Source organism: Peromyscus eremicus, unplaced genomic scaffold (genome assembly GCF_949786415.1).
Source record: "Peromyscus eremicus unplaced genomic scaffold, PerEre_H2_v1 PerEre#2#unplaced_269, whole genome shotgun sequence".
NCBI lineage: Eukaryota > Metazoa > Chordata > Mammalia > Rodentia > Cricetidae > Peromyscus > Peromyscus eremicus.
The window spans coordinates 164,377-308,555 of NW_026734505.1; the positions used below are offsets into that span (position 1 = coordinate 164,377).

The 144,179-nt window shown below is 42.8% G+C and overlaps 4 protein-coding genes and 2 long non-coding RNA genes across 13 annotated transcripts; 4 read left to right on the forward strand and 2 right to left on the reverse strand.

Annotated features, from left to right (window-relative positions):
* Window positions 1–6,869: 6,869 nt before the first annotated feature.
* Window positions 6,870–9,005, forward strand: LOC131901744 (serum amyloid A-1 protein-like). Its single transcript, XM_059252835.1, has 2 exons — window positions 6,870–7,010; window positions 8,863–9,005. Exons 1-2 carry the CDS (start codon window positions 6,920–6,922, stop codon window positions 9,003–9,005), a joined length of 234 nt encoding a protein of 77 aa, XP_059108818.1. The 5' UTR covers window positions 6,870–6,919.
* Window positions 9,006–19,330: 10,325 nt separating this feature from the next.
* On the forward strand, window positions 19,331–27,105 carry LOC131901748 (uncharacterized). Of its 5 annotated transcripts, XR_009376869.1 has the most exons (6): window positions 19,331–20,076; window positions 22,612–22,689; window positions 22,803–24,404; window positions 24,831–24,892; window positions 24,981–25,099; window positions 26,989–27,105. It is a non-coding gene; the product is annotated as an uncharacterized LOC131901748 (long non-coding RNA). The 5 variants fall into 5 exon arrangements; XR_009376866.1 differs by having other exon boundaries at window positions 22,612–24,404; XR_009376867.1 differs by lacking the exon at window positions 19,331–20,076 and having other exon boundaries at window positions 22,421–22,689.
* Window positions 27,106–28,325: 1,220 nt separating this feature from the next.
* On the forward strand, window positions 28,326–71,647 carry LOC131901736 (STAM-binding protein-like). 3 transcript variants are annotated; one of them, XM_059252818.1, is made up of 13 exons: window positions 28,326–28,626; window positions 31,686–31,846; window positions 48,591–48,794; window positions 56,233–56,315; window positions 57,273–57,481; window positions 59,943–60,015; window positions 60,272–60,361; window positions 60,789–61,080; window positions 63,414–63,538; window positions 64,281–64,418; window positions 67,441–67,553; window positions 68,470–68,569; window positions 70,701–71,647. In XM_059252818.1, exons 3-13 carry the CDS (start codon window positions 48,773–48,775, stop codon window positions 70,755–70,757), a joined length of 1,302 nt encoding a protein of 433 aa, XP_059108801.1. In that variant the 5' UTR covers window positions 28,326–28,626; window positions 31,686–31,846; window positions 48,591–48,772; the 3' UTR covers window positions 70,758–71,647. The 3 variants fall into 3 exon arrangements, with proteins under 3 accessions (XP_059108801.1, XP_059108804.1, XP_059108802.1); XM_059252821.1 differs by lacking the exons at window positions 28,326–28,626; window positions 31,686–31,846; window positions 48,591–48,794 and adding exons at window positions 51,692–52,047; window positions 54,254–54,326; XM_059252819.1 differs by lacking the exons at window positions 28,326–28,626; window positions 31,686–31,846; window positions 48,591–48,794 and adding an exon at window positions 51,698–52,047.
* LOC131901743 (non-histone chromosomal protein HMG-17-like) lies at window positions 39,104–40,833 on the reverse strand. Its single transcript, XM_059252834.1, has one exon. The coding sequence runs from the start codon at window positions 40,341–40,343 to the stop codon at window positions 40,071–40,073; it is 273 nt and encodes a 90-aa protein (XP_059108817.1). The 5' UTR covers window positions 40,344–40,833; the 3' UTR covers window positions 39,104–40,070.
* A 19,122-nt stretch (window positions 71,648–90,769) lies between the features above and the next one.
* Window positions 90,770–109,377, forward strand: LOC131901745 (uncharacterized). 2 transcript variants are annotated; one of them, XR_009376863.1, is made up of 3 exons: window positions 90,770–90,784; window positions 108,529–108,667; window positions 109,109–109,377. It is a non-coding gene; the product is annotated as an uncharacterized LOC131901745 (long non-coding RNA). The 2 variants fall into 2 exon arrangements; XR_009376862.1 differs by lacking the exon at window positions 90,770–90,784 and having other exon boundaries at window positions 108,065–108,667.
* Window positions 95,027–97,429, reverse strand: LOC131901740 (serum amyloid A-5 protein-like). Its single transcript, XM_059252830.1, has 3 exons — window positions 97,339–97,429; window positions 95,747–95,885; window positions 95,027–95,338 (listed from the first exon to the last, which is right to left on the reverse strand). Exons 1-3 carry the CDS (start codon window positions 97,427–97,429, stop codon window positions 95,200–95,202), a joined length of 369 nt encoding a protein of 122 aa, XP_059108813.1. The 3' UTR covers window positions 95,027–95,199.
* Window positions 109,378–144,179: the final 34,802 nt, after the last annotated feature.

Consider the following 144,179-nt stretch of genomic DNA (forward strand, 5'->3'; position numbering starts at 1 on the left):
AGCAGACTGGAACTTAGTTCTCTTTTTCCCTCCCTTTTTATTATTTCTTTGAAAATTTCCAATAAAGTACTTTATCACTTTCACCCTCTTCCTGGTTAGCCTTTTGTCAACTTGACATAAGCTAGAGGTACCAGGGAAGAGGAGCCTCTATCGAGAAATCTCTGTCTCTCTGTCTCTCTGTCTCCGTCTCCATCTCCATCTCCATCTCCATCTCCATCTCCCTCTCCCCCTCCCTCCCTCCCTCCCTCCCTCCCTCCCTCCCTCCCTCCCTCCCTCCCTCCCTTCAAAAGCCCACACACCACTCCCAGTGAGTTCTCTCTCTCTCTCTCTCTCTCTCTCTCTCTCTCTCTCTCTCTCTCTCTCTCTCTCTCTCTCTGTCTCTCTCTCTCTCTTTCAAAGCAGGTTCTCACTATGTAACCCTGGTTGGCATGGGAGTGGCTATGTAGACTAAGTTGTCTCCAAACTCACAAATATTCTCTGGAATGCTGGGATTAAAGGTGTGGGTCATCTTGCCCTGCCTTATTGGGCATTTTCTTGATTAATGATTAGTATGGGAGGTCCTAGGCCACTGGGACAGTGCTGCCCTTTGGTAGTTGGTAACGGGTTTTATAAGAAAATGGAGCTGAGAAGGGCAGTGGTGCTGCACACATTTAATCCCAGCACTCTGGAGGCAGAGGAAAGCAGATCTCTGAGTTCAAGGCCAATGTGGTCTATAGAGTGAGTTCCAGGACAGCCAGGTCTACACAGAGAAGCCCAATCTCAAAAAACAAAAACAAAGGACAAAACAACCAACCAAACAAACCAAAGAAAATGGGGCTGAGCAAGCCATGGAGAATAAGAGGGTAAGCAGCATCCCTCCATGGCCTCTGATTCCAGGGTAAGCAGCATCCCTCCATGGCCTCTGATTCCAGGTTACTGCCTTGAGTTCCTGCCTTGGTTTCTCCTGTATGTGACCCACACGCCATGTAAACTCTTTTCACCACAAGTTACTTTTGGTCATTGCCTTAGTAACTTTTCTATTGTTGTGACAAAACATCATGATCAAGACAACTTAGAGAAGAAAGCATTTAATTGAGGGCTGGTTTACAGTTCAGAAGGTGAGTCCACCATGGCAGGGAGCATGGCAGCAGGCTGACAGGCATGGTGCTGGAGCAGTAGCCGAGACTTACATGTTAAGATAACAACCACGAGACAGTGAGAGAGAGAGGTCAAGATGGAGATTGAGAGGGAGAGAGAGGGAGAGGGAGGGGGAGGGGGAGGGGGAGGGGAGAGGGGAAGGGAGAGGGAGAGAGAGAGAGAGAGAGAGAGAGAGAGAGAGAGAGCACTCACTGGGAGTGGTGTGTGGGCTTTTGAAATCTCAAAGCCCAACCCTAGTGACCCACCTCTTTCAACGAAGCCACATCTCCTAACACTCCCCAAACAGTTCCAGCAATTGTGGACCAAGCATTCAATTGTTTGAGCCTATGGGACCGTTTTCATTCCAGCCACCCCAGTCACGGTGTTTATTACAGCAATAGGTACATGATAGTTCTCTCCCCACTCCTCCCAGGTCTACCCTGCCTTCTCTACCCACCCACCTTTGTGTTCTCATAGATTTTTTAATCTACCGATCTAATTTTTCTGCTCATATACCCTTGGGTGTGTGGCCTTTCACCACAGCATGGCTAACTTGCTAGGCCTGAACCCTTAAAGAAAACCCACTCTCCCTCTCCCAGCAGCTATCAATTGTCAATTGTTCCTTGGCTAGGGCCGGGACTTTGTGCCCATCTCCCTTCTCCATGCTGGGATGCGGTCTGGCCTGAGCTTGTGCAGATGCTGTGCACTGTCACGATTGCTGTGCTGTGAGTCTACACGTGTGAGCAGGGGCTGTGTCTGGAAAACAACTTCCCTGTAGTCATGTCTGCCTCTTGCAGTCCTTCTCTCTCCTCTTCTGCAATGGTCTGTGAGCCCTGGGGGAAGAGGATGTGGTACAGATGTCCCAAGTGCAAAGGAACATAGTCCGAAAACTGACACATGCTGCCTAAACACAGCCAGTTTAGAGTGCTGGTTTAGGAGGCTTCACCACAAAGTGCCTTTGTTTTCCCAACCCTGGTTTGACTGTGAAGGTAAAATTCTCTTCTCTGTCCTTAGCACTGGGTCACTGTTGGCCACTGGAAGTCCCTGCAGTCCTGTTTCAACTGCAGTGACAGGTCTGCTTTAATGTGACCTCCCACATTACAGGCTAGTTGGCTGTTGGGACACTTGGAGGAGTGAGGACCAGAGGGTCCTCCCATGCAAGTGACTTGGAGGTGTCTTTCCACCATGGCTCCGAGCCTCAGGACTGGGGGAGGGGAATGCTGTAGGGAGGGAGTATCACCAGGGCCTCGGCAGAGTCTGAAGTACTCCTACTCACGCTAACATTCTCTGTTGACCTGGGGGTCTCTGCAGAAATGGTGTGCATGGCTGCTCCTGAGAAGAATTTCACCTCCTCATGAGCCCCCTCTGCAGTGGAGGTTATTACCAGAAAGAGGAGCAGCTGCACCCACTGCTCCCTGAGGAAGGGTTTGCCTACCTTCACCTAGCCAAAGTTTCCAACCCGAGTGACCAAGTGGCAGAGATGAATAGAACATCATCCTATCTGTCTGGCACACTGCCAGTACCCTTCAAACTCTGATGATATGGGCTATTCCATCCTTCCAAAATACCAAGATGAGGAGCAAGCACCACAGTGTTCAGGGGTTTCCCCTAGGACCCCCTCACCACACTCCTATCTGCCAGGCAGGGTGTGGGGTCAGCTGGCAGGCTGTATCACATGCTATGAAACCTGCTGAGGACTCAGGAGACTTGTCCTTTTCTTCTGGGCACCTGAACCCACATGAAGAGATCTAACTCTGCAACTACTTTTTTTCCTCACAGAAGAGCAACTCTAGTCCTGTTGGCTACGCAAAGTCCCTGCAGTCTCGGTTCAACTCTAATGGCAGGTCAGCTCTAAGGCCCCCTCAAGCAGTGTGGGTTAGCTGTCCTGTCCACTCCCTGAGTTCTCTCCACATGCACAAGAGCAGGAGTGAGAGGTGAAGGAGAGGTTGGGACTGAGAGCCTGCGCTCTGCCTCCTCCCAGACTTTGGGGGCTCTGAGGTCGGGCTCAGCTTCTTGCACGAATTCTCCAGGGTGTGGAACAATCAGAGCCTCTTCATCCTCTCAGGTGCAGGCAACAGGAGAAAGGGGTTCATCAGCAAAATTTCAAACTCAGCTGCCAAAGAAGGCATTGTGCAATTCTCGATTTTTCCAGGTTTACATTTTGAAATTTCTGGTTATGGGAAAGAAAATCCAGGCTCACACTCCGAGAACATGTATTTAGACCCAAGTTCCTTGTTGGTGGAGTCCTTGCAAACTTGCAGGCAATAGTCCAATGCTATGGAGTAATCTACGGGAAATGCAGGTTGGGTCCATTTACAGTAAGTTAGTGTTGGGTCTGATGTGGGTTGTTCCTGCATGTGCTGGAGAGATGCAATGCACTGTGGATCAATCTGTGTTTAGTCAATGTGGGCTAGACTCAGAACCATCCAAACAGGCATGCTTCTCTCAAACATTTAGAGTCCTCTAAAATCCTCTTCCAGTTTAAGTAAATAAGCTTGCAGAATGCACAGATGAGTGCATTTTTATATTTATTCACCAGCTGCTTAAGGAACCAAGAGAAATGTCTGGATGATAGCGAGACAAAACAGACAGTGGTCTTCTCGCGAGATCCCATTCCATGGAGATACATTAGGAATGAACAAGGGGCAACTTTGTGTGATAATAAAATGAACAATAAAGAAAAACATCCCTGGACACACCTATCACACCCCATCCCCCAGGCTCAGGGCTCTTCTTGGAATAGGGGCAGAAAGAATGTAAGAGGTAGAGGTGGTAGATGACTGTAAGGACAGAGTGTTTTCCAGACACAGCAGGACACTGTACAGGTGAACTCACAGGGATTGTGACAGCATGAACAAGACCTGTGCAAGCTCAAAGCAGACAAAATCTCAGCTTGGAGGGGGCGAGGTGGACACAAAATCCCACTTCTTGCTGAGAAGTTATTGGCATTGGATAGCTGGTAGGAGAGGAAGAGTCAACTTTCTTTAATGGTATGACCCTTGTTGACCAACCTCTAGGGCAGACCCCATTGCCAAGACTAGTTGGCTCATACAAACTGGACTTGATGAAGGGAAAAAAAGAAGAAAGCTTTAAGTTGGGTGGGTAGGGAGGTGAGAGTGGAGTTGGAGATCAGGAGTGAATACGATCAAAGTACATTGGATAAAATCCTCAAAGAATTAGTTAAATTATTATTAATAAAGAAAAAGTTCATATGAAAAGCTCTTCTTCATGTCTAGGAAAGAATTCTCTTGTCTTCTAATATTTCTATCAAAGAAGTGGGCAGGGACTGGAGAGATGGTTCAGCAGTTAATTGAATCTGGGTTCATTCCCAGCTCTCACATATTGGCTCACAACCATCTCTAACACCAGTTCCAGGGGAACTGACATGCTCTTCTGACCTTCACAGGCACCAGGCATGTATGTGGTGCATGCACATACATCCAGGTAAAATACACATAAAGTAAAACCAAAGTAAAAGAGGAGGAGAAGGGTGGATTGAAAGAGTGGACATGTGGGAAGTGAATTTTGAATGGAGAATGGCTGAGGAGGTCAGTACATAATCACTGGCAACAAATGTCTATCCCAAGGAAGTCAGGACAGAAGATGGGCTGCTTTTATGTGCAGTCTTCTGTGAAGCACCTCCCCAAGCAGGTCCACAACCAGGGTGTGTGGGAGGTTGTAGCTGCTGCTCACTGCCTACTGTTAGAACAATGTGAGCCAAGCCAGCCGGACCCCAGGCACTAAAGAATCCCTTTCCCAAGGGATGGAAGTGGTGTAAGGAGTAGCCAAATGTGGCTTGGCAGTGCCTTAGCTAAGGACCAAGAGACTAAAGAGACATCATTTGACAGCTTTTCCCATTACAGCTCTCATGTCATAGTGCCCAAAACAACTAAAACAAAGGACAAACCTAGAAAGAGGCTTCATTCCCAACAGCTCTAATCTAGGACGATTCTCAAACATGGTGCCCACCCTGGCCTGACCTGCTTCATCCTGCACCACTTTTACCCACATCCTCCACCACCATACCAACCCCTGGTTTGTAGTCCAACAAAAAGCTCTTCCCTTCCATTCTCTTCGGCTGTTATTCCTTCTTCCTGGCTATTAGTCACCATCTTCCAGCTTACACGGTTTGTCTACATCAACTTGTTTCTCCATTGAAATATTAACATTCCTCTTCTAGTAACAAACAATTTCAGGCACAAAACCCAAGCTATTTCTTTCTGGGTGGGTCTTTTGGCCTTACTGCTGTCCTCAGGCTTCCAGCCCCGGGTCCCTTAGAACAGAGGAACAAATGTGATGCCCTTATCATATCCACCATCTTGTAGCTATCTATACCCCTTCTTTCTCTAGGAAAGTCAGTGTATTTAATTTTTTCTGTTGAATAAAGGGGTGGAGATACAAAATGAATTGTAGTTCCCTGATTGCCTGAATGGATTTTCTTTACAAGACAAATGCATGTAGCAAAACCTAGTGTTGCTTTTCTAGCTCCAAAAGCTGTTTCCTGGTACTACCTCCCAGCATTCCTCTGTTGTGCTCTGCTACTTTCTGCCTGAACCCACTGTTAGCATAATTTCACAGCCAGTGGGCCTTCCTCATGTATGCTTATGGTGGGTTATTTCTTCACAACTTTGAAGCAAATTCCTGTACAACTGTTTCATGTGCCTGGTTTATCACAGTATCTGAATTTAATCTGTTCTCTTATCTTCCATACCAACTGTTCATGAATAAATACACTTGAGTCTGGAAAAGTCTTTTCCAGTGTTGAGTTTACCCATGTGGATGATAAATGTCAGTTTCCACCTTCCTTTCTCCTGTTTCCTAGGCCCAGCCTAATTCTGAACTATGCTTTGAAAAGATTTTAGCTCAGCCTTTGGAGTTGCCATGCACCTCCATGATTCATTACATATTCAGATTTCTTTTTCCAATATTAATTTCCCTCTCTTAGAAATTGGCACTACATAATTGGATGGAAAGTACTCATTGTGATTATTCCCAGTTAGGATGGGGAAGACTCTGAAAGCCCAACTTGCCACATTCCTGAAAATGGCCAGATTGTGCAATCTGGGAAAAACAGATCTGTGTGTGAAGAGAAATCTTTATGTTCTGAAAGATAAATTACGGCCAAGTGGGATTATGCAAGATGAAACAGGGGATTACTCCACTAACTGAGTGACAGTATATATAGATAACCCCAGCCACATCTCCTCAACAAGTGACACAAGTCACTCACCAGGAGTCTCAGCAGGAACTGACAGCCCAGGGTGAGTTGTCAGAACTTTCCAACATTTGCTCTTTGCAGATTCTTTTCCCTGCCAGCATTCACTTGTTGTGTTTTCCTGCTCTGTCTTTCCTGAATCTACCAGATGGATTAGAATTCACTGGAGGTGATATTTTTATCATGGAGATTTGTTGTATGCTTCTGTGTGAATTCAGGGGAGGGTGGAGTCAGCCCTCTACAGATAGACTGCAGAGGTCTATCATGGTTATAAAGCCCCTACACGCCTCTCTGGAAACTTCCTATACAGTTGGGTTTTGGCTGGCAAGATTGGAATGCAATGTGCTTTATGCTAATGGTCCATTTGCAAACTCTCAGTCAGTAGGAGTCTAATGAAACGTGGAAATGGGGAGCTAGATGGCTCCCTGGAATCCACTTATATCATCCACCTCTACACGTGTGTGGGTTTATGTATAAAATCCAGAGGGATTGGTTACTGGCATGAAAGGACAGCTCAACATTACAGAAGCATCCGCCACCCAAAGAAATGGCATATTCATCCTTGTGTTTTCCAGGCCCTACAGCAGGATGAAGCCATCCACTGCCATCATTTTTTGCTTCTTGGTGCTGGGAGTTGACAGCCAAAGATGGTTCCAGTTCATGAAAGAGGCTGGTCAAGGTAAGGGCAAAGGATGGGGACAGGCGGTTGTATTTGTGGGTTCCAAGTATTTACCAGAGCAGGGACCACCACGTTAAGGGATAACGTGCTTGTGAAGTCTCCATGGATAGACAAGCTGCGTTGCTCTTCCCATGTAGTTCTGAACTCTTCTGGTCAGTGTTTACCTTTTTCTGTGAGGATCCCAAGCCTGAGATCACATAATGTTTGTACAGCAGCTTTCCCACAGGAGTGCAGGAACAATCTGTATTTGAAAGTTGCAGATTCGCCAACAGAAGAGGGGATCTGCTGCCCCCTTGTGGCAGTTCACATCTATGTCTGGTGACTGTGAATTGAAGTACATCCCAAGGGTAGTGTTCTAGGCCAGGCACAGGAGAACCACTGCAGTCCCCAGTCCACAGTGACAGCAGCCAAGGCTAATTGAACTTTTCACACAATGAAAAGGCATTGTTCAATATGTGTGGAAATGAATTAGATTTTAAATTAATCTTGTGGTGTAGTGCCACATCTATCTTTTAAGGAAACCGAGGCACAAAAAGCATAATAAGCTATCTGACAACAACAAAAACCTCTGGAAGAAAAGAGGTTAGCCCAGGTTGGCCTGCTCCTCATAATCCACAACACAGCTCCCTGGACAGAGAGAGGACTTCATGAGCACACACTCACTGTTGACCTGAGAAGCAGCAGGTCATGGGTTGGGGACGGCAGCTGCCTGTGAAGGACGCTCCAGATCCTCTGCCACCCACAGAAGACAGTGACTTGCTTACCTGGAATATAGGTCTTCTGGGGCTGAGACATGGACAAGAAACTGTCACCAAAGGAAATACATCCCATCAGCCACAGCACAATAAAAATTAAATGAACCTAGATATTGGGCTTTCCCTTTTCTCCTAACTTGTCACTTTTGAAGATATTTCCCATTTAATGTTAGCTGGATCTGTCCTTCAGTGCACAGCTCACCACAGCTGCCCTTAGTTTACACCTTTTGCTGTTTGTGGTACCTTCCTGAGAAGCAGAGAAATGAGATGATAAATTGAGCATCTTCCATGAACATCCCACGTTCATTTTCTCAGGTTTTCTGCATAACCACCAAGGTGGCTAATACTCTTCCCTGTTCTTGGAGAGGATGTAGATGTTTCAAACCTAGTGTGCCCTTTGCCACCTAGAGTCTCTGATCATCCAGCTTGTTTCTGTCTGTATCAGAGAACTCACTGTTGTCTCCGCTGATGGAGAGCTGAGAACACCTCAGGTTGCAATAGATCCTGGACATTCCTTGGAGTCAGAGCAGAACTGCACTCACTCTGCCCGGAGAGCAGTTTCTCCCATGGCCTGTGCTAGGAGAGAGCTGTGGCTGCAGTGGTGATTGTAGCACTTGGGAGGCTGAGGCAGAAGGATTGTGAGTTTCAGGCTGGCCAGGGTTATATAGAGATGCATGCTGTCTCTAAAGGAAGAGAACATAAGAGAAAGGAAAGAAATGGAAGAAGAAGAGAGGGGAGCAGAGGAAGGGAAGAGGCCTCATGTCTCACACCATAGACAGACATTTCCCTGGGCCATTTCAGAGAGAGCTTCATCATCACATGATGAAACATCCCCTAGAGAGCATCTTTCCTCTATATGCTTTTGGAGCAGCCAAAGACCAACATCAACAGAGTTATGACAGGAATCCCTCAGAATAAAACTCGCTCCAAAATTACTTCTCCTTGCAAGGCATGGGGAAGTAAGAACTATTCTTTTCAAGCCAGCAACATTTCTGTGGCTTGTGAAAGGCTGAAGTCATTGGGATGAGTTGGACGGAAGATTTAACTCTCTCTTTTGCCTAAATGCAATCTTCCTCATCATTCTCCTAACTCTCCAGGGACTAGAGACATGTGGCGGGCTTACTCTGACATGAAGGAGGCCAACTGGAAAAACTCAGACAAATACTTCCATGCTAGAGGGAACTATGATGCTGCCCAAAGGGGACCAGGAGGAGCCTGGGCTGCTAAAGTGATCAGGTAACAGAGGTCTCAGTGAGCAGAGCTTGACTGCTCTGGACAGTCAGGAGGGTCTCTCCTCTGCATCCTGTGCACACTGCCCATTAACCGTCCTCTTTTCTGTGCATAGTACTGGGAGTGGTTGGCAATGATGCATGCTACCCCACCCTCTCTCTCCTGGTGCTGCTCATCCAGCATGAGGGTGACTTCCTGGGCTGAGCAGGTGTTTACTCAGGCGGGATCAGTACCATCCTCTCCTTCCCTGGTGTTCTTAGGCTCCTCTTACAGCCATCTCTTGAAGAAGGGAGTCCAGAGGGTGGGGCCATTGCCATCAGCTTGGTTATGGGTCTTCTTCTTGTCTGTCTTGATTACAGTGATGCTAGAGAGGGTATTCAGAGGTTCGCAGGACGTGGAGCAGAGGACTCAAGAGCTGACCAGCTTGCCAATGAATGGGGTCGGAGTGGTAGAGACCCCAACCACTTCCGACCTGCTGGCCTGCCTAGTAAATACTGAGTTTTCTCTTCATGTTGTTCCCAGCCATGCAGACCCCAAAGAGGCAATTACTGACTTGAATTAGTTCCTAAACTCTGGATCCCTAAGCACCCCAAAATGTTGAATAAATACTTGTGAAATGTAACTTGTCACTGTCATTTGAAAGAGCACAGGGTAGTCATATTGAGGATTGTGGGCCATGGGAATGACCAAGAAACACCACTGTTTTTGTTTTTTAAAGAAAGATATGAAAAGATAGGAATTGGAGTATAACTCTATATGTCCATACATGGACCAAAACATGTATTATGTATCCCCTCAAACACAGGCAGATAGCAAGAAAGAACTGTGTACTGTTTTGGTTATGAAGTTAAAAACTAGATAAAAACCAATACATTCTGGGCTGAGGATATAGCCTAATAACAGAGTGATTGCCTAGCATGCATGAGGCCCTTCCTTCCAACCCCATGTCCTTCCTTAAAAAAAAAAAAAAACCAATAAATTCTTGCTTAGCAAAATATAACTTACAAAGACTGAAGATAAAATCAAAGCCATCCTGTAATTGTTTTAAGAGATTGATGCTTCACAAAGAAAGCCTCAGATCTAGATGTTTCTATAGATGATGTTAAGCCCCCCCCAAAGGCAAGTCACTCCTATTTTGTAAAATTAATTCTGGTGAGAAGACAACATATTCTGCCATATGTCTCTGGGATAGAAATCTTTGGCACCTCCCTCCCTACAACCTGTAAGAAATTATCAAAAAGCAAAAGTATGCTGACCTATGATGGACTGACTCCAGCAGTGACCAGCTCCAGGCTCCAGGTATAGCCTGGGGCTGCTCCCTTTACACAATCCCTGAAGATTCTCCAATCTTGGAAACTGGGGCTCAGATATTCCATGTTGTTTCTTTACCAAACCATAGCCTTCCCTGGGTCACGCTGGCTCAGGAAGTCCTTTTCTGTCTGGGCAGCTGTGTCCTCTGTCATTAGCTGCCTCCTCCAATTCTGGTCTCCTGTTGGTCCCTTCCCTGCTTCGGTGGCCTAGTCCCAGGAGTTCTTGAATCTCTTACCCACTCCTTTGCTGAGGTGTAAACTAGTTTGTATTAATAATATACATATAAATTCTTGTCTGCTGAGGCCAGGCTGTAGGCCTTAACATAGGCAGAAGAAGACAGAGAGGCCCCAGCAGAGGGGTCCAGTTTCACCTTGTCCAGTAGAGTCTTTTGGAAGACAGCAGAGGAGAGGGTTTCCTGATCAGCCATGGTCTGCAGCTCCCGTGTGCAGATGCAGTAGGCCTCCACAGCATTGATAAGCAGGGAGCAATTGTATTGAAGTTGGCATTTTGTAAACCACTTTCATAGGCTGGCAGTGTATCTCAGCAGTTGAGTCCTTGCCTACCTAGGTTCGGTCTCTAGCAGCTTGGAAAGAAAACAACAGAGAACACACACACACACACACACACACACACACACACACACAGGAGATGGGGGATGGTGTCAGCTAAAATACCTGTTAGGGGCTGTGCGGTGGTGGTGCACACCTTTAATCCCAGCACTTGGGAAGCAAAGGCAGGAGGATCTCTGAGTTTGAGGCCAGCCTGGTCTATAGAGTGAGTTCCAGGGCAGGCTCTAAAGCTACACAGAGAAAGACTGTCTTGAAAAACAACATCAACAACAAAAATACCTGTTAGGCCCAGAGGACACAGAACCATCTTATGAAATTGTCATGGGTACGACTTTTTCTTCCTTTCCTGCCTCTCACTTCTGCCTGCCCCTTCTCCTTCCAGGAGGGGTCAGAAAGAGCAGCTTGTGATCTGTGTGTGGAAGAACACTGACAAAAAAACAAAGTCACCATCCCCAACCTACAGAGCCTATTCAGCATGAGCTGAATTAGGAAAGGGGAGAAAACGCACTCTAAGTGAGCAGGAAATCCCAATCATTATGTGGTCCCAAGGTCTGCAGTCCTCATGGTTAATTCAACTAAGTCTTCAAGCTTCATGGTTTAAAATCATGCAAGGTTGTTGATTTCCTATGAGTAACCAGAGAAGCATGAATTGACCTGTGCTTTCATTCAAGGACAACAGAAAGGAGTGTTTGGAAAAAAGAGAGAAAAGAATAACTACTTTCTGGTTATAGATAGTAATTCTGAGAGAGAGAAGGACCAGGAAAGCTTGGTTGGGTAATGACAAATCAGAAGATACCATAAACTACAGTCACAATTAATCCAATTTCCTGCCCCTGGGATTCTAAGAGAAAACAAAATTCACAAAGCATGTATGCAAACATCAGTGTAGCAGTATGACTCACAGATAAAAGAATTCAAAACTCACAAAACCCAAAACAAAACTTCACCTGGAGTTGCCGGGCATGATGGCACGTGCCTACAATCCTAGCTGCTGGAGGTGGTGGCCTGAGGATGGTGAGTAGCAGGCTAGCCTGGGCTATGTAGCTTGACCCTGTTCAAACAAAGAGTCAAACAAAGAAAAAAAAACCCACAAGTGGATGCTGAAATGTAAGATGATGTAATGTATAAATCAACCACCAATGAAGGGCTGACATATCTTAACATGTACCTTAAATACACCCCTCCTCCTGCACGGGGTGTGTGTGTGTGTGTGTGTGTGTGTGTGTGTGTGTGTAGTGTGTGGTATATGTGTGTGTGTGTGTGGTATATGTGTGTGTGTGTGGTGTGTGATGTATGTGTGTGTGTGGTGTATGTGGTGAGTGTGTGTGATGTGTGGTGTGTATGTGTGGTGTGTGTGTAACAAGACAGAAGCTCTGTGAAACACTTGGCATTTTGTGTGCAACAGAAACAAAGGTTTCACGAAACAGTGCCAATATTTGGTCTGTATAATGGCCTCTCGTAGTTTTCCTTTTGTCCTAGCCTTGTCTGTGTCTTTAAAAATGTGCAGGTAGGACACATTTCAAACCTTAAAAAATAGGTCACCATTCTTGAAATCAAGTAGCTGTGCTCAGGTGAAGTCTCTCTTCAGTGTGTGGAATTCTCCGCTCTCCGCCATCCTGTTTATACTCGGAGTGGTCAGATTTCAGTTGTGGGGATGCAAAGTGGTAACTTACACTGATCTAAATTTATATCTCCATGGAATGTACGTATCTTTGTGAATGGGGACTGAACCCAGGGCCTCAGGCATAGTTGGCACCGTGTGCTCTTCCACTGAGCTCTGTCCCCGACTTTCATGCATTTTACATAAACCGGACTTGGAGATCCTTTTAACAGTCCCCTCAGTTTTGCCTCCTCCTTTGTGAATTGCCTATTTCTATGTTCTGTCTGTTTTCTTAATGAGTTGTCTCTTTCTTACTGATTTATTAGTTATAAGATTTTGTTATTCTTGATCCTGAGCCTATGTTATTTATAGACTGATTTTTCCCCAATTTGAAGATGTACATATCATCATTAGACAGTGTCTCGTTGTGAAGCACAGACTGCCTTAAATTTGTGACAACGCCCTTCCTCAGCCTCTCAGGTGCTGAGGTCACAGGTGTGAGCTACCATGTCCAGCTGAGCCTTATGCAGAATGATAGAAATGTAGCAATTATTTTTTTATGTGTTTCGCCTGTATGTGTGTCTGTGCATGTCTGGTGCCGGCAGAGGCCCGAAGGCAGCATCGGATCCCCCGGGGAAGAGGAGCTACAGAGGGGTGTGAGCTGCCATGTGGATGCTGGAACAGGAACCGGATCCTCTGTTAGACCAGTGAGTGCTTTTAACCGCTGAACCATCTCCCCAGTCTGAGAAATGTGGCAGTTTCTCACATTAGGCTCCTGTGTATTTTAAGAAAACCCTCCCTATCTCTGTGGTCATAAAATGTTCTTTACAGTTTCTTCTAGACGTAAAAGTTTTGTTTTATATATTCGGTTCTTCATCCAGAATCAGCTTGTATTGAAGTCCCACGTCCAAGCATCTCCATCCTCCTCTTCCTCCTCTCTCTTTTTTTTTTCCTCTGCCCTTCCCCTCTTCGGTCCAGACAAAGGTAATGCTGATGTGTGCATTCGTCCATGCTCACGCCTGGTCCTGGGTGGACACTTTGGGGGAAGATTCCCACCCGTTCTGCAGGAATCTGACGGCAGGGGCGCTGTGCGGGCCGCGCTGGGTGCGTCGGGCTCTCTGGCACGTCCTCTCGCCTCCTCCGGGCTTCCGGCGTGGCTCCCGCGTGCCAGCGTGGACCATAACCCGTCGCCTCCGCCGCCTAGCTGCGATCAGGAGGACGAGGAGGACCTGGCCGGGGGAGACTGCATTGGGAGCACGGTCTACAGCAAGCACTGGCTCTTCAGCGTCCTCAGCGGGCTCATCCAGGTGGGGAGACTCGCGCAGGCGCCCTCGGAACCAAGGGAGTGGATGGGATGCTGGAGGTTCGCGGTGCCAATTCCTAACTTCCCAGAGCACCGCCACGCACATACTTCACTGGGATTTTGCTTTCCAGCCCCATTGTCACTTCTGAAGTCGAGACTCTGCCATTCCCGTTTCATCGGCTCTTGTCACAGCGGAGTGCATAGTTTGGAGTCAGACAGCGCTGATCTCCGAGACACGAGCTCATCCCATGCTGGAAGCGTGCTAGTTAACCCAGAGCCTCGGTTTCTTTCACACTTTGTATAAAATAGGATAACCAGTATTGTCGTACACAAGTTTTTATGTAGACTGAGATTATAATGACAGTAGAGTGCTTGAAATGTGTTTGGTTTACAGGAACTGTCAGATTTTTCTGTATACTGCCTTCCATACCGCCAACTCCTGTTTTTGGTTTTGTTATTTTTTGGAGCCATTTTCTACATAGTGGTCAAAACAGTTTTCCTTTTCATTACTTTTAAGGGATATATATATATATATATATATATATATATATATATATATATATATATATATATATATATATATATATATATATGTTTTTCGAGACAGGGTTTCTCTGTGTAACAGCTTTGCACCTTTCCTGGAACTCACTCTGTAGACCAGGCTGGCCTCGAACTCACAGAGATCGCCTGCCTCTGCCTCCCGAGTGCTGGGATCAAAGGCTTGTGCCACCACCGCCGGGCTTAAAGAATACTTTTGTTGCTCATAAGAGAAAACTTGATTCCTGGAGAGGCGATAGACTAATCATTCTCTCTCAGGGTCTGGAGACAGAATTCTGGAGGGGTGGGTGGTTCGGCACTTAAGAACACTGGCTGCTCTTACAAAAGACCAGAGTTCAGTTTCCAGCACCCACAGGGTGATTCAAAACCGTCTGTAATTCCAGTTCCAGGGGATCCCACGCCCACTTCCATCTTCTGCAATCACCAGACAGACTATGGAGACTACATGCAGACAGAACAGCTTTACATTAAGAGAGAGAGAGAGAGAGAGAGAGAGAGAGAGAGAGAGAGAGAGAGAGAGAGAGAGAGAGAGAGAGCGCTTTCTGTTTCTTAACTGGGGCTCCAAGGCTGGTCGCACCCCTTCAGCCTCCTTTTACTTACCGTTGTGTTCCGTCACCAGCAGTCTGTTGGCTATCTCCAGACGTGTGCGGTGCTTTCTGAACTCTTGAACGCACCTCTGAATGCTCATCTCATTCCCAGGACAGAGTCCTGCCCTTCCATGAGAGTTCACTTTCTTCTTTTAAGAGAAATGTCTTTCTTCTCCCAGGAACAGGTCATTGGTCCTTCGTTTTTCCTCCCATAGCTCTTCACCAGTTCAGCTAAGTCCGCCTTCTCTATTGTGACTCAGTTTCCTTGTCTTTTCTACACTAATTCTAAACTGTTTGAAAGCGCAAGTTTATCGTTGACATTTCATTCCTGTGTTTTTCTGTTGCCTACAGACACTGTTTACTCCAAGAATATAGAACGTGTAGATCTATCCAAGGCTCTAGGTTTTAGAAACTATTTTGTCAGAGGAAATGCTTCAGGGATACTCTCTTGGAGACTTCTAAGTGATAATATTACTTGGAGAACTCTGAGTTTTTTAACTGATCTTTTTTTTCTTTATGTTTCTGAAGATTGTCACACTTGAAAGTGACAAGTCCGACTCAGATGATGATGAGCAGCAGATGGAGCTTGCTGAAGAAGTGGAGAATGAAATTTGCAGAGTCGGGGATATGTCCATGGATGAGGTATGAGGATGGAAGTGAAATTCTGAAAAGACTCAAGAGTGAAGAGGTTTTAAAAAGATTCATTCCTTCACTGTTCAAGGGACTATAGTCATTCCAGTTTGTGGTTCAGGGTATGAAGTCCCAGGAGCTATTAATGTCAAAATTGTGCCTTGAACATATATGCAGTTTCATCCTATGGACAGCATAGTGTATTTAACATAAATGTGAACTAAGATAGCTATGACATCACTAGGCAGTATAATTTCATGGGGCCACCGACATACATATATATGTAGTCATCATCGACTAAAACTTCATTATGTAGTGTGTGTTTTATAATTGGCATACCCCACAGCTAACAGATTTAGCTTTTGTACCTTACATTCCTAGGTGAGAGCCATCTCTTTGGGGTCACATGTCCACTCTAGGTTCATCTGTGTGGTGTGCCCCTCTAGGTGATATGGGTGGAACAAAATCTCCAGGGAGAAAGTTCCAGGCTACTGTAGTTACTTTGTGAACAGAATTTTTTTTCTGTTAATTACCATCCCCCGCCCCCCCGCACGCGCACGCGCACTTAATTTTTTTTTTTTTTTAAGGATTTTGGAAACCCAAGTCCCGATATTGGACGTAACTCAGTAGCACTTATCTCAGTTTTAGGTTCTTACAGGGTAGGATTTAGGAGTTGACTCCTTCCCCATTCCCCTTTCTCACCCCCAGCTTCTAACTTAAATCTGGCAGTCGGCAAATGTGTTTGGATAACTTAATGAGAATTCTGGGTGGACAGAAAAGATGTATTCGGTGCAGAATAAAAGGAGGGCTGTTCTCTGGTGTGTCTCAGTCAGGGTTAGATTTGTTTATGGATTTGTTCTACTGTCTTGGGACCGAGTACCACGAAGGCTCTTCTGGTACGTTTGTCTTTTTATTTGGTTGGGTTTTTTGTTTTGTATTTTTCAAGACAAGGTTTCTCTGTGTAGTCCTGGCTGTTCTGGAACTCACTCTGTAGACCAGGCAGGCCTAAGACTTAACAGAGATCACCTGTCTCTGCTTCCCATGTGCTTATGGGATTAAAGGTGTGCACCACCACTTCCTGGCTTACTGTGTCTTTTTGACACTGTTCCTGACCTTTGATTTTCCCCCTTGTGAATGAAAGGAAGCAAGCAGGAAATTAAACTTTTAGGGTTGTCTGAGCTCTGGAGCTTGAGCAGTATGCAGCATCTAAATTGCTAATCATTTTTGTTTGTAGGATGTGGCTTTATTTCTCCAAGAATTTAAGGCTCCTGACATATTCATGGGAGTGCTGGCCAAATCCAGGTGCCCCCGATTAAGAGTAAGTGTGTACAGTTCTTCTCTCTAGTTTTGCTTATGCAAATAAATCGGTGTAAAAATACTTATTGAACATTCTTAGATAACATACTCCTTGAAATGACTAGATATGTAGAATTTTAGATTTGGATTAGATTAGGGAGAGCAATAATTTAACAGCCGTGGAAACCAGATAGGCATAACCATACTAGGCTGCTAATAAGTGACAGAACCAGAAACAGTGCCTAGACCCGCTGTTTATTTCTCAGTTCATTGTTCTTTTTATTCACAAAGCCCTCCATTGCCTAACAACGTCTTAAAGTTGTTGCTGGTCAGGACTCCCACAGTCTGATTGTGAGAACTCTGGTGTACAATCTACCTGCACGCTCTTCCTGGTTGAGGGTGGTCTGTATCCCGGCTCACCAGCATGCCACCATTTCTGGCCTTCCCTTCCCTTTCAGTCTGTTACTCAGTGTGGCACTTTTCTGCCTTGTGGTCATTGCTGAGAGGCAAGCTCCCCAGAGCAACAGCTGGAACTCTGTGAGCAGTGCAGTGTCCCAAGCTTTCCTGCCTGTCTCTGTGTGCAGTGCACTCCGTGAGCAGTGCAGTGTCCCGAGCTTTCCTGCCTGTCTCTGTGTGCAGTGCACTCCGTGAGCAGTGCAGTGTCCCAAGCTTTACTGCCAGGTCTGTCTCTGTGTGCAGTGATCTCCGTGAGCAGTGCAGTGTCCCGGGCTTTCCTGCTGTGTCTGTCTCTGTGTGCAGTGCACTCTGTGAGCAGTGCAGTGTCCCAAGCTTTCCTGTTTGTCTCTGTGTGCAGTGCACTCTGTGAGCATTGCAGTGTCCCGAGCTTTCCTGCCATGTCTGTCTCTATATGCAGTGCACTCCATGAGCATTGCAGTGTCCCGGGCTTTCCTGCCATGTCTGTCTCTGTGTGCAGTGCACTATGTGAGCAGTGCAGTGTCCTGAGCTTTCCTGCCGTGTCTGTCTCTGTGTGCAGTGCACTCTGTGAGCAGTGCAGTGTCCCGAGCTTTCCTGTCTGTCTCTGTGTGCAGTGCACTCCGTGAGCAGTGCATTGCCCCGAGCTTTCCTGTCTGTCTCTGTGTGCAGTGCACTCCGTGAGCAGTGCAGTGTCCCGGGCTTTCCTGCCGTGTCTGTCTCTGTGTGCAGTACACTCTGTGAGCAGTGCAGTGCCCCGAGCTTTCCTGTCTGTCTCTGTGTGCAGTGCACTCTGTGAGCAGTGCAGTGTCCCGAGCTTTCCTGTCTGTCTCTGTGTGCAGTGCACTCCGTGAGCAGTGCAGTGCCCCGAGCTTTCCTGTCTGTCTCTGTGTGCAGTGCACTCCGTGAGCAGTGCTGTGTCCCGAGCTTTCCTGTCTGTCTCTGTGTGCAGTGATCTCCGTGAGCAGTGCAGTGTCCAGAGCTTTCTTGCCTGTCTCTGTGTGCAGTGCACTCCGTGAGCAGTGCAGTGCCCCAGCTTTACTGTCTCTGTGTGCAGTGCACTCCATAAGCAGTGCAGTGCCCCGAGTTTTCCTGTCTGCCTCTGTGTGCAGTGCACTCTGTGAGCAGTGCAGTGCCCCGAGCTTTCCTGCCTGTCTCTGTGTGCAGTGCACTCCGTGAGCAGTGCAGTGTCCCAAGCTTTACTGCCAGGTCTGTCTCTGTGTGCAGTGATCTCCGTGAGCAGTGCAGTGTCCCGGGCTTTCCTGCTGTGTCTGTCTCTGTGTGCAGTGCACTCTGTGAGCAGTGCAGTGTCCCAAGCTTTCCTGTTTGTCTCTGTGTGCAGTGCACTCTGTGAGCATTGCAGTGTCCCGAGCTTTCCTGCCATGTCTGTCTCTATATGCAGTGCACTCCATGAGCATTGCAGTGTCCCGGGCTTTCCTGCCATGTCTGTCTCTGTGTGCAGTGCACTATGTGAGCAGTGCAGTGTCCTGAGCTTTACTGCTGTGTCTGTCTCTGTGTGCAGTGCACTCTGTAAGCAGTGCAGTGCCCTGAGCTTTCCTGCCGTGTCTGTCTCTGTGTGCAGTACACTCTGTGAGCAGTGCAGTGTCCCGAGCTTTCCTGTCTGTCTCTGTGTGCAGTGCACTCCGTGAGCAGTGCAGTGCCCCGAGCTTTCCTGTCTGTCTCTGTGTGCAGTGCACTCCGTGAGCAGTGCAGTGCCCCGAGCTTTCCTGCCGTGTCTGTCTCTGTGTGCAGTGTACACGATGCGTGGTTGTCAGTGTGTGTTAGGTGACTGTAGTTTGTGAACATGCACGCTCTACTCTTGGCCTTTACTCCTCCTTTGAGACACACGTAATAGATAAAGAGCCGAGTCTCAGACTTACTCCTTTTATCAACTTTGTTCCCTTTAAGTTTCTGGCCTGGATATCTGACACTCTGTCTGGAGCTGGAGAGGAGGAGGGTGGCCTTCACCAACATTATGTATCTGAATGACATAAGCCTGATGGAAGGGGACAATGGTATGTAAATTCCAAATGTAACTCCTCATTGTGGTGTTCTGGAAGTCTCTCCTCACTTTTCAGTAAGCAAATTTGAACATTTTAGTGGTTGTCTACATAGTTTAGATAACTGTTAAAACTGTGGGGCCTTGCCTAGTCTTCGGTATATTATGGCTTTGTTTCTATTTAACAACTGCTTACCGTTTTAAGCACTATACTCCATGTTTTTACATGCTGTTGGAAGTGAGATAACTTGGGATAGGTAGTCTCAGAACTGGACATCTGCCTTTCATTCTTGCCCACTTTAAAGCTCTTTCTGTTCAGCAGCTAGAATGAGTCTTAAAAAAAAGAAAGAAAAAGAGGGCTGTGGTGGTATTGTGTTCCCCAAAATATTGTGTACCCTAATAAATTTATCTGGGGTCAGAGAACAGACAGCCAATAGATACAAAGGCTAGAAAGTGGTGGCACACACACCTTTAATCCTAGCACTCCAGAGGTAGAAATCCCTCTGGATCTCTGTGAGTTCAAGGCCACATTGAAAATGGCCAAGCATGGTGACACATGCCTTTAATCCCAGAAAGCAGCCTTTAATCCCAGGGAGTGATGGTAGAAAGGAAAAATATATAAGGCGTGAAGACCAGAAACAAGAAGCATTTGGCTGGTTAAGCATTTGGTTGGTTAAGCATTTGGCTAGTTAAGCTTTTAGGTTTTGAGCAGCACAGTTCAGCTGAGAGCCATTCGGATATGAGGACACAGAGGCTTCCAGTCTGAGGAAACAAGACCAGCCGAGAAGTTGGCAAGGTGAGGTAGCTGTGGCTTGTTCTGTCTCTCTGATCTTCCAGTGTTCACCCCATAACTGGCCTCGGGTTTGATCTTATTAATAAGAACTGTTAAGATTCATGCTACAGAGGGCTGGCAATTGGGATGGGATTGGATGCTGAGAGTAGAAGGTTACTGTCAATTCCCTCTCACCTGGAGTGCTGGGTTTGATCTGATTAGACAAGAATTCTCAGTAACTGAGAGTTTGGTGCTGTGTGAGAAGAGGTCCATGATTGTGATGTAGGAAGCTTTGCATGAAATATGGCAGAATCAACATGAGTGTGCAGTCTACTGAAGTCTGGAGTCTCTGAATTCTCATCTATCAACAGATTAACAATGAAACCATTCAGTTGTTCATTCACTGGGACCTCTTGTCTATCACAGTGCTTTATTCTCTGGCTGGGCAGTAGTACATTTAGCAAACGACCCCTCTGTCCTCAAAGAACTTGCATCCTGCATTCTAGAGTGAAAAATCTACAATGAGCAATTCAAATTAAAATTTTCAGAAAATGATAACTTTACAAATATAAGATGATAATGGCCAAAGGAGAGCACATATAGAAGTTGGGAAAGCAAGGGAGCATGGCTGGATATAAATGACAAGGCATCCATGAATTTGACACAGGGCATGTGACTCTGAGATAAAAGTTGGGTGATATGAATTCAGTTACAGAAAGTAAATACACCAGTTGTATTTATTTCTGTATAACATTGCAATAGTGATGACTACTTGTGAATTAGTGCTATGGGGTAAAAACAATGGTGTGGTAGTATTGTAATGCTCTGTGAATATTAGAACCTTATTATTTTGATGATTGTAATATGGCATTGTAAAAAAGTTTGGTGATGGTAGTTCTAGTAGTAGTTAGCCACTTCAAATTTTATCTCTTAAAAAGTGACATGTATTACTTGGAGAAATAATTTTGAGCAGGGATCTCTTTAGGACCATTTCAGAACTGTGATCCTCTTTAGAGATTCTTCTGGCCTGTGGAGCCTCAAACATACACACACACACACACACACACACACACACACACACACACACACACACACACACACTGTCTAATAGAACACCCTGCACTGAACTGACTAGCAGCAGGCTTTATATGTGAGCCTTGCAACTGACTTGCAGCAGGCTTTATATGTGAGCCTTGCACTTCCTGACTCCGTTAGACTGGGTGTATGTCATAGAATTGCTCTTCTCAATCGTCTGGATTGTTTGTTTATTTATTGATTGATTGATTGATTGATTGATTGATTGTGTGTGCCCCAACCATTTACTGACCTCTTAGTAGAAGGACCAGTCAGTATAATTCCTCTTATAAGCAGTTCAGTCTGCTTCTTCTTTCTGACACATCTTTTGTGTTGGACACAAAAATCTAGGAGTAATAAGAGTGTTACATGTTTGAGATGAACTCATAATTCAGTAAAATGGAAAGATCTAGGGAAATTATAGTTGTTATAAGTGGAACTGTAAGGACACATAAGGCATGGTGGGGCTAACCTGAATGTGTTTGCCTTGTATGTAGTAATAAATAAGGAGACTATGATTATATGAAAATAGATACATAGATGATAGATAATTTAAAAATAAAGTTCCCATTGCTTCTGCTTTCCCTCTCAGGAACAACTCTTCAGGCAGTGTTTCATCTGACTTTTATCTAGTCTTTTTGTGTTATCCTTTGAATAGAAGCAGTATTTATTTATTGAGTGATTTACCCTTATTTTCTGGCTTCATATGTCTAGACTCCTGGGGGAGGGGGGCAGAAATCTTTTACTGTCCCAGAGTGTAATGTGTACTGTGGGACACATTGTTTTCTCTAACATACTGTTTTAGAAATGAAAAGTACATCTTCAACTCATATAGCCCTGAGTACTTATAATAAGGCTTGATTTGGTTATTTTGAAACAGGAAACAGATAATAAGATGAAAGAACCAAAGATCACAAAGAAGTTAATACTGTTAGGCGTTAGGGTTTGATTCCACTCAAACATCCTCATTTGCACACATACTTAATTATAAGGTCATAGATTTTTTCCCCATTTTTTAATCATTCTTCTCTCATATATTACATCCCAACTGCAGTTTCCCTTCCCTCTTCTCCTCCCAGATCCCTCCCCTCTCCCCCAGATCCACATTCCTCCTCTGTTTCTCTTCAGAAAAGGGCAGGCCTCCCAGGGTTATCAACCAAACATGACATATGTAGCAATGAGACTAGGCACATCCCCTCATATTAAGGCTCATACAAGGCAACCTAGTAGGAGGGAAAGAGTCCCAAAAGCAGGCAAAACAGTGACAGACAGCCCTCGTTCCCACTCTTAGGTGTCCCACAAGAACATCCAAATGCATAACCATAACATGTATGCAGAGGACATAGGTCAGACTCATACAGGCTCCCGGATTGTTGGTTCAATCTCTGTGTGCCTCTATGAGCCCTGGTTAATTGATTCTGTTGGCCATTTTCTTGTGGTATCCTTGACCCTTCTGGCTCCTACAATCCTTCCCCTCTTCTGCAGGATTCCCCGAGCTCCGTCTAATGCTTGATTGTGGGTCTCTGCATCTGCTCCCATCAGTTGTTGAATGAAGCTTCTCTGGTAATAACTATGCTATCCTCTACAAGTATATCAGAGTATCATAAGGAATCATTTCATTGACTTCCCCATCCCCAGGAACTGTTTGACTCTATTCTAGTTTTTTGGCTATCCAGACCCTGGTTCCTGGCCCTCCAGACAGTGTCAAACATGGGCGTTCTTTTGTGGTGTGGGTCTCAGGCTGGACTAGTCATTGGTTTCACACTCCCACATGTTCTGTGCCACCTTTACTCCAGCACATCTTGCAGGTAGGAAAAATTGTAGGTGGAAGGATTTTGTGGCTGTGTTGGTATGGTGGTATTTTATTTGTACTGAAATGTGATTTTTAATCGTATGTTAATAAATAAAGTTGCCCGGGGGTCAGAGCTATTAGAGCCATAGAAAAAGCTGGGCGGTGGTGGTGCATGCCTTTAATCCCAGAACTTGGTAGGCAGAGCTAGGTAGATCTCTGTGTATTCAAGGATACAGCCAACAGACAGTGACGAGGCAGTCATGTGGTTGGTTTTACAACCAATGAGAAGACAGAACAGAAAGTCTATATAAAGACAAACAGACAGGAAGTAGGTCTCTTTCGGAGAGGTCTCTTGGCTGAAGAGGCTAGCTGCAGCAGGCGGGTAAGGCTCTTAGCTCTGATCTCTTGGCTTTCTTCTTTGCATTGGTTCTGTGTTTCTTATTTTAATAAGATGGTTGGTTACATCTACATGTTGGTGTCCCAGTCCCTCCACTGGAAGCCTTGCCTAGTTACAGAAGATGGCAGGTTCAGACTCTAACCCCCATTACTAGGAGTTTTCACTCCTGTAGATTCCTGGGAGTTCCCATTGCACTAGGGTTCTGCCGCATTCCCGATATGCCCCTCACTTCCATGCATTTCTCACAGTCCTCTCTCTCTGCACTCCCCCACCTGTTCCCTCCCGTTCCCATCCCACCTTCCCCCAGTCTACCCACAAAATCTATTCCTTTCCCCCTTTCCAGGGAGATCTATTCACCTCCTATTGTTTCCTCCTTGTTACCTAGCCTCTCTGGAGCTGTGGATTGTAGCATGGTTATTTTTTACTTTACAGCTAATATCCACTTATAAGTGACTACATACCACGCTTATCTTTCGGGGTCTGAGTTACCACACTCTGGATGACTTTTCCTAGTTCCATCCATTTGCTTGCAAATTTCATGATGTTATTTCTTTTAACAGCAAAGTAATTGAAAAATGGATAATGAAAATGAGGTACAGTTACACAATGGTCATGGATATTATTTATAACTGAGGTATTCCTGTCCTAGGAATACCATCTCAGACTTCTATCTAGCCTCCTCTTTCAGCAGGTCCCTCCTCAGCTAACAGTATTTTCTTTTATAATGCAATCTGAACTGTTTCTAATTGAATCCCTCTTTCTTCTTCTCAGACATTTATCACTGTGGGCCATGTCTTCACAGACTCTTCAGGGCAGTGTCTCACAAACAGGAAGGGTTATAGTTGCCTCCCACTCATCTGTCTCTGCATGTGGTGCTCACCATTTACCTGTTGTGATCTAAAGATCTGGAAGGAAAAAAACTCCATGGATGTGATTCCCCCTCTTCATGGCAATGTCTCATCTCCCTCTGCAGCTGCTGTCCTCAGCCCTGCCTCCTGTCATGGCCTGAATATGAAGAAACACAGGAGGAAGAGGTGTTTTCATGGTACTGGAGTGAATTCCACAATTTAGGCCATTAGTCACAAAAAAGTAAGCCCTGTTTCCCATCATTTCAGTTGTTTCCAAGTGTCTGATTTTACCACTCTGGCTTTCTCATAAGAAAAACAAACCATTCATATCTGTCTTGCTAGAAGTCAGACTGTTTTCCTGAAAGACAACTAACACATTATGTCTTGCTCATGAAATACAGATTTTTTTTTCAGGTATGAGGGGTTCAACACCAGGACATGAAGCAGTGATCTTTCCAGAAGAAGGATCTATAATGAGGGATGTGTTCTTAGATTTTGAGAAAGATTGCCAGTCCTAGTAAAAATGGAAAGGCATATGAAAAGAAGCCCTTTTAATTTTGTTCTACCTCCCAGTGTGGAATTCTGTCCTCTCAAACTCTAATGCCTAGAGATGTGTCTGAGATATCAAGACCCTAAGGAGAGAAACTGCAAACTGTTTTATTTCTAGATGTGGCTGATCTATGGGAAGATACGATGCATTACATTGATGCCTAACATTCTTAAGTAATGGTAAGAGTTTTAAGAATTTCTATTCAATGATACAGCATCTCCTTCTACTTTTAAGATCTATTTTAGTTGAAAATTTCTTTCCTTTCAGTGAAATCCCCTTGCTGATAATTGTGGAACCCAGTGCCCCTCTTTGTTCCTTGGAAAGAGATAAGACACCAGCTGGTGGACTGATAGCAATAAAGAACTGAATTAGAGGAAGTGGAGATTGTAAGTGCAAAAGGGAAAAGAGTGCAGGTGGCTAAGGACAGAGAGTCATTCTAACTTGGCACAGCCATATCTGAATGGAATGGCAGAAGTCATAAAGCCAGCACAGCTGCTTGACAAAGATCCAGCAGAGCTGAGCCACATGATGGCTGCCATGCCACCTTTGGTTCTCATCTCTACCTGTTACATACTTGGGGCACTTTTAATATTTGTACAATTTGAGGATATTGGATGGATGGAAAATTTCTTATGAATCATTTATGCCTTTTCCCAGAAATGCTGCTTCTAAGCTTACCCAGGAAAGTCCTGAACATACTATCCCCCCCTCACTTTGAGGGAGATATCCTTATCTACTTGAAGGTCTTCCTTATGCCTTGGAGATTGTGACACATAAAGAAGAAGCCAGAGGTCTCTTCATGAGGCTATGAGACATTCTTGAAACATTTGTCCCTATACTTACACTGGAACAAGATATTCAAAACAAAGTAAATTCAAAAAGGTCAACAAGATCCGGTGGGATAGAGGAGATGGCCACAGTTCAGATTATAAGCCTCTTCCCACTGTACATTCAGACAATTACGTGGCATACAACTCTGCCCTACATAGAGACCTATTGATAAGTAAAGTATGGAGTGGAAAGATGATAAAAGTACGAGATGTCAGGACCTTCCTCTCTTAGAAGTTAGCTCATGTAGAGCCACTATAATGTCATATGACCAAGGAACAACAGAATGCCAAGATTAGACATATAGACAAATTCTATAAGGATATGAATATGAATATTGATTGTATTATGCCAGGATTTGAATAATAACTGCAGCAGCTTTAGCCTGAGGATTTTTCCTGGGCATTCTGACCACTAAGAGTTAATAATACACTGCTTGGGACATGGCAAAATGCCCAGGGAGGTTGAAGATTTTGTTTTGGTCTAGTGTCCTTGAAGCAGTCAAAACAACCAGCCTGAGCACAGGCTGTCATATGCCTCTAGATTCTCAAAAATTGGGTTATGGGGTTAATGAGTAAAAATGATAACTCTGTTTATTAATGATGTCAAAACTTGAGGGAAAATGATTGGAAATGATAACTCTGTTCTGTCATAGTTTATTAATGATGACTAAAAGATGAGCAAAAGGAAGTGAAACACATGTCCAAAACCAAAAATGATATGATCTATGTTTTGGAACATCATGAATGTATCCCTGCTAACTAAATTCTGTATAAATACAGAAACACTCTGGCTTCTAGTCAGTCAGGCTACAAGATTCTCCCGACCACCATGGCCTGGCTCACTTCTTTCACCACCGACTCCTTACATCCTCTGCAGGACCCATCCACTGCCGGGGATGGCTCCCAGCACTAACTCACATAAATCTCATTTTTTAAAGCAAAAGGAAAGTAGCACCATATAAAGTCCAAGGGGTGCTCTTGACTCTAACAATAAACATCTCCCCAGATCTCAGAGAACCTTCTGGAAGAGGAGTCAATGCCACAGTGAAGGTCAAGCAAGAAAGCTAAGCAAACTCCTTGCAAAGGCCAAGGAACTTAAAGCTGATGCTTTTGTAGTAAATCTTCCACCAAAGCAGACTTTTTGAGAGCTGTGTGGAGTCCTTGTTAAATGCCAGTATCCTTTCTGTTCCCGTTTATCTGTGTCTTATATTACATGCACAGGTTTCTGTTGGGAAAAAGGCTACTGGCCTCTGTTGGCTTCAAATATAAGATCTCATGATTGTTCTTGAATTGCATCAGCCAAGCAGTTCATTCTTGCCCAGTAGCTGGCATGACAAGAATATGTATAGGAAGGACATCCCAGTGTGCTGTGCAGTGTGGTCTGCACATCTCTATCCCTCAGCAAGGCACATGGAACCTAATTTTCACTTTTGTCATATTTACAGGTCATTAAGACATACAAGTGGATGAAACTGTGAATGGTGTTATCCTAACAGGAAAACTTGAGGGAGCCTTTTTCTATTCTACTGTCTATACAGAGATGATGCTACGCACGAGGAAAGGCAAGTCTCAGCCTCCAGAATAATGAGCAATGAATTTCTCTTCTTTATAAATTGCTTAGTATAAGACATTTTCTTACAGCAGCCCAAAGTAGCTAAGACACTGTACTTCATACAATCAAATCAAATCAAATAGCCTTTCCTGAGAGTCTCAATGAATGCGAACTGGCTCTTTTAAACGTCTTTCAGGAATCATGATGCTACAGCACACAGATATTTTTTTCCAAATCCACACAGACATAAAGCAAAGGACATTCTTCCCCTTAAGCTAACATCCCTTTGTAGCTAATCTGGCATATTGAGATGCAGTAGTCATTTCTCAAACACAATATAAAATAACCATCCATCATTCTTCCTCCAGAACACTGTCATCAATAATATTTGGTTGGCCTTTCCAAGAAGAGTATAGAAACATTCTCAGAAATGAGTTATTATTTGTTTCTACACCATTTGTCAAGACCTCCTGGGATCTGAACACACACGTTAACGACGCTTCAATTGGGTTATGAGCTGAAGCATCAGAGAGAGTCCCAGCAAATGTAAACTGAACATTTACTCAGAGATTATCAGGAAGCTCCCAGAGTCTGAGAGGGACAAAGAACCAATCAGGGCTTAGTGCAGCAGCAGAGCAATGCTCAGATTCTGGAACAGCCCCAGTCTGGAGTAGCTTTCATCCCTATTGACACCATGCATCGGCTCTTGCACTCAGTTCCCTGGTGACATCAGGTCAGGCTGGCTGGCTTTATCGTAACCACCACTCTCGCTTCTGCAGATTAGTGTGGCTGCTGGAGCCATCAGACATTGCAGAAAGAATCTGGATAGGGCTCAAGTCTTTTCATCAACTGCGCATTACTCAGAATCCTAGATGGATACAGGTGAAAAGGGGGCCTGGTTCATGTCAATAGCCCTTATGGTGAAAAATGTTGAGATAGTAAATACAATGTGTTTTGCTTTTGAGTGGAGGACTTTGTTCTATGAGATTTTCTACACCCCATTAAGGAAGAAGTGTACTCAGAGAATATTTAACTTACCTAAAAAGAACAATCTTGATGGTAACTCATGGATGACGTCCAAACTCATGTCATTTCTACAGTTGCCTTCTAGGACCAATGACACTCATTTGTGATAGTTGACTGTGGTGATTCCTTATTTCTAGATGCAGCAAATGGGCATAGAGTGTGTTTGCTGATTTCATAGACTACTCTTATACTAAAAGAGCTAAGTGTATAGAAGACATAGATGTCACTCACTGCTCAGCCTGCTTCCAGCAGATCTCCACTCCAAAATTCAGATGCAAGTTATCAGCAATGGGTTTGACAGAGTGAATAGGCTGTTGTTTTAGGGTATCTCTTCAATCCTGGGACCTACTTAGTAATGATAGACATGAAGACCTCTGAAAGAAGACATGGAACCTATGTGCCTAGTGAGTATCAGTGGCTGGTAGACAAGATGATGTAATAGACAGAAGGACTATGAGTGAGGGTGTGTTGGAGGCAGAGAAACCAGAGACATCCAAGCCAGCAAGTAAATTATTAGAATTTCTAAATATTTTCTGCTTCTCTCCTGGCATTCTTATGTTTTTTCTTTTACATTAACCATGTATTCTATTCTGAGTGAACCAAAAGAGGAGATGCAATGCATGGGTGAGGGGTGTTGGAGAAAGCTGGAGGTAGGGAGGAGGTGGATGTGATCAAGGTACATTGAATTAATGTAAGAAATTTAAAAACAATAAATTAAATATCGTTAAAAATAATTACAGGGCATAGTAAAAAAATGATAATGCTAGGTGTTGAGCCCATCAAGAGGGAAGAAAGTGTGTTAGTTGTGCTAAATTAGAAAGCTTTTTCTTGCTAGGCAGATGGACGTATGTCTGTAACTGTATCAGTAGAATTGGCAGCAGGAATCTTACAGGGTTGAGGCCAGCCTGGATCACAGAGGCCCTATCTCTTCAACAAAAACAAAACAAAAGCAAGCAAACAAGAAAGAGCCAACTTTTCTTACTTCTCTCTCTTTTTAGCATTTAGTTACCACTTACAAGTATTTAAAGTAAGCAAAAATACCAGTTTTTATTTGTCATCAACTTTTGCATTGTGTAGTATTAGTTTTAAATGCTTTAAATTAAATCTTTCCTATTTTAATAATTAAGACACTTAGCTGTTACTTTTAAATTAGAAAATCCAAGATGTATGTGAAATCACTGAAATTACACAACATGCATTAGGAGCTTATATACATTGCTTTTCATTACATATAGTGTCTATATACCTTTTATATGTATATAAATATAAATATACATGTAGATATGTATTCATATGTGTTTTTTTATACAACAGTAGAATTGCACCATTTTAACCTAATGATTTCTTTTACTTTTTGGTTGCTGGAGGAGATACGAGCCCTGGTTATCTACTCTTTCCTTCTTCCTTCTCTGTATCTATTTCTACAATATCCGTTGGCTACTACAGTAATATCAAGTGAAGAACAATAAATACAATGGGGTTAGTTGGTTCTTGTTTTCTGAGTTAGAATAGTTTAACCGTCCAAAACAGACTGAGAACATGTAATTCCCAACTTGACCTTTGGGGTCACTGGCCTCATAGACCTGCCTAATCTGATGCTCAGAGCATCATAGATGATACATGCAGACTCCAGTAGCAGGAAGTAGCGACAAGGTGTGCATAACCCTTTACCACCATCATCAGGTGGAAAGCTGCAAATTCAGAGAAACATTTTAAGAGTTTCGAGGTGGCAAAAGTAGGACATCAACCACACAGGCATGTGATTTGTGTTTGGGATCTCATCATTTCCCTTTGAAGAGCATCAAGCAAACCAACTTCTTTTTTAATGACTCAATGAGAAGAATGTGTGTGTGTGTGTGTGTGTGTGTGAGACACCCCATGTGCTACATGCTGTGGTCTGCACAGAAGGTCATGTGTAAACTTAACAGTTCACTTTGGTGGTATTGAGAAGTTGAGTCTTTGTGGGTGATTAGGATGTGCAAGTAGGTGAAGCTAACTATGAATGTTGTTATCCTGAAACAAACAGGTTCATGTGACTGAACAAATGTTCACTTACTTCTCCCTAATGCTCCATCTCCTGCTTCCTGATATAAGGCCACATTATCATTACTTCTTAGCCTGGGAAATTAGGTCCACAGGAAGAATCAGAGTCAAGTAGTACATTCTTGAGAGTTCTCAGAAATCCGACTCGTTTCTCACTGGAACTCAAGTTTTGGCCAAAGATTGTAGGGAAAACAAACAAACAAACAAACAAAAAACAGAAACAAATTTTCAAACCTTCGGCTATGTCTTTGGTGTCTCTTACTAAGAAACCTTTAGAGGTCTCACCTAACCATACTTCTCAATGTCCTCACATGCTGCAAATTCAAAGTAGTCGGGGCTTCTTACTCTAGTTTCTATTCTCCTCAAGGTCACAATGGTCAAAGGCATGCATATTCCACATGAGGATTTGGGGATGGTGTCAGTAGCAAAAGTGGTTTGAGAACATGTGGTGTGTGTCTACTTCTTGGTGTGTGTGTGTGTGTGTGTGTGTGTGTGTGTGTGTGTGTGTCTACTTCTTGGTGTGTGTGTGTGTGTGTGTGTCTACTTCTTGGTGTGTGTGTGTGTGTGTGTGTGTGTGTGTGCAAATCAATGTGTACATTTTAAAATCCCAGGAGTTCTACAATTTGAAGATGTCTCTTGCTGGGTTTATAACCTGAAAATACCCAAGAAGACTTTCATTTGATCCCTCATAGTGTGTTATAATTAGCATCAGCTTTTCTTCTTCTAATTTTAAATCTGAAATGCTAGCAACGATTATAAATGCAGCATTGATTTATTAACAGGCTTTTCTCAGAAATGAAAATGAGCATTATCACATTAAAATGTCGTGCATAATTTTTAAAAAATATTAAAATGGATAAAAAGTAGTAATTTTAGATCAAAGGAAATCCAGTGTGTGTTTATTCCCCATATGATGCAGGGAAAACCTAGAGGATAAGAATTGGTGATTTGAATTTTGTTCATTACTTTCCAGACAGTAAGAAAATAGGCTAATTGTCACTATCAGAAGATATTTGTTTCAATTCTCATTTGTTTTTGTGTTTTGGGTGGCTTTTAGTTTCACTGGTTTCAGTATAATGGCTTTTGATCCATGAGACACTGTAGCCTAAGAATGACTGACGGAGCACATTCAGAGAGCCATGAACCTTGGACACAAGCCCATCTTGCTGTGGTACATCTGCAGCTGGAACTGCTCAGGGTCAGTGGGTGGTTGTTCAGATCTGGACTCCTAAGGACTCCTGCTGCCTGGGACAGACATCTGAATGTATGTCAGTGGCAGACTCCCAAGGCATAAGACACTGTAACTGCACAATTCAGAGAGGTCTGATGCAGTGATAGGTACTGTGGCATGTCTGAATGTCACTTATGTCAATCAGTCTCTGCCCCTGTCACCAGCCAGGGTCTGTGCTGCATAAAGCTGACTGTACAGTAACCACAGTTAGATGACTAAATGCCTCAGAATTATGCAGAATTAAGATGAGCTTTTTACATCCTTGGTCTTTGGCTTAAATTTTATTTCAGGAAAATCTGGAGAAATGTGTGTTGGATAGACAGACTTGTGCTGCAGTTGAGAATATGGACACTATAGAGAGCTGCTGTTTCATGTGCTAAAATATGACTAGCAATATTCCAGTCTCTGCGTGCTAATTCACTTATTCCTCACGACAGACTCATGAGATGAAGTAAGTGCTGTTCTAGCTCTTCACAGATGCTGTGGGGTGGAAAGTTGGCTCAGCTGTTAATGGCTCTGGCTCACAACTAAAAGGACAAGAGAAGCTAAATGATTATACAACTTACCATAGCTGAAAACATCACTTATTCATTTGTTCATTCATTCATTCATTCATTCATTCATTAGTTAGACACCAAGGATCTGGGAAAGCAAATGTACTCACATATTCCTCTCTTTCCTTCAGTCTTCCTTGGGAATCTCTTTGCTCTAACCCTAGATGAAATTGATATAAATCTGCACATCAGAGCAGAGTAAGCAGCCACAGTAGAGACAGAATTAAGATATAAGCAGAGCACACCTGGCATGCATCCACACACTGGTAATTACCAATTACCACATTGACACCCTACTCATGCCCAGGGAAGATGCAGAATTGCTTCCTAGGATGGAGAGGTGTCCTCTTAACAGAAAGACAGAGTTAGTGAAGAAGTACTCTGTTTGGACTCTAGACTCAGAGTAATCAGTACAAACCAAAGCAACAGTGAGCCAACTAGAGTTAGCAAAAATTACAACAAAAAACTGGAGCCTAACTAATTTAATTTTAGAGTGTTAGTACTTGGTAAGAGAGCATCAGATGAGCTGATAAAGCAACAATCTCACAGTCACTTTCTGTGGGAGTGTGCTTACAGCAAGAGGCACAGGAGCACTGAGCTGAGTGGCTGAAGAATAGTACCCTGTGAAAGAGGGGCTGCAAGCCTCTCCAAAGCCAGTCATTATGGAGCAGCCTTAGTTGTTGAGGCTGCCTTGTTTACTATGCAAGGCTTGCTGGTGGGTAGTGGTGAAGACAATGTTTCCATCATAGAGATCTACTGAACTAAACTATCACTCTAGACTTTCACTGGAGTCCATGCTTTTTTTAAAAATCATTTTTTTTTGTTTTTTTGAGACAGGGTTTCTCTGTGTAGCTTTGCGCCTTTCCTGGAACTCACTTGGCAGCCCAGGCTGGCCTCGAACTCACAGAGATCTGCCTGGCTCTACCTCCTGAGTTCTGGGATTAAAGGCGTGTGCCACCACTGCCCGGCTAAATCAATTTTTAAATGTAGTTGCAGTTGGGTGAATCCCTTGCCAACATCACTTAGATAATCGACAGTGATTCTATCTGAGCAGCAATTACACTGAATAATGTTTTATAGCGTTAGTCTAGTTATTACTTTCAAGTATTATTATTATGTGAGTATCCCATTAGATGTCTGTAATTCATGCAATTTTTGTAATATACATCATATGTACTCACCTATAGAAAGGTGCATGAATGCATGTGTGTGTGCATGTGTGTGTATAAGTTGTATCATATATAGTAAGTAGCTTTATATTGCCACTGTCGTTTTGATGTTGTCAAGTAGAATATGAGAAAAATGACATACCAGTTTACATGGACATAACCATACCGACTTTCTATATATTTATCTTCCTATATTGTTCTCTATGACTTTATAACAGATGTCCACATTCTTGGTGGCATCACACATCTTGTTTTCATCTTACATATCTGTAGGTCAGAAGTCAAAGTGGGCTTCACTGAGCTGCAACCAGGATATCTATTTCCTTTCCTGATCCAGTTTATAAAGGCCACTAATACATGTGCATATATACTAATGTACACATATATTAGTATATACATATTTGCTGTACTGATGATGTACTGATAGACCTCATATATCTCATGCGTTCTAAATACTCTACTGTTGAGCTATATTCCTCACCCCTAGGCTTTACTATTTTATTTCCTGAATGTGCCAACATCCATGCTAACTGTATATTTCTCTTGGATGTTCATGTCTGAGATATTTCTCTGAGTTCTGCCTCACTTTGTTCAGGTCTTCACTGTAATGACAACTGTGTTGATCACATTTCATGCATTACTTCTTACAATTATCACATTCTCTGTGTCAATCAGAAACATATTCAACTGGCATTAAGCCTATTTTCCTTATATATTTTTAACCAGCTTGTTCCAGTTCATGTGTAAATATATTCCATTGGGCTAGAAACTTATTTTATCCATTTATTGATGTGATAGTTTGTATATGGGTTGAATGTGGCGATCCTGTGGAAACACTGAAGGGAGAAGATGTTTAAAAGGCAAAAGCAACTATAAACTCCTGCAGTCCTCAGGAGCTACAGTCAGAAGAGATGGTCAGAATGAGCTGTTGTTACAAGTCAACCCCTACCCTCAGCCACTTGCTGGCTTCCTATTTCTCATGAGATGTCTTCTTCTTATATGTTTCCATGCTGTGTGATCTTAAACTTCACCAGAGGCCAAAACAAATAGGAATCCCCAGTCTTGGAACTTCAGCCTCCAAACTTTGGTGAAAAAATTACCCTCTTTACTATACAGAGTCAGGTTGCCTTAGGCATTTCGTTATTATAACAGTAAGAACAGCAGCAATCCCAAACAATCTGACTGCTATATCCAGTGCAAGTGAGTTAGACAGAGCCCCCATGTCCCCACAGTTTGTACTTGAAGATCCTTTAAAAAGGAGCAAGCTAGTCTTTAAAAAAGATTTATTTTATGTGTATTTGCCTGTAGGTGTGTATATGCTCTACATACTAGTGAATACTACAGGTGTCCATGGAAGCCAGTGATATGGTATCCTCTGGAGCTGGAGTTACAGGAGACTGTAAAATACCTCTGTGATTCCTGACTTCATAAAATCTTAGATACAATTTACTCAAAGAAGTCTGCCAATGCACTCGTGATAAATATTTATCATGTATTTTTTTTACAGTTGAGTATCTTCACAAAATGTCTTCTGAGAATTAAATATGATAGTTTTCAAGCACCTAATAGCAGGCCTAAAATATCACTAATTCTTCTCACCCTGTCTGGTACCTATTTGTAGTAGAAATACATTTTCTCAATATTTTGATATTTTTTCTTTATGTCTTTCTTATTCTTTTTGTTAGCATTTTGTTTCTTGAAAAATATTCTCCTGGGCCAGGGAGATGTCTGAATGGACAAGAGCATACACAGAAGACCTGAGTTCAGTTTCCTTCTTAGGAACTCACAGCTTCTTGCCACTCTAGCTCCAGGAGATCTGATGCCCTCTTCTGGCCTCTATGGGCACTGCACTCAAGGGCAGGTAACAACACAGACACATAAGCATACACATAATTAAAATTAAATAAATCTTTTAAAAATTTATGCATAAGCACTTGTGTGCTGTAACTATATGCTGAAGAAATAGATATATATATAAATATATATATAATAAATATATATAAATATATATATTTATATATACACATTATGTATAATACAGAAAATATGCACATATACAATGTATGGATACATGAAACAGAAGTTTTCTTGAAGTAAAACCTTCTAAATAAGTTAGGTGCTTGAAAACTATCACATTTAATTCTTAGAAGATATTTTATGAAGATACTCATATGTAGATAAATACATGATAAATATTTATTACAAGTGCAATGGCAGACTTCTTAGAGTAAATTGTACCCAGGATTTTATGAAGTCAGGAATCACAGAAGTGTTCAGTTTTGAGTGATAAAGGAGTAAACTCAGTGATGCCTTCAGTACATCACAAAACTTGAAGGTAATCATTTCCTTAGTAATTTTGCTTATTTTCAAGGTCAGGTAATTTTTTTAACTTGATGTACTAGTGTAATATCAAACAAGGTAATGCTAATTACTGTACAAATAACCTCCTAAATACAATGTCCCAGATAAAACAGATGTTTGGCTTTTGCCGTGTGAGCCAAAGGATCACCATCCCCTTGGTTGTCTTCCCCAGGTCTTCCCATCTCCGTCTCTAACTGACCTGAACTTTGGTACAGATATTGTATTAATCAATGGTTAACAATAATGAGTACCAGAACTTGAAAAGTTTTGACAAATCAGGGCTGGAAGTGAAGCAGTTAATAAATATCCTCATGGTCTATTCATTGGGATGTAATACAGAGCTAAAATCAATAGGATACTGATATTGGATACATAGGATAAGTGTAATATAGCTCTGTCCCAGGAATAAGAATGAAGTGTTCTTTTTTTTAAAAAAAAGATTTATTTATTATATATAGAGTGTTCTGCTTGCATGTATGCCTGCATGCCGGAAGAGGGCATTAGATCTCATTATAGATGGTTGTGAGCCATCATGTGGTTGCTGGGAATTGAACTCTGGACCTCTGGAAGAGCAGCCTGTGCTCTTAACCTCTGAGCCATCTCTCCAGCCCAGAATAAAGGGTTTCATTGGTGGTGAAAAGACATGAGACATCTCAGGATTTTTGAAAAGTTAATTAAATACTACCAAATGTAAATTATTATTAGTGAACTAGTAAATATTTTAAGATTTTGGGACCACATATGGGTTTTTATTATAAAAAAAGAATGACACCAAACATATTCATGAATTGTACATTGATTTCAAAATAATGACATAATTAATAGAAAAGAAGGTAATAGGAAAAGGTTACTGGTTAACTTGTTTGTCTAATTGGATGCACTGAGAAATACCCTGCAGGACAGTAAAGCACTCCTCTCAGTGTGTCTAGTTTGGATTATTCACCCCCCTCAGGGCAGAGATGGCAGACCCAGTGGGTTTATCTTGTTCCTTATACCAGCATGAGTGTCTCAGACAGCTGTATAACTGAGAATCCCCACCCCAGCTGGAGGGATGAACACTAGTTGTCTTGATTTTGCTTTTCCTAATAAATTTACATGTTTTTGATATAAAAGAAAAAACCACTCCCTCTTTATGTGTTCCCTTTCTTTTATATTTAGCAGTATACAACTATGAACATTTCCCAAATCTTTCAGTTTTCAAAATGTCCTTCATATATTTTCATGTATTCCTTATTTCAGTTTGCTCAGAATATTTTCTATTCTTACATACAGTGTTACTGCTTTAGAGCATGCATCATAATATACACACCACACTCACACACACACACATGCATTCACACACACACACACACACACACACACACGAACATACACGTGCACACACATGCACACACACAGACACACACGCACATACACACACATGCACACACACATACACACATATACACACACACAGGCACACACACAGGCACACACACAGACACACACACATGCACACGCACATGCACACACACACACGCACGCACACACACAGAGACACACACACACGCAGTAGCAAGAACTAACATTGTCCTGATCCAGTGCAGTTGAGCTGCCCATGATACGTTTGCTGCTTGTTTCAGAAGGCATTTTCCTGAGAACAATTAAGACTAAACTCATAAATAAAAACCATTGTTTGGCTAAAAAGAAAAATTCCTCCATATCTATTTATCCCGACAAACTGCTCACTTGTTAAACAACTTCCCAAGGTCCATTTTAAACACTCAGTTTCTTGTATTAATCTTTGAAACTCTTCCATTCCAACCTTACAGCTTCAGTAACTGTGTTCATTTAAAAGACCCATCACAAGCCCCTGGGAACTTGACCTAAAGAATTCTGTGAAGCCAATGTTTCCCTGTAGGTCGTGAGTTTGAAGAATATAAATGATATTTTCTCGAGGGCTGTCGCATAGCATGTTGTGGGATTCAACAACACTATATTAGATTTTCCAACTGTATCTGGAGAGAAGTGGATGAAATAGACCTGCAGTGTTGTTTGTAATGCTCGCTTTATTATTTTCTATGTGATTGATGTATGTCACAACTGAAAATTATAAAACAATGTAGCGAGACAAGAGGAATGAAAAACTGCATGAGATTCTATTCTTGATAGCTTTTATACAATAATATATATCATTATCATTAAACTGCTTATGTCATTGGAAAGGCTAATAAATGAATGAAGTAGCCAATATTATTAAGTTTATTTTACACTAAATTTACATCTCATATAGCTATAGGACAATGTATTCCTAATCAGATATTGTGGGAATCATTTAACTAAGTCTTTATAAGACTTATTTTCCAATTAATTTCATTTATGTACAGGGGTGTGTGTGTGTGTGTGTGTGTGTGTGTGTGTGTGTGTGTGTGTGTGTGTGTTTGCGTGTGTGTGTGTGTGTGTGCGCGCGCGCGTGTGCATGTGTGTGTGTGTGTGTGTGTGTGTATGTGCACTTGTGAGTACAGGTGGCTGCAGAAGGAGAAGCCAGAGATGGGGTCAGGTTCCTTGAATCCAGAGTAAGGGGTCTGTCAGCCGTCCAATATGGGTGCTGGGAACTGAACTCAGGTCTTCTCCATAGACACTAAGGGCTCATAAGTGCTGAAGCATCTTTCTAGCCCCCAATGAAGCCCTTAAATGCATCTCTGATCGTATTTATGATAACTTTCACTGGAGCGCACATGTAATTTATTGAATAAAGTACGCTTTTGTACTGATCTTAAATTAGCTTCTCAGTGTCTATGTGATGGTGATGTAACTTGGGAGTTGCTTGGGAATTAGCATAGTGCCCTCCTGGTCAACACTTGAGGATGGGGAGGAGACAGAGTGGAGATGAGTCTCAGGTATGTCCTGCGTTGGGAAACAGAACCAGAACATGTATTAGCATACCTTGGGTGCTTCCTCCCTGCTGAGATTTGTTCTTGGACAAGGCACTTCCCTTTCTCTGAGGCAGTGTTGTTTGCATATTTGTTTGCCCTTGAGACAGGGTTGCTCTGTGATAAACTGAAACTCACTTCATAAGAGCCATCAAGACTTTACTTGTTTTCTAAAACTTTAAGATTATCAAAGATCCTTAAGGGGCCCTAGCTTAGTGCTCTATATCACTAGGCTGATAATTTATAGGCAGTAGGACTTGCCTTTATCTATTAAATAAAACCCCAAAAGTTAATAATATTTGGTATAATCCATATAAAGGAAAGTGCTTTAAGCAGATAAAATGAAATTACACATTATTTTAAAATATAAAAAAATTTTCACTTTCAAAATTCAATTGCAAGTACGAAACTGGCAAGCTTTCTTTGAGCAATGTTAATATAAGTTGCCATTTCCAATAGAAATGTTTCTCAGCCTTCAGTAAAATCTATAAAGGTCTTTAGTGTTAAACGGATCTGTAGGTCATGTGGGAGGCTGTTTGTTTCAGTTTCATAGGTTGATAATTCTGAAGTCATAAAAGTTGCTATAGCTAATGTCAAATTGTTGCATAAATTAAGGATGGTAATTCAGGATTCTTTTTTATAACTTATATGTAGCACATTTTCCTCAAATCCATGGTGTGAAAAATAAAAGACAGATAAAGGTCAGATATGATTGTGGTTTAATTTTAGTTTTATTTAATTTCTCTTGAGTTCTTATGCCATATATTTGGCATTGTACATGAAACCATAGTAATGTACAAAGCATTTGTGCTTTAGAAGTTGTATTAGTTGTGTTAGTCAGGGTTGTCTACGTGAACAGAACTGATAGAATGGACATGTATGTGTATATGCATGCATGTTTGTTTGTATGGGACTTATTAGAGTGACTTCCAGGCTGTGGTCCAGCTAGTCCAACAATGGCCATCTTCTGATGGAAAGTCCAGAATGTAACAGTTGTTCAGCAAATAAGGCTGGGTGTCTCAGCTGGTTCTCAGTATATGTCAGAATCCTGAAGAAGTAGGCTCTAATGTCAGTGAAGGAATGCCTTGGCAGCAGGATATATGAATTTACAAGTGAGAATGAGGGCAAGCATGCAAAAAGCAAAATCTTATTTCTCCCATATCTTTTATATGTTCCACAAGATGTGGCCCAGTCTTAGGATGGGTCTTCCCACATCAAATAATCCAGTTAACTAAAAATCCCTCACAGTTGTACCAAGTTGCTTGGGTTTTTAGTGAGTTCCAGATGTAGTCAAATTGATAGCAAATGATAATTATCATAGAAATTTATTACCATTTGACAGGGAAAAAATCTTGTTTGATATTTCACTCCATTACTTCATTTCTTTGTTTTCTTACCTCTTTCCCTTTTTACCTCTATTTTTCTTCATCTTTTTCATATTTATGTTTAATAATTCTTGGAGGGTCAGAAAAGCTGTTTACAGTAAAGCAACACTTCTGCATTTTTATAAAATCTGATAAAAAATAGTATTTCAAACTGTACAGTCACCAGAAGTACACAGTTATCAAAAATGCACACATTTCACTTGGCACTTCTGCATTTTTATAAAATCTGATAAAAAATAGTATTTCAAACTGTACAGTCACCAGAAGTACACAGTTATCAAAAATGCACACATTTCACTTGGCATCTCCAGCACCTTCAGCTTTCTGTGCCTGGTCTGTTTTGGCATCTCCATTTTCTGCAGGATTATTCTCATCCTTACCAGCATCTACTTTCCCCTTCTTGTACTTGCGGACCTTCTCTCCCTTCTTTGCAGGGGCCTTTTTAGGCTTGGGCTCTGGCTTTGGAGGAGCAGGTTTAGCAGACAACCTTGCAGATCTTCTCTGTGGCTCATCCTTCACCTTGGCTTTATCTCCTTTAGTATCCCCTTCAGCCTTTCTTTTGAGCATGGCGGCGGCCAGGGACGTCCGTGCTGAAGGCGGGGATGCAGTGGTGCTCGGGTTTGGTCCGTCCGGGGGTCGTTCTCTCTGTTTCTTCACACTCCTCAAGACTAAGTTACTCTTGACTAGTTCCTCCAATAAATTTCAAATATACAGTGTGGCCTAAGTTTTGTACAGTGTACCACACTGTAAGTAGATAATGCTGGCTTTGTCCAAGGTCTCCAAGTACGTAGAGGCATTGTCTACAGGTGGTACACTCCATATCTTGCAGTTCAATAAACTGATCTAGGCAAGGAACATTTTTATTCCTTTAAGTTTTTAAAAATGCTATTGTAAAGGCAGGAAAAAAAAGTACTTTTAAACCAATAATGTTGGGATAGCTAGATGACCCTGGGGGAGAAATCAAACTCAATTCCTACGTAGTGTCTACAAGATACTTTCAATTACATATATAAAAAAAATCATACCAAGGTAAAAATTCAGTACTTCCAGATAAATACAGGAGACTTGCTTAAGACTTTGTAGTAAGAAATCAAAATAACCTGTAAGAGTGTCACAGACTTTCCCTAGAATTTTATATACAAAAACAGCCAGTGAGAAAAAGTTAAAACTGATATACAATAGTTATACCCTGCATATTTTAAACATTATTTGTGTTTAGGGTACATAAAGAAAATTTACTTGTCAATGGATCAAAACAGGTAAACATATTCATCAGAAACTAAAGATGACAAGGAGGCTTGCTCAGATATTTTACAAAAGAATATATGAAAGTAAATAATTAGATTAGTAGACATTAAGAGAATGCAAATAAAAGTTACAATTTAAGGAAACCATAATTTGAAAACATCCCAGAGCCATAGATTAACTGGGATCCCACATCAATTCAGAGTGTAAAGTGGATACCGTGTTTGGGAATCATTGTGGAAGTTTTAACTTAGTGTACAATGGCCACGTGATGCAGTAATTGTCTAATAAATTCATAACTATATCACAAAAGCATAATGTTGAATTAAGTAATGCTCTGGGCAACATAAAGTGGACACGGCATGTGCACTGTGTGTATCTTGTTTTTGTTTTTGTTTTGTTTCTACCAGGCTTTAGAACCGGGGAAACTAAAGATAAAAACCAAAATAAGAGCTTTCTGATGCAGCCTGTGGAATATGCAGCAGAGGTATGTGAGGAAACCGTTTGAAGTGTTTTAAGAATTATCAATCTTTGTTGAGACAGCAGTTCTTGGCTGTATGCAATTTTTGAAACTTAGTGAAAACACGTTTGAAATGTGTACATTTTATTGGATCTGAGGCACATTGGCAAATGTGATACAGATGTTTATTAATGTGGCCACCTAGTTTTCTTAAATATATTACATGTTTTTTTGCCTACTATCTAAGTATTGCACTGTAGTCCCCACATTCATTGGATAATGCTGGGTCCAGTAGGCAGAGTAAGGAATAAGAATGGAGATTTTCTCACCAAAAATGTAAAGGACAACAAGCTTCAATTTAGTGCTTCATGATGTCATGATGTAGCTTTCCTTACCTGAGGGAGGAATATATTTTTGATGGGGAAAACACACACACACACACACACACACACACACACACACTTTGAAGGATGGCTGTAGAAGAAAGATAATTCTACCTACTTAGTCATGAGTCTGTACCAGGAAACAAATGAATTTCTTGTGTCTATAAGAAGCAGGACTGGGAATTTCATTTACAGATGCTGGGAATGGCTGAGCTTTATGAAGTGCTGAGGGAGCCAATTAATGACAGCATCTTGAGTAAAGAGTTTATGAATATGTATAGTTTTCAGGCTCCATAACAATTGATGCTAGATGCAGCCAGATGGGGTGAATGGAGAAAATTCTCCACGTTCGTTATTAATTCCAGAAAAAGTATATAAAAGAAAAATAGATTGCATCAACATCTATATTTCTATGATTTCTAGAGAAAGGGTGAAACATGACATTTTAATTGTAATAATATTGAATGATTGATTATTCCATAGAGAAAGATGAAGCCAAGCACAAGTGTGTATTACCAAGTCTAGGTCACGATTGTACCAAGAAGATGCACATCAGTGTAAAGTATCCTTGGAAGAAGGATTCATTATTAAAAATAAAACAAAACAAAAAACTTCAACATTATTAGTTTGAGATGGATACATGAAATCAGCAAAATATGTTTGTGTGTATCTGTATCTGTCTATCTGTGCATATGTGTAAAAGGGAAAAGGGTGAGTAAAGGAGAGGGAGGGCATGTGAGAGGGAGGAAGGCAGAGAAACAAGTAAAATTGCACTTAATATGTAGCTCCTCCTTCTCCATAACCCCACACTGTAGCTGCCTTCATTGGAGTTTCATTCATAGACCTTGTTGAGAACCAGGCTACCCTTCTCTCATTCTAATGGGGGTAATAGTACTCAATGTGTGTGGGAATTACAATTCTGCAGAAATGTGATGAGGTTGTATGCTTATGTACTGGGGGTGCTTCACGCTGGCTCATCTGGACAAAATGTGCAATTTTTAATCATTTTGATCCAATGTTTGAAAATTGTTGTTGTTAAACCTTCAATTACAGAGAACTCTCATGATGGTATTTTCATAGCTAAGAAGCGTATAACACATTTTGGGTATCTATTCTTCTGTTGATTGACATCAAAGCTGACTCTTGAATTTAACTGCTGCAGATGGTTTGACCATGAGCATAGAGATACAGTTGTCTCTGTGGCACACCGCCTTAGAGTTTTTCATGTATATATTCACACACTAGGTAAGCTATCACTCTGTCTTATGGTAGATCTAACTTTAGGTTTTGGAGGAACCACCATACAGATTTTCAATAGCCATGAAATCAATACTACTCTGACACAGGGGCCACTTGGTCCTAACTCAAGTCCCGTTTGGACACTTTGCTTTGTGCTTTATCCCTTGCATTAGTTTGAGGGCATTTTCAATGTCCTGGTAACACAGCTGAAATAAATGCAGCCAGGAGTACTGATTTTTTTCTTTGACAGTAATTATCTATTTTGTCCATTACTATTCTCTTCTCATTGTGTACCCAAGTTTTTGAATTCTTTGGGTCCTAGTAGTAACTCATATGCAGGATTAGTATTTTTAAAATAAACCTGGATTACTCATCAACCGAGGCATGTAATGAAAAAAGAGATTAATGTGTAATAAAATAACTCAGAACACTGGAGGCAAGAACCAAGTCACATGCATGGGAATATAGCTTGTGTGAGATCTGTCACTGAGGTGATGAAAATGAGAGGAAGATGATTAGTAGAGAGTTCACCAAGTGATGGTATCTCAGCTGTCTCCTGAGAAATGACTTAGCTTTGCACAAACTTTCATGAAATTCCCAGATGCATTATGTAAGGAGGAGACCATACACAAGAACAAACTTTCTAACAGAGAGGCATGAAGCAGAGCTATGTTTAATAATTCCCATTTCCAATCAACATTACAATGGGAAAACCTAAACTTGAGGAAAATTCAGGGAAAGAAGTGGGACTCTGTCATTAAGTCAATGGTGTTCAGCTTCAGAGTACTCTAATGGGAAAGGTCCCAACCCTGAGAGCCTCAACTTGGCCTTCTTATCAGAATGCTGGTGAGAGGAGAGTTGGTCCTTATTTGTTCCTCTTCCTTGCCCACTTTTGGTTCTCTCCTACACTACAAAGAGTAGTATGTGTTGCTTATGCCTTTGACATCTTGGACAGTACAGCTTTTCCCCCACCAGAGAGGCATCAACATACAATTGGGTACCATGTTGTTCTCATCTTTGGGAAAGAAAATGGGCAGAAGAGAAGCAGAGTGATGCTCTTCAGTGTATGATGTCAGCCTTTCATGTTTACTATAAAAACCTAGAGAACTTCATGCAAAATACTGTCAGTTACTGAATATGTCAGTCATGAATTAGTGTAAGGCATAATAGGAATAATTTTCCTTGCCTGAGGATGCAACATAGTACTTACATGTCAACTTTCTTAAAAAACAAAAACAAAAACAAAAAAAACCCTTCATTTATGTCTTGTATAGTGTGGCACACACCTTTAATTCCAGTGCTTAGGAGGCAGAGGCAGGTCTATCTCCATGAGTTCAAAGCCAGATCGATCTATGTAGAAAATCTCTTGAGCAGCCAAGGGCTACATTGAGAGACATTATCTTTTTTTTTTTTTTTTTTTGGTTTTTCGAGACAGGGTTTCTCTGTGTAGCTTTGCGCCTTTTCCTGGAACTCACTTGGTATCCCAGGCTGGCCTCGAACTCACAGAGATCCGCCTGGCTCTGCCTCCCGAGTGCTGGGATTAAAGGCGTGCGCCACCATCGCCCGGCGAGAGACATTATCTTAAAAATAAATAACCTTCATTTATTAAAGTACTGCTTGATAAATATTGAAGAAAAAAAGAAGAAATGAAGTATGGCTTACAGCTACCATTACAGTCAGTAAACAGCTAAATAAAGTGTACAGAGGCATTAACCAGCTGTAAATTGCACCATGCAGTTCAAGAAGAGAAGTTAACACAGGTCTTTATTGGGGGATTTATTAATGCAACTCCACATAGTTAAAAGTAAGTTTATTTTGGGGTAATTTACAGCCAGTAAAGGGGTTGATTACAGGGTCTGGGAGAGGTGAAGTGCAGTCCAGCAGTGTTCTCTGGAGAACTCTGCTTGGTTTACCATCCAGCATCTAGGATCACAAGGAACCAAGAGAGCCTGCATATCCAGATCTCAGGTCTTAAGCACTCCCTTCTCGGCCCTGCCTCAAGGGCAGGTCAGAGGTAGGCATGACAGTTGCCAGAAGCCTCGCTGGGGATGGTACTTTCAGGTCAAAGCTGGAACAGCTACCCACTACAGGGTTTCACAAATTCAGTCTTCTAAAGAGACTCCCCCAGGATTGGGAACAATCACCTTTGATGAAATAAGACTAACAGATCTCTGTGCTGAGCCTCAGGTCACACTGACCCTGAAATATTTGTTCATTTAGTTAAGAAAAGCAAGAGGCCAACATGAGAGGAACTGAACTGGCTTAAACTGGAAAGAGGATCTAAGATGCTCTGGTTCAAACAGATTTTCCAACTGTTCTTTCCAATGTGCAGTGAAAGGATAGCTCTTCCCCACACTAGCTCACACCAGGAGACCATGTGGCTTATAATGCCTCAATTGTTTACACTTTAATGAGGAAAAAGTACCAATTAACCAACTTTACTGTGTCTTTCATTTATTTATTTATTTAAAATTTGTTTTTCATTTATATACCTACCAGTCCCCCCTCTCAGCCCTCCCCCCATCTACTTCTCCAAAAAGTTAAGGCCTCCCATAGCGAGTCAACAAAGCTTGGTACATTCAGTTGAGGCTGGACCAACCCCCTCCCCCCCATGTCAATCTCTGTACAAAGAAAATAGCAGAGAGGGGAGACTCAATGAATGAACTGAAACATGTGAAGTTCAACCACATTTTCTGTTAACATTTCATGCACTAATTGTGTCTTGACCATTGAAAGCAAGGAAATCCCACTGTTTAGTTACTATCTGTAGAGAGTTTGGGATTTCCAAGTAAGGGGAAGTTAGACAGGAGCCTGTGCCCAACTTTTAGAATAACAGCATTTACAAGGACTTTGGGATACATTCCAAGAAAATAGAAAACAAAGCTCCACTCACATGAAATATGGCTTTTATCATTTATTTCAGATGGTTTTTACACAGCCTTTTTTTTTTGCCTATGCTGGTCAGCTTAAAGGGCCTGCTCCACAAATAATCTTCACCTGTTGCTTCCAGATGAGGGTTGACTGATCTTTAGTGTCACTGATCTTCTGACAGTGTAAGGAAGTTGTGAACTCTTCCCTTAGAAAAAGGCATTTTGACCCCAACACCTCATTCAGACATTTTCATGGAGGGAATGCCCATGGTGCAGCCTATGTGTGGGAGATCTTCAGGACCGGGGGACTCTGTCCATAGCAGTTGTGTGCAGCGGTTCCTGCTATAGCATTACTTGCATGCAGTAGGTACTTACTCAGTGCAGCTTCGGCAAATGCTACTTGATGGAGTCTATGCTTAATATACTTCATGAACTGTAATAGTTACCTTCTTATGAGAAATTGAATCTTCAATACAAAAGATCAAATTCAGTTACTTTTTAGGGCTGTGTTTATAGTGAACATTTTCTATAGATTCTGTTATATATGTAGTAGTGTCAACTTTTTGACCAACCTGTGCAGATCTTGTCTTCTGGACCCATGATCTGAGGACCTGAAAGGATGGGGCAGACTACAGTCTAATGCTGTAGACAACTAAAGCAATAAATCCACGGGAGTCTGTTTAAGAAGTATTAGGGAAATTTATTAAGGTGAATTGAGAAAATACATCATGAATACAGACCACGGTAGACAGCTGAAGTCATCCTCTGATCTGACCAGGAGCGAATCTACCTCTCAGGCAGGAGCAGGGAAAAGGGGAATGGGACCCTTCTCCCTCTCCTTTTAAGAGGTCATGTACAGCAGCAGAAAGCATCACCTCCTTTGGGCCCTATAGCCAAAGGTCATTGGCGGAATAAATACCACTACAGAGAGCCTTGCTTCAGTTTCAGTATACTTTATACATAGAAGTAACAAAAAAAGCAATGATCCAAGGACGGCTGTTTGAGTTCAGCAAAGCATGATCAGAAAATAAATGTAAATAAATGTCAATAACCTCATACTAAATATTAATAGAGTTAACCTTTCCCAGAACTTTCTCAGGTCAGATCAATTTAAACACAATTGCCTGGAATATACTATAGATTATATCTAGGAAAGCAGGAAAGCAAGGCAGAAGGCCATATCCAGATTCAGGTAAACTGAGGACGGCACTCCACACATCCTTTCACCAGATTGGGTTCTATAGCTATGCTCTGACATCCAGCAAGAATAGACATGTCTTGTAAATTGAATGTAAATGTTTAACACAGGAGACATGAAATCACACCCATGACCAATCCAGTGAACAAAATGCACCTGAGGTAAAAGGCCCTCTGCCTCTTTTCCTGGAGACTCTCTCCCAGTTCCTCAAGGCAGTGTTCACCATGGGTCATTCTTTTGACTGTTTTTGGACACAGTAGTAATGTTTAAGAACATATTCTAGTATCAAATGGTGAAACTAAATTCATTTAGCAAAGTGAGAAAAATATTTAGCAAATATATTTTTTATGTTAATTAAACAAGTAAAAGCACAAAATTGTAGCTAAATATTCGGCACAGTGTGATTAACATTTAGTTGTAATTATTGTAAGAATGAATTTGTTACATAAGTTTTACTTTCTCATGTCCATGTTTAATAAAGCAACCATCTAGAAAATTATGGGAACTGACAATTTACTTTTCAGCTGAAAAATAAGTGTGTGTGTGTGTGTGTGTGTGTGTGTGTGTGTGTGTGTGTTTCATAGAACTCCTATTGAGAAGACCAAACCTCCTTTGGATTAGGAACTGAGAGAAGTGGTAATTTAATCACTCAGATTAATTTGAAGTTGATGTGAAATAACTGAAAAACTATAGATTGTAGATTCAGAATGGCTGTCATTGATCTCCTGACGAATCAATCTGCCTCGAATCTTTGGCATTAGCACTGCTAGTTCATTTCCTCAGAAAACTGTGACATTTTTCTTTTCTTTTTAATGAAAAAATTGAGAGAATACAGTGACTAAGCATTGCTGGGCTTGGCAGGGTCACTGTTTCAGGGCCTCTTTCCTGGCCCTTCCTAGTTTCCTCCTAAAGCCATTCCATGCAAATGAGAGAATTGGGGGTGTCAGCTGTGGCAATGAAGCTTGGTGATAGATCTCCTCCATGTCTGCTTCTCCTAGTGATGCAAGAGAGGGCATTCAGAGTCTCATGGGCCGTGGACATGAGGATACTATGGCTGACCAGGAAGCGAACAGATGGGGCCACAGTGGCAAGGACCCCAATCACTACAGACCTGCAGGACTACCTGACAAATACTGAGCATCCTCCTTACTGCCTCAGGAGGCTGTGCTGCGGGCTCTGGGGTCAGGACATGGGGTTCTTCACTTTTGTGTCTACTGTGGGTGTGGAGGACATACAGTGCACAAATAATAAATTTGTAAGAGATGAAGTTTCCTGTCATTGTGTTTTAGTGGGTGGAGCTGTTTGGTATAAAGGGTCAATACTAAACACAGTGGGGAATAGAATATTTAGGCTTAGGACTGATGTTCTCAGAAGTTACATAGAGAGATAGCTCTGATGACTGCCCCATTCCCCATTTAGGCTCAGGTTCCTGCTTTGCAGAAGAAACTGCCAGATATTCTATAGGACACAGAGAGAAGCAACTAAGAAACTCTAGGCGTATAGGCTGAAGAAAGATGCCCAACATTTCAGAGGAACTTTGAATGACTATACAGGCAAGCAGCTGTCTCTGTCATTTCCAGAATTTTTAGAAGTTGCTTAAAATGGTACTTCCTATTTACTTAGGTAATATTATATCTTTCTGAGGTCTTTGATGTAGTTGAAGACTAGATAGTTATAATTTTCCTTGGCTATGATAAAAGATAAATTGGATATGGAACTTTAGACTCACAAATATAGGATAAATGATAGAATATTTTCTTTAATTTTGCCAAATACAAATAGACTAGATATTGTAACTGTAATTCTTGCTTGATAACAGTTCTATTATATGTAATTTTACTATGTTAACATTAAAATGTTTCTTTTTGATTACACAGAGAAGGGGAAATGCTGTGAGGTATTACTTTTGTACACTGGTTTAATAAAATGCTGATTGGTCAATAGCAAGGCAGAAAGTATATGTGGGGCAAGCAGATGAGGAGAATTCTGGGAGAAGAAAGGGTTGAGTCAGGAGTCACCAGCCAGACAGAGAGGAAGCAAGATGAGAAGGCAGAACTGAGAAAAGGTACCAAGCCACATGGCAAAACAAAACTAAAAGAATTATGGGTTAATTTAAGTGTAAGAGCTTGTCAGTAATAAGTCTGAGCTAATGGTCATAGAGTTGATAATTAATATGTCCCTGTGTATTTATTTCGGTCTGAGTGGCTGCAGACCAGGTGGGACACAGGGAAGCCCCCAACTACACTCGGAGAAAACTAAATTTTCACTTGCAAGTAGTTATCAACTGGAAATAGCTTCTGGGTTATGGATAGGGTTATGTGTCCAAATTTCTTTTCAAGTCTAGGACCCAATTTGGTGTAGACTCATGCAGGCCCTGTGCATGCTGCCACAGTCCTTGTGAAATTCAATTGTACGTCAATCTTCTTGATTTAGAGAACCTGTACTCTTGGTTTTCTCCATCTATTCTGGGTCCCACACTCTATCTGCCTCCTCTTTCAAAACACCCCCTGAGGCCTGAGGGGAAGGATTTGATAGAGACATCTGTTCTAAGCTAAGCAATCTAAATTCTTTCACTCTCTGCATAGTGTCTGACTGTAGGTCTCTGCACCTTAACCTATTATCCACTGGAGAAAGTCCTCTTGATGACTGAGCAGTTAACTATGAGTATGTCATAGATATGCCGTAGATATATTTGAGTATGCCATACTCTGAGTATGTGGAATATCATTAGGCGGTTTTTCTTCTTATGTTTTGTTTCATTTGGAAAGGTGTTATTTGGTTTCATACTAGATCCCCGACCTATCTAGTCACAGGTTCTTGCTTATCCAACCAGTGTCCAGTATATGTTCTATATCATGGTGTGGGCCTTAAGTCCAATAAGATATTGGTTGTTTACTCCCAAAAGATTTGTAGCACCATTGCACTAAGTATATTTTGTTGGCAGAACACCATTGTAGATCAAGGGGTTCATGGCTGTGTTACTGTTTATGTTTCCCCTTCGGTAGAGTACCTCCTTGTACCAAAGATGCTAGACTATAGGTGTGAAGGCTGTATGTAGGCACTAGTTTGACTTCTCTGTGTTCATGTTCAATGAGTTGTTGGTGTTCTATTCAACAGTTGATGTCTTGCTGTCATTTTGTAGATAACAACCTATAGTCCTGGCAATAACCTCAGTTATTTGGAGATTCACAAAAACCCCTTTGGCCAGCAGCTCAATTAGATGGAACCCAATCCTGCTAATGAATGCTTCATTTGGTGACAAGAGATGTCCTGTTGGAGCTCTGTCTCCCCAGTATTTGGTGATTTCATGTACATCATCTGCATATATGTATATATTTTAGGAATCTTTTTCTCTGTCAGATTTCTATACTACCCATTCAGATGGCTCTTAGTTTTAGCTGTCTCTCCATGTATTTCCTTCCTTGTCTTCTTCCCTTCTCCTTTCCATGATCCTCCACTTCCAGCTCCCCCTTATCTATCCATAATTGTTCTATTTTCCTTTCCTAGAGAGATCTACCTGTGCTCAGTTCTCTACTCTATAACAAACCTTGTGGTTATATGGATTTTTGCTTGGTTATGATTATGATTGCCTTAACAGCTAATATTTACATATAAGCTAGTATATACCTTATTTGTCTTTCTAGGTGTGGTATACTTCACTAAAGATGAGGTATTTTTTAATAAATATTTTTATTTTATAATTTAACTTTTTATCAGCCATGATTCCCCTGTCCTCCCTCCTCTCACGCCCCAACCTTACCCCCTCCAATCCACCTCCCATTCCCACCTCCTCCAAGGCAAGGTCTCCACTGGGGAGTCAGCTCAGCCTGGTAGATTCAGTTGAGGCAAGTCCAGTCTCCTCCTCCCTGCACCAAGGCTGAGCAAAATGTCTCAGCATAGGCCCTAGGTTCCAAAAAGCCAGCTCCTTCACTGAGGACAGGTCCTGGTCCCACTGCCTGGGGGCCTCCTAAACAGTTCAAGTTCATCAACTGTCTCACTTATCCAGAGGGCCTGGTCCAGTTTCATGGGGGCTCCTCAGCTATTGGTTCACAGTTTATGTGTTTCCACTAGTTTGGATATTTGTCCCTGTGCTTTATCCAATCATAGTCTTGATATCTCTTACTCATATAATCCCTCCTCTCTCTCACCAACTGGACTCCTGGAGCTCCACCTGGAGTAGTCTTGGCTGTGGTGACTCTTCACAGCAATAAAACAGTATCTAAGATGCTCACCAAGGACATCATCTGTGCATTTAAATACATTTTTATCTGTTGAAATGTGAAAATCATGTGTCAATAATAAATGACTTTATTAATGATCACTTGTGTGAAACACTTGACACTCTTCCTGAACTAAGGGTCTGGGACTAGAAATTGTCATATCTGGGTTATGTGCTTTCAGATTCCCAGATTGCAGCCATGTAAAGCTGCTCTAGTCTTCCTGCAGGTGTCCAACTGTCGCTTTTTTTTTTTTTCAACTGTCCCTTTTTAAACATGGCTTCTGGGAATCCTATTGGCTTTCTTTCATCTGCTTTATGACATCATTCCTCCCTCAACCAATCAGCACCAGATAAAGTCTTGAGGTTGCCGTGTGTGACCAAATGTGCCTCAGTACTGAGCATCTTTGATCCTGCACAGACGTGATTTTTTTTTACTGCGAAACCTAACAACCCACTCTCTCATCCCTTTATCCAGATCCTACTCCTGTTTTGTCCCCATTCCTTTATCCAGATCCTACTCCTGTTTTGTCCCCATCCCTTTACCTAGATCCTACTCCTGTTTTGTCCCCATCCCTTTACCCAGATCCTACTCCTATTTTGTCCCCATCCCTCTATCCAGATCCTACTCCTGTTCTGTTCCTGACTTGAAGATGTCAGGTAGGAAAAGAAACTTTAATGTTTGTTTAATTGGACAGCTCACTAAATTGGGAAGCATCAAAACAATGTGGGATAGAGGGGAAAGTGGTGAACAAGAGGTTGGTGCCCTAACGTGGTCTCATCTTTGACATTCCCTAGGGTTGAGGTTTGGACAGAGTATTTCCTCATCCTCTCAGTGAATGTTCCTTCACCTTCCTTGGTGAGATAACAGGCTGGCAGGGCTCAGGGTTCTCTGAGGTATTGAGTGTTTAGGAGCAAGACATAGAGAAGAAAATCAAAGTTTCTGGGACTGTTTCAGCTGAAGCAGAGAGAGAGAGCTGGGTATGTAATGAGGAGAACTGAGGGCCAAGACACTTCACTCCACACAGTTTCCCACAATGATACTTCACAGTTGGTGCTGGTCAACATTAGTGGTGAAATACAAGGGAACTCGAGAGTGTGTCTGGCAGTGTTCCATTCGCAGCTGAGATGAGCTGACCTTTTCTGGCTAGGCAGATGTCCCTCCCTCTTCTGTGTCCTCACATGTATCCTAAAGCAGTGGGGGCGAGGAAAGTCTGCTGTCCCTGCTAAAGCAGGACTGTTTGTTACAGTGAACGACAGGAGCAGCTGTGCTCTCTCTGGCACCTGCACACTGGGACAATGACAGGCACCTTCCTGATAATAAAGGTCCTCACCCATGTTTTGTGCAGTTTCAGATAGCTGTACAACCCTGGCTCAGACTCAACACAAACTCCTAATGTGATTAGTCAGAGCATGGTGCCATACCCCTGCAATCTTGGCCCTTGGGAAACAGAGGCAGAAGAATCAAGGAGACCATGCCAGTCTCTAGCTGCACAGTGACTTTGGTGATAGCCTGGGTGTTAAAGACCATTCCTGAAGAAATAAAATAAAACCAATGGAGTTTTAAATATCAGCATTCCCAATGTTTGGAGTCTTTTGTCTAGTTAAAATTGAACTAGAGAGGAGGAAGAAACACAGGGCAGGGAGGCTGAAGCTATTGGAAGAGCACTTCGGGGCTTTTTACAAAAAGGAACAGGCCACCTGGACCTGGAGATAGTCAAGAAAAGAGAAAAATGCAGTGGTGGGGGATAAAATAGAATGGAGGAAAGGGAGAACATGGAACTTGGAGGTGTTAACCATGGTAACATAGGATTTGTGGGACTGAATGCTGAAGGGAGCCAAAAGACTTCATTGAATAATAAATTTCTCTGGTGATTGAGTAATTTGCTCAGCACAGGGCAAACAGAGATGGATTTAGTGAACATGTAGGTTAGTAGACCAGGAAGTAAACTGAGGCTGGAAAAATGTGTAACTAGGACAGCAAACTTGTCAGGAAAGAAACCTTTTGTGTTTGTTTTTTCTCTGCTGTTTTCTTGAATACTGGTGATGCTTAACAATTATGAAAATGAACTGGGTGCTGGTGCATGCTTTTAACCCCAGCACTTGGGAGGTAGAGGCAGGTGGATCTCTGTGAGTTCGAGTTCAGCCTGCTCTACAGAGCGAGATTCAGTACAGGCACCAAAACTACACAGAGAAACCATGTCTCTAAAAAAAAAGAAAAAATATGAAAATAAGCATGCTATAGATATATCATAACAATTCTGATCTGAGTGTCTGGGCTCATAGGTGAAATCTCAGCACCCAGGAGGCTGAAGCTGGAGGACTGATGCTGGTTGTTGGCAAATGTAGGATAAATGGTGAATCTCAAGCCAGCTTCAGTCACAAAGACAAACTTATTCCTGAAAAAAATAAGAAAATAGAATTCTTTCTGCACACACTGCTAGCTCAGTTAGAAAGGACTGAGAGAAAGTGCTGGGTCCTTTATTTCTCTGACCTCTGGAGAACACATGAATTGTCGAATGTGTGGCAGGGCCTATGAGCCTTCAGGATCAGCTTTAAAACTGAAGCTGCTTCTTCATTTTCACAGTCATTGTCTTCACTAGAGTACAGACTTGCAGATCATAAGGAATCATAGAAGTACAAAGAAAAGATAGGAACCCAACAAAACTCAGGTCTGCATCTCTAATTTATTTGCTCTTTTTTTCAAGAAGTCTTTGACTAGGGTACCAGTGTAGTTTTATGACATCACTCTACCTCTTAGCCCACCAGTACCTGAATGGTCTTTTGGTCTTTATGATGCTGACAACCTTCATTTTCCTCAGTGTCCAGTATCTCTGACCCTGGACATGTGGGTTTTTTGTTTCAGAATCCAGACAGTGTTTTTGTCTCTTTATCTGATTCTTATAACTGTGTTTTTATTATCTTCCCAACAATGTCTGGTAAGTAAAGAAATTGAAACATTTCTTTCATTGAATTTTCCCACACATTTTGAGAAGTCCAGAAAGTGTGGAATCATGGGTAGAATACTGAAGTAGAAGCTGTTGTCCTAACTAGAATCTTATCCCTGATCTATGTGGGGTTATGATTTTGGACAGAACATTTCCTCTCTCACTAAATGGATCTTTACATTCCACAGTGGAATATCTGACAGACTGGGCTCTGGGCTCACTGAAGTGTTAAGTGTTTATGAGCTCAGTGTAGACAAAATACTCAAGTAGTTCCTGAGAGCATTTCCACAGAAGTAGGGAAAGAGCCAGGTGTGTAGATAGGCACACTCAGAGCCAAGATGTTCCACTGCAGCAGCATCAACCCTCCACTCAGTTTTCCACATTAGCATTTCCATGTTAGTGCTGTTGAGCAGTAGTGTTGGGATGTGAGAGGAACTGGTGGCCACATCTGCCACTCATCCATGAGTAGGGTTGCCTTGGAGGAGCTGGCTGGATAGGCAGCTGTGTCCTACCTAGAGATCAGTGAGCAACCCTCAGGACAGGACCTTCAGGGTAGAGAATTGGGACTGTCTAGGGCACATGAGCAACTGTGTCTCCTGCTGTGGTCCCCAAAGAAACTCTCTAAAAGTAGTTCAGGGACAGGACTGCTTATTCAGGAGTGTCCCCTGAGCACTTGGGAGATGAGATAGCTGAGTAACCACTAATTCATGGCTAGCACCCTCTGTTGCATAACGAGTTCCTGGAGAGCATGCCCTAAAAATAAATCCCTGTAGAGTTTTAAGGGAATCTTTTGTATTCATTGTACATTTTTTCTAACATATTTTTACTGATTATTTGGCAATGTTATATAATGCACCTGATCAAAATAGCTTCCCATTCCTTCCAAAGGCATTCTCCCACCCTGTGCCTGCCCAAAAGAAGAAAAAAAAAACATAAATTCTAATTTGTGTTTTCCACGTAGTCATTGGAGCATGGTGAAAGTCTCATTGGCCAGCCCCTTTAAAATAACTGAGTCCTTCCCCACACTCAACAGCCACATCTCCTGCTGGAAGACATCAACTGAAAAGAGCTACATTTCAGCATCTTTATCATACTTTAAGGACTCTCTTCAGTGGCTTACTGTCTAGACTGCTTCCTTTTTTATTTGAAGGTGGGAAAAGGCTTCTGTGATAGGTTTCTCATTCTCAACTATGAGTCTACAGTCATTGTTACCACTGCAAAAGAAGCTTCCTTACCCGGAACAGCCAGTGGCAGCACAGCTCATTGACTTCCATATGGTTTCTGGTGGCAGCATGGTTTATGGACACCAACATGGCCTCCAGCTACAGCACAGTCTCCAGAGGCTTTTTGAGCTAACCCAATCCAGAAAATGAACCATTCTCCATCTCCATTAGTGTGAGCTTCAGCAGCTGTAGGTTCACTTATCTCTGGCCCATGTATGGAATCTGCTCTGCTATTCTTCTTCTTTTTTTTTTTTCAATTTCATGAGACCACTTCTTAAAAGCATCTTCCCATATGACCTACCATATTTTAGTTGTTTTTGAGATTCTGTGCTCTCTCAGATTCATCCTCTGCTGCCCTATCTCCAATCTTACCCTCCTTGGGTCTCTCAGGCTCCTTAGAGCTGCTCCATGGGCCTGTGGATGCCAGCAGCCACTGCCATCTTGAATTGATCTCCTTTGTAAACTCTTGAAAAAATTTATTTAATCCCAGTTTTTAAATTAAAATAGAATTCAGGTTGTAACTACTATCTCAGCCATGAAATTGCAGGATTAAAGCCTGTATCTCCATGGCCATCGTGGTCAGTGAGTTAGCAATACGTAAATTAACATAAACTAATATTGATCATTGGAGAAGCAAAGTAGCTCCTTTCCTAACTACTTGTATCTGGTAACAGGTGATATTCTCACACCTTGGCTCACAGACCATCAGAGCTGTCCAGATATTAAAGGACCTTTCATTGCTGGAGCTCCAAAGAAGGTAAGTCTCATTGCTGCTGAAAAGAGAGGTCATTTGTATGTAATCCTATGGAGCAAATGTAAAAGCCTGGTGCCCTTTTCTATGTTTAAACTAGCGAACCTCACTTTTTTTTCTCCCTGGTGGACATGTCTTACTTTGTCTTTCATCAGAAGTGTGATCACAGAAAGCAGGTCAATAGTGTGAGCAGTTTGTCTCTAGAATTCATTACACTTCTGCTCTCAAAGACACTGACAGCCAAGAAAGGTTCAAGAAAGGCTTGTGCAATGCTGTGGTCCACGGAGCTCACAGTTCCCAAAGGTTTTTTTTGTTTTTCTGCTGCTTCTGAGCCTTAGTTCCTGGAATCTTTAAATAGCAGGAACTGAGTTTTCCTTGCTCATTGTCTCACAGAGGCTCTTGGAGACTTGAGTATCCTAAATACTAATTAAATCACTTTGGGCACCCCATCACAAATCCTTTTGCTTCCAGCTGGGATTGCATTGTGGAAGGCATGAATAGGGTTTCCTCCAAGCTTGGGTGCTCTCTGATTGCCTTGGTAACATCAGGAGAAGCCCTTGTGGTAACTGTTGGGTTTATGCTTAAGCACAATCCTCTGATGTGTGCACAACCACTCATAGCTACATATGTCTTCTAGTGCAAATCTCACTGAATGTGTGTAAGGTCTGTTCCTTAGGTTAAATGCTAATCAAGAGCTCCTTCATATTGTTTTCAAAGGACACAGACATCCCTATTCCCAACTCTACCTCTTTACTACTGTAGTAAGAGGATCCCAGGCTGGGTTTGTTCATACATTTATTGAGCTGAATCACCAATGTGGTGTTTTATTTACTCTAATTTCATTAGGGAGATGTATGTGTGCATGTGCACGTGTGCGTGTGCATGTTTGTGTGTTCTAGACCGCTAGAATGGCAGGATGGCAGGAGATGCATTTTGATGTTCCCCATCTTCTCTTTTTCTTAGATCAGGAGCACCATTCGCAGACATAACAATGCCACTCTTCTGACCCAAGAGCAGTTCCAACTTTTAAGCTCTCTGGAGAATATTTACATCAATAATAACATTCCCTGGAAATCTTACCTTGAACTGAAGACCTATCAGATAAAAGCAGAAGTCCTGCTAAATCAAGGCCTCACAGAGGAAGCACTTGTGATGTATCACAAATTTTCAACGTGAGAACCTGCAGTTTTCCACCTCCTTTCCCATGACTGATCCCTCACTCATCCTATCCTCCTCTTCATGCTTCTTACCCTTGCTGACCATATGGAACTTGAAAAAGTCATCTTTTAATCAGATGACAGATTTCTCTGGCAGATCTGACACATGCTTTTCCTTACTGTTCAAAGACATGAGGACCAAAGTTGGTGGTATCCCATATAAGGGACTTCATGAGTAGGAGAGTTCTTGAGCTTGTGTCCACAGGGCCCAGCTTTTAGACAAAAGAGTTGACAGATGAACAGGATGTGTCTGCACTGGTGAGTGTTTTGAGTGCTCTATCTCTACCCAGGCAGCCAGTCGTAGGCTTATTGCTGTGTGTGGCAGAGCCAGATTCCTCTTCTCTACATCCTGTAGCCTATTGATTGGTATAGCAAAGAGGTTAGCCTTTCCTGTAGCTACACAGCCACCAGAGGACTGGGCTGTGGACCACCTAGTGTTGGAGTGGCTCAGCACAGTCCCTGAGCTGTTCACCATACTTGGGTAGGCAGAATAAGATTGCAGAGCTGTCCCCAGGGAATGACTCCTATAGTCTTAATGACAAGAACATTGTGTGTTTGAGGAAGGGAATGATGGTAAAGGTCTCACCAGTCCTATTTAGCCCTGAGATCACCAGAGTAGGTCAGCTCAGGCACTCTCTCGACCATTTCCAGTAGTCTATAGTGGAGGCATCTTTGTGGATTTCTGGGAACTCTCTAGCACTCTGCTTCTTCCTATTCCCACGGGGTCTTTATTTATCATGGTATCTTTTTCCTTCTTCTCCCACTGTGTTTCTGATCCAGCTGGGACCTCCTGCTCCCTTAAGCTCTCTTTCCCCTGACCCTTGATCTCCATTACCGCCCCCCCCCCATCCCCAGTTTGCTCATGTAGATCTCATCCATTTCTCTGTCGTTGGGTGATCCCTGTGTCTTTCTTCGGGTCCTCTTTACTAGGTAGCCTCCCTGGAGTTGTCAGTTGCAGTCTGGTTATCCTTTGCTTTACATCTAGTATCCACTTATGAGTACATACCAGGTTTGTCTTTCTGAGTCTGGGTTACCTCACTCAGGATGATGTTTTCTAGTTCCATCCATTTGCCTGCAAGTCTCATGATGTCATTGTTTTTCTCTTCTGAGTAGTACTCCATTGTGTATATGTACCACATTTTATTTATCCATTCTTCAGTTGAAGGGCATCTAGGTTGTTTCCACATTCTGGCTATTACAAATCATGCTGCTTTGAACATAGATGAGCATGTGTCCTTGTGGTATGATGGAGCATTCCTTGGGTATATGCCCAGGAGTGCTATAGCTGGGTCTTGAGGGAGGTTGATTGCCAATTTTAAAGAAAGCTCCATAACGATTTCCAAAGTGGCTGTACCAGTTTGCATTCCCACCAACAGTGTAGGAGTGTTCCCTTTTCTCCACATCCTCTCCAACATAAGCTGTCTTTAGTGTTTTTGATCTTAGCATTCTGACGGGTGTAAGATGGATATCTCAGAGGCATTTTGATTTGCATTTCCCTGATGATTAAGAATGTTGAGCAATTCCTTAAATGTCTTTCAGCCATTTGAGCTTCTTCTATTGAGAATTCTCTGTTTAGCTCTATAGCCCATTTTTTAATTGGACTGTTGGTTATTTTTATATCTAATTTCTTGAGTTCTTTATATGTTCTGGATATCAGCCCTCTGTCAGATGTGGGGTTGGTGAAGACCTTTTCCCATTCTGTAGGCTGTTGTTTTGTCTTGTTGACCATGTCCTTTGCCCTACAAAAGCTTCTCAGTTTCAAGAGGTCCCATTGATTAATTGTTTCTCTCAGTGTCTGTGCTACTGGTGTTATATTTAGGAAGTGATCTCCAGTGCCAATGCGTTTGAGACTACCTACTTTCTTCTTTCAGGTTCAGAGTAACTGGATATATGTTGAGGTCTTTGATCCACTTGGACTTAAGTTTTGTGCACGTTGACAGATATGGATCTATTTGCAGTCTTCTACATGTTGACATCTAGTTATGCCAGCACGATTTGTTGAAGATGCTTTCTTTTTTTCCACTGTACTGTTTTGGCTTCTTTATTGAAAATCATATGTTCATAGGAGTGTGGATTAATGTCAGGGTCTTCAGTTCAGTTCCATGGTCCACATGTTTTTATGACAGTATCAAGCTGTTTTTATTATTTTAGCTGTATAGTAGAGCTTGAAGTGAGGGATTGTGATGCCTCCAGAGGTTGTTTCATACTTCTTGATAGCTGATGTTTGCTGAATGTACCAGTAGATAGAAGAGTGAAGACTTTTCTCTCTCCAGGCACTGGGGGATAAGGGGATGTGGGATTTCAGGGTGTGCCTTTACTCACTCCATGAACTTCTCAAACCCTGAATTTCTTCAGGGCCTCATTTTGATACTTGTAACTTTTTGTCCATCTTAGTCACTCTGCTCTATTCCTTTAGACTCTTTATGGAGAAACTCAGAAAAGGCCCGAATAAGTGTCTTTCAGCTCGAATAAGATCCAAAATCAACAAGGTGAGTCTTCATTGTCTATGTGACTGATCTAAAATCTCCAGAACAGCAGTGAACTACTTAGAAAAAAGCAACAGATCATGACCCTGGGTATGATGGGAGCTGATGCTGCCTCAGCATAGCAGTACAGAGGAGAGGGATGGCAGGAAATGGGGTTCAAGTCATGTATGAGATACTGATGCCTCTCCCCACTTGTTTTCTTATTCTCTTTTCTGACATTAGAACTGTTGTAATTCTTCATTTCTGTTTTGTATTGCAGACTATAAATAACATTTTTGAAAAATTTGAGAGCCTTAAATTCACACTCCGAAGAAATCATACTAAGGAGTATGAAGGCTACCTAGATAAGGTCAGTGTGTGAGCATGGAGGAAGGAGGATTGTGTGTCACCTGCTCAGCCTGTGTCCTGGGGTTGTGTTGTGTTGTTGTTTCAGTGAGTCTGTGATGCAATGGATAGGCTCCACACTCAATTGAACACACATGCACTTTATCCAGGTGAACCAACACACACACACACACACACACACACACACACACACACACACACACAAAGTGCAGTAGGACTCTGAGAATATTGAGACTTGGTTGTTACTGAAGAAGGCTATACAGGAACTGACTAAGGTGGTGGTGGCTGTTCTCCATAGAACTGCTGCTCCATGAGCCCTAAGCTGAGATGTCAGACCTAAACAGACCTATACTTTGAAAATCTTTTTTGCTGGTAAGGCTTTTTCTTCTGGGATTTGAAGATGTAACCTAAATCTGTTTTTCTTTCTGTAGATGAAAAGAAAAGAGGAAGAGGCAAAAAACAAGGGGTTCGGGAAGCATAGAAAATATCATAGACGAAACTCCCGAGACTTCCCCAAATTCAACTCTCTTCTACAAAGACTTATGAGTCGTGGAAAGGTGGGCCCCAGCCTGACACCAACATCTACAAAGTCTGAAGAGCCTTCAGGAGGAAGCACACCTGTGAAACAAACAGTGGTGTGTGGCCCACAGGAAGCCATCGAGGAGATAACCCCCACCCCTTCAGCAGACACTCCTGGGGAGACTAAGGTGGCGAAAAGCCCAGGTGAGTCACCACAGGTCCATGACTTGGAAATGACTTGTGTATAAGTGTTTCCCATTGCATCTGGGTCAGCCACACAAAACTGAGACTGCAGCTCTCCAGTAAAGTAAGGCGGTACTGGTGCACAGGTGTCCGAGGTCTAGAGCACTGAGCAACACAGAGAACGTCCCTTCCCCTTGTCCATGTCCTCAGCCGTTTGCTTCCACGGATCCACTTTGCTGTGGTAACAGAACCTCCTGTGATGAGTGTTGTCTTGTTCCTTCCTGCCATCTAACTGTCTTGTCAAAATAACCTTTAACTTAGTTTACTCAGATAAGTTTCCTCAAAACTTGCTTGAGTTCAGATCCTCATCTTTTCTGAGCTCTGTAGAGATTTGAAGAAGCACATTAAGAAAATACTAAATCATTTTCCATCATAAGAAATGGTTACTTTATGAAACTTGGACTCTCAGATAATTTTAGGACATAATGGAGAGATGTGAGGGCAACAGAATTTCAGGTGCATGAGATTATGTTTTCAGCATTTGGTAGACTCTCACAAAAAATCCTCAAGTAGGGCCAGAGATGTTGACTCTGTGGGTGAAGCGCTAGCAGTGACAGTGTCCAAACCTGAGATGGAATCTCCAGAAAGCACGTGACAGTGGGGTGTGTTTGGCCACCTCTACATTCAAGGTTCTTTTCAGGTGAGATGGGACAGGGAGACAGGAGAAGACCTGGTTTCTTACAGCACAGCTAGCTGGGCAGACACAGAAGCACAGAAGAGATTCTGTTGGACCAAAGGGGCCAGGGAAGATCAGCACTCCAGGCAGTCAGTTCACATCTGCAGATATGCTGAAGCACCTGTGCATCCTTGCTCACACATCAGCATGGACATTCTGAAAAACAAACACAGATCACGGACATGTGCAAACACACTCACAGTTCATACATAAAGGATTTTAAAGGGAAAATACACATATTTCTGAAAAAAAGTTCTCAAGTATCTCATCTCATTTGGTTTATGTTGTTTGTTTCATTTGTAACAACTACTTTTACAGCCTGAGTAGACTTGACTTGAGATCCTGCCACCTCAGCAGGCAAATGTTGAAATTCCAAGTGTGCATCACCAAAGCTGACTTTTCAGATGTTTCTAAAGTATTGGTTGATTCTTGTCTTGCCTTGCAAGAGTCAAAAGTCTCTTCTTGAGTGAGGAGGAGCTATAAGCCAATTTTTAGTACTCTGTCTCAGTTAGGCACAGGTGAGAGAGTCGGCCTTTGCCAGAATTGAGCCTGTGCACTAAGCAATCCACACATTTCTAGATGTAAGAGTTAGCCTTTCCCAGCTGTGAGCCTGTGCACTCAGCAATCTACACATCTGTGTAATGTAATGAAAAAGCAAGAGTAAGCTGCTCAATAGGAACCTATTGGACTGGAGAATAATCAGGAAAGGGATGACTGGTTCCAGCTAAGTGGAGCCATCTGTCCTTGGAACTTTGCTGAGCTAAGTGCACCATTTTCACTCACATTTGGATTTGAGGCTGCGACTTCTCTAGGCGGTGTGTGCCATGGGTGACCCTGTAGTTCCAGGGTCTCAAGGGTTTCCTCCATCCCTACGACATACCCTATTAGGGACAGTATGTGATAGTATGACCTTGAGAAAATCTTTGTATGCTTTCATGCAACTGCAACCTCTTGAAATCTGGTGGGGTTTATTGTGGCCTCAAAACTCTTGGGGAAAATGGTCTGCATGACTGAGCATGCTCACAACAGGCTTTCCTCAAGTGGAAGTTCTGGAATACTTGTAGTTTGGCTCAGTCTAAGTCTGAAAGGTACAGACAATGGAAGCCAATTTTGTGAAACTCAGTCTCAAAACCCATGAGGACCCAGGGAAAACTAAGTCCAGACCTGAGAGTCCAGTGGCCAGCAGACCTGGAGATCTGAACCACAGATAAAGAAGACATGTCTGTCCCAGGAGGGACTCAGCAGAAGTTTATATTTTCTCTGCCTGTTTGTCCTGTTTAGTCTTCATGTTACCCACCAGAGTTGAGAGGGCCCTTTGCTCACTGAGTCTGTGAACCCACACAGAAATTTCTTTGCAACCAACTCATGGTCACACCCAAAAATATGTTGTTCCATCCACTTAAGCTGACAGTAAAGACCATGCTCACAGTTACCACTCAGCTGTGGCCAGAGCTTGGAGAAAAAAACTCCCTGCCTATTTTGTGGTTCCATCATGGGGAGAGGGGCTGCTGTAGAGAATACCAATGACTTTGTGTTTTTCCTCCAGGCTACCAGACTGAGTTCTGCTCAGGGACACCAGGCCCTGTAACCTCAGATTTCTTTCTCTTTTCCATTGCAGTTCCGAACTCCAAAGGCCTCCGCCCTGTGATCCTTCCAAAAGACTTATGGGATAGGTTCCTGCTTTCTGCGAAAAACAACACCAAAAAAGGAGTGGAAACATGCGGAGTCTTATGTGGTACCCTGGTAAAGATATGAAAACTCCTTGTTCTGAGACTGTTTCTTCCCCCTTGGCTTCCTATGACTCCCAGAAAACATATCCAGGGGCTGTGTCTATACTTATCACTCCACAGAAGGAACCATGGATGACAAGGCATGGCCACCTTGAATTTGATGATTTTGCAATTGGTTGCTTTTCAGAGTCCCTTGAATTGAATAATTTGCTTCAGTGCTATAGTTAGAAATTTTCACTCTAGTGGTGCCTAGTGCCTGTAACCCCAGTCATTGGCAAACTGAGGCTGGAGGCTTCCTACAAGTTCAAACCTGGCTCACATACAGAGTGAGACATTGAAGTAAAAGCAGGCAGGTTGTCAGGCAGAATGTCAGGTATGAGACATGGAGACAGGCACATTGACTACTTCTAAAAGGAGGAGGACTCAGTTCCTTTTGTAGCCTGGTCTGACCACCTACTCTGTGGTAAGCCTTGGAATATAAATTAAACACTTCAAGACCCTCAATCAGACCTATTGCCTGCTGCAGGGAAGACTCTAGTCTCAGGATGTGCTAGGAGGGACATGTCAGGTTCATCTTATCCTCTGTGCCTTCATACAGTTCCCAGCAAAGCACTGGAGCAGTTAAGGTGGAGAAACACTGAGGTGAGGGAGAAGGATGAGAGTCATTCACTGGGGTGGGGGCTTCACTTACTTGTGTTATGAGAGAGTGGGTTGACAGTGCCAGGGAATTGTAACAAGTTGTTTTCTCTTGGCAGGAAAAGGAAGAATACCACATCAGTCATGTTATAATCCCTGTGCAGAAGGGAAAGTCTAATTACTGTTGTATGGAGAACGAGGAGGATCTCCTTTTTGTTCAAGAAGAGCTGGGGCTTCTCACCTTAGGTTGGATTCATGTAAGCAAACTGACCTCCCTGTGGCAGCTCCTCTTCTAAACACACTGCCTATTTCTTTCTCATCACAAAGTTAATCCATTCCAGATCATCTGTCTCTGAGCACATGCAGTCACTAGTGTTTCAGCGTTGAGTCAAAGGCACGTTTCCTGGTGTATTTCCAGCTCTACTAATTTTATCTCTTACTCAAAGTAATTCTTCAAAGTTCCAATACTTTGTGAATAGATGAATAATGGTAGCTTTCCTAGGATGTATGAGAACATGGTGTAGAGACCATGTCCCTAAAAGCTGTATGACTGGACGTATTTTAACGTCAAGATAATTCATTCTAATGATTGCATTTTGTCTTTATGGAGAAGCACTTGCTTTGTGCACACCAAAAGAGCACCTTCATGCAAGATTTTCAAGTAGTTGGCCATGCTGTGCAGGCTTGTGGTGATCTTGAAGGAAATAGAGTTCCTTCCCTAGAGAGTTCTTCTGAATGATTCTCTCATTTTCATGGCTTCAAACTCACAGAACATGCAGTTTCTCTTAGAATGGGACAGGTGTAAGCCACAATCAGTTGGTTATTTCTAGGTTTTGCGAGATCACAAGTACTTTTGTACTCACAGCTTGGGAATTGCTGATATGTGAGGCAGTTTCCTGTATCTTTATGCTCCAGTTACATAAATTCTTACTGCTTTGCCTAACAATAATATACCACGGCAGATGGAAATTTGTCCTTTTGTGCCTGGAGATCACACAGAAAATGAGCACCAGTTTTGATGAGGCAGAGTCCATTCTACTTTTCAGGAGATAAATATAGGGCACTGTGGGTTTCATGGAAAGAGGAGTCCCACTTGAGGTGACTTATAATGACTTACAAAGAAGCCCAAGGAGAGCTTCCTGGGGAAGTGGTCCTGCATCAGTGAGCAGTCTTGTCCGTTGGGATTTGTGGTTGATATTAGGAAAGGATGGCAGATTTGTGTTGACATGACCCTTCAGAGCCATGCTCTCCATTGTCGGGTGAGGGCAGAAAGAACAGACCTGTTTTTGAGTAAAGGGAGAACTCTTTGGGTGTTCTGGGCAGAACAATGATGTGATCAAAGCCAGATACAGAAGGTAAAATGAAGGAATTGCAAGGCTGGTAACAGTGGGGAGGTCAGTTAACATTTGGGAGCTGGTGACTTCCAATGACGATGAGAGGGTGATGGCCATGTGCACAGGAATGTGGGATTTCAGGGATCCAGGGGCTGAGGAATAGAGGTTGTCCAGTCTGTGACAGGGCAGGCTTGGAGTGGGACCCATGGGGATGGTAGTTATCATAAGCATGAGTAGGGCATCTAGAGGAAGATGGACTTTGGAAGTGGGGTTCAGTCCTACCTTGTGGAATTTAAGGCACTTGTGAGATATCACATCTATGGAGCCTTTGCTGGCAGTTGGATGGAGGTTTGGGGAAGCCCAGTGAAGGTAGGAGAGGAATCTGTGTGGCTTCTGAATGGAGGTGGTCCAGAAAACCTGGTAAATAAGGAGTGTTGACAGCAAGAGAAGTGATTGGCTGACAGCTGAGGAGGAGATCTAATGAGGAGAGCGGGAACACAGTGGGGGATGACAGAGACACAGGCTGCAGGAGAAATGGTTATGGGGTTCACAGAAGATGCACAGCAGGGACAGTGGGGGAATGAGTTCAGTATGTGACCCAGGGACAGGCTCCAACAGAAGAGGATCAGCTCATTGAGAATGGTGGCTAATGACTTTTACGCCTTGGTTGGTAGAGACTGCAAGGTTTAAAGAAGACATGGAAAGCTTGGTGTACGGCACAGTCCTGGAAGCCTAGCCTTCAGGAAGGTGGGCCTGCTGGATGGTGACTTTGGCACCAACCTGTGCTACACAGGCAGACCGTGGCTTGAAAACAAAGTCATCTGATGAAATTACTGCTATTGTGGAGCTTGTCAGGACTGCCATATTGAGGATCACATCTATCTAGGCCAAGATTCTAAGCGAAAGGGAGAGAGATGAGGCTGCTTTTTGTAGAGTTGGGTTAACAGAGTACGGACATGTACAAGAATTGGGAAATGGTTTCATCATGATTTTGTCTAGTTATTTTTTGTTTCCTTCACTTTAGTTTTTTCTTTGACTTTTAGTTTTACAAGTGCTTGATATTTTAAAATATAGCTTACTTGTAGTGTACATATATGAACAGCAGAGTTTAATGACTCCTTGAGGAAAGAGGAATTTGCTGAGAGCCTGGTCCATCTTTCCAAATTCCTTCCTCTGAGACTGATCCCCCTCTTGCTCTAACTGTCTCTACTTTGATCTCTATAGAGTTAATCTCCTAAGTGTGCCCCCTCCCTGCTATCAGTACTTCATATTTGCTTATGTCCTGAAATGCAATGGATAGATACATGACTTTCACATCTGGCTTTCTTGGCTTAACATCTGCAAGGTTCCTCCCCATTCTGGCATGCAGTTGTTTGATGTGTGTTTACACCTGGTGAGCAAGTGAAGGAGGGGAGGGAAGGGAAGGAAAGAGGGGTAAGATAATGTGGCAGTAGTGTTTACAGCACCACACCCGAAGGGCAGAAGGGTCTCCTCTTAACAGGGAGAAATCACATAGGGAGGTCTCAGAGGCAGGTTTGAAGGCTTGGAGCTGAAGACCCTGAGAGTCTGTTGAACTGATGTTTGAAGTAGTCATGGGAACTCTGAGGGAGATGGAATCAGAGTCTGCTGTTAGCAGGAGGGAAGCAGAGGTAAGTTAGATGCTGAAGGACAAAACTTGGTTACTCTTTAGGCAGTCAGTATAACTAGGCTTGGATGAATAAAGGGATCTTGTCCTCAGTGAATGACCAGCTTAGGACCTTTATGGATCAGGAAGACAAAAGAGATAATTCCTTCTTCCTTCTCCACCTAGTAGACCAGAGTGTTTTCCTGGCGTGATTTCGGGATTCATGGTGGGAACCAGTTGTTGAAGCTCCTCGGGACTGCTTTCCTTTGTGGATCAGGCATGGGGCTCACTGGGAATTCTTGGCTTCTTTTGTCTTCTCAGACCCATCCAACCCAGACAGCCTTCTTGTCGAGTGTGGATTTACACACTCATTTTTGTTACCAGAAGATGCTCCCAGAATCCATTGCAGTGGTGTGTGCACCCAAGTATAAACAGTGAGTATGTAGGATTCAGGTCTGGATGGTACAAGAGCAAAATGCTCCATGGCTCAGAACACTGTGAAAATGAATATCCAGAGTGTCTTAAGTGATTGCTATGAAAGCCTCCCTTTAAGGTACATATTCTAATTAAAACCAGCTGCTCTTAAAAGACGTGCTGACACCATTGCTGGGCTCCATCTTCAAGAAGTGACTTCAAGAGCCAGAGGTTAAAGAAATTCCACACTGGACACTGCATACGAGTGTCATCTCTTATCATTCCCAATGTCATGTTAATCTGAGTTTCTCGGCAGAGCTAATGTTGAGAAAGCAATGAATCATCTTGTTTTGTTTTGTAATAAATTTTTGTACACTGGATATTGTCTCACAGGGGCTATTGGACCCTGGTTTCAGCACACCCCCAACTTGCTACTCAAAATTATTGCCCTAACAGACCTATCTTTTTGTTTGATTCTTCTTCCTTCTCATTTCTACTGTTGAGTTCCTTTGCATCATTAGGCCAAGAAAGGGATCCAGAGAGAGTGAGACAGAGAGGGCGGTACACGTACAGGGGTGAAAAGAAGGAGAGGAAGGAGGAGGAGGACAAGAAAAGGATGAGGAGGAGAAGAAAGAGAGGGGGAGGGAGGGTGGTTGAGACTATGACAAAGAAGACAAGGTCTAACAGGACAATGACAATGATGACTAGGAATAGGAGAAGGAGTTCCACATGGTCTATGATGGAGGAAGAGTTGTACAGAGAAGAGGAGAGAAGGAAGAGAGGAGGAGAGAAGGGTAGAAAGGTGAAGAGAAAGGGGAGGAGGAAGAGGAGGAAAAGAAAGGAAAAGAAGGGGGACAAGAGGAAAGATGGAGAGGAGAGAAAAGAAAGAGACGGGGGATATCTGCTCGACTGTAATTTTACTTTTTCTCATTTCAGAGTCGGAATTTTTACATTAACATCTTATGGATTAAAAGTAATAGAATTCTGTCCCAAGAGAGGATTTCATTCTCATAATCAGGACTCAGCTCTCTTCTGTGTATGTATCTGTGTACAAGAAATCAAGGCCATATTCCCAGCCAGGACATAGAGCTGATATGATTGAACATCTTTTTGATCCTCATGGAAGATCAACCTCATCACCCACCTTCCTAGAAATCCATAATAACCATGTATCTAGGAAGCAGTGGGCTGTGGATATCAGTTTCTTATATTTGCAACCTGGTCATTTACTGTCTTTGAGGGTGCTGGCCATCTGGACCATTTTTCCTGATAACTGGGGATACTAATACTATGTACTTTACAGGCTGCTGAGAGGATAAAGGAAGAGGGACTGGGGTGGACTTAGGGGCAGAGTGTGTCCTCAGCATGCTTGATACCTTGGATTCCATCCCCAGTAACATGGGGAAAAGAAATAACCCACAAAGTATGGAATCCATTAGCTTATTCAAGGCTTATTACTTATTCATTTGTTCTTCATCAATGTCAGTTACTAGGTTTCAGAGGGTGATCAGAATGCCAAAGAAAAAGCCATGTAAGATAGATAAATTAAGCATATTTCATTCTGAAGTTTTGTGCTCACCTGCCTAGGGAGGTGGTTTTTTTCTCCCAGTTTGTATCTGTGATAACAACACACTTAGTGTGATCAGGCCTCAGGGCCTCAGATCAGCCTCAGATCAATGAGATTCTGGCACTTTACTTCACATTAACCTGGACTTTTTCATCCACTTTGATTCAGAAGGAATGCAACAACATAGTGAAAAGACCAGAACCCAGTCCTATAAAATATATAAGATTCAGGGATACAGCACAGAGATTGAAGGAAGGCTAAGATACTGAGATCAGAGTGCTAATTCCAAGTGGTTGAACTCTGTATGTGTTTTCTATGTATCATACTGAACGCGTGTGTGTATTTATATATAGTTTGCATCATACTCCTGATCCTAACAGTAAAATAAGACCTAAGGAAACTTCAGCTTTCTTTAAAAAGTATATATCTATATATATATCTATCTATATATATCTATATATATACTTTTATTTCATTATTTTTATTTCTTTAACTTCATTGTGTAGTCTTTTAAAAGTAGACCCTGTTTTGACTTTAATTCTCTTTCTATTTGCATTTTCACATGAGTTTAGTGCCTGTGTGATTAGAAGTTGGCAGATGTCCTAGATCTGGAGTCAAGCCATTGCTCACTGCCCACTTCCCTGCAAGAGCAGTGGGTGTTGTTAAACACTGTACCATATACTCCAGTCCCTGTTTTCTAGTCTCATGGATCAAACCAGGTTTTCAGTTGAATGTGGGGAAGATCTTTCTAAAAAAGATCTGTTAAAAAATAGATAGCTCTATCTTGGAATACAAAATGATTAGGTGCTAGAATTTTGAAAGATGTTGCACAAGTTAAAAAAAAATGTCTAAAACACCAGTTCTCAAGTTCCCAATTGGCAAGACCTCCTCCAAACCCGACCATGGTGAAGCACACCTGTAGCGCCAGCACTTAGACAGCTGCCGCAGGAGATCACAAGTTTGAGGCCAGCTGAGGCTACATAACCAGGCTTTCAGATTGGTAAATCCTTATGACTTTGTATGCCAAGTGTGAGTATCTCCTCAAGGACTATTAGGTCCCCTTTACCATCTGATTGACATCATGATTCCAATACTGCACTGAAATTCCTGGTCCCTTTTAATAAAGGAATGTTTCACAAGTGACTCTGGAAAATAGATGCAAAGATACACGGGGAGACACTGAATCCGACCATGTGGAGAACTTGGTAGGAGTGTTGGGTGCCAGATCTTTTGACATTGCTTCTATTGACATCAGGATTTCAGTGCTAGGATGAGAACTATGTAACTTCAGTGAGCTTCTCCAATCAGAGGCTTATTGCTTGGGATGTGGCTCAGTTGGGAGAGTGCTCCTGTTTCAAGCACCAGGCCCTGGACTCATTTCCCAGAACTACTGAAATCTGCCATGGTGGTGTTTGCCCATAATCCAGCACTTTGGAGCTAGTGGCAAGAGAGTAATTTCAGGATCCCTCTGGCATACCTAGGTTACGTGTTCTAGCCTGGGTCACATGAAGCTCTCTTTTGGTATAATATAAAAGGTATAAGCTGTTTCAAAACAGGAGTTGTCCATGCCTTAACCACATTTCCTTTTCTCCAATTGCAGGACTGCAGTCACGTCACCATCCAAAACAGCCTGGTGACTGTCACAGATTTGCGATGAGTTAAATCCCACACACCTACATCAGTGGGAGCCTGTGTGTGTGTGTGTGTGTGTGTGTGTGTGTGTGTGTGTGTGTGTGTATTGTGCGTGTGTATTTTGTTTATATGTGAGTGAATGTAGGATGGTGTATGTGTATATGTATATGTGTTCAATCTATGTTGTGTATGTTACATCTGTTTCATGTATGTTACATCTTTGTCATGTATGTTCACTGGTGTGTATGAATGGCACACTATACTCATTCACAGAGCCCAGAGGAAGACACTGATGTGTGCTCTATTAATGAATTAGAATAGTATATCAGTCATTCATAATGACTAGAAATTGATTTTATTATATAGTTTACTTGTTATTAGTTTTAGATGATATTTTCTGGCCAGGATCCAGTATAGGAGTAAGGGCCCAATGCACGCACTTGCTGGCTTGCCTCACCTGCCTCAGGGAGCCTAGAGGACAGGTTGTAATGCCAACGCTCACTGTCCTGAAGACAGTCCTCCTGAGTGACCACTCTGGCTACAACACAACTCTAAAGGATGTTTGGCCAAGAGAGAGAAGTCTACTTACCTAAAAAGCTTGTTTTGAAGTATGTAAAGTTCCCTAGCTGTGATGAACTCACCACTGAAGCTAATGCTTACAGCAAACTGCAAATAAAAATGCTGTCCTGCACAAGGGATGCTGAGACAAATTCACTGCCAGTGACAGTCTGGCCAAAGCAGCTCACATGAACTGTGCTCGGGCGCACACTCTCTGCTCACATTGGCCCTGTCTAGAAATTTCCCATAAATTTCACAGAAACTTGTATTTTCTTTATATAAGTGTGTTTTGAAACAGATTTGTAGTTTCTTAAAAATTCTATTTAGTTCTGTAATTAAAGTTGAGTTTCGTGTCAAGCTCTTGAGTCTTCCTTCTGATCAGGAGTCACATAACCATGTTAAGTGAGAGGTGTGATTGCCAGCTAATAGGATTAGTAGGTACTGGTGGGCAACCTTGTCCTAGTTGCCTGTTTCTCCTTTATTTCCTTTTTCATTTTTCTGTCTTTCTTATTTATTGTGACTGGGTCTCAGTGTGAAGCAATGTCTAGTCTGAAATTCACTTTATAGTCCAGGCTGACCTGGAACTTACAAAAACTCACCTACTTCTGCTTCTCAAGGGTTGGGATTAAACATTTCATTGCTGTGGTTTTAAATTTTAAGCATCTGACATTGTTCTGTATGTCTATAATTGATCTTGGTCATACTTAGTCCTCACCTCCCTCACCCACGCTCCTCCAACCCCATCTGAAACCCCTATTCTAAACTTGTCAGGCTTGGTGTCAAGGGTCTTGTTGTATGAAGCCAAGTTGCCTGCCCTGTTTTCTATTTTGAACAACCCACTGAGTTTAATCAGGGTTTCTTGCATGTGCATGCTTGTGGGGTTCTATTGAATCATGGGCAACTTCCCATTTTCTACACCCCTAAAGAAAAATGACTCCTCCTTCCCCCTAAAGAAGTATGAATCGGGACTTCCCTTCTGAAGCACAGGTGAGTGCCCTAGCTTGCCCCCGACCCCATCCCTAAGCACCAGCCACTCCCGGGTAGACCTGCCCAACTTGGCCCCAGGTTCTGGTCACAGGGCAGGTTCCCTTCTATCCCCACCGGGAAGGATCCCCTTCTCTAAGACCCCTGGCAGACCCTGCAGTCTCCACGCCCTGCCCCAAGCCCATCCGCCTGAGCCCCAAACCTCTTCCTGAGACTTAGAGGCCGGCCCCCAGCTCCCATCTTGCCCTGGACTTCCCTTCTGAAGGACAGGTGAGTCCCCTAACTTGCCCCCGACCCCATCCCTGGGCACCAGCCACTCCGGGGAAGACCTGCCTAACTTGGTCCCAGGTTCTGGGCACTGGGAAGGTTCCCTTCTAGCCCCACCGGGCAGACCCTGCAGTCTCCACGCCCTGCCCCCACCCCCATCCGCCTGAGCCCCAAGCCTCTTCCTAAGACTTAGAGGCCAGCCCCCAGATCCCATCTTGCCCTGGACTTCACTTCTGAAGCACAGGTGAGTGCCCTAGCTTGCCGCCGACCCCATCCCTGGGCACCAGCCACTCCGGGGAAGACCTGCCCAACTTGGCCCCAGGTTCTGGTCACAGGGCAGGTTCCCTTCTAGCCCCACTGGGAAGGATCCCCTTCTCTAAGACCCCTGGCAGACCCTGCAGTCTCCACGCCCTGCCCCCACGCCCATCTGCCTGAGCCCCAAGCCTCTTCCTGAGACTTAGAGGCCGGCCCCCAGCTCCCAGCTCCCATCTTGCCCTGGACTTCCCTTCTGAAGCACAGGTGAGTCCCCTAACTTGCCCCCGACACCATCCCTGGGCACCAGCCACTCCGGGGAAGACCTGCCCAACTTGGCCCCAGGTTCTGGTCACAGGGCAGGTTCCCTTCTAGCCCCACCAGGAAGGATCCCCTTCTCCAAGACCCGTGGCAGACCCTGCAGTCTCCACGCCCTGCCCCCACCCCCATCCGCCTGAGCCCCAAGCCTCTTCCTGAGACTTAGAGGCCGGCCCCCAGCTCCCAGCTCCCATCTTGCCCTGGACTTCCCTTCTGAAGCACAGGTGAGTCCCCTAACTTGCCCCCAACCCCATCCCTGGGCACCAGTCACTCGGGAAGATCTGTCCCACTTGGCCCCAGGTTGTGGTCACCGGGCAAGTTCCCTTCTAGCCCCACCGGGAAGGATCCCCTTCTCCAAGACCCCTGGCAGACCCTGCAGTCTCCACGCCCTGACCCCACGCCCATCTGCCCCAGCCCCAAGCCTCTTCTTGAGACTTAGAGGCTGGCCCCCAGCTCCCAGCTTGCCCCGGATTTCCCATCTGGAGGAGAGAGAGAGAGAGAGAGAGAGAGAGAGAGAGAGAGAGGGAGAGAGGAGAGCACCCATCCTCCCCCGGACATCCCTTCTGAACAAGAGTTCCCATCCTGCCCCGGACTTCCAATTTGGACAAGAGAGCTCCCATCTGGACAAGAGAGAGAGACTTCCTGAATCTGTCAGCTCTGTCTGAACCAAGTGTGTGGATAAGGACAAGAACGAACCACAAGGAGATGGGCAGACGTCAAGGCAGAAACACATACAACAAAATGAATAGCAATATACCATCATCAGGCCCTAGCCCTCCTCCAACACCTAGACCTGAACATCAGAAATTGGAAGAAGCAGAAGAAAATAGCCTTATGAATGTCATCATGAAGAAGCTAGAGGATTGTGTAGAGAAAAAGACAAAAAAATGTGAAGAATGCTGTAAACAACTAGAGGAAAGGGCAAACAAATTAGAAGAAATCAAAAAAGTCCTGGAAGAGAACAATAAAATACTGAAAGAAAATCAAGAAAAATCAATGAAACAAATGAAGGAAACAGTCCAAGACCTGAAAAGGGAAATAGAAAAAATGAAGAAGACACAAACAGAGGGAATGCTGGAAATAGAAAATCTGAGAAAATGATTGGGAACTTCAGATGCAAGTATAATCAACAGAATGCAAGAGATAGAAGAGAGAATCTCTAGTGTTGAAGATACAATAGAAGAAATAGATTCATCAGTCAAAGAAAACACTAAAGTCAACAAAGTCATGAACCAAAATGTCCAAGAAATTTGGGACACCATGAAAAGACCAAACCTACGAATAATAGGGGTAGAAGAAGGAGAAGAATACCAACTCAAGGGCACAGAAAATATATTCAACAAGATCATAGAAGAAAACTTTCCCAACTTAAAGAAGGAAATGCCTATGAAGATACAGGAAGCCTATAGAACACCAAACGGACTAGACCCCCAAAAAAAGTCCCCTCGCCACATAATAATTAAACAATTAAACGTACAGAATAAAGAAAGAATATTAAGAGCAGCAAAGGAAAAAGGCCAAGTGACATATAAAGGCAAACCTATCAGAATAACACCCGATTTCTCAATGGAGACTTTGAAAGCCAGAAGGTCCTGGACAGATGTAATGCAGACACTAAGAGACCATGGATGTCAGCCTAGACTAATATACCCAGCAAAACTTTCAATCATCATAGATGGAGTGAACAAGACATTCCATGACAAAGCCAGATTTAAACAATATTTATCCACAAATCCAGCCCTACAGAAAGCACTAGAAGGAAAATTCCAACCTAAGGAAGTCAGATACACCCTCGAAAACACAGGCAATAGATAAAGCCACAGCAGTAAACCCCAACGAAGAAAAGTACACACACATCACCACCAAAAAATAACAGGAATGAACAATCACTGGACATTAATATCCCTCAATATCAATGGACTTAATTCACCTATAAAAAGACATAGGCTTACAGAATGGATACGAAAGCAGGACCCATCTTTCTGCTGCATACAAGAAACACATCTCAAATTCAAAGATAGACACTACCTAAAAATAAAAGGCTGGGAAAAGACTTTCCAATCAAACGGTCTTAAGAAACAAGCGGGTGTAGCCATCCTGATATCCAGCAAAATAGACTTCAAACTAAAATCAATCAAAAGAGATCAAGAAGGGCATTATATACTCATCACAGGAAAGATCCACCAAGATGAAGTCTCAATTCTGAACATTTATGCCCCAAACCCAAGGGCACCCACATATGTAAAAGAAACATTATTAAAGCTTAAATCACATATAAAACTCCACACATTAATAGTGGGAGACCTCAACACCCCACTTTCACCACTGGACAGATCCCCCAAATCGAAACTTAACAGAGAAATAAAGGACTTAATTGATGTCATGACTCAAATGGACTTAATCGACATCTACAGAACATTCCATCCTAACAAAAAAGAATATACCTTCTTCTCAGCACCCCATGGAACCTTCTCTAAAATCGACCACATACTTGGTCACAAAACAAATCTAAACAGATACAAAACAATTGGAATAACCTCCTGTGTTCTATCAGACCACCATGGTCTAAAGTTGCATTTCAACAACAACAAAAACTACAGAAAACCTACAATCTCATGGAAACTGAACAATACCCAACTGAATCACCAATGGGTTAAGGAAGAAATAAAGAAAGAAATTAAAGACTTCCTAGAGATCAACGAAAATGAAGACACCACATATCCAAACCTATGGGACACTATGAAAGCAGTACTAAGAGGGAAATTCATAGCACTAAACGCCCACATAAATAAGCTGGAGAAATCTCACACTAGTGACTTAACAGCACACCTGAAAGTTCTAGAACAGGAAGAAGCAAAGTCTCCCAGGAAAAATAGATGCCAGGAAATTATCAAAGTGAGAGCTGAAATCAATAAAATAGAAACAAAGAGAACAATACAAAAACTTAATGAAACAAAGAGTTGGTTCTTTGAGAAAATCAACAAGATAGACAAGCCCTTATCCAAACTAATCAAAAGACAGAGAGAGAGCATCCAAATCAACAAAATCAGAAATGAAAAGGGGGACATAACAATAGACATTGAGGAAATCCAGAGAATCATCAGGTCATACTTCAAAAACCTCTATTCCACAAAACTGGAAAACTTAAAAGAAATGGATAATTTTCTGGATAGGTACCACATACCTAAATTAAATCAAGACCAGATAAACTATTTAAATAGTCCAATAACTCCTAACGAAATAGAAACAGTCATTAAAAGTCTCCCAACCAAAAAAAGCCCAGGACCAGATGGTTTCAGTGCAGAATTCTACCAGATCTTCAAAGAAGAGTTAATACCAATACTCTCTAAATTGTTCCATACAATAGAAACAGAAGGAACATTACCAAACTCCTTCTATGAGGCTACAATTACCCTGATTCCCAAACCAAACAAGGATACAACAAAGAAAGAGAACTACAGACCGATCTCCCTCATGAACATTGATGCAAAAATACTCAATAAAATACTGGCAAACAGACTCCAAGAACACATCAAAACAATTATCCACCATGATCAAGTAGGATTCATTCCAGGGATGCAAGGATGGTTCAACATACGAAAGTCTGTCAATGTGATACACCATATAAACAAACTCAAAGAAAAAAACCACATGATCATCTCACTAGATGCTGAAAAGGCATTTGACAAAATCCAACACCTCTTCATGATAAAGGTCTTGGAGCGATCAGGAATACAGGGAACATACCTAAACATAATAAAGGCAATTTACAGCAAGCCAACAGCCAACATGAAATTAAATGGAGAGAAACTCAAAGCAATTTCACTAAAATCAGGAACGAGACAAGGCTGTCCACTCTCCCCATACTTATTCAATATAGTACTTGAAGTTCTAGCCAGAGCAATAAGACAACATAAGGAGATTAAGGGGATACAAATTGGAAAGGAAGAAGTCAAGCTTTCCCTATTAGCAGATGACATGATAGTATACTTGAGCAACCCCAAAGATTCCACCAAGGAACTGATACAACTTATAAACACCTTCAGCAACATAGCAGGATACAAGATCAACTCAAAAAAAAAAAGTAGCCCTCCTATATACAATGGACAAAAAAGTGGAGAAGGAAATCAGAGATACATCACCCTTTACTATAGCCACAAATGCCATAAAATACCTTGGGGTAACACTAACCAAGCAAGTGAAGGACTTATATGACAAGAACTTTAAGTCCCTGAAAAAAGAAATTGAAGAAGATGTCAGAAAATGGAAAGATCTCCCATGCTCATGGATAGGCAGAACTAACATAGTAAAAATGGCAATCTTACCAAAAGCAATCTACAGATTCAATGCAATCCCCATCAAAATAACAACACAATTCTTCTCAGACCTGGAAAGAATTATACTCAACTTCATATGGAAAAACAAAAAACCCAGGATAGCCAAAAGAATCCTGTACAATAAAACAACCTCTGGAGGCATCACGATCCCTGACTTCAAGCTCTACTATAGAGCTACAGTAATAAAAACAGCTTGGTACTGGCATAAAAACCGACATGTGGACCAATGGAATCGAATTGAAGACCCTGACATTAATCCGCACACCTATGAACAAATAATTTTTGACAAAGAAGCCAAAAGTGCACAATGGAAAAAAGAAAGCATCTTCAACAAATGGTGCTGGCAAAACTGGATATCAACATGTAGAAGGCTGCAAATAGATCCATATCTATCACCGTGCACAAAACTTAAGTCCAAGTGGATCAAGGACCTCAACATAAATCCAGCTACTCTGAACCTGCTAGAAGAGAAAGTTGGAAGTAGTCTTGAACGCATTGGCATAGGAGACCACTTTCTAAATAGAACACCAGTAGCACAGACACTGAGAGAAACAATCAATCAATGGGACCTCTTGAAACTGAGAAGCTTTTGTAGGGCAAAGGATACGGTCAACAAAGCAAAGCGACAGCCTACAGAATGGGAAAAGATATTCACCAATCCCACATCTGACAGAGGACTGATATCCAGAATATATAAGGAACTCAAGAAATTAGACACCAAAATGCCCAACAGTCCAATTAAGAAATGGGCTATAGAACTAAACAGAAAATTCTCAACAGAGGAAACTCAAATGGCTGAAAGACATTTAAGGAATTGCTCAACATCCCTAATCATCAGGGAAATGCAAAACAAAACAACTCTGAGATACCACCTTACGCCTGTCAGAATGGCTAAGATCAAAAACACTGAAGACACCTTATGCTGGAGAGGATGTGGAGCTAGGGGAACTCTCCTCCACTGCTGGTGGGAATGCAAGCTTGTACAACCACTTTGGAAATCAATATGGCGATTTCTTAGAAAATTGGGAATCCATCTCCCCCAAGATCCAGCTATACCACTCTTGGGCATATACCCAAGGAATGCTCAACCACACCACAAGAGCACTTGTTCAGCTATGTTCATATCAGCATTGTTTGTAATAGCCAGAACATGGAAACAACCTAGATGCCCTTCAACTGAAGAATGGATAAACAAAATGTGGTACATATACACAATGGAATACTACTCAGCAGAGAAAAACAATGACATCATGAGGTTTGCAGACAAATGGATGGATCTAGAAAAAATCATCCTGAGTGAGGTGTCCCAGACTCAGAAAGACAAACATGGTATGTACTCACTCATAACAGGATACTAGATGTGGAACAAGGATGACTGGACTGCTACTCACATCACCAGGCAGGCTACCTGGAAAACAGGACCCCAAGAAAGACACAGGGATCGCCCAATGACAGAGAAATGGAATGAGATCTACATGAACAGCCTGGATATGAGTGGGGGTAGTGAAGGGCGAAGGTCGAGGGAAAGAGAGCTTGGGTGAGTGGGAGATCCCAGCTGGATCAACAACAGAGAGGGAGAACAAGGAATAGGAGACCATGGTAAATGAAGACCACATGAGAATAGGAAGAAACAAAGTGCTAGAGAGGCCCACAGAAATCCACAGATACCCCCACAACAGACTGCTGGCAATGGTCGAGAGACAGTCCGAACTGACCTACTCTGGCGATGGGATGGCCAAACACCCTAATTGTCGTGCTAGAAACCTCATCCAACTACTGAGGGATCTGGATGCAGAGATCCATGACTAGGCCCCAGGTGGATCTCTGGGAGTCCAATTAGCGAGAATGAGGAGGGTTTATATGAGCGAGAATTGTTGAGACCAAGGTCGGATTAAGCACAGAGACAAATAGCCGAATGAACGGAAACACATGAAATATGAACCAATGGCTGAGAGGTCACCAACTGGATCAGACCCTCTGAGTGGGTGAGACAGTTGATTGGCCTGATCTGTTTGGGAGGCATCCAGGCAGTGGCACCGGGGCCTGTGCTCATTGCATGAGTCGGCTGTTTGAAACCTGGGGCCTATGCAGGGTCCCTTGGCTCGGCCTGGGAGGAGGGGACTGGACCTACCTGGACTGAGTCCACCAGGTTGATCTCAGTCTGTGGGGAAGGCTTTTCCCTGGAGGAGATTGGAATCGGGGGCGGGCTGGGGGGGAAGGTGAGGGGGGCGGGAGGGGGGAGAACAAGGGAATCTGTGGCTGATATGTAGAACTGAATTGTATTGCAAAATAAAAATTAAAAAAAAAAGAAGAGAATTTTCCTCTTTAACCACTTTTATGCTTTCCACACCCATATTTTCACGTTTCCTCTGCTAAGAACTGCTAAAGGTGTTGAATTTTTACTTTATCAGACACTGTGTTACTCAGCTACCAAAGGGAACTTCTCTGATTCAGTTTCCTAGTCCACAGCATAGGGTGGAGAGTATTTCAGTACAACAATCTCACAGGACTGTCACCTAAGCACGTGTGAGGTAGAAGACTTGAGCATTTCTCCCTAAACCACACTTGGGTATGGAATCACAGAGTTTATCAGGAAACAAACAAACAGAATCCTTGCAGGGATTTGAAAAATATTGGAGGTTGAACAGAGGATTTGAGGTCTGAAGAAAGCAAATTCACACATTGTTGGTGAAATACACATGCGCTGTAGTCCCAGTTTTCAGGACAAACTTCTTGAGCCCAGAAGTTCAAGGCCATCCTAGGAAACAGAGAGCTGCTTGCTCATATATCAAGGAAAGGAGAGGACAAGATTGGGTGAGTAAGGCAGTGGCGGTTTGGAGAGAGGAGAGAAGAAAGAGAGGAAATAGGAGGATGATGACAAGAAAGGAAAGAAGAAGAAAACAAAGGAATGTCTCCCCTCTGCTGATGTAGGTGTAGACCACAGATTTCCTCAGTCCTGAAATGTGCTTTTTCGTATTTATTCTCATTTCACTCCCATGGCCACCTAAGAGGAACTTCATATCTTCAATAAACTTTTAAGTTGTTCAACAATTGCACCTATCCATATACTGTCTGTCCCCATTCTCTTTCAAAATGAAAGAGAGAGAAGGGGGAGGGAAAGAAAATTTAATATGGGGTTTAAAAGAGTTTTCTAGATACACTCCTATAAAATCTTTTTTCTTTATTATAGGAATTCAAGACTGATTTCTGTGTTTTATACAGGCTCTCTTTCAAAACACAGGGCATTCCCACACAGGCCTGTGCAAAGGCTTGTAGATTTGCCTAGAAAGATCATTCTGGAGAACAGAAAACAAATTGCTGTAGATGTTGAACTTAACTTCATTTTCCTCCCTTTGGTGCCTGGCAGGAAATTACATGGACCACCAAAGACTCAAATAGATAAATCAGTCATGACAAAAGAAATAATCTTAGTTAAAACTAATGAGAAAGCTAATTATAGTCATTTATCTTCATATCAGATCCATTATTACAGCAAAGATCTTTGAGTGAAAATGGTCAAGGTGTGCATGTGAATAAAGAGTTCATGACCCACAGCATTGCTGAGGTAAGGATATAGAAATGGACCTTATATTTGCTAAAAAGATTCTGAAGAAAATATCAGATGAAATATACCACTCTCCTTGTTTGCTATAGTAAAACTATATGTATATATATGCTCCATTATATATTTAGCTGAGCTCCAGAGTTATTTGTCCTTTTGGGGACCATTTCTCTTTATGTATTATTTTTAACATTTCAGTCAAAGATGGTTTTTGGTAGGATTTAGTGGATATTGCAAAATATAAGACTAAGCAACATTTCATAGGCTTTGTTTAATGACACTTTCATATAAAAATAAATTTTTTTCAATAATTTTTCTTTTTTCTTTCTTTTTTTTTGGAGACAGGGTTTCTCTGTGTAGCTTTGCGCCTTTTCCTGGAACTCACTTGGTAGCCCAGGATGGCCTCGAACTCACAGAGATCCGCCTGGCTCTGCCTCCAGAGTGCTGGGATTAAAGGCGTGCGCCACCACCGCCCGGCAATTTTTCTTTTTAAAGAATATTTTTTAAAGATCAAATCACGATCCTTTGACAAATAAAATATTTCCCTCCAATTTTTGCCTTGGTTTATTGAATAATAAATAATAAGTGACATTAGAGATTACAGTGTCTGCCACGTCTCATAACTGATACATTACAAAGGTGAGATTTAAAGGAGCCTAGTGATGCCCAATGCCAGGACCTGGTCTCTATATATGTCAGGAACACAGCACCTCCAGGTGTTTTGCAGAGGGCTGAGGCTATATTGGAAAAGCATGTGGGAAAGGGTGTTTAAAGAGAAAACTAATGAAAAATCTAATGATGAAAGCAATGATAAAGAATAATGAATAGTAGAGGGAATTTGTTCTGGGTCATGGATTGTGAACATGTAATGATTATCACAGCATCCCAGAGATTTTAGCACTGAATTTAACTGACTTAGCCTCTTCTATTTGCTGTGCTTTCTACAAAGTAATATCTAATCTCCATTGGAATTGAAGGCCCTGGAAGATGGTCCACTTTAACTTTGATTTTACCCTGAGGTGTTTACCAATAATTGATCTTTGTTTCACTATGCTAGCTTTGGATAAGGAAAAGGCCTTTCTCCATTACAAAGGAAAAACTAATCTTATTATTTAAGGGTCCTTTGAGTTTCGTGTTGAGCACTCAAGAGTGACTTATTTCTAATTCAAGTTAATACTGTACTTGTCTAGAGGCTAAAAAGCTAAGCTAGAAATACTTCCTCTCTGTGGACTGTGTGACAGATATCTCCACATGTTAATTAAAGTAGAACAGAGTGATTACCATATGACTAACCATTTGAGAGTTGGTTCTACTGCTAAAGAGCAAGCCTACTCTAGTAGATTAACTGTCAACATTGACACCCTGCCAGTTTGGCATCCAAATTCATTTCTTTTATCCATATGATTTAACTACTGGCCTTTATATGATCACGGCCATGGCAAAATACAAAATGCATCCAAATGGAACTAAGGAGTCCTACAGATAACAACACTTGAAAATGTGGCTGAACGTTTTCCTATGTCCTCCTGGTCCGCAGCCCCTCAGGCACAAGTAAATGCAGAGGCTTATATTAATTAAAACTGCGTGGCCATTAGCTCAGGCTTACCATTGACTAGCTCTTACACTTAACTCAGCCCATTTTTGTTAATCTATATGTTGCCATGTGTTCCCTGGCTTTACCTGTGTGTCATTACATGCTGCTCCCTGGACAGCAGGCTGGCGTCTCCCCATCAGCCTTCCTCTTCCCAGAATTCTCCTTGTCTGCTTATCCTGCCTATAATTCCTGCCTGGCTACTGCCCAATCAGCATTTTATTTATCAACCAATCAGAGCAACACATTCACAGCATACAGAGCACCATCACCCATCATGAAAATTCCATTCTCCTCTAAGACTCAAGGTTGTCTGTTATCCATGGGCCTTGCAAAAGCAAGAAGTTTGAGCCATAGGCCATGGTCATGCAATTTGTAATTGATATAAGCCTCTATATATTTACTTGGGTCTGAGCAGTTGCAGGACCACGCAGGACACAGGAATTTTATAAGTGGCTGTGGGACCTTGATGCTGGGCAAGACCAGGAAAACTTGCAACTATAGCCTGGGAACTCAGCATGTGTATTAGATAAAGTTAAAAGAAAAGGTGGGAGCTGGGCGGTGGTGGCACACACCTTTAATCCCAGCACTTAGGAGGCAGAGGCAGGTGGATCTCTGTGAGTTTGAGGCCAGCCTGGGCTACAGAGTGAGTTCCAGGAAAGTTGCAAATCTACACAGACAAACCCTGTCTCGAAAAACCAAAAAAAAAAAAAAAGATGGTGGGTTTATTAAATACAGCTGAACGAGGAGGTGAGTCATCTCATCTCTGTATGGGAACAGTCTCAGGAAGCAGTCCGTAAGAAGAGGAAGCTACAGTTGGTATTTTGTGTACATTCAATTAGCCGCTATACTTGGATCACTGGGAGGTCATTCCATATTACCTAGCCTGACCTGGGGAAGGCTTTCCCATTTCCATGAGTCTGAGACTCTGATGTCCTAGACATCCCATGCTCATGCCAACAACAGAAATTTACTCAGGATCTCATCTACTCTCCTGTTGATTATAAGCAGCATTCATCAGGAGGGATGAACATCAGAAAAATCTGCCTGGGTTTGCATACCTTGGGAAATTTTGAAAAATCACAAGTCTAGAAGCCTAAGAAAGGCTCCCAGTCCTGTCTAGTCTTTTGACTTTGCAACACCATGTTATCACTCATACTTGCAAACCATACAATTGAGTTACAAAGCAAAATCACAAATACAAAAATCATAATGTTGTAAGTTTGTAATTTTGTGTTGTGTCATGTTCAGTGCCATCTTGGGGTAAATGGATGCTGCTGGCTGTCAAGAGGATTCACTTTTAATGTCCTAATTTTCAATATTCCTGCAAGACTTTAACATTTTGTTAGTTATAAGCATATATTTTGCAAGACATAGCAACTGTGCCAGAAAACCAAGTAAAAAAATGGTTGGTTTATGACTAAGAGATAATGAATTAATACCTGCTAGAAAAAAAATCCCTGAATATTTATAAACTCAAATTATGTAAAGTATATTGCTCCTCTATGTTACTTTAAATAAAAAATACTATAAAATTAATGACATTTAACAATATTTAGGATTTCCCTAATGCCTAGGGAATATGTTGGTACCTTTTTATTAACGCTTGTATGTACATCATGTATCATTTTAGGCAAATGTGTGTACATGACAATCACATACCATGTAATTTGTATTGGACAGTGGGATGAGAGAAAGATTTCTGCCATTTCAGAGTGTGGAATATAATCAATGAATGCAATCCTCATAAAAATATTCCCATTCAATTCTTTAAAATTGATCTCTGGGAATGACTGCGGGGGAGGGATTAAGACTTTACTCTTTTTTTGCAGAAGATGCATATTTGATAGCCAACACTCGTTATTGGTTGTAGTATTAAGGAAACTCCACATAGTTAAATGGAGATTTATTTTGTGGGGTAACTTACAAGTAAAGGGATAGGTTACAGTGTCTGGAAAAGGTGTAGTGCCATCCAGCTGTGTTCTCTGGAAAACTCTTATCAGTCTACCTCCAGCGTCCAGGATGTAGAAACCAAGAGGTGGCACAACGGGATCTCAGGTCTTAAGGGCTCCTGTCTCGGCTCTGCCTTGTATGCGTGACAGTTACCAAAGCCTCAATGGGTGTAGTACTTCCAGGTCAAAGCTGGAACAGCTACCCACTACAACCCAGGTCTGGCTGCTCACAATAGCCTATAACTCCAGCCTTTGACATTTGCCCTGTCTTCCCTTGGTGTTTTGTGTATTAATTCTTTAGTTTAAAATCTCAAATGTATTTCAGCACTTTGGAACAACATGCTTTAGTTGAGGATGCACTTTTTTTTGTATGAAATCTATCACTAATCCAGTCACTTCCACAGACATTGTTTAAGTATAGAGTTTTAGAAAATGTTGTGTCATTCGGAAAAACACAAATAGACCAACTTCATGTCTTATTCCTTTATTGTTTTCACTATCATGCTTTCCTTGTTGCAGTATCTTGTTATTTTATATAATTTTTAAATTTTTATTCTTTTATTTTCTGCATAGGTTTTATTCACATCCTCTTTCTGGATTCTTCTGATTCCTTCTATATTTTACTAATAATCTAAGTGAAATGGCACATAGGAAGTAGAAAATGTCCCTATTGAGGATTCTCCTGCAGCCAGGGCTTCCTTGCAGGACACACTCTCCTCCTGCACCTTGTTAGGACTTTCTTTTTAACACAGGGATTGAGAGCTGTGGTGGAGGCGCAACTGCCCAGGGTGTTGATGACCTGATTCATGAGATGACCGCGAAGGGGTACATGGAGCTGGAAAGGTGTGGGAACTTCTCCCTAGAGTTCAGAGAGTCATGAGAGTTTCCACAATGAGTTTGTGAAGAAAGCAAAAGGATTTCTTTCCTCTACCAAGAAGTTTGTACTGCTGAGTGATGAGAGAAATCGTTGGTGGCCAGAGGTTCATATAAGAGAGCTGACCAGGGAACCTACAGGCTACAGAAAGCCTTTCTGAGCTCTGTGGTAACTAGTCTGGCTCTTTGGTCCTGACAATGCTTATGCACATGGACTTGCTTTGTATTGTGTCCTCTTGAAGGATTTGGTCCTTTGCTTCACTTCCACGTCAATCTGCAAACTTTTTGACATTAGAACTTTTTTCTTAAAAATTTAAAACTATATTATTTATATGTGCTGGGTGGTTTTTATGTCAATTTGATACAAGCTATAGTCATCTGACAGGAGGGAACCGTGACTGGAAAACTTCCTTCATAAGATCAGGCTGTAGACAAGCCTTTAGAGCATTTTCCTAATCAGTGATTGATGCCTATTGCGGGTGGTACCTTCTTTGTTCTGGTGGTCCTGGGTTAAGAAAGCATGCTGAGCAAGCCGTGTGAGCTAGCTAGTAAGCACTGTTCCTCCCTGGATTCTGTATCAGCTCCTGCCTTCAGGTTCCTACCCCGTTTGAGTTCCTGCCCTGACTTCCTTCAGTGATGAACAGAGATGTGGAAGCATAAGCCAAATAAAGCTTTTCCTCTCCTTGTTGCTTTGGTCATAGCATTTCATCACTGCAATATTAAACATAACTACAACAATATGTTTATTTTGTATTCATATGTGTGTGCACATAAGCATGTGTGTTGTCCCATGATATGAGGGTACAAGTCACAGGACAAATGTGGTTCTTTTCATCCACCACGAGGGTCTTGAGGATGGAATTCAGGTAATCAGACTTGGTGGCAGGCACCTTTACTCAGCAAGCCATCACATCAGGTCCAGACAATTTTTAAACTATGTTTTTTTTGTACTTGGAAGACTTTATTCCCATCTTCACCTTTTCATCACAGACTTTTTATTTGTCTTAGAGTTAATGTTGTTAGGATGGAACACTATTGCCAAAAACAAATGGAGTAGGAAAGGACTTATGTGGATTATACTTCTGCATCACTGTTCATCATCAAAAGAAGTCAGGATAGATGGGAGTGCAGAGATCATGCAGTCTCAACCCCTCACTAGCACATAAGGAGACTGATACACATTTGCTGATTATGGTGTAAATGAAGAGGCCAAAGTAAAATTTTACTCATCAGCATGATCAAGGTACTCTTCAGCTTAATGTGAGTGCCCCACTACCATGCATCCTCAATTCTCTAAGAATGGTATTGATACAGGTCTGTGAGCTTGCTGCCTAGTAGGCCAAGGCAGAAGAACCATGAGTTCAAAGACACAGGGGATTTGGTGAAATCCCATCTCAAAAGTGAAAAGAGGTGGGGCATGTGTCTCAGTGTCAGAGCATTTATTTATCATGCATGAAGCCCTGAATTCAATATCCAGTTTGAAACACAAAGCAAAACTATTTACTGAAATATTACACACACACACACACACACACACACACACACACACACACACACACACTTATTTTACTCAAGTTTTTCTTTTTCTATTTGTGGTAAAATAGATGTTGTAGAAAAAAAAACAAAACAACAACAACAACAAACCATAGGCAAGTGTGATGGCACACACCTGTAATCTCAGCTCTGGGGAGGCTGAGACAGGAGGATCAGCAGTTCAAGGCCAGCCTGGACTGTATAACATTGACTACCTGTCTTAAAAAAAGGAAAATAAAAGAAAAAGAAAGCAAATCCATGTGAAATTTGCTGTCTAGAGCATTTAGTGATTCAGTGTGTGCAGGTTGCTGTGTAGCCAGTTTCTAGTCAATTTTCCTCTGAATTGATGGGCCAGAGCTATTAAACAGGCCTTCATTACCATACCCCTGACAACCATCATTCGACTTTCTGTGGAGTTGGAGCATCCCACATGCCTCATCAAAGTACAATGATAATAATATAGGTTGAGTATCCCATAGCTTCAGAGGTTTTAGATTTGAGAAGAGCTTCTCAACTGGTAGTGATGCTGAATGAATATTTGTGCTTACCAGCTTTGAAATCATCCTTGGAGAAATAGCAAAGTCTATTGCCCATTTTAGAGTCAGGTTGATAGTTTAGCTGTGGAATTCCACCATATTCTAAATATCTAGATGCCTCTTACCAGGTAGGATTTGCATGTACTTTCTCCCATTCCAGATTGCTTATTCATTTTGTTGATCGCTTTCTTTTTTCCCAACACTGGGCATTGAACCTGAGACCTCATTTATGCCTGGCAACATTCCAGTCCCGAATGATGATGTTCCCAGCCCACTCTGCTGGTTTCAGCCTGTGTCTTTTATCACAGTGTTTTGAGTCCTCTTTAGTCTTTAGAGTTTTTGCTTTGCTATTAAGAATGAACTAGGACAACTGAGTTTGCTTGTTCCTTCTGTGGAATTTCAGAGCGCTGATACAAGCCATGCTTGAGAAGTGTGACCGGTTCCTCTGGTCACAGCAGGCCTAGTGGGAGATCTGTCGGGACATGGTATCATTTTGACCAAGTGGAATCCTGCTCTGGAACCTTCAGAGGACTTTGCCACAGAAGGAAAAGGGATACCCCAAACCATGCCAGGAACAGAACCTGCCATGCTGCTGCAGCTGCTCCTGCCACCATCTCCACCTTGGCACTTGGCTCTTGTGGCTCTATGACCTCAGTTTGTCAACCAAAGTCGTCTCTTGGGAGAATTTGGTCATGGTTCCGTGGCCCGAGCATGGGACTGCTCACTGCCATGTGGTGTTCAGTGCGTACACAGTGGTGTTTGTGATTTTAGTGCATCAGGGAATCGTTTTCTACTGTGGCAGATCTTTTGGGGGTAGACGCTTTGCTCCATGAGGACAGATAATATTGTGAACTGGAGTTCAGTACTATTTACACTTGTCTGAGGCCATCTAGAAATTACCGAGTTAAGACTTAGAACAATGACATTGTTTAAAGAGTATGCACTTTTTTTTCCCTTTCTTTTTTTGGAAACAGGGTCTTACTTTGTAACTCTAGCTAGCCTGGAACATGCTAGAACAAGTCGACCAGGCTGGCCTAGACCTTAGAGATCTGCCTTCCTTTCTCTGCCTTCTAAATGTTGGGATTAAAGGTGTGTGCCACTCCCCCCCCCACACTTTTAAAAATTATTTTTAAAGAGCTATGGTAAGAGAAAGTCAAGCACTAATGTCAGTTATAACAAATGATGGTGTTATTTAAGCCATGTTACTAGATTGTCATTTGTGAGCCATTATGTTGTATTGGTAATAAATGATGCAGGTTTTGTTTGAGCAGAACGTGGACATGAGATTGATTTCTGAGCAGTTTGCAGGAACATCTTGGGTAAATCTAGTGTGGAATGGTGTTAGACATACTGAATAAGTGACCTCTTTCTTTCCCCCCATTTACACCAAGCCAGAGAAGCACACATTCTGTCGTACCTACCCATGACGTGGATATGATCTGCCCTGGTAGACTGAAGTGGTTGTCAGGGAAACAAGGCAGCACCTGGGTTTGGGGTGTGTTGGCTGACGCTAAATGTGAGACTGCATTGAGGTAATGGGAGAGAGCTCTCCCTTCACTTTCTGCCTTGGTCACTACACAGTGGCTGAAATATAGCCCAGAGCATGTCTCAAGGCAAGCAGATGCCAAGAACTGGCATGGCTACCATCATGTCCTCGTCTTCCTGTCTAGGGCAAGTTACCACAATCGTTATTTCCCAACAAGTATTCCTGGCCCACGTCACGTGAATTTATTTTCCAAGGCAAAGAAAATAAAATCCTCTTCAGCCAAACATTGACATTAGAACAGTCTGAGCGTGAGGCAGTGTTTTCACATCTGTTGTTTGCTGAAAAGTTCAGGACACACTGGATTTGTGGTTGTCTCGCTTTCATTTTTGTGTCTGGATCTGACTACTGACCGCTACAGAATGACAGAGCAGACAAGAGCTTGTCCTGGGAGGGTGGCCGCTCAGCCTGGGTGTATCTCCCCACTAATGATCTTGGTGAGGTACTTTGTCTCTTTTAAGTTTTGATTGTGTGGATTAAACGATAGAGAGCTTTACCATGGGATCTGGCACCTAGGAACTGAGTGTAGAGCCACCTGCCCAGGAATAAGAACTGACACTCCATGTAGAACAGGTAAATGGGTCACTGAGATCTGCCTGCCTCTGCCTCCCAAGTGCTGGGATTAAAGGTATATACTATCACTGCCCAGCTATGTCATAGTATTTTCAACCCTCCCGTTGAGTAACATTTCAAAGTAAACTGTCCTATTTCGTGGGTATGTGTGACCTTGTGGATATGCTTTGGGAATGCCTTGGGACTCAATCGGCCCTTATGCCCCAGGAAGCCCCATGTGCACTCACAGTAACAGAATCTGCTGCTTGGGAGAGCTCCTGCCCGTGACTTAGTGCTCTGTTTCCTCAATCTTGTAATTCTAAATGGTTTCTGTAGTAGGGCACCCGCATTTCTGGTTTTCATGGTACTCACAAATGAGGTGATCCTTAATGTCACAACAGATCTGGTGCAGATCCTGAGGTTTTGTACTTCTGGCAAGATTCAACGCGACTGATGTTTCTGGCCTTCAGATCATAATTTGAGGTGCAAGACTGCAGTGTGGTAAAACAGCTTGGAAGGAATGTGAAATGCAGAGCTGAAGCCCATGGTGGCCGAGATATGGGCCCTAAACTGCTAAGTGTGAGGTGCATCTGTAGGTTCCATAAGCTTCAGTATTTGGAGTTATTGTTGTCACAGCAATTTAGCCTTACCTCAGTGAAAGATGTGAGCTAGAGGAAGCCGCCTATGAGGTGTGCAGTGGAAACAGCTCCAGGCAGAGTCAGCCTCCCTTCTCCTGCAAGGCCAGAGGGTACTCATGGAATAGTGTTTCAGTTCTATGGTTTTAGAGACTGAGTTTGAACCATAGGAAAAAGGTCTCTTAGACCTCACAGTGCAAGGGTTGTACTTTGAGTCAGGAATAAGGGGTGGAGATCCCAGTGTATCCATTGCCAGGACTCCAGGGGCTCCTTTTCCCAAAGACAAAATGAGGTGGTAGCTAAAGGGTATAAGGCCTGGGAGCCAAGAAGAGGGATGACAGCACTGTCTTAATTAGAGTTTCTACTGCTGTGAACAGACACCAATAACTTGACAACTATTACAAAGGAAAACATTTAATTAGGGCTAACTTACAGTTTCAGAGGTTCAGTCCATTATCGTCATGGTGGAGAGCATGGCAGTGCACAGGCAGACATGGTGCTGGAGAAGGAGCTGAGAGTCCTGCATCTTGATCTGCAGGTAGCAGGAAAAGCACTGTGTGTAAGTAAATTGTTTGCAGCTCTGTGGGTTTTGTCCTGGGTTTCAGCACCAACAATTAAGTAAATTGGTTGCAACAAGTCTGGGTTTGGTCTCGGATTTTGGCACCAAAACGTGAGTTTTGCAACTCTGGGAAAGGTGTCCTGACTACCTGGGAGTCAGGCAACACCTTGAGATGCTTAGGATAGCTCTGATGGCTGAACTGCAAGGAGACAGTTCAGCCCTGGAGGGCGAGGTATCCCGGACACCTCGAGTTGCTCAGAACAGCAGCTCTGCCCTGAAGGTGTCCTGTTTAGCACAGCTGTGACAGCTGGAACTGCTAAGACACAGTTCATCCCTGAAGGGAAGTTTTTCTGACTTCTTGGGAAAGTCAGGCCTGGAACTGCTTCAGTAGAGAAGGGTATCCTGACTGTTCAGGAAAGTCAGACTGTACCTGGTGTGATGGGGATGGTCTCCTCGCAGGATATAGCAATCCTGCTCCTCTCCTGGAGAGCTGCTTGCTACAGCTGAGCTTTGCTCCACACCCACTTAAGGGGGCTTCCCAGCAGAGCTCTGCTTCTCTGGCCTAAGAAATTGCAGAAATGTAGCAATCCCCTCAGGCTCAGGAGAAAAGTGTTACTTTTCAGCTCTCTCTTGCTCTGTCCACTGAGGGACGTCTCAGCAAAGATCTGTTCAGCTCCCCCTTGCTCAATCCACTATGGGATGTCCCAGCAAGGTTCTTCTGTGCGTCAGTGAATGAAGATTTTGAGAAAGAGATTTATTTGGAAAGGAGGAATCCAGGAGAGTAGCTGCTTTTTTCTCACTGACCGGGCAGTCAGCTGGGGTTCTAACAGCCTTCCTGGGAAGTTGCCCCCAACAGGGCACTGCCAGGGAGGGGCAGGGAGAACCAGCCATGGAAAGAAAGGTAAGATACATACTTCTGAATCCCTTGGCAATCTAGCTGGGCTGCCACTGAACCTGTGGGAAGCAGACTTGGATTTTGTTAGTCCTAAAACTCTCTGAGGTGAGGGGTACCGGGGGTCCCAGAAACACCAGCTGGAAAGAAGCCAAGTGTACAGAAGCAGGGATCTTATTTCGGACTTGCCTTGGCAGCGCCCTCTTCTGGCAGAGAAGACAAATCACAGGAGGGCACGGGGGCTCAAAGTGGAATTGAGTACTCTTCAGGGGAGGAGATTGATGAAGTTCTATTTTCAGAGGAAAGACAACTGAAAAGAATAAATGAGCTGGGCATAGTGGCACAAGCCTTTAGTCTCAGCACTTGAGAGGCAGAAGCGGCAGATCTCTGTAAATTTGAGGACAGCCTGGTTTACATAGTGAGTTCCAGGACAGTCAGGACTGCATAGTGACACCCTGTTAGAGAAAAACCAAACACTGAAAGAATAAAGGAAATGTGAACATAGATTAGAGTAGTTCCCAGCAGAACATCTCCAGTTCCTGTGAGGAGGTTCAAACAGAGGTGAGGGAGAGGGGATAAGCTCTGTCTCGGAGTCAGGACAAAAGGAGTTGGGGGCAGTATAATTGAGATTGGGGAGACAGTGGTGGCAGGGTGGCTCTGTGACCATGCTCAAAGCACTGGCCTTGAGGGTAGTGTGGCCATGGACTTGACTCCAGGAGAGTGTAGTACTGAGGGGGCAGGTCCGTGGTCAGATTCCTACAGCAGAGTGAGGCCCCAAGTCGGGTTCTAGATTTTCATGAAATGCAAGAAAAGAGAACAAAAGATCAGAGAAAGGACGAGCTGTGAGGCTGAATAAAGTAAGCCTTCCAAGGCTTTATAAATATGAGAGACATTAAAGTCTGCACCGTGCGGGAGAGGGTGGTTCAGTGGGTAGCACTTGTCTGAGAAGCATGAGGACTAGAGTTTGCATTCCCAGGGCCCACATAAAAGCTGGGCAGGTGTGGTAGCTGCCTCTAACCCCAGTGCCCAGGGAGCAAGGACAGAGAGCCAGCAGGAGCAGGCAAGCTGCAGCTTCAGAGAGAACTGCCTCAGTAAACAGAAGTGAGAGCGACTGAGGAAGATACCCATGCTGGTTAGTTGTTGTCAACGGTACACAAACTAGAGCCAGGAAACAGTGCTCCACTGTGGTCTCTGTTTCAGTGACGGCCTCTAGGTTCTCGCCTCAGTTTCCTTTGGTGACAGACTGTAACCTATAAGCCTGGTAAACCCCTTCCCCCACAACTGGTTAAAGTATTTATCACAGCAACAGAGAAACAAAGTAGGACAACAGCCAACATCAACCAAGAGTTTTCTGTACCTCCACACACTTGCAAGCATGAACATACACATGTTATAGGGTCACTATTGCTGTGATGAAACATCATGACCAAATGTAAGTTGGGGAGGAAAGGGTTTATTTGACCTACACTTATAATCATAGTCCATCATTGAAGGAAGTCAGGACAGGAACTCAAACAAGACGGGGACCTGGATGCAGGAGATGATGCAGAGGCCATGGAGGGGTGCTTCTTACGGGCTTGCTCATCATGGCTTGCTCAGCCTGCTTCCTTATAGAACCCAGCACCACCAGCTGATGGATGGCATCATCTGCATGGGCTGGACCCTCTCCTATAAACCACTAATTAAGAAAATACCCTACAGCTAGATATTTTTAATTTGTGTGGGTTCTTTTGGTCTGTGTATATATAAATTTGTTTTTACAATCAAATCAAAGTTTCCCCTTTCTCCCCTCTTCCCAGTTCCTACACCCCCTCCCCCGCATCCACTCCCCCACTGTTTCTCATCAGATACAGGCAGGCATCCCTAGATATCAGTAAGCCATGATATATCAAGTTGCAGCGAGATTAGGCACCTCCTCTTCTATTATGGCTGGATTCCAAAGCAGGCAACACAGTCAGAGACAGACCCTGCTCTCACTGTTAGGAGTTTCACATGAAGACCAAGTTACACAACCTCCAGCAGGATCTTTTGGAGACATTTTCTCCATTGAGATTTCCTCCTCTCTGATGACTCTAGCTTGTGTCAAATTGACATCAAACCAGCCAGCACAGTACTCTCCCACACACCATACTCATATAAAACATTTTTAAACAGCCTGGTGTGGTGGCACATGCTTGTAATCCCAGAACTTGGGAGCCTGAGGCAGGAGGATCTCTTGTGTTCAAGACTAGCTTGAGTAACAGTGTGAGACCCTGTCTCAACAACCACCACTTCTTAGCATGTGACAAGTAGAACATGTGGACAGAGAAGTCTGTTCACTAATTTGGAAAGGCCAGGTCATCGATTTCTTAGAGGATCAATACAAGAAAAGCATTCAGAATTCCTATCTAAGGAGGAAAGTGCCCAGACTCCTGAGGAGTGTGTAGGTTGTACAGCCAGAATAGGCTTAGAAGGACAGTGGTTTTTTTCCCCAGAACAGGGATGTCAAAGGCCACACAAACAGGCTGCATCTTGGTGTTGATGCTGTGTCTGTATCCCCAGAGACAGTTTTCCCTGTGATATTCCTCTGGACTCAGTGTAAGTCAAGCAGAGGTGTGCTGGCTGGTTTTGTGTCACACAAGAGGGTCATTGGAGAAGAGGGAGCCTCAATTAAAAATGTGTCTATAAGATCTGGCTGTAGGCATTTTCTTAGTGATTGATGATGGAGGGCCCAGCCATTGTGGGTGGTGCCATCCCTGGGATGGTGGTCCTGAGTTCTATGAGGAAGCCAGCTGAACAAGCCATGAGGTGCAAACCAGTAAGCAGCACCTCTCCATGACCTCTGCATCAGCTCCTGACACAAGGTTCCGGCTCTGTTTGAGTTCCTGACCTCACTTCTTTCAGTGATGTGGAAGTGTAAGCCAAACAAACTGTTCCTTCTCTAAGTTGCTTTGGCCATAGTATTTTCTCACAGAAATAGTGACCTAAGACGAGAGGAAACTACTTGGGAATATTTCTTAGGATGGAGAAGTTGTGCAATACTGGATTTGTCTCGGTGCTGCTGAGGAGTGAGCAAGATCAGGTGATAGCTGCAGGGCAAGCCCTCCTATGGTTGTGCACCTGGTCCCCAGAGACAGGGAGCACAAGGCTGTGGTATGAGAACAGGTGACTGGACGTGGTTGACAGGGAGTAAGGGCCTGGACATCGAAAGGCCTGAAAATAACAACATACCCATAGCACAGGAGCCCAGAGAAGGGATCATGCCAGATTCTGTGAGAGTGGTGTCTGCCCTGTGTGAACCCAGAAATGTCCTTCAATGACAGATACTCAGGCTCAGCTCCACTTCCATGTTAGTGTTTATTACCCTCTTTTCAAGCAGTAGTTACTACTCCAAGAATAACACAGTTTTGAAACTTTTGGTCCATATTCATGTGAGATAACTATTGTGTGTTCCCAAGCAACTCCAGTGTTCATGAGAAAGAAGAACCCCAGTCCCTGTCCTCAGGGCCCACATCACAGCCTCCTGGGGCAATAAAGAGGATGCTCAGTATTTGTCAGGCAGTCCTTTAGGTCTGTAGTGATTGGGGTCATTGCCACTGCGGCCCCATCTGTTTGCTTCCTGGTCAGCCATAGAGTCCTCGTGTCCACGGCCTATGAAACTCTGAAAGCCTTCTCTTGCATCACTAGGAGAAGCAGAGATGGAAGAGATCCATCACCAAGATGCATGGCCACAGTCCAATGTCTGAGTTTTCCCCCTTTGCATGGTATGGATTTAGGAGGAACCCAGGAAGGGCCAGGCAGGAGGTCAGCCCAGACTGATCACCCCACACTAGTTGAACACCAGAAACACTGGTGATGATGAGAGTCATTCCCTGTCTACATTTGGGAGCAGGCTCACATAACATGGCTGTGTGCTGACTGCCCAAACCCAGGGCCTACACTGGGCATAGATGGAGCCAGTACCTGGATAAACAAGAGTAGGAGGGATCTGAGATTAGCATGACCCTCTCCAGAGCTAATCTTCTACTACTTCCCCCAGAAGTGTCAAGCCCTGCTACCCAGGTCCAGTCTTCCAATCAATCTATGTTTACCTGATGACTTCAGCAGCCCAGACTCCTCCAGGACCCCTTTGGGCTGCATCATAGTTCCCTCTAGCATGGAAATATTTGTCTGAGTTTTTCCAGTTGGCTTCCTTCATGTCAGAGTAGGCTCGCCACATATCCCCAGCCCCTAGATGGGAAAGACAGCAGGAACATGAACCTTAAAGCTCTGCCCATGCCTTAGAGAGGATGAAAAGAACTCATGGCTTGAGCCTGTGGTCAGAGCAGCTGAAAGCGTGAATGGAAGATCATCTCCTGATCCTCACTGTCCTCTCTTAGTAACTCAGGAGGGCCATTAGGGGACCCAGCTGCCCTGTGTTCACCTTTCTTCCACAGTGCTGCTGTGAGCTGCCCCTCGCCTGGGTGGGAAGCAGCCAATGAGGCAGCACAATGTCATTACATAGCAGAGTGTGTCAGCTTCAGTATCGTGGAAGTGTTTGCTACAGAGTCGTTAGCTTCTGCCACTGGACCTCAAAGCACATTTCCTTAGTAGTGCAACCTAGTGTCTCTACAGCCATTGAAAATGCCTTGCGAGCACACCACCTCCAAGCTAGGGCCAGTGTTTCTGGAGGCAGCTACCCTCAGCTAGGAAGTCCCATCCTGAGGTGACTTAGTATACAGAAGGCGGAGGGGGGCTGCACACAGGGAGCATCGACTCTGATCCCTAAGAATTCTGTCCTGACAGAGAGCATGTGCACCACAGTGACACTGTCATCTCTGCCCTTGGACTAGACTGCACAGGTTCTGTGCTGTCTTGAGGGAGCTTTGAAGCAATGATCTCAGCTGTGGCTGCAGGTTATGATCCTCTGAGGAGACACTGAGAGTCACCACGCCAGGCCACACCCAAGGCCAATCTTGAGTCTCTAGGTGCAGGGGGATGACTGGTCCAGACCTGGGTGGTATTACAACTCTCTAGGTGATGCCATTGGTACCTTATATTGGTCACAAATGAATTTAGAAAGTGTCCGGCAGACTGACAGACAGGACTGTCCTCAAGCACAGCTAGGTTGTGATCTCTGCTCTGCCCCCTGCTGTAGGCAGTGCATTTCAGGAAGTCTTGCCAGAGTCTCTGGTCCATCCTGACAAGCAGGACAGTGAGTCCAGCTCTTCTGAATGCTCGGGTGTTGTATAACAGGTGGTGTTAATGAGGGTCCATGGAATGAAGACACAGAGGCACCTCAAAGATGAATCTTAGCCTTTTCCAACTGCAAGGTGGATTCATCTCTCTGGACTGAACCACTGTAGCTTAGCAAAGGGCCCTTTTATTGTTATACAATTTACACCTTAGTAAGTCAATTCCATTTACCAAAACCTCTTATCTAAGCCCCCTAACGGGACAATGCCAAAGGCAAATTCTCAGTAAAGGAATACCACAGTGTTTTGGGTCCTAAACCAAGTTTGCATAGGCTTTAAACCCCTTAGGAAACTCTCAGATAAGACTTCAAACAGAGGGTACCAGAGACAGGAGCTAGCAATCACAAAAGGCAGATCAAAGCTAGGTGCTAACACTCCGGAATCTGCAGGAATTCTCCCAACACTCAGGAGACCCCTAGAGGCTGTGCCTCTCTGCCCCCAAACCCTACCATGGTAAGCCTCACTAAGGAATGAAACCCAGCTTTGACTGCTGACTCCCAGGACCAAGGAGCAGAAAATGAGTCCAGTGAGAAGCTTCATCCTGCTGAAATGAAAGGACAGGCTGAAGGAGATGCCCACAGTCTGGCGCCTCCCTCTTGGGTGTCTCATCCACATACGCCCTGGTTGTTCTGTCTTACTGATGTTCAGTAGTGTCCTAGCAGTGGCCCCTGGAGACCTCACAGCAGGACCCAGCTCAGAGCCACAAGGTCTCAGTTCTGACCCCATCCTGCCTGCTGAACTGTTTATGAAGGCAGCAGGCAGTTCTGATGGAGCTGCAGGAGCAGAGACTAGATTACTACTCTCTCCAGGAGCCTCTGATTCAGCAGGAAGCATTTCCCATGTGCCCCCTCAGCCGGCACAAATCCCACACCAGGTGAACGGAAGTGAGGAATTCCCTTGAGAGGAAAGCACACTTGCTGAAACACAGCACACACTAAGTATCTGTGCATAGGTTTGTCCCTCACCTGATGTCTGGTGGGCAGAGATGGGTGGTTGTGGCTGTCAGTGAGAGGAGGCTGGTATTTATGCTGAGCCTCCCTGCTGGGGTCAGGGGCAGAGAGAGACTGGCATGGTGCTTGGGGAAACTCCCAGCAGGTCATTTCTTCTAAAAGGCTGCAACAGAAATCTTGCTCCATCCACAGGTTATTTCCTGTAATTGTGCAAAGTGAACACACTATACACCTTTGTCTTTTCAGTCTTCTGGGTCAGAGTACATACTTTTTAATACTGATGGAACTGAGGATGCTGAGAGTCAAGGAGTGGCCATCTCAGTAGAGGATCAGGGCTCCTAAGGATAGGAGAATAATTCCTGTAGCCAACACTTGCTTTCCCAGGCATTGCCTCAGGTTGGTTTTTATTTTTTTAACCTGGAACTGACACTTTACCTTCAGTCAGTCAGTCAGTCAGTCAGTCAGTCAGTCAGTCAGTCTCTCTCTCCCCCTCTCTAGTTCTTGAGACAGGGGTTCACTGTGTAGCCTTGGCTTTCTTGGAACTTACTCGGTAAACCAAGCTGGCCTAGAACTCACAGATTCATCTGCCTCAGCTTCCCGAGTGCTAGGATTAAAGGCCTGTGCCACCACCGCCCAGCTGGCCATAAGTCTCTTTTTCATGTCTAAACTAAAATTGCAAAACTGACCAGCCAGCCCCACCAGACATTGTGTGTTTCCAAGGCACCTGTAGCATTTTCACTAGCATACTCCGCTCTCAGCTCTTAGGGAGGCACCTCTATTTCTACGTTCTTTGTGATGTGACAAAAAGATTAACTAAACTGTCTCACAGGGACAAGGTACTAGAGGGGCCCTACTCCTTCCTTAACTCAGTCCTAGGAAGGAGCATAAGGTCAGGGCTAAGGCTTTGGGGAGAAAGGAACTAAGAAACCCGTAGAAGGGAGGAAGGAAGTACCATTTCTCACAGAGAAGAACAGCCAGCAGAGGTGGTGGTGGTAGGGTGAGGGAAAGCTAGGTCAGGCACTGACAGATGAGCCCAGCTCTCAGGGCTGTATTTCCCAGAGGATCCCTCTTAGCCCTCTCATCAGTGTGAGTTGGAAATCTCAGGGTCATCAGGGGTAGGAGATGAGGGCTGGCATTACACCAGCCTGTACATGTAGGAACACAGCCTGCTGCCATCCAGAAAATAAGCTCTCTTGCTCTTCTTAAGCAGAAATATTCTAGGGAGAGGGTTCTGGACACCACAGGCATCCTAGACAAGGTGACATCATTACAAACTGAAGATGGATGGAGGAGACGGACTGATTCTCTGCCTGAAACTAGTTTCTTGTTCCTCCTCCTTTTGCTAGGTTTGGTTCATCCCAGCAGAGAAGCTCATTTAGTCTCTTCTTTCTGATGTTCACTCTCCTGTCATCCTGCTCTTCTTCCTTGGTATGAATGAAAAACAGACTTTTAAACTCCCCAGGGTACGTAGCATGTGGGAGGCAAAGAGAGGGGCATCAAGATTCTACCTGAATTTACAGATGTCTTATGTGCACACATACCGTTAGCGGAATAAAAGAGGTCAGTTACGGCCCCTGCGGCTAGGCCAGCAAGTTGTGAATCTGACCAGTCTACCTTCTTGGTTTGAGGTTAAAGATTCAGAAAGTAGTAACAAAACAAAAAGTCAAACCCAAGTGTAGCCTTATGACAGATGATGTTTTGTTTACATAATGATTCCAAGGACTCCCACATTGTAACTTCAGAGTGACAGCAGAAGTTGGGTCTGTACTGTCCCTGCATGTATGTGGCGTTTGTCACACCACCTGGAGGGTGGTCAGCAGCCACTTATCACCATGTTTGTCCTAGTGGGACTTGCAGAACTGGTACACTGGGCTAACACCGTCCCTGTACTGAAAGGTCCGGCCTCGTGGTGTTTATGTTGCAGAGACCAATAAATAAGCACACGACACAAAGCAGGCCACCCTCAGTGTCTGGGTTTAAATTATCCCTGGTGATTGTTGGGAAGAAATGGTTTCATGATCAGCCATAGCAACTTTTTGAATACCAATCATTTTCACTCTTTCACAAGATAAAATAATAATAATCTCAGGCTGCAATGATGGCCCAACAGTTAAGAGCATTTGCTGCCCTTTCAGAGGACCTGAGTTTGGTTCCCAGCATCCAAGTTAGGCATCTCACAACTGCCCATAACTCAGTTTCAGGGTATCAACACTCCTGTCTCAGCAGGCTCCTGCATGTGTATGACGTACATAAACTCACACAGACATACATACATACATATTAAATAATAAAAACAAATCTTTAAAATTAATCTCTAGTAAATTTTTACAAATATTTTCAGAATCAATTTTTACAAATATCATAATCACTTGAAAATACATTCAACAATCCACCAAGGATTTTTTATATAATAAAATGACTAACTACCCTAATTGTCATGAGAGAGCTTTTATCCAGTAATTGATGGAAGCAGATGAAGAGATCCACAACCAAGTACTGGGTTGAGCTCCTGGAGTCCTGCTGAAGAAAGGGAGGAGGAAATGTATGAGCCAGGGGGGTAAAGGTCAGGAGGGGGGAACCCACAGAGACAGCTGACCAGAGCTTGTGGGAGCTCATGGACTCTGGACCAACAGTTAGGGAGCCAGCATGGGACAGACCTAGGTCCTCTGCATGTGTGTGACAGTTGTGTAGCTTGGTCTGTTTGTGAGGAGGCTCCTAGCAGTGAGATCATGACCTGTCCCTGGTGCTTAGCTGGCTTTTGGGAAACTGTTCCCCATGCTGGGATTACTACATCCAGCCTTGATGCTTTGAGAGGAGCCCGGTCCTTCCTCAACTTGATGTGCCATGTTTATTCACGCCCAAGGGAGGCCTGCCCTTTCTGAATGGAGATAGAGGAGGGGTGGATGGGGAGGGGGGTAGATGAGAGGCTGGGGTTTGGAACGGGAGGAGAGGAGGGAGGGGAAGCTGTGGTTGGTATGTAAAATAAATAAATAAAAAATGTTAAAAATAAATAAATAAAATGACTAAAATAGTAACTACCTAATTACTGACCAATGAACTCATTGATGAATGTTTTGTGTACAATCCACCTTAACACAGAGAAGAAGGGGCTAATTCCATCTTCTCCCAATGATACAACAACTATGCATGATAAATTCCAAAAGTTAAAAAATTGCCTCATTCATCAGTGTCTGTGTGCCACATGAATGCCTAGTGCTTCTGGGCCAGAAGAGGGTGTCAGATGCCCTGGAACTGGAGGGAAAGATGGTTGTGACCCACCATCTGAGTGCTGCTAACTGAACCCAAATCCTCTGGAACAGCAGCCACTGCCCTTAACTGCTGAGCCATTTCTCCAGCCTAGGTGGGTGCCGGGATCCAGGTACAGAAGGTTTAGTTTGGGTTCATAGGATGGAGTTATTCTTGATCCTTTGACTTTTAACAAAGCTTCAAAAATGATTTGATAATTTGTATCTGTAGCCTGGCACTGGTGGTATTCTACAGTGCAAGTTCCAGGACAGCCAAGGCTACACAGAGAAACCCTGTCTTGAAAGAACCAAAAAAAAAAAAAAAAAAAAAAAACCTATGTCTAGAAATGAGTTTGTATTCGAACCAATTTTTATGGTTTCATGGAACAATTTGGTTTGAGCACTCTGTAACGCACTATCCCTTTCACAAATGTTCTCAGAGGAGAGCACCAGCAATTTGTGTATAGGATGCAGTTATCTGCTGGCCCACACTGCAGGTAGACTCCAGATTCCAGTCACTGTTGCAGACAGTAGGGTGGAGACTGAATCTTCCCTCTCTCTGTGGTGTCCTTTGCCCTGATTCTTTCCATCACATAAAGCTCAGCAGGCCGCAGAAGGCAGGAAGACTGTGGAGAAGAGAGAAGTGCAGAGTTTTACACACAGGGCCTGCTGGTTTCTTCAGATTCTCCTGGGTACTTCTCACTCACCACGTCAAAAGGATTTACCCTTCACTGTGGGTGCCAGCTTTGGAAGGGACACATCTCCACAGAGCTAGGAGTCTATTCCCTTCACCATGTCCTTTAGACCAGCACACGTGTGACTGACTTGTGAGAAGAGGCTCAAGAGGGACACCCTTCCCTCTGTCCCTCATGGCTGTAATGGGCTGCTTGCTGCCAAGAAGGGGGAAGGAAATGGACAGTGGACTTGACTGCTAAGCCCCTGTTCTGAATTATTTTATTTCTTGTTTTTTCTTCATGGGAGATAGCAATCTTAGGCTGTATGTATCCTCTGCTTTAATAGTTCCTTAACTGAACTTTTATATATACACTCCTTCATATATTTTTCTATTTATTACCCATTTTGTTATTAAATACCTAGGAGAGTTGTCTTAAGCATGCATCACCATCCCCTCATTATAAGTCTCACATTCATGAAATCATAGGCTGGACTTTGCCTCCACTGTCTGTCCAACATCTGCTTCAGTGACTGTTAAATAAAAGACCCAGTGAATGCTTTTCCTATGATTAAACAGCCATGGGATAAAACCCAACACCTTAGTCACTGACACCCATGAAAGTATAATGGAGCAGAAGAACTCCTGTTGCTGACACCATAGCCTTGGGATTGCCATATACCAAGGTACTGCTCACATGTGGATGGCACTGCTGTATGGAAAACTACTGTGTTGCCATTCACATGAAACCGCAGCACACAGGATTCTATACAGGCTTTGATTATGGTAAAGAATATCTCCAATCCTGGTTTGTACTTACTCCAACGCACTTCTTTTGGTTAACCACGTTAGTGTACAAGAGTCTTCCCTGTTGTGCAGCAACAGCCTCATGTACCAGATACTCACTATTTCTTTGTCGTACCTGGAGACAACATGGGTGAGTTAGCCTGTATTGTCTAGCTGTGTGCAGGTGCATGTGCACACAATGACCTGGGTGCCTTCTGCCATATTGTGATATTGAGGAGCTATGCCCTCCATAAGTAACCAAGATGGTAGAGCTGTTAGGACAATTGTGGGTCCTTTGAGAGTTGGAGCCTTACTATAGAAAGTATGTCACTGGGGCTGGGTTTTGAGTTTTTATATCTTATTTGCTGTTTACTCTCTGCTTCCTGCCTGCCTTTGAACTTCCTGTCACTTCCTGCCATGTCTCCCCGCCATGATGGATTCTTATTCCTTTGAAACCATAAGTACAAAATCATTCTTTTGTACGTTTCTAAGTTATGGTATTTTTGTCTTGGCAATAGAAGAGTAACTAAGATTCTACATCTCTCAGAGCACATCCCTGTCTTTAAGCACGCATGTATGTAGGTGAACACGCCACTGGTGCAAATTCAGAAGGCCCAGGAGTACAGAGGCATGGACCCCTTGATGCACACTTGATTGGCTGTGAAAACAGCAGAAATGCTACTGAACATCACTGGGGCCACTCCATCCTACGCTTTTTCTTAGACACTATCCCCTCTACACCAGGACTTTGAGGGTCTCCCAGTTTCACTATGGGGCATAGCTGAAGTCACTCTAGGTCCTGGAACCCAAGGTGACTCTTCCCCTCCGGACCATGCTGTTTCCAAGCCCAAGGTGCTGGATTTTAAGATCTATGATGGGAACTCAGGTTCAAGGCCTCTCCTGGACAGATCCTGTGGTGTTTTGTAACAGGGCTTTCACATAGGGAGAAGCATGGCAGAGTACCAAAGGGACAATGTCCAGGATTTGTTGCCTGAAGCTGGATTGCTGTGACCCATGGCCCTTTTCTAAACTAAGCCACCCACCCTAGAATTCCTGTAAGCCATTCATTTTTTTAATGGATGGGCCAATTTCCAGAAAGTCTTCTTAGGGAGTTCTGAGGTAGAGCTGGAGTAGGCAGAGTGCTGGCTGAGGGCTGCTATGTTCTCGGTGCTGGTCTTTGAATGACTCCTACAGACTCTTAGGCTCTCTGTAGACTCTCTACAGGCTCTTTCAGAGAAATGGATCTGGACATAGATAGTTTCTTCTTCCTGTGTAACAGCATTCTTCCCAGAATGGGTCCTGCTCATGATGGAAGGAATGGGTTGACTGTGACTCTCTAACACACGGATCCCATTCCTTCGGGTGAAACTCGAACGCTCTGTCCTGTATTTAAGGTTTTCCAAGTTCAGAATTAGTCTGCAATTCCTAATGTGTGTGTTTTCATTTTGTTTATATTGCATTGTTTCAAACTACTCAGGACTTCACACATGCGAGCAAGTACTATACCAATGAGCCACATTCCTAGCCCCACATTCACTTTTGCATGCTGTATGTTATCTCTAAAAAGAAAATTTTGTTTATAAGCACTTTTTATGAGAATGTCTCAAAAATATATGATAGACATATCTATCCCTACTAGTCAGACTTTTTAGTTTTTTTCACTCTTGACTCTCCATTCCCTCCCCCCTCTCTCTCCCTCTCTCTCTCCCTCTGTTTCTCCCTTTCTCTCTCCTTCTCTGCCTCCCTCCCTTTCTATCTCTCTCTTCCTCTCCCTCTCTCCCTCTTCCTCCCTCTCTCTCATCTCTCTTCTTCCTCTTTTTTTCAATAGATTGAAGCCTGTTGGTAAAACCAGCAAAGCATCCCCATGATTCACCTTGCAGTCTACTTGGTCTTTAGGAGAGAGTGTCATCCTGGCTTCTGGGTATCAGCCACTCCACAGAGCCCCCAACTAGCAAAGAGGGGAGGCTGCTGCCTCTGTCCAGAGTTCTGAATATTCAATTCCCAGGCTCCCTCACTAAATTGGCTTTCAGTGCACAGCCTTCATTCAGTGACCAGAACCAGCCTCCTAGGATCTTCCCTCTGCTAACAAGATCTCACTAGTCCACCTTACCATGCTAACCATGCCAGCATCACTGACAGTCCTTGTTGCTCTACATGCAGCTTTCCTAGTGTTCTGCCAGAGCATGATTTATGGTCCATCCAAAGCTCTCTGTGCTGGACCAACAGCACTGGCTGCTGCTATAGACTGGTTCTATCAAAACCTCTCCCTGCAGTTCTGAATCAGCACCCTCACCCATTCAAATGTACTCATAGGGATCCTGACATCTTCAAAAACAATTCCTCTCATATCGAACATATCTGGCCTTTGTGTCATTCGTTTTCCCCACTAATCCATCCTACTGGGTGCCTGCTTCCAAGTTTCCTAGCATGAGCTTAGCTTCTGCATTGGAAGTTGACAATGAAAAAAAACAACAACAAACCCAGCAATTGTGCATCTTCTGACCATTCACAATGCACCATCTCCTTACCTCTCTATTCTGGTCTTTAGCCACATCAGAGTCTGCTTCACAGTACGTATACATCATTGTCTCCTCATCCATCCCATCAAAACTCTTGTAATTTGATGATCATTTCCACAAATAATAATAGACATTTGTAAGAAAAAAGACAAAAAAGAAAGAAAGGAAGATGGACAGAAAGAAAGAAAGGACTGCAGCATCATTCTGAACAAATGTACATCCACAAGCCATTATCCAATCATCAAATAACCAAAAGTTCAAGACCCCCTAAATCCAGGTGGTTTCAGTGGGTGGGAAATGGTGTCCACCAATTGGATCATACTCTGCAGCCACCTGGGTTTTTTCCCTGATTCACAGATTACCAGCTGTGGCTTAAAATTCTTTCTGCTGTTTACTGTCTTAATTCTGGATATTGTGTTTGAGAAATTAACATGTTGTGATCTTTGCTGAAGAGGGGAAAATTCTCAGGCCCTACAGCTCCTGAACTCTGCTGCCAGGTTGACTCTCCAGACTGCAGGCTACTCGCTGCAAGTGGGTATGTCTGTGAGGTTTGCTCTAACTCAGGCTCATAGGTTCCCACACAGTGGGGGACCCATGGACACATAAAGTAATAATTTCAATCACAAACTATCATAATTTTCTATATATTAGCAATGTCCATTATGACTTCTGAATAAATGAATACTCATAAGAAATCTACCAACTTTATTGCATTTCAATCATTCTGACAGCCTTCAAATATACCACCTTTACCACCTGGCTATGTGCATTGACTGACTGATCAAACATTAGAAAAACTGTCCCCACCCCATCACAGACGGGAGCATTGTTAGGGAGCAGAAATTCAAGACATCTGACTTTACCTACCAAAGTTCCACATAGGCCAACAGCAAGGAAAACTAGATCCTGGATAGATGACACCTGTCTCTGCACACCTTAAGGAACCTCCTTACCCCAGCGAACCCTTCCTAACCCAACAGCCAATCCAAAAAAAAATAAATCAAAACTATCCTGTGTCCTCTGGTTAAGCTGACCTGTGAATAAAGAGTATCCTGGAGTCCAGGGAGATTCCTTTGTAGTCTTTCATGGGAAATGACATGGTGGGACTTTCTCCAGGAACCCAGCCAGGCACAAATGCCATTGGCCTCAATGGGGAATCTCAAAATAAATACCAGCATCCTCTCCCTGACAGCCACAGACTATCACCTACTCTCCAGGACTCAGGTGAGAGATGACTCCATGGACTGACCTACACAAACACTTCTGCTCTTATGTCCCAGAGTGTGATTTCCTTTTAAATTAATCTTTGTGTTCTAAATATATATAGTGTAAAGTTTGTGCTGTGCTGCAGGGACATGTGGGAAATGCCTCTCAGTGAATTGTGGGTTCCTGTAGGGGGAGACAATCTGCTCTCGATGTCTCTCTTCCTCCATCAGTGATGTCTTGCTGTCCTCCCAGACAGACTTGGTTCAGGGCTGATGGGATCATAACTGAAGGCTTGTGATTTTGAGGAAGGTCCTGTTGCAAGGTCACCTAAGTGTCCCACTGGAATTCTAGTGAGTTGCAGTGGGAATGGACAACTAGCCTCTTCCTGGATTACAGATGTTTAAGGGGAAGGTACAAATTTGCGTGTTTCTCCTAGATTCTCTTTTGATTTCTGCAGGATGAAGCTTCTCACTGGCCCCATTTTCTGCTCCCTGGCCCTGGGGGTCAGCAGTTGGTTTTCATTTACTGGTGAGGCTTACCGAGGTAAGGCTGATGGATGAAGTATGGCTTGTGGGGTTCAGCCAACTATTTCAAAGCTTTTTCCCACTGCCTTGGTATGTACTTTTTTGGGTTTTTGTAGGGTGCCATATAAATATAAATCTTGTACTAGTGACTGTAATGGTCTGAACACAGCAGGTGGCAGAGCAGTGTTTGAACTTGGCTGAGCCTGAGACCAGTCTAGCCTGGTTGATGTGCCTTCTTGCTGTCTCCCATGTGAACTTGTTAGGGGCATGTGAAATCCCCCATAGGCTTCAATGCTACTGAAGCCTGTGTCCTCTTAGAGTCTCAGGAACTGATCTTGGGTGTAGCTGTCATGGCAGCTTTCAGTAAATCCCTATGTGATTGAACCTACAGCCACCACTGAGGACTGTGGCTCTAGTGCCTCCTCAAGCATCCACCCCACTGCACAGTCTGTTTAGAAGGACTAGAAGTGCCTGTTTACAGTGATGTGCATGCACACTGTCAAGATGGATTGCTTAGAAATCAGTACAGAAGTGCTCCCCATGTTCAGCCTTTCTCCCCCTTTCCTGTGTCTTCTGCATTTGGAAGTCCCTCAGAAACTCAAATTCATTCTCGAACACTCATTGTGGATTAAGGTTAATGTGACAGTGGCTCGGGACATTTTCAATTTCTGAAGGTACGTTAGATGACTACTAGGGGGTTGTGCTGTTGGGAGGAGGGACGGATGCTGGAAACATATTCAGTGCTCAGATCAGCCCTGGAAACGAGAGACCCAACACAGCAATAGGGCCAAGGCTGAGAAGTTCTGTTCTGTGATGATAGCTCCCGTCTTTCTGTTCCACATTCCCATTGTGTAAAAAGAGGCAGCTCACATGTGTATAGTGTTTCTCACACTAACACATCACAGGTGGACGTCTTGTTTTTAAGGATTTTTAATTCATTAGTTTTTAAAAACATTTCTTTATCAATTCTTTGGAAATTTCACATCGTGCCCCCCAATCCCTCTCACCTCCCAGTCCCTCCATACCCACCATCACCCCTGCAGTATGCTCCCCCAAAATTAATTCAAAACAAAGCAAAACAAAAAACCCACCTCACTCCTCCGTCTTTCAACACGTCCTCCTTCATCCTAGTGGTATCAGGAGCTGCAGTGTGTCACGAAGTATACCCCTTTTGTCCAGTCAGCCCCACCTACCAATCATTCATTGTAATGAGTCATTGGTCTGGTTCAAGGATTCTGATCTGGTACACCATCAACCCTGGGCCCCCACTGAAACTCCTCCTGGTCATCCTGTTGTTGCCCCGAGTCATGGAGATCCTGCAGTCATTGTTCTGAAGGACCAGTGCCCTTGTGCTCTCCAGCAGGTCATAGATGGGGCAGCTACTAGGGTGGGCCAACCCAAGGCCCGGCAGGTGGGTCTGGATGGTAGATGAGCTGGTCAGTCTGGGCCACTGGGACCACCCCCTTAGGGAAGGGTCAGAGCCAGCACTCCTAAGCCATGCCATCTGGGCCAGCTCTCCCTTGCCAGAGGCGGGGCCATCTCTCCCATGGGGGAGGGGAGATTGCGGCACCAGCTCTCACAGGAGCACCTTCTAAGAACTCTCAGTAGTAACCTGGAGAGACCAGCTAGGGTTAGAAAATGTTCTTCTCTACCATGACTCAGGCTGCTCTGACCACAGGCTCAAGCCATGAGTTTTTCCATCCCTGTCATCCTCTCATGTTGTCTTTCCCACCCAGGGGCTGGGGACATGTGACGAGCCTACTCTGACATGAAGGAGGCCAACTGGAAAGATTCAGACAAATACTTCCATGCTAGAGGGAACTATGATGCTGCCCAAAGGGGTCGTGGGAGAGTCTAGGCTCCTGAAGTCATCAGGTAAACACAGACTGTTGGGACACTGGGCCTGGGTAGAAGGTATTGACTGTGCTAGGAGACCAGGGGCAGATGAGCCCCAGAGAAGGTCATGCCAATCTGTGGCCCCTCCCCCTCCTGCTCATGCAGTTACTTCCTCCATTCATGCTCAGTGTGGATCCTGGGATGTGGGCAGAGCCAGCACTCAGCTCATGCTGGATAGGCCTGTTTCCAAATGCAGACAGGGAATGATTCATCCCTGCCTGTCTGGTGATGGTCATTCAGTGTAGGGTGGCCAGACTGGCCTAAGCATTGCTGGGCTTAGCAGGGTCACTGTTTCAGGCCCTCTTTCCTGGCCCTTCCTGGTTTCCTCCTAAAGCCTTTCCATGCAAATGAGAGAATTGGGGGTGTCAGCTGTGGCGATGAAGCTTGGTGATAGATCTCCTCCATGTCTGCTTCTCCTAGTGATGCAAGAGAGGGCATTCAGAGTCTCATGGGCCGTGGACATGAGGATTCCATGGCTGACCAGGAAGCAAACAGATGGGGCCGCAGTGGCAAGGACCCCAGTCACTACGGACCTGCAAGACTGCCTGCCAAATACTGAGCATCCTCCTTACTGCCTCAGGAGGCTGTGCTGCGGGCTCTGGGATCAGGACATGGGGTTCTTCACTTTTGTGTCCACTGTGGGTGTGGAGGACATACAGTGCACATGTAATAAATTCGTAAGAGATGAAGTTTCCTGTCATTGTGTTTTAGTGGGTGGAGCTGTGTGGTATAAATGGTCAATACTAAACACAGTCCGGAATAGAATATTTAGGCTTAGGACTGATGTTCTCAGTAGTTACATAGAGAGAGAGCTCTGATGACTGCCCAATTCCCCATTCAGGCTCATGTGACTATTCAAGTCCCTGAAGTTACAGAGATACTGTTTTTAGACCTTTCCATATCGTGACCTCTACCCTCTGTGCCTACTGTTCCAGAAATTTCTCTTCTCTCGCTGCATTAGTCTGATATTTCTCTGCCTCTGTGGACAGCGACACAACTGTGGGAAAATTGCCGTGGTGAATTCTGCCTCAGCCACTGCCATTTTGCTCCTCTGTCTCAAATACACATTTCTCTCGCTTCTTCCCTCCCTCCCTCTTTCTCTCCCTCCTTCTCTTTTTCTTTTTCTTTTCTCTCTTCCTTCCTTCCTTCCTTCCTTCCTTCCTTCCTTCCTTCCTTCCTCGTTCGTTTCTTTCTAGATTTATTTATTATATATGTCTGCATATATGCCTGCATGCCAGAAGAGGGCACCAGATCTCATTACAGATGGTTGTGAGCCACCATGTGGTTGCTGGAAATTGAACTCAGGACTTCTGGAAGAGCAAGCAGTGCTCTTAACCTCTGAGCCATCTCTCCAGCCCCCCAGGCTTTTCTGTATAGGTATGCCACTCTGCTTTATCCATCATGTCAGGGTCTGACCAAAGGCTTTTTCATTATGACCCCTTTTCATAGAGAGAAGAACATCACTTTGAGAAAGCCTTATCTTAACCTTAGGAATCCTAACCTGGACACTGCACTGGGAACCAGGGATATAGCTCAGCTGACAGAGTGTTTGCTTAGCATTCATGAACCCTTAGGGGATCCTTTGAACTGTGTAAACCTGGTGATGGAGCACATTTATATTCCTTGCACTGGGGAAGTAGGGGCTGTCAGACCAGGTTCAAGACCAGTGCTGGCTATATAGTAAGTCGAGGCTAGCCTGGGATAAATGAGACCCTGTGTCACAATAAAACACACACACACACACACACACACACACACACACACACACACACACGCATGCACATGCACATGCACAGATATGGATACATATGGATATATATCCCTCACATTAAAATAATAGTAGCATTGTAATTTCTAAAGTACTAGGGGTATAGATCAGTTGGAGAGTGCTTACCAATATGAATGAAACCCTGGGTTCTATTCCCAGCACTTCATAAATTGGGTTTAGTGTCTCTTACAAAGTGCACGCAGGAGGATCAGAAGTTCAAAGTCATCCTTGGACACAGAGGGAGTTGTAGATCAGCCTTTGATAGTTGAGACAATGCCTCAAAAACAAAAACATTTCAGGTAAATGGATGGAGCTGTAAATAATCATCCCAAGTGAGCTAACCTGGTCTCAGAAAGGCAAACATCACATGCTTTATCTCTTTTGTGGATGTTATCTCTGAATTTGTGTTTCAGTTAGAATTCTCACAGAGGGGAGGGATCAGGAAGGCACAACAGGTGGGGGTAGGTTTCAAGGGGGAGTGGGGAGTCAATTTTCTCTGAGGGTGTGAACCATGGTAGGTGGAAGAACACACATCCCAGATTTGGAGGACACAAACGGGACTTGGTGACTTTAGAAAGAGAGAGAGCATGGAGATGGGTGCACAGAGAGGTGGGAGGTGGATCTGGGAGAAGCTGGGGGGGTGAATATGGTCAAATAAATTCTGTGAAATTCTCAAAGATTTCATAAAAATATTACTTTAAAAAGAAGGAGAGAAAAGGAGAAGAGGAGCAGGTTGGATGGATGAGCAGATGAAGAATCCTGGCACACAAGTCTCACAGCCTGAGTTCGATCCCCAGAGCCCATGTACAGGTGAAAGAGGAGAACTGACCCCACTAGATACCCTTGGATCTCCACAGCTGTGTGGTGGTGTGTGCCACACATACACTGGCCACCAATAAAAAATGCTGGGGTCTGGAGAGATGGCTCAGTGCTTAAGAATGTAGTGTGTTGCTCTTCCAGAAGACCTGAGTTTGGTTCCCAGCACCACATTGGGAGGCTCAGAACCACCTGTGATTCTAGCTCCAGAGGATCTGGCTTCCTCTCTGACCTCAGTGGGAGGCTGCATTCCCACATCCATGTAATTAAAAATAAAATAATAACAAAGGAGAAAATGAACCTGTTTTAGGCATTAGTGAGGCACAGTTTTAAATGTGTCTCTAAGGAAGTTTCCAGAGAAGAAGAGGGAAAGTTTCTCCCTAAAAATAGGTGACACCATGGCATGATCTCAGATGGGCACACATAAAAATAAACAATGAAATAAATCTAGTTTAGGTTAAGTAAATCTTAGTGTGCTTCTGTTGCTGTATATAATATTACCCTATGGAAACTTTATAAAATGTAGAAGTATATTTACCTCATGATGCTACAGGCTGGGAAGTCCAAGGATGGAATCTGGTCCCTGGTGAGAGTCTTGTATCTCAGTCCCTCTGAGAACATCATACTGAGAGACAGATCAGGTCTGGTAGCTCAAGTCCCTTCCTCTTCTCACAAAGACATTAAAGTCATCATGGGGGTCCCATCTTTATGACCTTTTCTGATCCCTACTTAATTCTAAACCTCCAAAACCCACTGCCGGCTGAAGCTGGGGATGAAATTTCTAACGTGTGGACTTCTGGGGAGACATCCACATCACAGAGGCTTTTGTCTCTGTCGGGATTCTGTCAGGAAAGAACCCAGTCAGACAAGGTGGCAACAGCAGTGTTCCCCAAGGGGTGACAAGGTGCAGAGACACTGGAGCACCCCTGGACACAAAACACTGAATCCTATCAAAGGCTCTCTCATTTTCTGCATATTAGCAATAGAGCAAGGCTAGAGGAAGGACAGAGAAGTATGTCCCTGGGACTGGGCGTTGAGTGTTTAAGGTCTCATTCCACTTCTTGTTCTCTCTGTTTCCTGCTTGGGTTTGAGCTGCCTCCTCCCGCTGCCATGCTTTCCACTAGCTGCCATGTCTCCCCAGAACGATGGAATTTTTTTTAAGCTTTCTTTATTCTTCACGTCTTTCACATCATGCCTCCAAACCCCACCCATCTCCCTCTCCCACCAAAACAAAATAAAATAAAATTTTAGAGAAAAAAGGGGGAAATGGAATAAAGTGAAAATCTAGTCATGGAAGCTGCATTGTGACACAGTGAGTCATGAAGTAAACCCTTTATCCATACGTTTTTACATGAGGGTGTTCATCATAAAGAATTGTTGGTCTGGTTCAAGGTCCCTGGTCTCTGCTACATCCTTGACACTGGGCCATCACTGGGATTCTTCCCGGATATCCGTTTCTACTCTGTCTCCTGGAGATCCTGCAGCCCTGCATCTGCCAGATTGTCGACCCCCGTCCCTGTAGGGGTGGTTGTTGGGCTTGATGTTGGGCTTGGCCAACCCTGGTTCTGGGCCTGAGTAGTTCCAGGGTTGGTCAGACTGCCAGCTCTTCCCTGTCTTTCCCACCAGGGGGAGCTCTTCAGCACTGTCCTGGCTAGTTCACCCCTTGCAACACGGAACAATGGCCAAGGCCAGTTTTCCAGCTTTCAAGTCCTCAGGGTCAGTTCTCCCACACCTACATCTTCAGGCCCAGCTCTACTGTGTTGCCCAGGTGAGGTATAGGGGCCACTCTCCTGAGTGCTGCAGCTGATGAGGGGGCAGGGACAGCTCTCCCACTATTATGACCTCAGGGCAATCTGTTCCACGAACCTCAGGTGTTGATGGGTATAAGGTGGGGACATCTTTCCTCAACCCCTGCCAGTATGTGACAGATGAGTAATGGGGACAGCTCTCCCATGCACACAACATTGGAACTGGCTCACCCACACCTCTGCCATCCATCTGAATGATGGATTCTTATTCCTCTGGAATTATAACTAAAAATAATTTTTTCTTCAAGAAGTTTCTTTGTTTAAAATATTTGTTATTGAAACAGAAAGTAACTAAAAATCTGCATCTCTCAGAACACATTCCTGTCTTGTAACAGGCTCCCAGACCAAACTTGGCACAACTATCTCCATGATGGAAGCACCATTCAGGCCATAAAAACTCAGCACATTGACAGCATCACCTACCAAATCGAAAACAAAGACCTAATTCATCAAAGTTCTGGGACAGTCTCTAAATGTACTAACCTTACCTTTTGGTTTCTGCAGTTCTGCCTCTAGCTAACTACTGTTCTTGTTAAATAACTGAAGTGTGTTGACCCAGAACATGGTATTTGTCATGACCCTGAGAAAGGTTTGGAGCTTCAATGGGATTCCAAAACACCAAATGTGGTCACCATCTAGCTACTAAAGACATTTTCTTGGCTTTTGGTTTTTCATGAGACAGGTTCTTACTATCAAGAAAGGGTCTCACTGTATAGCTCTGGAACTCACTATGAAGACTAGGTTGTCCACAAGCTTACTGAGATCCACCTGGTCTGCCTTCCAAGTGCTGATATTAAAAGTGTGCACCAACACTCCCTTCTTTAATAAAGACTTTCTACTTAGACCTGTGTCTGGTAGTATTCTCTGGTGGACACCCACAACATTCTTTAGTCAATGTACGAGTGCAGGTGAACCTCCAGTGGAGGAAATTGTGAGGTGGCAGGTGAACAGAAGCATGGATCTGTTGAGGCACAATTTCCTAGGTTGTTTCCTAGGATTTCACAAATCCGTAGTTTCACAATGGGACTGTGAGTGAACATAAATGGGCCTGTTGCATCCCACCCTTTCCTTTATTCATTATCTCTCCTTTTCCAGGACACTGAATGTCTTCTACAGTATCAATTCAGTGCATAGCTGAAGTCACTGTAGGTTTAGGACCCAAGGAACCAAGTGACCAGTCACCTCAGGACCATGCTCTTTGCAAATCCACTTTGCAAATGATCTATGATGGGAACTCAGGGTCAAGGCCTCTCCTGGACAGGTTCTCTGGTGTTTTGTAATAGGGATTTCTCTTGGAGATAAGCATGGCAGGCTACCATAGGGACAATGTTCAGGTTTTTGTTGCCTGGAGCTGGATTGCTGTGACCCATGGCCTTCTTCCAAACTAAGCCACCCATCCTAGAATTCCCATAAGCCACCCTTCATCTTTTCTAGGGGTGGACCAATTTCCAGAAAGTACACTGATGGAGTTCTGAAATAGAGAGCTGGAGTAATCATAGCACTGGCTGAGGGCTGCTATGCTCTGGGTGTTTGTCCTTGAATGACTCCTACAGACTCTCTTAGGCTCTCTGTAGACGCTCCACATCTCTTTCAGAGAAATGGACTTTGACATAGATTGTATCTTCTTCCTGGGCAACAGCATCCTTCCTTGGGTGGGTAATGATCATGACAGAAGGAATGGGTTGACTGTGGCTCTCTGACACATAGATCCCATTCCTTAGGGTGAAACTTGAACCCACTGTCCTGTATTTAAGGATCTCTGAGGGCAGAGTTGCCTGAAGGTACTTATGTACAGTCTTTTGTTTTGTTTGTTTTGTATAGTTTTAAATCACTCAGGACCTCACATGTGCGAAGCAAGCAATACACCACTGAGCCATGGTGGTGTCATCTCTGAAAACAAATTCTTGCTTATAAGCACTTTTTATTAGAGCTATTTCAAAAAACATGTTACATCCATATCTGTCCACGTTAACCAACATTTCTCTTTTCTTCACATCTTGACAACTTCACACTTCTCTCCTAACTGCTTTGAAGAGTAGACTGAGCCCTGTTGGAGAAAACCAGCAAGGCATCCCCATGATTCACCTTACAGTCTACTTGATCTTTGGGGAGGGTTTCATCCTGGCTTCTGGGTTTTGGCCACTCCATGGAGCCCCCAACTTGTGAAGAGGGGAGGCTGCTGCCTCTGTCCAGAGTTCTGAATAGTCAATTCCTAGGCTCCCTCTCTCGGATTAGCTTTCAGTGCACAGCCTTCATTCAGTGACCAGAACCAGCCTCCCTGGATCCTCTCCCTGGTAACATGATCTCACTAGTCCCCCTTACCATGCTAACCCTGCCAGCATCACTGACAGTCCTTGGTGCTCTACAGGCTGCTTTCCCAGTGTTCTGTCCAAGCACAGTTCATGGTCCATCCGAAGCTCTCTGTGTTGGTCAAATAGCACTGGCTGCTGCTGTGGACTGGTTCCATGAAAAGATTTCACCATAGTTCTGAAACCAGCACCCTCACCCATGTCTTAGGCATCATGACATCTTAAAAAATAATTCATCTTATATCAAACACAGCTGTCCTGTGTGTCATTCATTTTCCCCACTAATCTGTCCTAGGGGTGTCTGCTTCCAAGACAAATGCTGTAAAAGTTTCCTAGCATGAGCTTAGCTTCTGCATTGGAATTTGCAGGTGAAAAAAAAATCCCAGCAATTAGCACATTGTGCCTTGGCTATATGCATCTTCTGGCCATTCTTAATGCACCATCTCCTTACCTTTCCAATTTGGTCTTTATTCCAGCAATTTCAGAGCTTGTTCCACAGTACGTACACATCACTGTCTCCTCACCCATCCCTTCAAAACTCTTTTTTGTTTATCATTTACACCAATAACAACAGACATTTGCAGTTTAAACAAGTAGAAGAAAAATTAGTAAGTAAAGAAAGAAAGGGAGGGAGGAAAAACGGAAGGAAGGAAGGAGGGAAGGAAGGAAGGAGGGAAGAAAGGAAGGAAGGAGGACAGAAATGACTGCAGCAGCATCTGTACACATGTACACCAGCAAACCAACTACCCAGTCAAACATCCAACAGTCCGAGGACTTTCCAAGTCTCTAGAATGTACCTTGATTGAACTAAGTCCCAGGGTGTTTTAATGTGAGGGAACTGGTGTCCACCAAATGGATTATATTCTGAAGCCATGTGTCCAGGTTGAGCACTAGTTTGTGTGTGGGATTCTTTCTGGGTGGGATTAGCATTAGAATTGGTGAACTCAGCAAAGTAGATTGTCCTTTTCTGTGTCTGGGCATCAGCTAAGCCAATGAGAACCTGAGCCCATCAGCTACCTAGGACTCCAGCAGAGAGAAGGGGGAGGAGGGAGGAGGAGGAGGAGAGAGAGAGAGATTATTTCCAGCCCTATTTCATGGCTTCAATACATGTGCCTCACCATTTAGACAAGTGGAGATACTTGCCCTTTTCGCTTTACAAGAGTTTCTAGTGTAGCCCTGGTTAACCTGGTACTTGTTCACTCTATAGACCAGACTGGCCTTGAACTCAGTGATGCACCTGCCTCTGCCTCCTGAGTGCTGGAATTAAAAGGCATGTACCACCTTAATACCTGCCTGCTTTTTGCCTTTTATTTGTTTTGAGACAGGTTCTCATTATGTAGCCAAGGCTATCTCAGAACTCATGTACCTCCCATCTCAGCTTCCTAAATGTTGTGTTAGCACCATTTCTTGGCTGCTACTTGTCATTTTAACCATACATCGCATGAGGAAATATTTAGAACCCTCGGTTAGGTCCTTCCATGTGTTCTGTTGGCCAATATTTATACAGACTCACTGTGCGCTGGGTGGGCTGGTAAGTTTGAAATGTCAAGTTTTCATAACCTAGAATTACCTGAGCTGGAAGTCTGAACTGAAGAATTGCCTAGACCAGATTGGCTTGTGGGCTTGTCTGGGGGGGGGGTTTCTTGATTGTCGACTGAGGTGGGAAGACCCACCCAGAAAATGAGATGTTCCCTTTCATGAGCTGGCCCCAACTGTGTAAGAGTGAAGAAAGCTAACGGAGAGCAGAGACAAGCAGACAGCATGGCTGCACTCATTCTCTCTGCCCTTGACCAGATGTGGTGTGACCAGCTGTCTCACACTACTGCTGTGACTCCCCTGCAATCATGAAGTGTCACCTACAACTGTGAGACAAATAAACCCTTTCCTCCTTTGAGTCTCTCTTCATCAGGGTGTTTTAGAAGGCTGGGTGGGCATTGTTTCAAGGAACAGGGATTCCTTGTATGGAACTACTGTGAACAAAACCTTGGCCTTTAGGAGTCTGGCCTTTTGGAACTGTGTCCATGTCCTATTAGGGTTTCTACTGGTATGACAAAACGTTATGACCAAAAACAAGTTTGGGAAGAAAGGGTTCATTTCAGCTTACAGCTTGCAGTGTATCATCCAGGGGAGTTAGGGCAGTGAGGTAAGAAAACTTGCCAAAATACAAGCATTTTATGTAATTTAGAACAAAACTATTATGGACAAGGAAACACTTGTCCATATGCTCGCTCTCTTTCTTCCTTCCTTTCTTTCTCTCTCTCTCTCTCTCTCTCTCTCTCTCTCTCTCTCTCTCTCTCTCTCTCTCTCTCTCTCTGTCTCCCCGGTATAGGATGCTAGGTCCCAGCCCCTGTCCATGAAAAGACTATCTGCCCCATCCAGTGTCTCTAACAAGGCAGGGCTGTTTTGGATTGTTTTAAAACAAGGATCTGAGATCTTTGGGCTTGTAGAGTTCTACAAAAGGAATCTTTAGATCTACAGTGTTAAAAATTGCAATTACCTCCTAAACAATGGGAATGATTTCTGGAGTGTGGCCTCCAATGGCACAAGCCTGAGAGAATTAAAAGTGTGGAAAAGATGACAGAAAGGGTCCTAAATACTGGGAACAGCCCATGGTTTGTCTATTGTTGTCTTGCAGATCAAATTCTAAAATTCATAAAGGTTAAATCACTTGCATAAGACCACACAGTAAAAGTATTGGACTCTAGGTCTACCCAACTTCAAACTTGATTGTTTTTTTTAAACTTTCACACCAATTTTGATCACATAACTCTGCAACTTATAACCTTTTCATAGGTTCCCACTGCCTTTTTGTTCAGTTCCCCACAGTTAATAACAGTCAATACAGACATCTCCTGTGTGTGTGTACAGGTGTGAATGAGTGTTTATGTGTAGATGTGAATGTGCTCATTCACAAGAGGCCAGAAGGCAGTCTCAACTGTCATTCCTCAGGCGATGTCCACCTTATTTTTCAAAACAGGATCTCTCACTAGCCTGAGACTCACTGATTAGGCTAGGGTGGTGATCCAGCAAGCCCCAGGCATTGGACTATGTACATTTCTCCAGTCCAGGCACATCACCACTCCTAGATTCCAGATGTGAGATCACCACACCCAGCTTCTAGATAAGAGCTCACCACACCAGCTTCTAGATATGAGGTCACCATAACTGGCTTCTAGGTGTAAGGTCACCACTCCTGACTTCCAGATGTGAGGTCACCACTTCTGGCTTATAGATATGAGGTCACCACTCCTGGCTTATAGATATGAGGTCACCACTCCTGGCTTATAGATATGAGGTCACCACACTTTGCTTCTAGATATGAGGTACCACACCTGGCTTCTAGGTGTAAGGCCACCACTCCTGGCTTCTAGATGTGAGGTCTAGGGATCAGGTCCTCATGCTTGCATGGCAAACGCATTACTGACCAACTTTATGAAAATGGAGCTAATCCAGCAGAGAGGAAAATTCTTATAAATGCAGATATAGTAGGTGGAAGAAGTGAAAACTACTTTGTAATTACAACATTATTTGATAATTTTTGGTTTCCATGGTTTGTTGCTATATTTCAAAGCCTTGAATGGTGTCTGACACTTCATGCCAAGATTTAAGATTTAAGGGTGAGGAACAGAATCTTGCTATCTGGGACCCTAGACTGAGACAAGTTAAGAGATAAGAGTATAAAGACAAATTCTTAGAAGATATAAGAAGGGAATCAATGAAATGGCCCAGTAGGTATATGTTAATCCTGAAATTCACCAGAAAAAAAAAAAACATTTACACCATTTTGGCCAAATTTGAGCAAGCTTTTATTAAAAATATTAAATATTTGCCAAGATGAAATATGGCCAAGACCATTACCTGCTCAAGACACATGTTGGTGAAGCTTATATGGACAAAGCCCATAGGCCATCGTACTTTCCCATGAGGCTTTGTTGTTAGTTTTCAAGAACACCAGTTCCCAGAATCCCAGGAAATTAACTGGTCCTTGGACAAGTAGGGATTATAGGTTAACTTTGGGTCTAATATTCCCCCTCTGAAGTTGTATCCTGAGTCAAATCTTTGACTCTATGATGGGCACCGGTTTACATTTGCATCTAATATTACCTTAATGGTACCCAGATAGGAATTATTATTTAGCTACTGTATAATGATGTAAGATCCAACAGTAATTAAGCGAAAGCAGAAGGGCCCAAGACCCTGTGATAATCTCTTTGTTCTGCATAAAGCAGGCCAAGTATTCTATCACATTATAGAACCATTTTAGTTAATGAATCTACCTGTTGATAAATATGAGCCCATTTTTCCTGGTATATCAATTGACATTATAGGTAGTCATTTTTTCCCCTATGTCAAGGAGTTTCCTTTTGACTTAGTATTTTTTAGCCTGTTATGGGGGCAGAGATGGTGCACTCTCTTCTGAAGTGGAGCATTGATTGCCAGGGTCTAGGAAGGCTGAAAGGCTAGTCAAAGGTTGGGCAATGGGACATTTTTTAGAAGCATCTGATTAGCTGATCCTGGTGAAGGGACAGGGAACAATCACATTGGCTGAACTGGTTTACATTAGCTTTCAGCAAGTTCAGAGCTCAGCAGCACAGTTTGCAGGTGCTCCTTGGATGATGTTTCTGACAGCCAAGTGGAAATCTGCTGAGATATAGACTAGGAACAGAAGTTAAAATTCAAGAACTTAAAGGAAAACCTTACATTTGGAACTTCTTAGTTTGACCTGTGACAGGTGGATCCAAACCTTATGATCTCTTGATTCCTTAGATGAAAATTGTACATTTATTAGCATTACCACTGTAGTGAAATCCACATGTCAGAAAAACCAGAGGAACAGATATCCCTTGTGTCACAGCAAAAGCTATGGCTTTGGGTTAAAAAGCATGAACATTTTTTTCTATGTACATAGAGCCTGATATATATTTTAGCCCATTGAAAAGCACCTTTAAGTCTATATTTAGAAGACAACCAAAGGAAATTTAACATCTTGAGCTTGTGACTAAATAGTAAATAGTCAGTATTCTACCAGTTTATCAGAATCCTAAATGTTCATGTTAAAACTTTGAACCCTTGAAATCTCAGTGGCACAATATATCTTTATGGTTTGTATTTCTTTATCTTAAGTCATTTTATGAGACCCTTAGAATTATTTAAGTTTTTATAACCTCAGACCCTTACATACCTTAGAACATTTTTTAGAATATCAGAATGAGACCTTGAATGGACTTTAATCATTTACCAGAGACATAGTAGTTATTAGAGAACAATCATTGTAAAGCATGTTCTTTTAGTAAAAAGTTATAACTGTTTATCCTTTAATATGAAGCCTGTGAACAAGGCAGACCTGTCTGCCTTTTCTTAGCAAAATACATAGTAGTTTTAACTAACTAATATACTGACCAATGAACTAACAAGGTAGTTGTAATCTTGGGGGAAGGAGCTGTTAACTGGTAAAGCTATCATTAGCCTAGTCATCAAGCATCATCAGAGATTTGAAAAAGACCAACCAAAATGACAGAGACTTACTGGCTACCCTAGGTTCCTCCACGGTCATTGAAGGCAGAGGTCCCAGGGCAGCATCAGTCTTTGGGTGCCAGGCCCAGAAGATCTGACAGACTTTCCTGTGGATTAGAAACTTGGGGGGACTGGAATATCTTGTCTAGGCAAAGTGGGGCAATTGAATTCCCAGTGTCCTGCTTGTCCACAGTCTGAACAGGGTCTTGGCAGCAGGTAAGGTGAAGGGCAATTTTTCAGCCAATGGCCAGCTTTGCCACAGTTAAAGCAAGCTCTATGTGGAGGTTCGTCTGTGCCCATCACCTTCTTTGGAGGAGACAGGGGTGCTTCTAGGAGTTAGCATGCCTCTTTATCATGAAAAGCTTTTATATTAAATACTTTAAATGTCATATTTTCAGATCTCTGAAGCATTTGAGGATCATTATCTGTTAAGTATATCTAAACTAAACAAATATTGTTTGTTTTAAGCTTAACTTTGAAAACATATATAAGAAGCTAATCTAAACATATCAAAGAATTTGATCCTTTATGAAGTCACCATTAACTTGTATGTCTTAACTATCTTTAACAGTTTCTAATAAAAATAACAATTTCTGAATTGAAGCTCTTTTAATATCAAGATAAGACTTTTAATTCATAAACACAGTTCATAAAGAGACTGGGAACTTTTCTGATCCTTACATCTGTACTATTAGAGAACATAACAGTTCCTATGTGACTCAGTTTACCAAAATAGCTATAGCTTAACAATGTTAGCAAAAACAAGGTTAGACATATATCTTTAAATCAGTCTCTGTTAGTTTGAATAGACATTTAGTAAGGAGAGACATTCTCTAAGCCAGTAGTTCCAAGTTCTTTCTCAGACTGCTTAGGTCATCATCTTACTGTATCATAAGACAGGAATATCTCAGTCTCTGGTATTTAACTGTCATACTAATTTTTAACCTTTTATTTATCCATTTATTAAGATCATATATTAGTAAAGACAGTTTAACAAAATATCACATAAATTTCAAAATATCCCATAGCCTTATATATTTAAAACATTTTTAAAAGATGTTTCTTTAAAATACCCAGTTTTAGTTTTTTTTTTCTTTTTTTTACTTTTTGAAAAACTCTAAAATCTTTTAAAGAAATTTAAAATCTCTTAACTGAGTATTCTGGTAATGTCAAAATAAAGTACCATTTTTATTTCAAGGGTGAAGACATAAAGCATAACCATAATTTGTAGAAGGCAAAACCAAGTTCCAACAGTGTAGACAATCCAATGTCTCCAAAATCAATACCAAGTGGATTATTTTTACGTTACAAAGTTTGACACTAGCAAGATACATTCTTGTACGTGAAAGTATTAAACAAGCATTGTTTTAAATCCTATATTTTATAAGCCTGGTTCTTAAGACAGAACAGAAATTATACAAAAATCTCATTCCAATTTAAAAGTATCTTTTGAGATCTGTTGTCTCTTTGGCTGGCTCATATCATATTGTTGCCCTCAGTCAAGATGGTGGTAAAGCCATGACACCTGTCCTTCTCAACCCAATCAAACTGGTGAACACCCACATGGTTGCCCTTAGTTAAAATGGCAGTGAGCCATGGGTTGTTTCAGAACAGCCCCAACCCCAGGTTAGAAGTTTAAGTTACTTTTTGTTACAGATGTTACAGACTTTTAACCATACCCAATAAGTCATTAATCAATAATGAAGACATATAGAACACATCTATAAGACCAGTCAGAAATAAACACGCAGTGGCCACATACATTTATACATTTACTTGAGCTGGAGGCAGTTTTGCTTGGCTCCATGTTTGCAGCAGAACTTACAGGCACAGATCCATCTGTACACATAAAATAAACAACCCTTCTTCTATCTCCTCCAGTGCTGGGATTTCAGGAGTGAAGTACCTTGTGAGCTTTTGAATTCAATTTTTGAGAGCAAGCAGCAGGGCTGTGCTTGGTTGTGGGACCCGCAACTCCACATTACCCTCCTCGTTTCCCACCCCAAGTCATAAGACACAGCGACAGACCAGACACATAAACCAAGACATAAACAACAGAAAAAGAAAAGTCGACAACAGGAAACATGGGACTGCAACATTTAACAACTGGAGTTCTCTGTTCCAGAGCTCTATCAGTTTTTCCTGTACAACCCAGATGCGAGGTACCCACCAGGCTGAGCCGTTCCAGGTTTCACTGGCCCCCAAATCCTCGTGGCGCCCGTCCCCCAGTATCATGGAATTACCATAATAGTTCTTAGGTCTGTTGAACAACAACTCCAAAGTGCCAAGCCTTTCCAAATATGCTTAGTGCTTCCACTCTTGGTCTCACTGTGTGTGTGTGTGTGTGTGTGTGTGTGTGTGTGTGTGTGTGTGTAGGCAGGTGGTCCTTAGGACTCTCTGTTTAGAAAAACAGCTGATGGTTCTAGCTGAAACCCCAATTAACCAGAAATAAAAGCAGAAAAAAAAGAGGACTGTGAGATGTCTCCCTGTGGCCTCGAAAAGGATTTTGTAGGTCTCCTCAGACCCCCTTTGTCCCCAGTAGGGTACACCAAACCAGAATCAAAAACCAGACAGAAAAGTGTCATAGAGTTTTAAAAAGCTTTCTATGACTTATCAAAAACAAAGAGGAGGACTCCATTTTTAAAAAGATGCTTGCTATTTCCTTTTTCAAGCATGGCTGTTCACTGGAAGTGGGGGTCCCCTGGAGCTAAAGTGAAAAGCCAAACTTCAGAATTTGGGATGGAATTATCTTGCTGGGCCCTCCATATGTTAATCCTGAAATTCACCAGAAAAACTGGTTACATCATTTTGGCTGAATTTAAGCAAGCTTTTATTAAAAAATATTAAATACTGACCAAGATGGAATATGGCCAAGACCATCACCAGGTAAGTGGCCTTGAGACACATGTTAGTGAAGCTTAACCCATAGGCCACCGTACTTTCTCATGAGATTTTGTTATTAGTTTTCAAGAATGCCAACTCCCGGAATCCCAGGAAGTTACCTGGTCCTTGGTAGGTGTTACCTTTCAAGAGCTACAATTCCCAGAATCCCTGGAAGTTATCTGGTCCGTGGGAAAGTGGGGATTATAGTTTAACTTTGGGTCTAACATAAAACCCACAATCAAACCTGAAAATTGATGTTCAATCCCTTGATCACACATGGTAGAAGGAAGAACTGACTCTCTCACTTTGGCCTCTAAACTTCACACATGCACAAGCACGTGCGCACACGCGCGCACACACACACATACACACACACACATACACACACACACACACACACACACACACACACACAGAGACATTCACACAAAGTATTTTTTTTTTTTAAAGCATGGAGAACTTGGACAGCTTACAAAAGAAATTAAGAAAGCCTTAGATGGAAGAAGAGGAGAAGTCTAGACAGATGCTGCACAATCGCTCCAGGTGATAAAATTATTCAAAGGCAGGAAATTCTGTCTACATTGTTTCCATAGAAACGCTCATCAGGGAGGCTCGTTCCCTGAAATTATCATGTCAAAAATTAACTGCAATCAAAACAATCAGGAGCTGAGAGCTGCTCAACCCAAAATTCTTGATGCTTAGTGCATATTTGAATTAAATTATAAACCATAGGAGGGAGATAGGAATAAGAACTATATTTGAAGCCATGGCTTGATTAATATTTGTGATGACAATTTAATTGTAAAGATCAAATTGCAGGTAGAGAAATGAAGACAAAGAATAGTTTTCTGGAAACTAGTATCTGAGATGATCCACTGGAGGACAACTTATTAAAGTCAAGAAGATCAAGAGTTCAAAGAGGAGAGATTTACTTGATACGGAAAAAGTTAAATTAAAAGACCCTTAGGTAGGGTTCAGATACTGGGAGAAATGGCCTCTCTCTTCCTCCCTTGTTTGAATGGGGGTTGTTTATTGGGACTTTTACAGGAAATATTTTCTCTGCAGAATGAGCCGCATGAGGGCAGGGTTGTTTGTGTCCTGCCAATCACCGCATCCCAGGGCCTAAGCCAGTGCAGACACACACAGGCAGGCGAGCAAAGGGGAATACGGTTGGTGCACAGTAGAAGTTGAAGGAGCCTGTCCGCAGAAGTTTTCTTGTGAATTCTTCTACCTAAACGTTTAGGTTTTTCTTCTGTCATCTGTGCCATCTAAGAAGACCCCTGCTGCCTCTGAGCTCCAGTGTGGCTTTGGAAAGAGAGCCCATGAGGCTGAAACCTTATAGAATGATAACTGAATTGTGGCTTCCTGGGTTGTGCCCCAGGCCTAGCATTTTATCACTCGTGGCAGCTGTGATTTGATGATGACAGGATCTCCCTGCTTCTCAGTGGAGTTGTTAAATAGAAAACACTCCATTCTTTACCCAAGGCCCACGGCCTTTTCTCTTCAGGTAAAACAATTTCCAGGGATTTTTTTTTTCTAATGAGAACCTCTCCTGGCTTATCCCCAGGGTCTTAAAACTTAATGCAAGTCACTCCCAGGCAGCTACCAAAGCCTGGACTCCCCTGCCTGAACCAAGACTAGCCTGTTAGCTGTGAATGCCTCTGTCACTGTGTGATAGCAAAGAGCATCTATTTGTTGTGATTAGTACTTTCTGATTGGCCAAACAATTTTTCCATTTGTTTTCTCAAGGCGACCTTGAGCCAGGCAAGGAAAGCACTATTATCTTAGGGTAAGTTGTACATACAGTATAACAGGAGCAACCAGAAACCTGGATGTTTAGTTGGTCTTCTCTTAGATATTTTTCTGGTTCTTTGCATAAACTGGCATATGAACCAAGTACTCCAGTGAAATGAAATAAATAGAAGGCAGTTGGGATTGTTTCCTGAAAATCCACAAGATGGCAGCAAAAGATTTTGCACAGGGCTATATGAATGCGGCTTTGTATATGGATGATGGTGTGGAGTCTTAGTATTAACTATAGTTGTTACCATACTGGTAGATTTAAAATATATAATTCAATGTAGAAAAGATAAATCAAGAATGGAAATAGAATTAGTGCATTATTGGTTTATTTTTAATTGTGTGAGTGCTTTTAAAAACAAAAACAAACTTCATGATCCTCCTGCCTCCACCTCCCCAGTGCTGGGGTTATAACTATGTGCTGCTACGTTCAACGGTAGTCTCATTTTTAAACAAAGTGCCGAGGATGAGACGGGAAAGCTGAGACTGGTGATTTCTTGAGAAAGCTCAAAAGGGTTGCTCCTTCTTGCACACTGTGTGCTCCGTGTTTCTCTTATTTGAAGGTGAGAAAGACAGGAGCCAGTGAGAAATCAATCTTCCATGTCATTTAATTTCTTTTTATTTCTTCTTGTTCAATATCTTCCTTAGAGGTGAAACTTCTTGATGGATCGATGGCGCCATGTAACAAATTATAGACATGGTTATTGCCTTTATCTCTCAGGTCTCACGGGCAAAATAAAGTACACACAACAATATACAGCTATTCTTCATGTGGTTTCATTATCCTGCCTCCAACTGGGACAGAATCCAGTACAGGGAAGTACTTTTCTTTGTTTTCTTAGTCTGTGCTGTGTTGAGCAGAAGTTGCCTTGACTAATGGAGATCCTTATTACTTATATATGTAAGTAGTTCTGAGTTAGCTGTGCCTGGAATTGAGGCCAGAAACTCTTTCCAATCTACCATAAATGTGATCGTGTGTCCCTTAACACCAACATTATGTAAGGAGATAGTACTTACGCTTTGAAAAGCTGACAGTAACAAAAAGGAAAACAAAACAAAAACAAAAAGCTTCAAGTCAAGTGATGGGTCTTCAGTTTTGAAGTCCTGTGAACATTTTCTCATACTACCTATCCTTTTCTTTCCTTTTTTTCTGATTTTTATAATTTCTTTCTGTCATTATACTAATGACCATTGCTTATAAAACAATCAACTCTCATTTTTGGTTACTTAGAATAACTATATTTTCATCTTGGGTAGCCTGTGATATTTTTTTTCCTTCTAGGAAAAGTCTAAGTCAAACTCTTAAGATAGCATGTCTCGATTCCCATACAACCATCCATCTAGAACTTCTGTCGGCAAATACGAAGTTCCACACTATTTATTCACTTACTTGTCTACTATCCCTATCTACAAAGACTTTGATAGAGGCTTCTGAGTTACACTGCTACAGGGCATGTCGTGATCACTGAGCCATGTGTTCACATACTCAAGAAGTTTTCTATGCCCTTTGAGAAGTAATGAGTCGGGCTGGAGAGATGGCTCAGCCGTTAAAGGCTAGGCTCACAACCAAAAATATAAGAGAAGTAATGAGTCAATTCCTACCGAATTAAACCACAAGGAAAGTACAGAGAGATAAGCGATTTCTGCAGGCCTCTCAGGAAGACCCAAATGGGATCTGAGTCCTCCTTGCTCCCTGCCATAAGTCTAAAGTGAGATGCTTCTCATCGGGTCCAAATAGAAAGCCGTGAGGTCCTACGTACAAGATTGGAGAGCAGTCTAAACCAACAGACATGAACCAACAGACATGCGATACAGAAGATTCATCAAGTATCTTGAATCGCAGGATGAAGAGCCGAAGCACTAAGCTAGACAAGGCTAGGCAAAGCAAACGGAGGCCACATGTAGCTCAGTGTGACCCCAAACTCCTGGCCCTTTTGCTGGTCTGCAAAATCAAAGGATGACATTTACAACCCCAGAGTCCTCCCAGTGCCTTTGTACTAGGAATATATGTGTGTGAGAAAACTGAGTGATAAAGAGGATGCGCTAAATATTCTGAAATCATTCATTTCTGCTTAAACAGGGTCGTTGCTGCCTTTCTTTTCAATTAATAAAATGTTTAAAACTAAAAAGGCACATGCCTGTGCTTTTCAGGAGAGATGGTTAGAATTTAATCATCAAAATAAAGCTTAATGTCAGCATAACTTTCTCTTAAAATGTCTGGCCTCACCTATAAAACCCCATTCTTTTCTTCATCGCCTGGCATACCTAACCTTTTACCCTTTGTCTAAGATATTCTCCCCCACTTCCTTCCCCAGAATAGATGTCTTCCACTAGTCCTTCAGCTCTGAGATGGTTCCACGCTGTATGCCTTCTCTTCCCACGCCTACATAATCATAGCAGTACACACAGGAACTCCTCCAGGTTAGTTCACTCACTTTAAGACACCCCGTGCACGTTCTCTCTACACTTACCACACTAATGTGTAAAGTCACACTTAGTTCTCCACTTTCCTCACTAGACTGTAACCAGGAGAATGTCACCCTTGTTCACCTGACACATTATGAATGTCTTATAAAACTAATAAATAAATAAAGTCAGACCAATATTTTAACTAAATAGATTCAGAGTGAAGACCTTGAAGTATAATATTTGGTCAAGAATACACATACAGAATACAGATGTAGTGAGAAGGGTCTGGTGTACAGACAGATGATTTTCTAAGTGTTGCCAGCTGACAACAATGTGTGTATCTAAGCCAACTTTGAGACTGCAGCAACTCTAGTCTTTTATAATAGTATGTCTTCCATGTAGCGGCCACTAGAGGGCAACATCCTCAAACTCTGAACATCCTTTGGGGTGGAGAGAGAATAGTAAAATGTTTTCCCTTTTTTCTGATTAAAATGTGTATGGATAATCTTATGTTTGTGGTAGTTATAGGACCTGTGGGCTGTAGTTTCCATGATTAGGGGTTTAACAGTTATAATTACCTTTCTAGTGTGAAATTAAAACCTAGATTAACTGTGATAATCACATCTCCATGCACTGCAAATATTATCTTACACGAGCCTCCTACCACACTGCCAGGGAATACATTCTTCTCCCAATTTCTAAAGAAACCATTCAGATTCAGTAGCATTAAGTGAGTGCATAGCTATAAGAAATCAAAGTACCTATAAAGAATTACTAAGTACTTAGATGTATCAGGCATTTCCCATTCCCTGCCCAGTCAGATAGCTGGGGAGGAAGGAATATCAAAGTTGTCCCCAGCAGCACAGAATTGGCAGTGTATCCTTAGAAGAGGAACTGTGTGTGGTATCTGTGTGTGACCACAAGATACCATTTGGTGATGATGTCCGAAGGGTCTACCTCAGGCCTGTCTGCAGGCATGGAGCCCTGGAGCACCCTTCTGTTGTCTGTACCAGCTGTGCCTGCCTGGCTTTCATAGGCCATTTGAGTTGCTGTGTGTTTACAGGGGACTCAAAAAGTCACAGGTTAAAGATCATGAACATGAATTATTAGATTACAGGGCAGAGGGGCAATTGAGATGTCCTAAAGAGAAAGGATAAAGCAAGGGTAAGGGAAAATGGAGTAAGAATTAGCCGTAGTAACACGGGGATCGTACCTGTAATCCCAGTATGCTGGAGGCTGAGGCAGGGGGATTGGCATGAGTTTACATTCAGTCTGGTGTTTGGGATGGGACTGTGTTTCAAATCATGAAAAACAGAACAATCATTAGATGGAGTGAGGTCCATCTGTCTGTGAAGTAAGAGTGAGTCTGACTTCGCAGAAGCTAAACTAATAATTCCAGAAATCAGAGTTTTCAAGCATTGAGGAGGATATGGATTCACAGAAGGTGGCCCAAACTTGTTTACTGCCTTAGTCTAAGTAAACATCAGCAGTGCCTTCTAAAGGCCCTCGGGAGGCCTGCATGCACCAGGTACAGCCTTGCACCTAGTTCCAGAAGCAGGCTAGGTGGAGGCATTATTAATCCAAGGGGCTTCTCCCTGCAAACTTCAGAAAACTTGGCCTGTATCTGGCCTGCTGCTCTCTTCCATTCTTTTCCTCCTTGCACCTCCTGACTGAGCAGCCAGCAAATGGGATGCAGGGATGCCACTGACCGCCTTCAACATGGGAGCTGTGGGAGTTGTCTACACTGTCCAAGGGGCTCTGTCCCAGCAGGTGAGTGGGGACAGTGAGAATGTGTATCCCACACAGGGCAGAGGACTCTTCACCTCTATTCTCATACTGATGACTGTCAAGGGTGAACTTACTGAGAATTTTGCTGCAAAGGATGTCAGTCATCACGGTCAGATCTTCATTATAGGAACTACATGGCATGACTGTCATCACCGTGCTCAAAGGCCTGTAGGGCTGCTATGAGGAAGGACCAAGACAGTGCCTGTTGCATTTGAGTTTCTTGGGTACATGGAAGGAGTTAGTTAGTTGGTGTTGGCTATTGTTTTGGTTGTTGTTGAAGGACTTGCCAGGCTCTTGTGTGAAATGGATGTTGACTTATCTACACTGCCCTAGAAAGCACAATCAGAAGCAAAGGAGCACCGAGAAAGAGGCTGTGAATTCGGTAGGTCTCCATCGTGGAACACCAATGGTCTTCAACAAGTCACGTGGGCTCACCCAGTCTCCACACCTAGGCCAGCGATTACTCACTGTAGCTGCTCAGTCCACTAACACTAATATACCCAACACAGTCTCATGTACCACGATGTAGTTGCTCATGCAGAAGCCAGTAGATCAATGGTTCTCAACCTTCCTAATGCTGTGACCCTTTAATACAGTTTCTCAAGTTGTGGTGACCCCCAACGATCAAATTATTTTTGTTGCTACTTCATAACTGTAATTTTGCTACTGTTGTGAATCATAATGTAAATGTCTGATGTGTAGTCTATCTGATATGTGACCCTTGTGAAAGGGTCCTTCGACTCCCAAAGGGATCACAACCCGCAAGTTGAGAATGACTGTAATAGACAATCCATAGGGATTCAGAGAATGTATCACAAAGCACTCCTGCGATAGGTAGAATTTTGTTGTTGTGTCTTTGTCTGGACTCTTAGTATCGAAAATATAACTTGTCCTCACTTTAAAACTTTCATCATCTAATGTGGCATAAAGCTGTCCTTCAAATAGACATTCATTAAAAATTACTCCTTTAGAGGCCTTACCTTCTCTGAAGAGTGGATGAGAGGTGGGACTGGGGTAGGTGTGGGAATGGGAGAAGGGATGAAGGAGGAATTGAGATTGGTATGTAAAATACAAAAAAAAACCCCACCTTTTTATAAATAAATAAATAAATAAATAAATAAATAAATAAATAAATAAATAAATAAGAAAAAAATTATTCCCTTAGAATGCTATTTGGTTTCCATGGTAACTAGATTTTGTTTTAAGTTTTTGTTTTCAAAGAGTAAAAGGAGATTTTTGGAATCAGAGCATAATTTGAACCCAGCTTCTCTATTAACTAGATGTGGGGTCTTTGATGAGTCACCTCGTCTATAAAATAAAGCCAATGACTTTTGACGCAAAAATTCTTGTGGGCATTCATTGTACCATGGGGTATGCAATACCCATCACAGTTACCAAGGTCAAGTGGTCTGCGTCCTTTAGCAGCAACACCAGCTGGCCCAAAGTTAATGGCTCTGCAAGCTGAGCTGGTCTCGGCTCTAAGAGGAAATGTCCCGATTTTTAACTGACGACTTCATCTGGGCCTGGTGACATGGCCTAGGTCCTACCACATAATCTGAACTCTAGTGTATTTTCACACTTCAGTTCTGACTTGTGTATTGCCCAGGGGTCTAATGGTCTCAACTCTTGTTCTGCCCTCTCTCAATGGAGGAAGATGAAATAGTTCACACTGAGGTCAAATAAGGTAAACAATCCCAACTACCTGTGTCAGCATTTTAGTAGTATATGTTTAGCCCAAGGTTAAACAAATTCATCTTAACTATCAGATGATATAGTTCTCAGTAACTCTAAAGAATGAATTGCAGAAACACAGTGCTCTGTAGCATCTCAAAAGCAAGTAGATAAGGTTGTGCTCTCTCTAATGGGGGCCTTGGATTCTTACAAATCCTCATATATGGTACAAGCCGTGGCACAATATAAACAATCAGTAAATGTGAATTTAAATGCTTGGGGTCATATCAGATGCTCAGCTATACTGTGTGTGTGTGTGTGTGTGTGTGTGTGTGTGTGTGTGTGTTCACATGTGAGCATGTATATGCATCTGTAATTATTAGAGATACCGTTCCTCAGAAGCCGTTCATCTTATTTTGTGAGATAGGGTCTTTCATTAGCATGGGCGAGTTCAGCTAGGCTCTGGGCCACAAAGTCCCCAGTGCTGTGATTATAGGTGACACTGAGCTTTTTACTCGGTTCTTAGACTTGAACCCAGGTCCTCTTGCTTGCATGGTAAGCACTTCACTGACTGACCTATCTCCCGAACCTGTTCGTATATGCTTCCTAGCCCACACAAGCACGAAAGACAGACAGGCCACTGAGAGGAAGGGAGTTGGAAGAAATACAGTCACAGCACTTTTCTTCAGCTGGAAACAAAGTAAGAAATGGTTTGTCTAGAAAATGTCGTGGGGCCACCAAGATGGCTCAGAAGGTTAAAGAGCTTGTGTCAAGTAAAGACAACAGGATCCCTAGGAGCTAGATGTAGACAGAGAGAACAACTCCCACAAGCTGTCCTCTGTCCTCCACACGGGCATGACCACACAAACAGACACACACAACCCATACACATAAAATAAAAACAAATATATATAAACTATAAGCACACACATGTGCATGCTTAAATGAGCAAACAAATAAAATAGGAAATGTTCTGTACTGAGGAGAATCATAAAAGTGAAATTTGAATTAGACTTTCTAAGACAAGGAGGCCATGAAGCATATGGCAATTAACAGGGCAAGGATTTCTTATCTGTAGACAGCACCACACTAAGACATGGTCAAAAGCTTCAGGCAGAGGGTGTTCATGGCAAGTTCTTCCAGATAAAAGCTCATCTTGAAAGCCTATACCACAGGGTCCATTTTCCTGTCTCCCTTTTAATTTCCTTTGATGATTTTAAACACTTCCCACGAACCCTCTCACACTTCCCCCACACACTCCCAGTCCTGTCTCCCACATATTCGGTGGGGGAAGTGGGGTTCTCTGTGTGTGTGTCGTGATCTCTTCTGATCTCTTTCTAAGTGTGCCTTGGAGCAAGTTTCAGCTTCTTAGCTCACAGCTTCAACGCTGCTCCTTTAGACAGTGCAGATTCGCTCTTTTCCTTAATCGCCAATAACAAATATGGATGTAGTGCCACCTCCCAATTTCCCAAGGCAAAACTTTTCACATTAAACTCATACACCCGCCTTCTAAAACTACTCTGGCAAGAAGAACCAGCCAGATTTAGTTGGCAATTTTGTCTTTAAGCTAAGAAACAAATGTCCTGAGTTTTACACACCAAATAATGGTGGTGTTGTTGTTGTTTTGACTAGTAACTGCATACCCTGAAAAACAATTTTTAAAATTTGCTTTCTATTCATATTAAAAATACAAAATTAAAATTTCTTCTAGTGATTATTAGCAGTGGTTTGGAATTAAATGATGCAGAGTTTGCACGTTTCTAGGTAAGTGTTTCCAGTTTCATGAGGTTTGCCCTCATATGGATTTGTCTTTCTATGGATCTGAACTTGTAAAATCTATATGTAGAATCTTCACAGACACTTGGATCCTAGAACTGTTGGTTAGTGACAGTCGTGGAACTAAAAAGTAACTTTCCTTGGCTGCTCATTTGAAAAAGATGCTTAAATGAAACAAGAAGATATTATTTAAATTCAATGTGTTAAAAGAACAACTGCCATTTGTTGAATGGATTTTTATATCTTAATCTTTAATACAATCCTGTTCCCCTTTGGAAGTAGATATTCTCATCATTGCCTCATAGACAAACAGAGTTAAAATTCCAAAATGTCAAGCTATGGGAAAAGCCCATATACTTTCCTTTGCCCCACAGATAGATAGGTAGATGGATAGATAGATAGACAGATAGATAGATAGATAGATAGATAGATAGATAGATAGATAGATAGACAGATAGACAGATAGGATAGACAGATAGACAGATAGGATAGGATAGGATAGGATAGGATAGGATAGGATAGGATAGGATAGATAGACTAACAATAGATCAATTCTATGAAATACAGTACCAATTTTCATCCATGTATGATAGTACACATTGTTTGAGTTATTTTCATACAAATTTTTATTTGCTACATCTCAGCTTTTGAGATAAAATCCTATAAAGTAGGTGTGCTCTTGTTGACAGCGAGTGCCTCAACAGTAAAGGCTGTCTCTTAAATATGCACAAGCTTGGGACATGGCAGAGGACCTATTCTTACCAAAAAAGTACTTCTAGAATCAATTATCAAGTAAGTTAATATATGTTTTTATAATGAAAGATGTTAAAAGAGGTATATAGTTCTTTGCAGAGTCAAGCACTATACAAATGCACACACAAAATCACAAACATCACAGAATTCTAACTACAGAAAAATTTAGATGGATCCCCTTGTACAATATTTTTGTTTGTCTCATAAAGTGATGAAGGCTCAAAATTCTAAAGCTAAATGGTGGCAGATTATAGAGCCACAATCAGTGAAGAGTTTCAAAATGTCACTTGTCCCTGAGGTTTGGAGCCTATGATAACATAAGAGGACTGATCAAAATTAGTATGTTACCTTAAGTGGTTTCTGTTTTTTCAGCAGTGTGTGTGTGTGTGTGTGTGTGTGTGTGTGTGTGTGTGCGCGTGTATGTGTGTGTGTGTGTGTGTGTGTGTGTGTATGGTGTCTGCATGTGTGAATATATGTATGTCTGTCAAGAACTGCAGCTTCACTTTTTTTAGAGAAATAGTCCCTTGATAGCATACAGCTCTTGATAGATATTGTCATTAGCCAAATAGGAGTTTTGCCTTTGAAACCAAACTTATTTACTAACATTTGGATTAATTAATGTTCTGAAAAGAAATTTACAGTACCAGTTCACAAGCTAAAATTTTCTTAATTAAATATAACAGATAAAGTTATACTCATTTTCCCTAGAAAATACAGTGTAAATTATGTATTTTCTTTTGAGTTATATGTGTTTTATGAACATTTATTGGTCTCACACTCATCCAAAAAGCCATACCTTTTCCTTATTTACCTCACTTTCTTATTATAGCTATCTTTTGGGAAAGCACTATTCACAAATAATGTATTCTTTGCAAATGGGAGTTCTGCATGCAATAATTACCTATTACCTAGTACAACATTCAAGGTTTTCATTTTTCTCCAAATATGGCTTTCTCCTATGGTTTCTTCAACCATAGGAGAAAGCCATATTTCTAGCTAAAGTCCACACCAAAGTTTTAAGAACGTAATGATGGTTTTATACTTTTATGAGTAAACGAAGCAGGGTATGTTGACACTCACATGTAACCCAGCATGAGAGGCTGAATGGGAGGATTTTGAGGCCTGTGTGACTACAGAGATGGACTCTACTTCAAAACAGAAAGGAAGGGCGAGGATGACAAAAGATAAGCAAGAAGTAGAGATTGCAATAGAAATGATGGAAATATTGACCTACACACATATCCTAAAACCTGAAGTAGAACTGGTACTAGGCAAGGGATAAGGGGTAGGAGGGAAGGAAGCATGGAGTCTAGAACCTTCGACCTACAAGGATGACATTAAGGAGCAGGTTGAACATTCAGTCTGTTCTTTGATATGCAACAGGGCTCTACATTAGACAGCGATGGATTTGAAAGAGTGTCTAAAAGCAGTTCCAGGAGCCAGCAATTCCCAAGGAGCTTTTCCCAGAGTGCTAGATGGAAAAAAAAAACATGGCAAGGCTTATCCTAGACTTGAAGCCACAGAGCATTAGATATAAACAGGACAGTCTGAGATAGCATTTCAGAACTTCAGTCTGGATAATTCTGCTACTTCAGTATGGGAAAACAAGTTCCTCTGGCATGCCCCTATTTGACATTTTCTTTGTCTTGATGGAATTAGGACAGTTTTTATGAACTTTTCACATTAAATAGTTCAAGTAGATAATGCAACTTAAAAAATTCTACAGTAAACACAGTCATCTGCAGTCTGCCCTCACATCAGAGCAGGAGAAATCAGCTAGGGAAGAAAAGGAGGAAGGTGGAGGCAGATCCGTCCAAGGGAGCAAGCAGGAGAAATTCAGCCACGGCAGGAGGAGAGTGGAGCCAACTCAGACAGCCAGGGAGGAAATGTGAGGCAGAGGGGGTGAGGGAATGTGGTCCCTCCTGGTCTACTGATTAGGAGAGGATCACAGAGGTGAGACCCTAAGTGTAGGACAGAGAGGAATAGAGAATGAGGGACAAAGAAAAAACTGCTCAAGAATGAAGGGAGCCCAGCTTGGCAGTGTTGTGTATGTGGTGACTCTTCCAGATGGCATGTGTTTGCAAAAGAGAAATCATTCCGACTTCATGCAGTTGCTCAATGGACAACGGAAAAATAGAGCATGGAGAGTTTAAAGATTCAGAGTCATATTCCGGGTCCTGAGAAACTCCCACTGATGATAACAGCAAGAACTGGTTGTGTCTATTTTATTCTTGGGCTGACAAGTGGAATGCGGTAGATGAAGCTTTCGAGTGACAGGTCCCTGCTCCCTGCAGCCTCTTGTGCTTCTCCCTGTCCTTACTGACTTCATGCTGGACAGTCCGATCCCACAGATGTGGCAGAACCTGCTCACCCCGTACAGCTGGCCTTTCCCAAAACTGAGTCCAGTGTGGCTCACAGTTAAGGAAGGAGATGGGTCGGGAGGTGCAAGCTTGGTCACAGGATTATTACAAATTTGATGTTAAGATGCTCTGGGAGGCTGTGCTATCTGTGATGCCCAAAGCTGCAAAGCTGCGGAGAGGAACTACCCCGTGTCCTGATCCATTGCATCCAAAGGACGCAGCTCCCCCAGACAGGACTCCCTGGAGGGACTTTTCCATAGCCAGAAAAGCATTAACCCACGGTGATGACAGGCACTAGCAGGAGTTGGGGCTGCTCTTAAAGCTACCCTTTCTTGATATACTGAGGGATCCTTGAGTCTTGTGCATAGAGAGAGGAGTTTTCTCAGCGTTGGTAGCTGTTTGAGGCAGAATGCCACCTGTAAACCTGAGACAGCAACTATCAGGTACTGTAGACAAAAAGGGGGACATAGGAGGAGAGAGGATAGCTTGTATGTCACACTGTCTGAAGCCCTTTTCCTTACTCTGTTGGTTTGGAAACAGGTACTGATCTCTCTGTACCTCAGTTTCCCCATTTTGAAAGTTACCTTTAGTCTAGGTCTTAGAGGAACTAGCAATAGAAAACCTAACAAGTACTTTCTTAGTCGATATATGATCACTAGTGTTTTCTTTATTAATAACCACCTTTCACGTGAAAATTCTGGTCACAGGCCATTTTTTAAAAGCTATCTGTCTGGAGTTTAGATATATGCCCTATTTCACCCCCTCTCTTTCCCTTTATACGCTCCTGGTTCTCTATCCTGTTCACCTGTTCTTTATTGGAGGTTAAGCTTATGCTACAAACTGAGCCATGGCGACGATCGTGATTTCCTGGTGCTGTTTTCTAATTAAAGGAGTATGGACTTACAGCTCTGTTCACCTCCAAGCTCCGGCAACCAGCCATGGAAACTCAGACTTTGCTGGGGAGCAGCATTCTGTGGGGAGCAGCATGCTGTGGGGAGCAGCATGCTGTGTGCTAAATTGAGAGGCCTGGAAAGAGGGAATTGGTTAGCAATTAGAAAGGATTTCAGTGACTGAAAAAAAAAAGGGAGGGGAGGACCTTCCCTGTCTATGTAAATGGAAAATTTTCTGATGCTTACAGTATCCACTGGGGACCTCTGAAATGCTGAACAGCCAAGGCTGTTTTATGAAGTCTTGATAAACACTTGAGAGAGTGGAGGAAGAGCTGGAGGAGCAGCCTCCCAGAGAAGGCGTACTGACGGCAGCCATTGTTCCTCTTCTGAGTTTCTTTTTGCCTTTTCCAAAGAGTTTTGAAATGTTTCTATAGCTTCCTCTAAATCTCCTAGTGTTCAAAAATCTTTTTTATAAAATCACTGACTCTTTGAGTTCCCAAAAGATGACATATTCAAGATGGAAGCCGTGACACAGGAAGCTCTGCCCAGCCAGTCGCCTCTTCCGTGGGTTTCTGGGTATCTCTCCTACTAATACTTCTCACCTCAGTTTCTTTCCTAGTTTGTCACCCCTTCATTATTAGCTACTGAACTGTCCACCAAGTCACTGGCAGAGTAGTTCATAGTGCCTCTTTAGAGGAGCAAGGGTCTGTGGATCTTTAGAGTTCCTAAGAGTCAGGGAGGATATTTACCAGACACAAATAAGTCTATAGTCTCTCAATAATAATTTATAGTGACCACAATTTGTGTACCATCCTGGGAATGCAAGAAACCTATAGCAATTGAAGGACCTGCCTTCATGAGGGTTACAGTCTAGTTACTGATATTTATTCATAAGGAAGGGAACAGATAAAGGAAGCAAATAACAGAACAAGTTATGTAGTATTGCCTACTTTTTAAACAGTAACTATCTCTGGAGGTAAATAGTGTGGTTTTGAATGATCTATAGTCATTCACTTGCATATACAGGCATGTAAGAGATAGGACTATAGAAGGTGAGTTTTTGTGTGTGTGTGTGTGTGTGTGTGTGTGTGTGTGTGTGTAGAGGGGGGGTACAGAGGGGAGTTATATGTTCAATTCATTATCAATTGTTACCTGAAGGCTAGGATAGAAAGATGTCTATAGTTTCTAGTACCGTTATTATTATTATTATTATTATTATTATTATTATTATTATTTCAAACTGTTTTAATTGCTTAAAAATAATAAGACACTAAAGGAAGAGAAAACTTTGTGTGATGCTGCTGGCTTACAAGGCTGCTGACCAAGTGAGTTGCACTTGACCATCAGCATGACAGCAAAGCCGGAAATGTAAAACTTAACCTTGAAATGAGAGAAAATGAAGGCATCAGGGAATTGCAGGAAATAAGAAGCTGAGCAGGGACCAGGAGGAGATCCACAGGAGCAAAGCCAGAATGGGGATCTGCGGAAAGCTAGCGGCTGCTGGGAAGGTTTGCTTAGGAGCTTGAGGTATGTCATGTAGAGCACCAAACACTAGAATTTTCATCTGGACTCGGTCACACATATGATGAATGACAGTGACAAGCAATTTTATCCCCTGGGCCTGAGTCAGAGTATCTATGATATGTGAGGACTGGCCAAGAAGAACTCTAATACTTCCCACGTCAAAGAACACTATGGGCTGAAGAGAGTAAAGAGTTGTGACAAATGCCTTATTGTGTAAAACCTACAAATTTGCACATGGGGCTGAAGAGATGACTCAGTGGTAAAGAATGCTTACTACTCTTGCAGAGGAACTTCATTCTTTTCCTAGAACCCACATGAGGCTCACAACCATCTGTAACTCCAAATACAGGTAATCCGATGCCCTCTGCTGGTCTCTGCAGGCATTTACATGTGTGTGGTGCACATAAACTAACACAGGCACATACGCATAAACCTAAACATAATACATACATACATACATACATACATACATACATACATACATACATACATTTGAGCTGAAGAGATGGCTCAGCAGTTAAAGAGTAATTGTTGCCCTTGAGCTGGAGAGATGGCTCAGTGTTTAAGAGCACTGACTGCTCTTCCAGAGGACCTGAGTTCAATTCTCAGCACCCAGAGCTCAAAACTATCTGTTATTCCAGTTCTGAGGGACCTGATGTCCTCACACAGACGTACATATAAACAAAACACCAATGCACATAAATGAAAATAAATCATTAAATTTAAAAAATTCCTGAAATATTCTTAAAGAAGATACCTAGGAAATTTGAATAAATATGTTATGTAGCACAGAATTAGTTTTCGTTTTGTTAGGTCCTTTTGGTAGAAAATGACATGATGGTTATACATAAAACATCTTTACACTGAGGAGATGTTTTGCTGACATGTTATGTCGAATTGGCAGAAGGTCTGTGAAATTATTCAGAAAAGGTGATGGTAGGTGAACCTCTGGACCACTCTCTTGGTTCCGATAGAAAGATAGGTAAGAGTTAAAGAAAGGAGTGGGAGAACAAATGTTCTAAAACTTCAAGAACTATTGATTCTTAACGAAAGTTCTGTGAGATTTCAGTGTACCATTCTCAAAGTTTTCTGTTACTTGAAATTGCTCAAAATAAATTGGAAAGGAAATCTATTGTAACAGTCTGGATCAATATTTAGGGCTTGTGTAGAAAATTAGCTAAGAACAAAATAAAAAGACAGCTTTGAGGGAATATAGATTCCTAAATATTATTTCTTAACAGTAGTGGTAAATGCAATCTGATTTTCAGCCTTTGCATCTATTTAGATGCAGCAATGAGATTACAAAACCCTCATTAGTGAATTAATGAGACTAATAGATGGTACTCTAGGATGTATGGACGGAGCCTTCTTTGCTGCTTTCAAATCTGTGTGCTATTTTGTGCAGAATTTAAGTAACTTAATTTAACAAAGTTCATTGGGAATTGGAATATTATGTGAAAGTTATGTTGGTGGCCAAAAGAACACAAACTTCAATTCCATCGTTAAAACTGCTTCATGGAGCCATCTGACTGGTTCCAATCCTAACATCATTGTCTTCCAATAGAATTGGACAGTGTGAAGTGTCTCCTCCCTCATGGCATCCTCTCTTTTCATTCCTTGGATTGTACCTTCTTTTGTTTGTTTGCTTTTTTGTTTGAGACAGGGTCTCTCTGTATAGCTCTGGCTGTCCTGGAACTTGCTCTGTAGACCAAGCTGGCCTCGAACTAACAGAGATCCACTTGCCTCTGCCTCCTGAGTGCTGAGATTAAAGTCATGTACCACCGTGCCCAGCTGGATTATAATCCAGCTCTTGACTGGTGGTTTTCATTCATCTTTGATGGTTTCCTTTTCAGTTGCTTTGGGGTTTGTTTGTTTGTTTCCATGTTGGTCATATTTTCTTCATGTTTCTTTAGGAATCTTGATCCCATAACTTAGCTTTAATGCCAACAAAGTACAAAGTACATAATTATTGGATATAGAGTAGATACTCAGTACATGTTTAATACCTAATATATGAGTCTGCAGGCTCATGACTACCAAATTCCGACTTTCTCCATATCAGCCCTGGTTCTCCCTGTGCGTGGATTGCTTACTCTGCACTGGAACAGCTGCACTGGGAATCATCTCAGACTCAGCGTGTGAAAAGTGGGATGGGTCACCTTTATCCACAAATCTTGAATCAGCCTCACGTCATCTACTTAGATACCCTGAAGTCTATCTGCCTAACCTCTTTAAATTCTTATTTTCATTTGTGTGTGTCTGTGTCTGTGTGTCTATTGTGTGTCTGTGTCTGTGTGTGTGTCTCTCTCTGTCCTTATATCTCTGTGTGCCTGTGTGTGTATCTGTGTGTGTGTCTCTGTGTGTACCTGTGTGTGTGTCTGTGTCTGTGTGTCTATGTGTGTGACAGTGTGTGTCTGTGTGTATCTGTGTGTGTGGTGTGTGTCTGTGTATGTGGTGTGTGTCTGTGTATGTGTGTCTATGTGTGTCTGTGTATCTGTGTGTGTGTGTGTGTGTGTGTGTGTCTATGTCTGTGTGTCTGTTCATGCAGTTAGTTCTCCCTGCCATGTAGTTTTCAAGGTCATCCAGCTGGAAGGCAGGTGACTATCCCTTCTGAGCTGTCTTTGAGGCCCATTAATCCCTGCTGTTCTTACTCCATTATCACTGACCTTGTGAGTTAAAGTCATATGTTAAAGTTATATTTCTCTTTTTAAAAAGCTTCATGGTATAACTTTTAATATTGGTATGGTTACCTGTGATGACTTAAAAATCATGCAGACCTTACTGTAGGCTTTAAACATAATCAACCCCTTGCTTCAGCATTTCTCCCCCACCTAGCCACAGTAAGGCGGCCATTTAAAGCATCCATTAGTATTTGGTCGTGTGGTCTCTCATAACCAATTCTCTATAATATCTTATATCCTTACACATGTTTCTATAGACAATTGGAATTATATACAAATACCCCTATATAACTTTCTATACCCCAGGCTCAACCAGATCTTATCCAGCAGCTTTTGGGGCACCATTTGTTGAATGAAGAAAACGTAAATACTCTGCTCCATTTTCTAAAGACTTGAAAACTGAGTCTCTATATTACTCAAGGGCATCTTTCTGGTCTGGCTTCTGCCTCGAGGGCTCCACCACAGTCCCACTGTAACCCTGTAATACAGTCACATGAGAAAACTTGCCTGTTTTTAAACCCCATGCATTCTCTCAATGTTACCTTTCCTTAGTCATGAAACATCCTTCCCTCACAGTCTATGAATGGCAATCTAGTGCCATCCTATCTGTTAGAAAATGCAGGTAAAGTGCCGTGAAATAATTAATCTACTTATAGTACAGTTTGATATTTTATGTGCTTTCTATACCCAAACAGCTAGAGCCCATGGAGCCATGGGTTAAACTGCATTTATAATTATATTTCTACTATCAAGCACAACACCAAGAGTTGATTTATCTTGCAATTCTATAAAAAAGAAAAGAGGTGGTATACAGGGGGTTGTTTTATTTTCAATTAACAAAAGCTTTTACATGCATTTGTAGGGAACCTAGTAATAGTCAATGCATTACACATTCTGGACTTTGAAATGACATATGATCAGTGCTATGAGAAATCTACAAAATTCAGACTTTTAGAAGTAGATAGCAGAATAGACAGTTCACAGAAGCTGGGTGGGGGACAGGCAGGAGGGAGAGACTAAGGCAATATCCCACAGGGATTTAAGATCATCACCATCATCCTCATCATCACCACCACAGTCATCACTATCATCATCATCACCATCATCATCATTACCATCATCCTCCCACAGGCAATGTAGAACCAGTGGGTGCCTTTCAGAGAAGAGAGATAAACTAGCTGGTTTTAGATCTAGGGCATCAGTTCTCAACCTTCTTAATGCTTCGACCCTATAATACAGTTCCTCATGTTGTGGTGATCCCCCCAACCATAAAATTATTTTCATTGATACTTCATAAATGTCATTTTGCTATTGTTATGAATCTTATTGTAAATATCCGTGTTTTCCAATAGTCTTAAGTGACCCCTGTAAAAGTGTCATTCAACACCCAAAAGGGTAGTAGTCCACAGGTTGAGAACCACCAGTTTTTTTGATTGGTTGGTTGTTTTTTTCTTTTCTGAGAAAGGGCTTTATTTAGCTTGGGTTGATCTCAAGTTTGCTGTGTAAATGAAGCTCACCCTGAACCCTGATTCTCTTGTCCCCACATTACAGAATACTGGGTCTACCAACATGTACCACAATACTCAGCTTTATTCTCATCTTATAAGAATGTTTCTTTGGCAGCAACATGGAGCAGAGGGTCCAAGGATAAAGTAATGGCAAGAAGACCCTTGTTAGAGGGTCCTGAGAGAGACCACAGTATGCGACAGTAAGGCACTAAACTAAAACCATACAAGAATGAGTCAGAGGCATTTCAGTGGGAAAACAGACAGGATCTGCTGGGTATTAGAAGTACTAAATGAAAAGGGGGAGGCAAAATGCAGAAGTTTCTGATTTGTGAGACTGGGCAGACATCATTAACCAAGATAAGGGAAAAAGCAGTTTCTGTGGAAGACAGTAATTTCATTCTAGAGCAGTCAAATGCAAATCTAAAGTGGAAGATGCTGGTCTGAGTGAGTGAGAGGGATTAGCAAATCATCAGTAATGGAAAAAGATAAGACCACCCATTTATTGGTTCATTCAACAAATATTACGTCCACAATATGTGCCAGGGCACAAGGGAGCTGCTATGCTCATCCCAGCCAGATTCAGGGAGCAGGAAAAGTAATGAGCATTGACAAAGATACTTCACTGTAAGACAAGCATCAAGAGTGAGACATGCAGGAGGATATGACAGAAAAGAATGAAGTGCGGCTTCTTTGGATGGAGTTGTGACAGTAGCATTTGCACTTGGGTCTAAAGAAGAAAGAACAAGCTCTTCCAGGGGAAAAAATGTATGGAGAAAGTTGCTGAAGACATAAATTTGGGCAATGCCATTTGTGAATGGCAAATAAGAATATTTTTTACCTTCATTTTGCTTTTTTTGTTGTTTTTTTTTGTTTTATTTTGTTTTGTTTTGTTTTGTTTTGTTTTGTTTTGTTTTGTTTCGAGACAGAGTTTTGGTGCCTGCCCTGGATCTTGTTCTGTAGATCAGGCTGGCCTCACAGGGATCTGCCTGGCTCTGCCTCCTGAGTGCTGGGATTAAAGGCGTGCGCCACCACCGCCTGGCCATTTTACTTTTTAATTAAAATATAATTACAACATTTTAATTTTTCATTTTCCTTTTTCCAGTCCCTCCCAGGAACCAAGCCCCAATTTGCTCCCACTTAAAACCATGGCTTATTTTTCTTTGCTATTGTTACATACCTATAAAAATATATATACACACACACACACAATCTGTTCAGTCTGTTTAGTGTTAC

Coding starts and splice junctions, on each gene's coding strand:
- LOC131901744 (XM_059252835.1), top strand. CDS start 6,920: ATGAAGCCATCCACTGCCATCATTTTTTGCTTCTTGGTGCTGGGAGTT. Junction 7,011..8,862: donor CATGAAAGAGGCTGGTCAAG/GTAAGGGCAAAG, acceptor CTAACTCTCCAG/GGACTAGAGACATGTGGCGG.
- LOC131901743 (XM_059252834.1), bottom strand. CDS start 40,343: ATGCTCAAAAGAAAGGCTGAAGGGGATACTAAAGGAGATAAAGCCAAG.
- LOC131901736 (XM_059252818.1), top strand. CDS start 48,773: ATGGTACTTCCTATTTACTTAG. Junction 61,081..63,413: donor TAAGGTGGCGAAAAGCCCAG/GTGAGTCACCAC, acceptor TTTCCATTGCAG/TTCCGAACTCCAAAGGCCTC. Junction 63,539..64,280: donor GAGTCTTATGTGGTACCCTG/GTAAAGATATGA, acceptor TTCTCTTGGCAG/GAAAAGGAAGAATACCACAT.
- LOC131901740 (XM_059252830.1), bottom strand. CDS start 97,429: ATGAAGCTTCTCACTGGACTCATTTTCTGCTCCTTGGTCCTGGGAGTC. Junction 95,886..97,338: donor CCTTAGTGAGGCTTACCATG/GTAGGGTTTGGG, acceptor TTTCCCATCTAG/GGGCTGGGGATATGTGGCGA. Junction 95,339..95,746: donor TGGGCTGCTGAAGTCATCAG/GTAAACATAGAT, acceptor TGCTTCTCCTAG/TGATGCAAGAGAAGGCTTTC.